Source organism: Temnothorax longispinosus, chromosome 4 (genome assembly GCF_030848805.1).
Source record: "Temnothorax longispinosus isolate EJ_2023e chromosome 4, Tlon_JGU_v1, whole genome shotgun sequence".
NCBI lineage: Eukaryota > Metazoa > Arthropoda > Insecta > Hymenoptera > Formicidae > Temnothorax > Temnothorax longispinosus.
The window spans coordinates 15,897,233-16,031,537 of NC_092361.1; the positions used below are offsets into that span (position 1 = coordinate 15,897,233).

General features: G+C 37.2%; 11 protein-coding genes and 5 long non-coding RNA genes across 26 annotated transcripts; 9 read left to right on the forward strand and 7 right to left on the reverse strand.

Moving 5' to 3' along the window:
• Window positions 1-834: 834 nt before the first annotated feature.
• LOC139811770 (sortilin-related receptor) lies at window positions 835-14,185 on the reverse strand. The gene is made up of 10 exons (XM_071776155.1): window positions 13,857-14,185; window positions 10,869-11,147; window positions 10,591-10,752; window positions 10,187-10,471; window positions 9,829-10,097; window positions 5,310-9,595; window positions 4,949-5,205; window positions 4,288-4,765; window positions 3,992-4,198; window positions 835-3,887 (listed from the first exon to the last, which is right to left on the reverse strand). The coding sequence occupies exons 1-10, from the start codon at window positions 14,175-14,177 to the stop codon at window positions 3,826-3,828; spliced, it is 6,606 nt and encodes a 2,201-aa protein (XP_071632256.1). The 5' UTR covers window positions 14,178-14,185; the 3' UTR covers window positions 835-3,825.
• A 4,048-nt stretch (window positions 14,186-18,233) lies between these two features.
• Window positions 18,234-54,829, reverse strand: Beta-spec (spectrin beta chain). 7 transcript variants are annotated; one of them, XM_071776148.1, is made up of 13 exons: window positions 54,696-54,829; window positions 36,411-36,599; window positions 29,863-35,769; window positions 29,682-29,773; window positions 29,501-29,605; window positions 29,173-29,315; window positions 29,035-29,087; window positions 28,405-28,461; window positions 27,347-27,454; window positions 25,383-25,529; window positions 24,267-24,534; window positions 24,006-24,188; window positions 18,234-21,986 (listed from the first exon to the last, which is right to left on the reverse strand). In XM_071776148.1, the coding sequence occupies exons 2-13, from the start codon at window positions 36,544-36,546 to the stop codon at window positions 21,983-21,985; spliced, it is 7,203 nt and encodes a 2,400-aa protein (XP_071632249.1). In that variant the 5' UTR covers window positions 36,547-36,599; window positions 54,696-54,829; the 3' UTR covers window positions 18,234-21,982. The 7 variants fall into 7 exon arrangements, with proteins under 7 accessions (XP_071632249.1, XP_071632250.1, XP_071632251.1 ...); XM_071776149.1 differs by lacking the exon at window positions 28,405-28,461; XM_071776150.1 differs by lacking the exon at window positions 25,383-25,529.
• Window positions 41,091-45,181, forward strand: LOC139811474 (uncharacterized). 2 transcript variants are annotated; one of them, XR_011731642.1, is made up of 3 exons: window positions 41,091-41,333; window positions 41,857-41,969; window positions 42,344-45,181. It is a non-coding gene; the product is annotated as an uncharacterized lncRNA (long non-coding RNA). The 2 variants fall into 2 exon arrangements; XR_011731641.1 differs by lacking the exon at window positions 41,091-41,333 and having other exon boundaries at window positions 41,781-41,969.
• Window positions 54,830-56,345: 1,516 nt separating the features above from the next.
• On the reverse strand, window positions 56,346-60,320 carry Vps39 (vacuolar protein sorting 39). Its single transcript, XM_071775068.1, has 11 exons — window positions 60,016-60,320; window positions 59,749-59,922; window positions 59,407-59,662; window positions 59,100-59,332; window positions 58,767-59,011; window positions 58,275-58,694; window positions 57,867-58,184; window positions 57,363-57,789; window positions 57,177-57,284; window positions 56,727-57,051; window positions 56,346-56,601 (listed from the first exon to the last, which is right to left on the reverse strand). The coding sequence occupies exons 1-11, from the start codon at window positions 60,083-60,085 to the stop codon at window positions 56,538-56,540; spliced, it is 2,640 nt and encodes an 879-aa protein (XP_071631169.1). The 5' UTR covers window positions 60,086-60,320; the 3' UTR covers window positions 56,346-56,537.
• Window positions 60,321-60,360: 40 nt separating this feature from the next.
• Window positions 60,361-62,556, forward strand: LOC139811046 (carbonyl reductase [NADPH] 1-like). The gene is made up of 4 exons (XM_071775072.1): window positions 60,361-60,572; window positions 61,191-61,448; window positions 61,706-61,944; window positions 62,025-62,556. The coding sequence occupies exons 1-4, from the start codon at window positions 60,552-60,554 to the stop codon at window positions 62,326-62,328; spliced, it is 822 nt and encodes a 273-aa protein (XP_071631173.1). The 5' UTR covers window positions 60,361-60,551; the 3' UTR covers window positions 62,329-62,556.
• A 681-nt stretch (window positions 62,557-63,237) lies between these two features.
• Window positions 63,238-65,298, forward strand: LOC139811045 (carbonyl reductase [NADPH] 1-like). Its single transcript, XM_071775071.1, has 4 exons — window positions 63,238-63,394; window positions 64,015-64,275; window positions 64,533-64,771; window positions 64,852-65,298. Exons 1-4 carry the CDS (start codon window positions 63,374-63,376, stop codon window positions 65,153-65,155), a joined length of 825 nt encoding a protein of 274 aa, XP_071631172.1. The 5' UTR covers window positions 63,238-63,373; the 3' UTR covers window positions 65,156-65,298.
• A 225-nt stretch (window positions 65,299-65,523) lies between these two features.
• On the forward strand, window positions 65,524-68,981 carry LOC139811047 (carbonyl reductase [NADPH] 1-like). Its single transcript, XM_071775073.1, has 4 exons — window positions 65,524-66,054; window positions 67,456-67,713; window positions 67,976-68,214; window positions 68,302-68,981. The coding sequence occupies exons 1-4, from the start codon at window positions 66,034-66,036 to the stop codon at window positions 68,588-68,590; spliced, it is 807 nt and encodes a 268-aa protein (XP_071631174.1). The 5' UTR covers window positions 65,524-66,033; the 3' UTR covers window positions 68,591-68,981.
• Window positions 68,982-69,124: 143 nt separating this feature from the next.
• On the forward strand, window positions 69,125-71,852 carry LOC139811044 (carbonyl reductase [NADPH] 1-like). Its single transcript, XM_071775070.1, has 4 exons — window positions 69,125-69,377; window positions 70,450-70,707; window positions 70,971-71,209; window positions 71,301-71,852. The coding sequence occupies exons 1-4, from the start codon at window positions 69,357-69,359 to the stop codon at window positions 71,650-71,652; spliced, it is 870 nt and encodes a 289-aa protein (XP_071631171.1). The 5' UTR covers window positions 69,125-69,356; the 3' UTR covers window positions 71,653-71,852.
• Window positions 71,508-72,797, reverse strand: LOC139811048 (U6 snRNA-associated Sm-like protein LSm2). Its single transcript, XM_071775074.1, has 4 exons — window positions 72,640-72,797; window positions 72,458-72,525; window positions 72,295-72,385; window positions 71,508-72,128 (listed from the first exon to the last, which is right to left on the reverse strand). The coding sequence occupies exons 1-4, from the start codon at window positions 72,640-72,642 to the stop codon at window positions 72,000-72,002; spliced, it is 291 nt and encodes a 96-aa protein (XP_071631175.1). The 5' UTR covers window positions 72,643-72,797; the 3' UTR covers window positions 71,508-71,999.
• A 25-nt stretch (window positions 72,798-72,822) lies between these two features.
• Window positions 72,823-75,936, forward strand: LOC139811049 (uncharacterized). The gene is made up of 2 exons (XR_011731534.1): window positions 72,823-72,958; window positions 75,557-75,936. It is a non-coding gene; the product is annotated as an uncharacterized lncRNA (long non-coding RNA).
• Window positions 75,937-79,347: 3,411 nt separating this feature from the next.
• On the forward strand, window positions 79,348-81,336 carry LOC139811145 (uncharacterized). Its single transcript, XM_071775252.1, has 3 exons — window positions 79,348-79,476; window positions 80,321-80,450; window positions 81,200-81,336. Exons 1-3 carry the CDS (start codon window positions 79,404-79,406, stop codon window positions 81,327-81,329), a joined length of 333 nt encoding a protein of 110 aa, XP_071631353.1. The 5' UTR covers window positions 79,348-79,403; the 3' UTR covers window positions 81,330-81,336.
• Window positions 80,856-89,269, reverse strand: LOC139811146 (uncharacterized). Its single transcript, XR_011731557.1, has 2 exons — window positions 84,077-89,269; window positions 80,856-82,739 (listed from the first exon to the last, which is right to left on the reverse strand). It is a non-coding gene; the product is annotated as an uncharacterized lncRNA (long non-coding RNA).
• A 770-nt stretch (window positions 89,270-90,039) lies between these two features.
• LOC139811144 (uncharacterized) lies at window positions 90,040-93,458 on the forward strand. The gene is made up of 3 exons (XM_071775251.1): window positions 90,040-90,916; window positions 91,605-91,707; window positions 92,456-93,458. Exons 1-3 carry the CDS (start codon window positions 90,844-90,846, stop codon window positions 92,619-92,621), a joined length of 342 nt encoding a protein of 113 aa, XP_071631352.1. The 5' UTR covers window positions 90,040-90,843; the 3' UTR covers window positions 92,622-93,458.
• Window positions 92,110-97,370, reverse strand: LOC139811147 (uncharacterized). Its single transcript, XR_011731558.1, has 2 exons — window positions 95,280-97,370; window positions 92,110-93,950 (listed from the first exon to the last, which is right to left on the reverse strand). It is a non-coding gene; the product is annotated as an uncharacterized lncRNA (long non-coding RNA).
• Window positions 97,371-110,809: 13,439 nt separating this feature from the next.
• On the reverse strand, window positions 110,810-114,311 carry LOC139811592 (uncharacterized). 3 transcript variants are annotated; one of them, XM_071775880.1, is made up of 6 exons: window positions 114,093-114,311; window positions 112,765-113,976; window positions 112,442-112,685; window positions 112,161-112,367; window positions 111,918-112,077; window positions 110,812-111,810 (listed from the first exon to the last, which is right to left on the reverse strand). In XM_071775880.1, exons 2-4 carry the CDS (start codon window positions 112,892-112,894, stop codon window positions 112,349-112,351), a joined length of 393 nt encoding a protein of 130 aa, XP_071631981.1. In that variant the 5' UTR covers window positions 112,895-113,976; window positions 114,093-114,311; the 3' UTR covers window positions 110,812-111,810; window positions 111,918-112,077; window positions 112,161-112,348. The 3 variants fall into 3 exon arrangements, with proteins under 3 accessions (XP_071631982.1, XP_071631981.1, XP_071631980.1); XM_071775879.1 differs by having other exon boundaries at window positions 110,814-111,810; window positions 112,452-112,685; window positions 114,093-114,304; XM_071775881.1 differs by lacking the exon at window positions 112,161-112,367 and having other exon boundaries at window positions 110,810-111,810; window positions 112,452-112,685.
• Window positions 114,312-120,575: 6,264 nt separating this feature from the next.
• On the forward strand, window positions 120,576-124,488 carry LOC139811436 (uncharacterized). Of its 2 annotated transcripts, XR_011731631.1 has the most exons (4): window positions 120,576-122,328; window positions 122,996-123,337; window positions 123,444-124,025; window positions 124,216-124,488. It is a non-coding gene; the product is annotated as an uncharacterized lncRNA (long non-coding RNA). The 2 variants fall into 2 exon arrangements; XR_011731630.1 differs by having other exon boundaries at window positions 122,996-124,025.
• The last annotated feature ends 9,817 nt before the right edge of the window (window positions 124,489-134,305 follow it).

The window sequence follows — 134,305 nt, forward strand, 5'->3', positions numbered from 1 at the left end:
CTTTTACACACATAATTTTAAATGACAAAATATTTATATATAAATAACTTTATATACATATACACACATGGTTAATTCAGGACTGCAGTTACACCGTAATAACCGCTGATGAATGTAATCAGGCGTTGAAGATGCGGCCGCATTTGCATAACAAGAAGAATTACGTACGAGAACGACGAGAATTAAAGTGCGAAGAGGATGGTGTTAAATTTCCGGTTGCGTGCCGTTTGCTTAATGAGGTAACGGGTCACAAACTTCCAAATTGCCTTTTAAAAATGGTAACGGAAGTCTCTCACCTCCCTCGGACGAGATGGGCTTGTCACGAATAAACGAAACTATTATTTTTGCCGTTCTACTTTTGGACGTTTGAGTCATGGCCCGGAACATCCGCTACCTTATACCAGAATTCGTGAGTTTGACAGGATAATGAATGTGCTACTTTTTTTAAATATGTACACTATCTATAATATAATCTATATAAAAAACATTAAATTAGATCATTATTGGATAACCAAAAATTTGCAAATTTCTAACAAAATTAAAGTGGATTTTTCCATAACCAAAATGTTGAGCGTCAATGGTTTTCATAGTTAAAATATTAAATGTTAAATGTTCTGATAAGAAATTAAAACTAGAAAGCTTTTCGTGAAATAAGCGGCAAAATAAGTTTTGACTAAATAATAGGATAACTAATTGTAAGTAGCAAAATTAAAAATTATATTGACAAGAATTATTAGTAAAAAAAGTAAGTTAATGGATAATATAATGTGCATGTCATCAAGTATATAAAAAATGCGAAGGTATCAAAGCAATTTATAAATAAAAACGAGAACATTTAAATGACAAATATTCTGTGACTTAAGTTTATTTATTTACACGTAAATATATTATATATGTATATATATTATATATCACTGTCTCTTGTCGCGTTATAACTTTTTTGACATTTACATGTAAATCAGCTATATATATTCTCTTCTATTCTCATCGCTCTCGCTAAAGCGGCCCATGAACAATATTATTACATAATATTTCCATATTATATAATAATATTGTTTATTTGATATAAATGATATCAATGATATATTAATTATATCAATTATGTCGATATCATATGATGTCAATTATATCACTGTTATTGATACAATAAAATTGCATCAATATTTGATTGATTACGTATAAAAGCCGCGTAACACAGATTTAAAAACATGGACATTTTTATTAGTATTTTCTTCTCCAACATTTGACGACGTGTAGCAAAAAAAAGGGAAGAAGTAAACCGTTGGTGGGCCGAGAGCGTAATCGCGTCAAGTACCAACAGGGGAAACCTTTCCTTTATAATTAATTCAACTCGTTCGGGAGGTCACTATTATGTCGTAGCTGACACAAAGGAAACGTACCAAACCTCATTAATACTGTTAGCTTTTCATCGATCCGCCGTCGTTTCGCGCATATACCCTGCATCACTTTATTTTTCTGTCGTCAAAAAGAGCGAGATTTTCAGAAATATCAGTATGCTATGCAACAGGATGTAAATGTGTGAATTACAATCTTGTTATCACAATTTAGATTAATTCACAATTTCACAATGGCATAGAAATGCCGGCCGTTCAATCTGTTTAACGCGTTCGTCGACTCGGCATATTGACTCGAACAAAATAATCCGCTCAAAAATACATGAGTTTTTTTAGAAACTCGTAGCACATCACACATTTCTTTTTTATTTGAGAGAAGAGAAGAGAGAAAAAAGACAATTAATTAAAAATACAATCAATCTTACGTCTAGACTCTTTGCAATAAAACAACTGCTCTCGTTTGTGTATATGTATGTCATATACGCAGCAAAAGATCCTGTGAAATCGATGGTTTCTTTTCGTCGTCGCGGCGCGTATGCATATAGAGAATCTTAGACTATTCCGACATAAAAATATAACTGATCGCGGGATTCAACCATTAATGTCTTTTACGGATAATCCAACGGATTAAGCGGTGAAAGATCACACGCTTAAATATTTAAACATTATTTACATTTACAACAATCTGAAAGTTACGACGCATTCACTACCATTTTATTCACACTGAGAACACCCGACGGTCGTTTCTTTTTGTTATTTTCTCATCGGCATCTTGTTGGTAAACCTCTCCTAATCTTAACTAAAAACGTTCGATCTTGGTGAGAATAATCTATGATTTTTTTAAATGTAAGATTAAAAAAAAAAGTAATCTACTTAATCGTACAAAGCACACAATTATTTGACGAATTACTTTTTTTATGTGTACCTAAAGATAAAAAAAACCGTACTTAGCATTGTGTTCAAATCGCAATAATTGTAGCACACTTTTTACGAGGGTCAGATCACCCTTTCGCGAGATTGAAACTCGCTTATAAAGACTTCTTTCAATCCCGCATCGCGGTCGATATATAATTCTAATCGGGACGATCATAAAAAGTTGCTCGAGACGATTATTCAAGCCGAAGAACTCGAATGAAACGTCATAGGAATCTATTCTATGAACAGACGAGATTGATATACCTCTTGAATGCGGCATTAAAAGAAAGTGTTACTTTGGTCATGCACTTGCTATATGGAAAAAACTTATGGCCTCTGTGGGGTGTTTATTAAAACAGCTTTTACCAAAAAGTTCGTGTCCCGAGTGCCGGTAACTCACTTTCGCATCAACAAATCTGAATACGAACTAAAAAAGTTTCTTCACACATACAGTTCATATAAATATAATATTAAAAATGCAAATGTGTGTCACCTCGAAAGTCTCAATCAATCCATCCATAAAAAATATTTACTATATACAAACTGCCGTCGATTTCAACGATTGGCGTTTATCCTTTCACTATACGGTAATCATATTTCCAACCTACAGCCGTCCTGGACTTGTTTACACTCGAATTTGAGGTGCAATGGCCTTTCCAACTTCACGGCAGGTAGTTACTTCGAGCACTCGTCATGTACATGTATACCATATTTCTACAAACGTACTTAATGAACGACGCGAAAAGCTCTCGTGTAAGCGCTCTAAGCAGCCTGTTTATCGATCAATAGTCGTTAACTGCAACAGCACAAGTACGGTCACAGTTAAGTATTCAGTCTTGAGACGCTTTCATAAAAGCTTTTCCTTCCATTATAAAGCTTGATTTATATTCAAAATTATTATATTAATAGTTACGGATAGGCACTTTATGCTTTTGAACACCTATGGTTTATGCAAAAAAAAAAAATGCCTGATTATGCCCTCATTATGCGCGATTATGTGATTTCGACCTTTCACGTAATATGTAACAGCCCATGACGACTGTGAAATTGTATGAAAAATGGGAAATATACAATTGGGCTAGACCTGTATGTAAGACCGTGGTTACAAACATCCGTCGCCCTCAACCGTTCCCCTCTTCCTCCGCGATACTTTCGAGATTCTCCAATCGAGAAACTTTTAGGCTGGCTTCCAACCCAGCTCCTGTGGCGACAGAACGGAGAAAGTGTACAATTTTGAAAAGTGTACGTCGTTTTTCCCCAAATCCGAGTGTTTTAAGTGCAAAAACGGACTTTTTTCGATAATTACGCGAAAACCGCATTATGCTGCGCGGAGGTCTCATTATGTGTTATTATGCGACTGAAATCTGTCAGTACAAAGTGCGTACTATGCATAACTAATATCAAAATTAGAGCTTAAGAACAATTTTTGACATTATGCTATTATAATCAAAAGCATAAAATGCCTATCTCCATTAATAGTGTCTTGGCACATCGTCTTTCCTAGTACGTAAATATTCTGTTTATACACATATATATATGTATATATATATAGTATTCATGCAATTACGAGCGGTTCGTCATCTGAAAAGCCTCGAATTACCGGACTGTCTTCTTCTTCTATAAAAGAAAAAGAGAAGAAAGAGTCGTTAGTTTATTTTCATATTGTTTCATTCTTACCCCCCACGTTTTTCCCCACTTTTCAAATGCAAAGTAGCACTCACCTAAACCATCTGTCGTGCCTGGGAAAGTGGCTTGTCCCCGTCTCGTATCGTAGTGGCTATTGGCAAACTGCGTAAAGCTGTTAGATAGCCTCCTATGTCGAACAATGAAATATGCGAGCGCAGCACCGAGCGCTATAACGATCAAACAGATCGGTATAGCGAGGGATAATATGCTCGACGTATTCATTATCACCGGAAGCTGCGATCCTGCGTTAAATAGAAGAAAGAAGAGATTATTATTATTAAAGCACGGCAGGGGCTCCTCACGTCGAAAAAAAATGTTAAAGACATCTCACCTGATATCTGCGTGCTCCAAGTTTCGCTCAATGGACTTTGGTATCCTTCGTTCGTGACCAAACGCGCGGCGAAGGTGTAAATCGTATCCGTTTTGGCATCCTTGTAACGGTAAGGCGGATCTTTGGCCTGCAAGACTTTGGCGGTCGATTCGTTTATTGTTCTCGATCCCTCGGCCACCAAAATTTCATAGTACAGATTGGCATCCTTCCGGATGTTCTCCGGCAAATCCGGTTCTTGCCAATAAATCAAATATTCCGTATTATCGTGTAAGACGGTGAGCTGATGAGGCGGCTTGATTGGCGGCGCTACGTAGATAAACGGTTGCGTGGGTATGGCATTTTCGACATCTGTGGCTATTGTAATACTGTACTTTCCGCCGTACTTGATGGAATTGAACGTATGCTTCATAATGGTTTCGTTAGTCGGTGACAGTGTCACAGTTATCTGCTTGTTGAGAATCATTTCCGTAACGGAAATCTGTAATCGGAAAAAAGATACGAGATCGATGAATATTCTCGCTAAAAATACATGTATTTTCAAATTTTTATCAATAAGAGGAAAGAAAAATTTTTGGGAAATTTCTCGTAAGTATAAATCTTTCTCAAAATCTCTCGCAATGTTATTTCCCCAGAGAAATGTTTCGTGGCATTATTGACTTACCGTGTAACTGATCGGTTCGTCAATCGTCGGACAACTCGCGCTCCATGAGACGATTATGCTATCGTTTTTATCCGGCGACGACGTTACTCGCAATCTCTTCGGAGGTGCACGTTTGTTGAAGTGCGTCGTGACCGTAATCGGTTGATTTAAAGGTCCCGCTCCGTAATCCCCAATAACGCCAACGGCAAAGACGTACGATTCACACGCTTCCAGATCCTTGATCGTAGCCGTGAGATTAGTGGTGATGAGTTTATAAACTAAAAAACGGAAACAAACGATATTAAACGATATACAAACACATCGATTATCCCACCCAAGATATAATCCTCGCGTGAAGAAAATGCAAATGACTTTTAAATACCTTTAAAGAACTCCAACATGTTGGTAGCGTAGTGAATAGCGTATTGCCACTTGATCTTCCTGTTGCTCTTCGGTGGGTCCCAAGTAAGCTTGACGGTCGTTCTCTGGGACTTGACCAATTGCGCGTCGAAGTCAATTACCGTCGGCAGCACGGTGCCGTTCGTCGTGGCGGTCACCATGGCGATCCTACCGATGTACTTCTTCTTCATCGCGCCGACCTCGAAGGTGTATTTGGTACCCGGCGCCAATTTCTTAACCTCCATCAGATTGTCCATGGTCGAGACGGTTTGCAGAGCCGGATACGCTGGCGGTGCTCTGGGAGTGATGTGATACCCGTCCACGTCCTTCAGCTTCTTCCACGTCAAAGTGACCGAGTGATTCGTCGTGGCCACCACACGGAGATCTTCGATGTCTTCGATGTTGGCCGAGCCGTCGAACATCAGCGTGACAACCTTCGACGAGGCAGATTGATATTGTCGGTTCTTCGCCACGATCCAGAAGGAATAATTCTTGCCCGCTTCGAAGCCCACGCGGTCGATGACCGCGGAGGTCATCTTCTGCCAATTAAACTCCATCGGCGGTATCGGCGGCGTCATGAAGCCCTGATATCCGATAATAAGACCGTTGGGACGTATGGGCGGTGTCCAGGCGAGCTCCACACGGGTGCCGTTCTTCTGCGTGACGTTCACGAGCCACGGCTCGGACGGCACACCCTCGCCGGTCATCACCACCAGATACTTCGCCGGTGGGAATACGGTGGCCTGGCCCTTCACCTTCACGTAGACCGTCAGATTGTACTTGGTGTACGGCTCGAGTTTGTTGAACGGGTACTCCGTGTCCTCGATCCACTCGCTGGCGTTGGTCCACTTGGCCCCTGGTACCGCCCGCGCGATAGACGGCAGGAACTCGAACGTCACGTTCGACGGTATCGGCATCCACCAGAAGAGGAAGAAACTCGAATCGTTGACAGAGCGCTCGTCCACGCCCATCACTAGCACCTGATACACGCGCGAGCCGTTCTTCTCGCAATTACTCTCGTCGAAGCCGTCTAGACAATCGTGTTTGCCGTCGCAGTAGGCCGCCAGCGGGAAGCAGCGGGTCTCGTCGCATGGAAAAAGGCCAACGTAGCAGGACGGCGTGGCAGGTGGGTTCACCTCGTGATCCGTGTGGCAACCAAGCTCGTCGCTGCCGTCCGGACACTCCTCGATGCCGTTGCAGATGCTCGAGAGCGGTACGCACGAGCCGTCTTGACGGCACATGAATTGATCGTTCTCGCGGCACGCGTGCGTCTGCTCGCAGTGTTGCTCGTCCTCGCCCGACGGACAGTCGTTGGAGCCGTCGCACACCCACGCGTTCTCAATGCAATCGCCGTTGTAGCACTGGAACTGATGCTCGCGACAGTTGCGCGGCTGTTGCGTCGTGTGAATCGGAGGCGTAGGATCTAGGCCGCCGTCCACGCCGCCGCCGCAGCCTATCTCGTCGGAATCGTCGCCGCAGTCGTCCACGCTGTCGCACTTCCACCAGTAGGGCACGCATTTCTTGTTGTTGCACATGAACATCCAGTCGTTGCAGGAGTTCATCGATATAGACGGGCTTATCGGTGGTGCGATAGTGGTGATGGTGCAATTTATCTCGTCGGAGCCGTCGACGCAGTCCTTGTCACCGTCGCATGCCCATGATTTATATATGCACCGATGTCCGTTCTCCTTAGTGTTGTTGCATGTAAATTGCCACGACTCGCACACCATGTTGTTGCAGTCCTTCTCGTCGGCGCCGTCCTCGCAGTCTGGCTCGCCGTCGCACTTCCAAGAGGTCGGTATGCACGAGTGATCCGCCTTGCAGACCATCTCGTCGGAGCGACACGTATTCGGTTGAACGTTCTTGGTGCAATTCTGCTCGTCCGAGCCGTCGCGGCAGTCGTCCTCGCCGTCGCAGCGCCAACGATGAGATATACAGCGGCCGTTGTGGCACTTGAACTGCGTCTCGGTGCAATTGGTGTACGTGCAATTTACCTCGTCCTTGCCGTCCTTGCAGTCACGATCCAGATCGCACACCCAGTATTTAGGTATGCATTTGTTATCGTCGCATTCGAAGTTATTCGGGCTGCACGTGGCGCGGTTGCAATGCACCTCGTCTGAGTTGTCGCCGCAGTCGTTGTCGCCGTCGCACTTCCAGAATTCGGGGATGCACACGTGGTTGTTGCAGGCAAACTGGTTGGACGAGCAGGTGCTGGCGACGCGCGGGCACGTCGAGTTGGTGTACGGCTTGACACCGTTCGGGCAGAAACACTTGCCGTCCGTCATCACCATACCGTCCGGGCAGAGACAAACGTAGCTGTTGCGCGGCGCACCCAGGCAGATGTGCGAGCACGTGTTGTTCTTCGCGCACTCGTTCTTGCCGATCTGCACGCTGTGCGCGAAGATCTTGAGATCCATCAAACCCGCAATCTGGAAACCGACTACCGTGTTGATTCCGACCCCGTGATCCTTGTTGGCGATGAATATCATCGACTGCTTCCAATCGTCCCAATACACGTTGTCCTTGAACACAGCGACCGCGAATGGATGCGAGACACGCGCGTCGTTAGCGATGATCTTCTTGAACCTTTTACCATCGAAGTCAGAGGAAGCTATGTAATCCGCTCGAGCGTCCACCCAGTAGATACGTTCGGCGATATGATCGATCGTTATTCCGTTCGGCCATTCGACATTGGGCTTAGTGAACAATCGTTTAACGTCCGTGCCGTCCAAGTTGGCTCGGGAGACCGAGGCATTGCCCGGTGCCCAATCGGTCCAGAACATATAGCCGTTCATAGGATGAACCGCGATACCTCGGGGCTTTTGCAGATTGTTCGGCCCTAATATCGTCCTGCGCATTCTGCCCATAGCAGGTACATCCGTTCGGATTATCTGTATCCTCATCTTAACACCGTCCACAAAATAGAGCACATTAGACACCCAATCGAAGGCCATTCCCTCGACGGAACTCAGATCGGTCTCAACGAGAATCTCGGGATAGCTAGCGCCATCCTTCAGACACTGTCTACCGATTGTGTCGTTTACAATATCTGCCCAGTACAGACAGTTATTTTTCATATCGAATTCGATTGCAATGACATTTTTTAGATCGTGCACAGGTAACGTCTCCATTTTATTCTCCACCAAGTCGATTCGCGTAATGTGTTCTCGTTGGGCGACCAATAAGAATTCCGGCTTCTCGTCCATCGGACATGGGATCTCGTCGGGCTCAAAGTTCCTTGCGAGGCCGTCGGTACAGTCATCATCGGATATCTTCACGTAGCCCTTTGTGCGATTATAGAACGCACCGGGCTGACACGTGATCGGCACGGCGTAAGGATCGTGATCGGCGACGCTGGATTTATTGCGAATGCAGTGATAGGGATTCCCGACGCGCATGAAACCGTAATCGCACTGATAATCATTCGCGTCGCACTGACAGGTTTCCAGTCTCACTGCCCGATCGTAGTTCACGCCCTGGTAGCAATTGGAGCGCGGCGCGCGTCTCTGATACGTTTCCTTACGTCCTAACACGCAAGCCATGACCGGTTGGTCGGTGCTCGACGGAGACCAAAACTTGTAGTCATCCTCCGTGCATTCCCTCTCGAACACATTTCGTAGATCGACCTTGATGATAAGCCATTGATGCTGCCCGCTGTCCGATCCGAACATGGTGAACACCGTGGTGTTTTCTCCAGGCTCCGTCATGAGGCCGTAGACACGTAACATCTTCTCGTTGAACTCGTATGTCTCCCACGTCTCACCCTCGTCTGTCGAGTACGAGATATCTCTGGTCTCCCCGCGCGATTTGAAATACTTAACCGCCACTAGTAAACCTCCGTGATCGCCCATGTTGAAGAAGTAATAATCCTTCAGTACTTGTTTCCACGTAAGACCGGCGTCTCTAGATACGTAGAGCGCAGGATGACCCTTCAAGCTAGATCCGATCACACCGGTGGCCATTATTATTCCGGGCGCCGATTTCGAGCTCATAATAGTGACGGATCTTGTCACCGGATATAATTGACTGAATCTCTGACTCAAATGTAACGAGCAGTCTTTTGTGCAGTGAATGTAAAAGCCTTCGTGATTCGTCGATGGTGCCTTAATACTGTTCCAACTAACGCCATGATCGAAAGTGATTAATGACTCCAAGTGTTCCGGCCCGATCGAGCTTGATTTCGGGTTACCTTTGACCCGCGACGCTATGTATATACCTCGAAGACCTTCGACCTTATACAGATCCGTGAATGCCTCGTCAGCCACGTCACTACGCAAATAATACAAGGGCGTATAAATACACGGATGAGTCAAGAAAATTTAAAGAGAAAATTAACGAGGAGCTCTCTTATAATCTTATTATCTAAAACTTATAATCTTATTTTCACTACAATCTTTTAATCTTATTTTCACGAGTTTCACAGCTTTCATAGTAATTATAAGTTCGCAAAACTTGTAATTTTATTTTTAAAAAATAATTATCCGTTATATTTTGTTACTTACTTCAACCAACTGTCCTTCCAAGTACTGTTGGGGAAAAATGTGAGGATGCTCTCCAGAGACAATGTAAATATAGCTTTTTCGTGGTCTATAACTTGCGACACGTAAAGATTGATCATAGTGTCGCTGTGCGACACAGCGATGAAGACTCGATTGTACGACACGTCTACAATATGATAATCTTTGCAATCCAATTCCGTGTTAAAATGCGCTGGGACAAACGTTTGATTCTTATAGGAGACGTACAGATCCAGATGCTCCGACGTTCCATTCTGTTAAAAAGAATTCAAGCAACGATCAATGAAAACAGGTAAATTCTGAATCTTATGAGAGATTTTACATATAGCATCATAACATTTACCTTCGAATTTTTCATAGTGGCGAACATGTAGTCACCTCTGATCTGGAAATTCTCAATGTTTTGAATAACCACGATAAATTCCTTTCGTATAGACATTCTAACTCGCAACGCATTGTTCGCTCTTTGATACCAGGGCAAATTTCGCAGATCCAGCTTCAAAACCGTATTTAGTCCAGTAGGCTCCATGCGTTCAACCAATAGAACACGATCCGAAGACCAAAAGAAAGCCTTTACGAATTGGTGAATCGGTACCCAGGATGTTCCACGATCGGTCGACAGCCACAACTGAAATTGAAGTATTCCAAAGTCAGAAAGAATAATTTTCGACACTATCTTATATTCTTTAAAATAAAATAGGAACGGTATAAATTCAGAATTTAAATAATTGCTAAATAATATTATACCTTCCGCGCTGGATCAACTTTGTCCAGTGCGATGAGCACCCGTGGGTCTAATTCGTAAAACGAGACTTCGCTCGGATGAAACGGCACCGTGACCCTCTGGATTGTTAGACCGTTATTATATGTTATAAAGATTAAACTATTCTGACTGTCCACGAAGACGCACTGTAAAAGAAGAAAAGTCTCGAGAAACGCTCTTTGAACAGCAGAATTGGAAATATGCCCAGGAAATATACGAGCCATTTATTTCGTAGGAAACGCTTTTGTAAAGCGGAACTCACGTGTTGGTAGTACTTAGGATGATTGGTGAATTTGTCCACAACCGCATAATGAGCATTGGGGTCGGACGAAACCCTGAACAGTTCAGTCTTATTCTCGAACGTGTCGCCGTAATCGTAACTGATGTACACAGCGCTAGGATGAGTCGGGGAGGAGAATTTACCACCTCCTTGGTAGCGTACCACGGGCGTGCTATCCCTCGCTAGACATATTATTACGTTGGAGCCCTCCCCGACCCAATGTACCATCAATTGCTGATGCGAATCATTTAAAGCATTGACCTGTAACGACAAAGAAACAACATTTTTATCGAAAGCCGTCAAATACCCAGAGACAAACTTATATAACGTAAAAATAAAATAATATTTATCCTACATGAAGTCGCACGAGCCGGCATGACGAATAATGATCGGAGATAAGAGATAACAGATAAGGGGTTCCGATAAAATAAAATTAAAAAAAAAAACAGAGAGAATAGAGAAAAAATAAACACGCAAAACAATCTCCGCAGCCAGTCGGATGTGAGCCGAGATTTATTAGCGGTTGGACACGAGATGCACGTGCGTGTAACTCGACATCTTCAATAAGTGTAATTGTAGACGGATAGATATATAGCGGGAGATGAATCATTGGGTATAACCATTCGCGGAAAAAATCTTGCTATCTCAATCAGCTCACATCCTGTCGGTGGCCGATATCACGTTGCTTTGTTCAATATTCAATGTCACGCGAAATGTCGTGCAAATTCTGAAATGAAAAGAATTAAGCAGCGAATATAATTCAAGACGCCGTTGCGTGTAATCCAGAAATGCAAATTGAATGGGCAAAAAAATTACAGACTCGGCTTTAAAAATCGCACGCGGGGAAAAATATTCCAGGATTTGAAGGTCGATCGTAGTAACGTCAAAAGTGAAAGTTAAGAGCTGTCCGGTTCCTTCTTTTTTTCGTGCAATTAAGGTAGACGAACGACGGCACAAGGATGAAGCGTATCGCGTTCGAATGAAAAGCTATATAATTATATTAATCGAGAAGTTGTATCTGATAAAATATAAACCGCTCGTAATATACAATGAGCTTGCAAAAACAAGATAGTTAATTCTAATTACGTCATGGTACAATTAACTATTGATTAAAATATGCTTATTGCTTATGAATAAGTCGGAGATGAGATGGTGAACGTTAAATAAGAGATAATAAATCTAGCGTGCAAACGATAAGTTCGGAATAATAAAAATATGGGAAACGAAGAAGCGATAGATAATATTGTGATTGTTCGAATAAATCGGAGGTGAGAGAGTAAACGTTAAAATAAGAGATAATAAATATAACGTGCACGATGAATTCGGAATAATAAAAATAAAGTAAGATAATATGTGATTGTTGCTAACTGATTATGCTTATCGAATAAATCGAAGGTGAGAGAATAAAAACGTTAAAATAAGAGATAATAAATATAACGTGTACAATAAACTCGGAATAATAAAAATAAGGGAAACGGAAATAAGAAACATAGATAAATAGAAACAATAACTTCCTCCGCCAATGATTAAATCCAAAATGTTATTCTATTTCTCGACTAACTGGCACAAAATAAAAAAAGTATGCACTACGTTTCGGCTCAAGGTTTTGACGATTAGACCGCACTTGAGAAGGGCTCAAACCTCGAGCCGAAACGTAGTGCATACTTTTTTTATTTTGTGCCAGTTAGTCGAGAAATAACATAATATTTTGAAACATATAGTATTGAAAACATAATATTGATACATTATGGCCGACTGATTAACGCTTGTCAAATAAATCGGAGATGAGAAAGTGAACGTTAACCAAGAGCTAATAAATATAAGGTGGTGCGATAAGCTCAAGGAATAATAAAAAAGGGAAACGGAGAAACACATAATACTTTGCGATACATTTGTAGCCGACTGAAACTCGTGGCTACAACGTAACGCTATTATTTTTGGTGACTCTTATCTCCTCGGTCAAATGACAAAAACTGCGCTTTCTTTGTTATCACGAAAATAAGTGCTCGTAATGCATGCATGCATTATCCTCGTGCGTGTTCAAACGTGACTAAGCCCGCAACGACGACGTGACGTAAGGGGGAGACCGGGAGACGTACGTACTACGCAGGAAAAATAAACCAGAAATCGCGGCGAGTATACTCATTCCCCCAAAAACGGCGACCTTCGGTAAAAAAAAAAAAGGAAAGTCCACGCCGTCCAAATAATGACGGCGCGATGTTTAAAATAATAACGGCTTTAAAAATAACGGCGCGTGTACGTCCCGACGACGAGCGTCGGCGGGGGCGTACTGTTTACGAAGTGCCCCGGACGGCGTGGAAAACTCAGGAAAAGCAATAAGGAAGAAAGAAAAATAGAAAACGGAGGGAAGATATGCGGGACGGTTAGTGACCCCTTGGCGTGTCAATAACGTAGCGGACCCGCGACGCTCCGTTTCTCCGTCTCACTCTCTCTCTTTCTCTCGTCCGAGATTGATTAAATTTACTCCGGAAGAGAGAGATAATACGGCAATTATTGCCCCGGCTTATTCGCGCGCCGCGCACAAAGGACGGCGTTGTGCGTCTATCTCTCTCTCTCCCGACGCGACGCGACGCGACGGTCCATTGGGAAAAATTCCGCAGGACGACACGCAGCAGCCAGCGGTGGCCGGAGGGCGAGGGAGACGGAGAAGGGTGGGTGTGTGCGTGCGTGTCGCGTGCGCGCGCGCGCGTATGTGTCGCGTCGCGTGTATGCGTCCACATATGTGAGTGTATTTGTGCGGAGCGTCTATTTGCGCGACTGTGTCGGAAGACCCGGAGGTCGTGCGACGTTTCTTCCGGTCGTTCTCGTACGCGACGCGAAAACAATCGTCGTCGTCGTCGTCGTAACCGTCTTCGCCGCCGCGCCGGTCGAATTGCGACGCAACGGCGGCGGCGGGGGCGACCTTCGGGCGACGATCGAGCGGTTAGGTTACTACTTGTACGTACGTACCCTCGTCGTGATGTTTGGATTATTATTCGGGTGCTCCGGCAACGGTGCGGGCGCGGGCGCGGGTGTAGGTGCAGGCGCGGGCGCGTCTCGGCGCGTACGCGCGAATGACGTTTCCCCGTCGTCGTGCTCCTGGCCGCGCGGATCCGCGTTCCGTCTGTCGATAATAAGCGGCTTCCGATACTGCTGATCGCTGGACTCCGCGACGTACAGCCGCTTCGCCCTGTCACCGTACCGCACTCCGTAATTGCATTCCGTTAGCAGGACCAGATGGAGGATCAACGCAAGGTAGTAATAGTGGGCCGCGCTCGACCGACCGGCCATCTTGCCCAAGACTGACTCCGCTCGCCGCAGGAGCGGCTGTTTAATGCCTTGAGTCGCGAACTATGCGCCTCACGCCAGACGCGTCGTCGAACGCGCTGCGCGCGCGCGCAAGTGGCGCGACGAATCCGTTCGAAACTAGTTCGAAAAATATTAATGAGGGAAGCACTTGTTTACATACTTATATGTTAAAATTTAATCCAATTTATGTATTGGAGATAATTATTTAAAAAATTACATTGTCTGCACTGTCGAGAAAACGTAAGGGGCGGATTATACTCGTGCCATGTAATATATTCTTCAAATAAAGAAAAAAATATATCGCGACTCTCGTTCCCTAGCTCTTTCGCAACTCCTTTTTGACACTGCAGAACGCGTTAGAATTATTATACAATTTTCACTACGTAATAGAATTATATATCGATAATCTATTGATTATTAAACGCACGAAATTTTTTTACGAAGAAAATTTTCCGAGGAAAAAGAAAAGAATCAATCGAAGAAAAAAAAACCTAAATTTTAACATTATATGATTCTCGTTTCTATCCGTGTTCCATATTTAATGCTAAATATACGTGTTTGTGATTCTACGGATGATTTAATATTTTCCCATGCAAATTATAATATATAGTACAATTTTTATTAGATAATAAAGAATTGTCGATTAAATATTGCGCGACAGTTCCGTAAGGAGAACCGGTCGCGAAAAAAGAAACAACGTTGTGACTCTCTTTCCCATTCATATTCCGTGTTTGGCGCAAATACGCTCCGTTTTCGATTCTGCGATTCGAGAAATGAATTTTATCCCTTATATGTATAACAATATAAAATTTTTCTGTATAAGAAGATAGAATTGTCGAGAATTGAATTATTACGCGAAATTTGCGTTCTGAAAGGGAAAGAAAAAGAGAATTTGTTGTATATATGAATCACACGAAAACACGCCATAATTGATCGAGATCGCTCTGCGACTGATTTCAGAGATTTGCTGTTATACCTTAATTATTTGGGCTTCTGCGGGTCACCTGAATGAATCACTATTGTGAAAATAAATGCAATTAAGATAAAAGAATAAGTAAAAAAAATTGCGAGTAATTCCATTTACTGCGCAATAAAATATATGACTAAGATGTATTGCGTAATTCGTAGATAAAAATAAAGTTCCACCGACCCTCATTATTCGTAAGTGAAATGAAAAGTGACATCACCCAATATTTTCCATTTAACGGTTCAATTTATCATGAATTTAATGAATGTTTACCGTAGAGCGAGAACCAATAAGGATCATCTCCTATCCTACAATCCTATTCTCCCTTTTACGAGGAAGGGTGTTATTCGACAGAAGAGGGTGTGTCAAATTATTGAATGCGACCCCCCGCGATCGATAATATGGAAAAATAACGTACGGAAAGGAAATTTCCCGACAGGCGACGGATCGGGCCGGATTGAGGGGGCGAGTGCTTCTAACGGCGGCGCGCAGATGCGACAATAAAAGTATATTAGATAATAACATTCGTTCCCTCCCTCTCCTTTCGCTACACTCTTATTTCCTAGTTGGAACGTTGTTCGCGACGTTCGCGTTGTAGAGTCGTGGTTGCTCGCGCGACGTGGCCCGGAATCTGAAAATGCCAGCTGAAAGCCAAATTTTCATTCAAACTTCGACCGTGTGTGCGTTCAACTATATATCTGATATATCATATCCGACGGTCGATTTACAATAGCTGGGTTCAGCGACTTGACTAATCGACACTGAAGCTGAATTAGGTCATTGACTTCTTCACCTTCGTCATGAAAAGACCGTTAAACTCCGTTATGGACATCAAGATGTCCCTTATTGGATTATGAGATATTATACGTCGTTTATTCTGGAAACATACGAGTACTTAACTCGATAAATATTCCGAAGATTCTGCTTGCGCGACTCAACGTATAGAACGACAGTTTTGAATTGTAATAAGATCCAATTTGAATCTTTTAGAAATATATAGGACACGTGTAAATCGAATCGCGTACAATCATTTATTGACCAAATATATATAGAAACCCAGGTAGCAAGCACTCGTCATTTTGACGTCAAAAGACGTCAAAATGACAGACTTTTGACGTCAATTGACGTCAAAATGACGAGTGCTTGCTACCTGGGAATATATATAGCAACTCTGTAAATGAGACGCTACAGCATTTCGTTTTCGAAGCAAATGACTTTTTTGAATAATTTATAGTGATTTATATGGACACCCCGGAAAATATTTATATATATAATTATATGTAAAATATATATCCATGTTTTCTTTCTCTTGTACAATCTCTATTTCATACAAACAAAAAAATAATAACGAGAAAAATTAGAAAATAATTAAAAGTACGTATAAATTTTTCTAATTATTTTTCAAGTAAATCTTATATCATTTTTCTTATAGAAAGAAAACATATATGGACATATTTTATATGTAATTATGTACGAAAAAATCTTTTCCGTATACTAAATAATAAACGAGTATACTATTCTTTTAAATAAAACTCTTTTCTTCTTCTCTGTAAAAGTTTATTTGTCCTCGTTGTTCCATTCGACTGAAGAGGACCTTAATAAAAGCCAAAATTAGTTTCAACTGAGGAGTGATTGAAATGCACAGGAAATTCAATTGGAAGGTATTAAAATCGCATAAGAAGTATAATTGTATTGTCGAACGGACATCAGCGTCCATATTGGCCTTAATTTAATCTTCTATGGTTTCTTTCTCTCTTTAAAGATGCAGGGTATACAAAAAATACCACACTAATACGGAGCAAATGATCGACTATCTATATCGGTAAGAAGTCACAGTTACATAATATTAGACGATTGAGGACATGGTGTGTCTCGAAAGTCTCGATGCCACGATTTTATTACTGTTTATTACCATTATAGCACTATATATGATATTTTAACGATTTTTGAAACCTTCTAACATGGAGTATATATTGATAATTGGTATTAATGATTTACGAGAGCGAATTTCAATCAAACGTATAAAAATGAATAAGACGCATAAAATATTTTGTGCATTTAAATAAAACTTAAAAATTGAATTTGCCGCAAACTTTTTTCTTATTTTCCATTATAAATATACGTCAATTTTTATGAACTAACAGAAATTTCGATTTCAGGTTGATTAAAGTTTAAAATCATTAAAATCTCAATCCTCAAGGAACAATGAATAATAAATTTCTTCAGAATACATATGTAGTTGCAAAAATACCAAACGGAGATGCTCAAATTAAATGTATCGCTTATCGTGTTCGGAGTGCAGGACACATCGATGTAATTAAAATGATTTATTTTGCAATTCGCACACTAATCAATGAATGAACGTTGAGCTAAACGCGATTATAGCGCGCGTCGATATGCGATAATCGGAGCGAGCTGATTAATCACTGATAATCGTAAGACGAGAGAACAAAAATGCAAAAACAGCCTTGCCATTTATCTTTCATACCGCGAATCTATTTCGGAAGCTTTTTGTCCTAAAATGCGAAGAACGGTACAACACGAGGTAAACCCGCTTTAGACATGATATTCACATCAGATTTGATAGAAATCTGACGCGTTTGTTTTCTTGATGTGTTTTGTGTGTGCGCTTTAATATATATTTTACATATTTGTTACAACAATGACATAACTCAAAAATTGCAGAGAATAGTGAAAATTCAATGCACTGCTGAATAAACAGCTAATATATAGCTAGATATTTCTATTCCTCTACAATATAATTCATTATGCTAAAATCGCATTTAAAATATTACTTAAAATTTTAATAATTTATAACATTCAAATTTATTTTCTCCAAAACTTTAATTTTTTTCGAGTTATATTTTACTATTGCAACAAATGATATGTGCATATTCTAATTCTTCAGTTTCTTTTCGTATATTACACGGTACATAATATTATAAATAGGACTCTATCCTGAAATTCGACAGGAATTGTAGGATCTAAAATCGGCGATTCTTTTATAAATAGCTCCTTTTATAAACGTTTGCTAAAAAGTGACACTAGAATATATGTAATAAAGATCAACGTTTACTTTGTAGATTTATCTTTATTGATATAACGACAATGTAAACTCCGACTGCAACGCGAATAATTTTGCATCTTGCCTAACTTTAAATGTAGCGATCTTTAAAGGTCTGACTTTCCGATTCGTCATTAATGAAAAGGAGATATCCCAACACTGGGGGCCGAAACATTCAACGTGACTAAAGCGTATTACCAAATTACTCCTATCATATATTTGCATATCGCTTGCGCATCGATATCGCGCGTGTTGGCTTATTGCTCCGATCGCCTTTATCTCGCCGACAGTGAAAGGTAATATACTTCTGTAACAATTCCACATCCGTTGTCTAGGAGGTTGTCGCTGGCAACAAGAATCTCTCGTCCAGTTGCGTTAAAATGCTACAGGGGCGTGTATTTCGTGCTTTCAAGACGAAGACCGATCTCCTTTCTGAAATATGATTCCCTTATATGCGAGGCGTGTCCGTTCAACAACGATATCTTACCTTGCTCAGCCCGAGAGAAATAATAATCGATTGTACGAGGAACAGCGGACGGGGCGTTATCGCGCCACGGACGATTACGTTGTCAGTCTCTTTGCTTTCGTGTGGACGATCTAAAATTCGCGCGCGCGTTTTACCCGCATCTCTCCTCTCGAAATAAATCGACGGAGTCCGTACGGAGATTTTCGCGCGCGCGCGCGCCCATTCATCCCCGATAATTCGATAATTCGCGGTGGACGTAACTGGGGCGAGAGTTATCGCGGCGTAGATTCTTTTTTTTTTTTTTTTTTAAGCCTCCGCTCGGCTTCGCACGCCGCGCGGAAATCGATACCGTTAAAAATAGACAGCTGTGTGTTTGTGTTTTGCGCCGTCACGTGCCAACACGTGCTCCCGCGTGCATTCGGCATTTAACGCGGACCAATTTCGCAAACGCAACTTTGTGCTCGCAGTTGACGCAGTTGTCACGCGTCGGCTATTGTAATCGCGTAACTTGGCGAACCGCGCTCGCGCGAAGAGCGGGATCGAGGTCGAGCGAGCACGAACGAGCGCGAACGGACAGTCTGCCTCAACGAGCGCGAATGATATTTATTGGGATATTTATTGAGACAATCTGCTCGTTCGCGCGCACATTTATTCGTTTCATCTCGACTCGACTATTATATATGACTTAAACGATCGTCTCGCGATAAATAGAAAAGAATCGAAAGGAGAAAACGTATCGAGACGACTGCGATGTCTCATTTTCTCGTTTTTCCACGAGCTCGTTTGCTCGTGCCCGTTCGAGTTGTTGCTACGGTCTTTCCGCTGGCACCAATCACGCTTGATAGTTGATCGCATTTTATTTCTCAACGAAGCTGTAAAAAGGCACATTAAAAAATTACACGTTGACCTTAACGAAGTTTGAGGGTAAAGTAATCGGCGCGTATACAATTACATTTTCGTGTCTCGCACGATGACAATGATTAGGAATGAAGCGAGAGATTATCAAATCCGTTTTACAAGCGAAGACGGAATTCAATAGAGCCAATAATATGATTGTAGCGTTAGATATAAAGAAAAACGAGTACTTTTTCTTTTCGCTTAGAGAAAGATACTGTGCCGCAAATGCGTTCTAACGTATCGAGGATAACAATTTGAAATATACAACCAAACGTTTAATTTAAGCGAGTATTTAATGATGCATATTGCAAATTCTTTTCGTATTAAAGCGACCCCATCGAGTAAATGCTCGAGGAAATTTTCATTTAATGTTGCTGATAATCACTGATAATACATCTCGAGAACGCCGCCCAGACATTTTCCTTATTGAAAACATACGGGGAAGACCGTTTTAAAACGAAAAGAATCACCATGTCAAAAATTCGACAATTATTTTATATATATATATATATATATATATTATCTATTATAATAATTTTTATTTCTTATAATTTAATGCTCTTCATCGTTCTGTATTTATATATTTATAGATATATTTATATATAAAACACATAGCTATGACATACCAAATGTTGTGTTTGCTTAGCAATGCGACTCTGATATTCAATTCAATGTCCTTCGCTAAATGCACATGCACGAAATTATAAAAGCGGGTGTACGATCGATTTTGATTAGAATTATTCTCGCGGACATAATGTGTATGTATGCGTGTATATAGCTCCGTATATACAAGTCTCGTAATAAGCTTGGCTGACAATACAATTTTTCTATACGAACTTAAATATCCCAAATATTTCATGTGAGTCGCAGAATTAAGGAGACTATCGTAGAGAGATTACGTTTCGAAAGGACAAAGTACACACCGGATCGAGTCGCATCGAGATGAAAAACAAATAAAACGTAACATTTCCTCGCGCATTATCATTATAAAAAGCCATTACAGTTCTTTCAAAGTGTACACTAAACTAAAAATTGTTTCCAAAGCGAAGGAGCTCTTAGAACGTCTCAATAGAAAATCTCTATACTCTAGAAAGGAAAAAATAAACGTGATAAATATTTAAAAAAAAAAGAAAGTTAACAATTACAAAAGAGTAATGTATAGTCCGCGTGTCACGCCAAATGTCGAGTCGGAATCAAGTGAGATACAATTGATTCGCAACAGTGATATAATACGGCTATAATAATAATTTACCGTAAGCCCTCACTTAATACAAACTGTATCATTTGCGCGAGTCCAGAGGTTTTTAAATACTCTTGCAATTCTGCAGAATTATGTGATATATTGGGAGCGTGTAAAGGGGACAGGGGGATGGGAGGTGGGAAAATTCTCTCTCTCTCTCTCTCTTGTTAGTTATTACATTTTCTTTATAATTCTTCAATGCGGTATTCCCTTAGGGCGCTGCATATTTAACAATTTGTTAAAAGCTAATTTATATAATATTATGTCCCAAGTTAGTGTGGCTCTTAAAATATATGGCAGTCATCCGAACGCAAACAGACACGTTTGCAGGAAAAGAAGTCAAGTAAAATACTGCGGTGCGATAATATGATAATGAAAGCGATATATCCTAAGCGATCAACACGGCTGGAATCGTTCTCGCCCTTCATTCAGTATTGTCGGAGACTATATCTGCTCTGTAACACGAGAACTCGCGTGAAATGCAATAAAATGCATTGAAAAAAACGTTAAAATTCTGAACTCATCGTGAAGAATAATTATAAAAATCATCGTAAGTCGTGACTAAGATATATCTCCTCCAAACCTTCTTTGCGGACTCAACAAGATCGTCTTCCATCGTATAACGTTCTTAAAAAAAAAAAGAAAAAAAAAACATTGCTGAAGTATAAAAACATCGCAGCAACTTATAAAATACTTTGTACCACGAAGAAGACGTCATTCGTTTCATTGACAAGGAAATGATCGTGCATCTTAATGCGTGATAATACATACGTAAAATGTAATAGAATTAAATCCCGTGTCAAAAGTCTGATCACGCTAACGTGGGACATCGAAAATGTCGCTTGTTCTTCAACTAGCAAATATTGCAAAGTGTCCAAAATTCATTGAAGAACTAAATTTAATTAGACTTTCAATAGCCTACACTTGTAAATATCAACATATAACCGTTTAAATATCTCCGTTCTTCGAAAGTAGGCGTTTTCAAAGACCCGTTCAATCCGTCCTTCAATTCATTTCATAACACCGTGTGGCCATGTCTTCTAATTTTATATTAGCGTTGCTTTAACCATGTAGAGCGACGAAACATTTTTCATAAACATGATGTTGTGCAGACGCATTACGAGCGGCTTACACCGTACTTCACTGCTCCAGTTTAGCTGAAAATTAGTAAACGTGAAAGGTGATAATTATTTCATCAGGACAACCAATAATTGTCACTTCCAATTACTGCTTTTGTCTTACAATTTAGTAATCATATGTACATACGATGGCGAGGTTACAAGAGAAAGGATATACTATGTAGAAAATCAAAATCCTTGTAAATCATTAAAATGCATTTTACGATTTCTCAAGGTATTTAATGAGTTGCGTCAAATAAAATTTTATATTAGCAAAATTTAAATTAAGATAATCACAATAATTGGCAATAAATCATCGCTCGAACCCTCGAAAGGAAGTTCGTTATACTTGTTCTACTTTCAATTATTGCAACTTATGCATTTATACACTATTATTATTTATGAAATACATATGTTACACAAAAAAGATGCTACCATATAAGAATTTCAACGCATCGCGTAAATAATTATACATTACTTATAACTAATATGTAAAAAATAGCAAGTATATTGCGTCTTTAAGGAGCCACATATTGTGTAATATGTGTCTCGCACGCGTCTGAAAGTAGACGCGCGGACGATCGGTTACCTCTACGATAAAAGTTCCTGGGAATATTCTGATAGCAGAAAAAGCAATGAAGAATAAATGACGATGTCAGAAGCGGGTGATTGAACATAGCTACAATATAGAATTTGACAATGATACACAATAATCTGATTATCTACGTAACACACTATCTTATGCGAAATAAAAAAAGTATTCAAAATGAAAAGCGGATAGCTATGTATATGCGTATTAAAAAGCACCTATTTACGTCGAACAATGTGATGTAGAGAATAATTGCGTTTCACATATCCGTCGTTACTGCACGAGAATCTTATTGTTAAAGACAGTAGTAGATTCTCTGCAGAAATTTACATCGATGTGGAATCTCTCCAACTATATTATTCCTGTGGCGTATCACTCAAGCATTTTTCTCGTGAGATTTATCGGCTAAATATTTGTTTGGCGAAACACAGAAAGCTCTACACACATCCAAACCCTCTCGTTTCAGAGATTTTTACGTAATCATTCCGCATTCACAATTGGAAGAACATTCCTGTTGTATTTTCCCAGAAGCTAATCATAACGAAAGACCAAATAAAAAAAGAAAAACAATTGGAATGATGATCGATTAATAATCGTGCAATAGTGTACGACGGCAGAATGATCTAGAGGATTGTGTGTGCGACTCACCGCATTTCTAAATGTTGTTCCAATTGTGTACTGTTTCATACGTTCATTGGTATCGCTTTCTACTTTTTGGCTTTTCTAAAATATGATAAATGCAATATGATCGAATGCGATAGGAAACGACGAATGGATTTCGTATGATGTTGGAGTGAGGGCGCGTATCTTTTTCGATTCATTGGCTTATGCTTTACGAGACGATCGTCCGTCACTCGTGAATGACAATGACGATGAATAATGTTTTCTACGATAACCAAATAAAACGTTGGCTATCGTGTCGTCTAATGATTAATTGAAATGATATTTCAAACTGAAGAGAGCTGAAGAGAAAATCAAGAAAGATCATTTCGAAAGAAGAAAAATTAGTGTCGTAATATGGAATACGAGGAGTGTTGTTAAAAGGGAAGTAAAAAAAAAGTGATGGAAGATGATAAACGCGTATTTTTTTTTTATTGCTAACAGAATATTCTCTGTCAACTTCATCGGGACGTGTTCGAAAGGATGAAGCAAGATAATAACAAAGTAACACAGGCACCTTATATACAAGAATACACGTCTTGACTTGAAACGCTGCAAAACTTAATAATTCATACAATTCGTGATATAAATATTCGCAACATTGTCAGATATTGTAAAATTGTAGATTTAGAATTTTATTACGACGTAAGAGAGAATATTTTATTTGTCAACAGAATAGTTTATTTGTAAAATTTTTTTACACAATTTATTCGGTTTCGCTTGAAACTTGCGCTCAGTCAAATGTCCATATTATCTTGAAATTCTTGTGTACGATATTGCAATAGCAAAATTTCCCAATCAACACTTACTTTTTCTTGAGAGTGAAGAAACTACGCCGCTTAGTTTCGGCTTGTGTCGGGGCTGGCAAGGTGTGAGCCCTGGATGTGCTTGCACCTGATGTTCCCTGTGCCGCTTGATTTAACGCAGACACCCAATCATTCATTTCGGTATCGTCTTTGGCCTGGAACAGGAAGTCGGATCCGCTTTGCGACCTGTAAAGATAAAAACAAGTTTACGGTGATATCTACATCGCAGAATGCGCATAATTATATAACATCGAGTACACTGACTTGACTCGGAAGACATGTTTCTTCTTAGTGTAATCACTCGCTACGGTAATAGTTGCGCCTCGTAAGTCAAGAGGAGCCTCTCCTTTGTACGGTTGATCGGGTGAAGCTTTGTACGACTTCTGATCTTTATATACACATAAGCTCTGCCCGCGTACGACCATGTACACCTTGTCCCAGGAGCGATTGGACGCCTTCTTCGTCGTACTCTCCCACTCGTGCTTCCGCTGCAACGGCCCCTCGAACTCGTCGTCGCTCGGACTTCGTTGCTCTGGAAAAGGTAACAGGTTTTAACTATCTATTAGATAGGGAGCAATTTGCTAAAACATTTCAATAAGTAATGCATCATGAATTATTTATACGAGAGAAGAACGCCAGCCTGCGTCCCTTGCTTCGGATGGACGATAAAGCTGCAAATAATCAATGACATATTATTTTAATCATAACAACGCATTCGGTGGAATACACCGCCCCGTTATAACATTTCCCAGTTCCCTATTATTCTAATTTAGAGACCGCATTTGCTTAACGTTTGAGCTTCCCAACGAGCCAACATACACTGCATATTTATATTTATGACACTTGGAACAAAAACAAGCCCCAATTATTCATTCCTTTATTTGTTAGGCGTAATGCATAAGTGATAGGATATAATTTAGTTTCAAGAATGTCTTCCCATTATGTAACATATAATCATAGCAGCTGTCTTCTTGAATACACGGCAAATGATGAAATAATTGTTAAAAACCTACATAATTGAAATATGATCGATTAGTAAAGATATTAGATGCCAGATTCCACCTGAATAACATTTCGATATAGTAATTTAGAACTCCGCGAGTTAAAACCACACTAGTAGATATTATATTCCCGATTTCCTCGAGCAGTGACATCATTTATTTTCAGCCAAGCTGGACCACCCGTTTTCATACTTTGCGCTGTAAATATACGTATATAAAGCGAAGTTGGAGTGTAATCGCGCGAGCGACAAACAAAAATGTGTAAAAAAAAGTAGAAAAAAAAGAAAAGAATATTTGACGTTCAACGAACGAACGTGTAAGTGTAATTATTGCATAATTACTGCCTCGATCGTGTAAGTCTCTTTTCTCATTCACTTACCAGGAATACTGTGCTCATCATCACTCACGCCACTGCGATCTAAACTCGGCGACTTGGCGGACTTTCTCCAGCGGAAGCTCCTGAATGGTGACTTGCTGCGGCTCCGTTCCTTACGTCTTGAAGCCTCGGAGCCACTTCCTTTCGGAGCTTTACGACGTACGCAACACACATAACGTTCATTAGCTTACTTACGGTTGTACCCTAGCTTGTAGCAGAGATTTGTGTCAGGTAAACAATTTGCCGCTAATAGTCCTCATATCCACACGTGTTACGCGTTATTTTTTTTCCATGCTTTTCTAACTACATACAGAGAACATACGAGAATACACACATGCAACATGCTCATGCATAAGATGCCAAATGAGCAATGCATGCTCGTCAAACTGTATGTAACAAGTAGGAAGTACGTTTCGCGTTTATCGCATTATAATAGTTACGTTAATTTATAAATATATATGTAACATGTACAAATATTTGTTTTTCTAAATATATTATATATATATATTTAGAATTATTATATATATTTATATAAATTTAAATATATTTATATAAATTTCTTTTATTATTAAAGTATTTAATATTAAAGTAATTAATTTCTTTAAAGGTTTTAAAAGCTTTTTTTAAAGAGAAGTCAACGTGTGCTAATATTTGCCACTGAATGGTAATAAAAGTTACTTTTTATTTTCTACGACGATACGTCTCGTGTCTTGAACGGTGAAGTCTGACGATGAATGAAAAATAAAGTCGATCGTAAAAAGTTTCACGTATCCGCGACGATTGGCGACGTAGAAACATGGAATATGCAATATCTGGTCTCGAGGGACTGATATGTATCGGCTCATGTCGGGCGTAAAAAAATAAGGGATGAATACTTGTTGTGCGGAAAGGTCAGAGACGCCGCGCTCACCGGCGCCGGTGCAATTAATACCAGCGGTGTCACGACCCGCGCCACCCTGGTCGGCTGCCGCGATAATCGATCTAAAGATGCAGGAACTGTCGTCGCAGCATTTCGCGGGGAAATACCTGGTACTTCTCTTCTACCCGTGCGACTTCTCGTTCGTCTGCCCCACCGAACTTATCCAATTTAGCGACCGCATCGCCGAATTCCGAGTTCTTGGTACGAAGTTACACATTTTTCTTCCCCCGTTATCGATGTTAATGACGTTACAAATACGACTTTTCAGCAACACAAAGTCGATGAAGAGTACTTGTAAAAAAGAAAGATTCGTCAAACAAACGTTTAGAAAACAGACTTAATTATTTTATATTAAATTAGGTTGTTCTTTATCCCGAGTTTTTATATTATGACAATGTTTCCTCTTCTATTTTATCAATGCTAATCAATTCTCGCATTTTGCACTAGGCTCGGAGGTAGTAGCGATCTCAACGGATTCCAAATTCTCGCACTTTGCGTGGGTGACGACCCCGCGAAAGCAGGGAGGCTTGGGCGAGATGAAGATTCCGCTGCTCTCCGATAAGAGTCATCAGATAACGCGCGACTACGGTGTGTTAAACGAGAAACAAGGGTACGCGTACAGAGCTCTATTCGTTATAGATAGACAGCAGATCATACGCCATGTAACGATTAACGACGAAGATCTACCACGATCGGTGGACGAGGTATTACGAGTTGTCAAGGCTTGTTGTTTCGTGGATAAAAACGGCAATATATGTCCTTACGGGCCGCTGCCGACGAAGAACGCCTTCGGAGAAGAACCAGACTATTTCAGCACGAATTGATCTCGATCGCGTGTGAATCGCATTTCTATATCTGGGATTCCTCAACTATGAATATAATTTTTCGTTAATCATATGGTTTGCGTCAAAATAAACGATTGTTCAAGATTTGAATTGATCTTGAGCAATCACTCACGGTAATATCGTGGCAGCTAAGTGGCGGGAAATATTAATAAATGACCTTTCGGCACACATAGTTTGATATTTGAGTATTTGCGAACACTTACTTGTCGGCGTGCGGATACCATGCGGCGGAGCTTTCACAGATGTCGGCGTGACAGGCGAGGTCCCATCTCCATCCCGGAAAGACAGCTGTCTAGGTCTTTGTGCATGCACTACACCACACCAATCACAAAATCATGCTATGTATTACTCTTATGATACATCGTTTGTTAAATGCGTCTCGCGTATATATTCATCACGGTTATACCAAATTACAACGCGATTGCTGTGATTAATAGGGTAAAGGCGTGACTCGACGTTAATCTACAAGTTCAATGATTGATTCTTCACAGTGGTATGACCGTACGAATATTCGAGTAAATTCTATATGCAACACGTATATACGAATGATAGAACCCAATTTCGTGCTTTCATAGATCTAGAGTGATGAATGACGATTTCATGAATGTGCTTACCTTCCAACAAGGCATTATATTTCAACGTAATTGTGCAATAGACGAGAATGAAGTATAGTATAGTTAACAAAGGTGTACCTACCAGGTGAATGAAATGGAATGGGCAACAGATTAGTATGATCGAAAATTGAGACTATAATTAGAATTTCGCTCGATATTTCATTGTGTCAAGTTGTTATATGTGATTTCACACATGTGCGGTACCAAGTATCTAAAATGTTCGATAAATCGTGCTTTCTCGTGACATAACCGAGCTGCCAGACGACAGAAGGAACATCTCGGGCAGAATAACGGGCCATCACCTGCTAGAGAAAAAGTTAATAGAAGCAAATAGTGATTTATGCGGGCGAGAGCGATAGGTGCGACGTGGCTATGAGTATGCTGAAAGATACAAAATTATTGCGACGTATGTGACTTAACGCTAACGTGAAATCTGAAGAACAAAGCTATCGTTAAGTACTGCTATGAAGACGTGACCCGATCATCCATCCATCACCAGTTTGTGAAATTATGGGATACCTATACATAGGATATGATTCACTCGAGACTACAGTTTCGAAAGAGTTGCGGAGGAATTAGAAAGATGTACGCAGATGTAGAGACGTCTCACGCTTTGACAAGTTTCATACCTATCGCGTAACACTCACCTTCCTTGGGCTTGTCTTGAGGCTGTGGTGTACGTGTAGAAGCCTTGCGATGTGCCGCTGTAGTTCGTGCATTCCGTGCCGCATTAGGGTGCATTTCGAGTGGGTAAAATGAGATGACGTGGACGACGGATTTGATACGGATCGGAATAAGTTTCGGCGTGGGTGGGGAAAAGGCAAAAATAAACGTGCTGTTAGCGATGTCACACATGCTTATCCAGACAAACCGTATTCGTATATAATACTATAAGTCGTCAAAGTTGAATTTTACGTCAAAAGCAAGATTTCTCGATGCATTCGCGATTATTAGTCATGACAGAAGAAATGAAACGTTACTTTTGTTCCGCTTTTTCTCTTTCGGTTCACAATATTACTCTACCAATTGCAATCATTACCACGCCAAGTCAATAAAGAATTATACAAACATGAAAATACAATCCTATTAGGAAAAAGCACTCGACATTATATTCTAAAATAATATGCCTGTGTTATATACACCGGTTATTCTATATCAGCATCTTCAAACAGAATGCAAAACCGTAGACAGAATTAGAAGATGCGGTAAGTACCGAGAAAAGTCACAGTTTCGATTAGTAAAACCCAAAACATATCCATTATGTGTAATTATATTACCGTGTCCTTCGTCCTCTCCGCGTTCTCCACTTGTTGCCCCATCAGTCTCAGCTCTACAATAAAGAAAATTCATTCATGAATTCATTCACGATATATAACGCAGTTGGCATAGATTGCGAAAAGATATTTATGCATTACCTTTCGCTAGGTGGTTCATCTGGACTAGTAACGGGTGTCGCTTTGGCCAAACGTGCAGCCTCCGCCGCTGCCGCTTCCTCCTTCTTGCGTCTTTCTTCTTCCTCTCTTTCTTGTTCTCGTCGTTTTAGTTCTTTCAATTCGAACTGCAGTAAAAAACGAAAATTTTATTTCTATACACTTATGATACGAGGGAGACAGAAATATACATTTTATCGCAGAAAATGTACGAGTTTAAACGATATATGATACAATAAAAAGTATTTCAGTATTTTACGAGCTTTTCGATTACAATGTTATTCAGTCATATATTTCCTGTGAAATTACTTACAGTAGTAAGTCGGTGCAAGGCACTAAACCTTTCTTCTTGTGCAGCTGCCGATTTTTCGAAAGCCTCGTGTTTCTTGATTAAATTCTCAACTTCGTCGATAGTATGCTGTGGAAAATCGTAAATTTTTCAAACAAGATTCGATTATATAAATTCGTATTTGCGCTCCAATGTAACTACTTACACCAAGCTCCTGGCTCATAAGATACGGCTCTTGAGCGATTAACCATGCTTCAGCAACTGCCGCATCTCGGGCAAACTGATAAACTTCCAAAACTGCAGCAAACACAAGCAAAGCGAGTATTAAATACAATATATCATACAAGTACGCAAGATTAAAAATTCGAACAGTAAGTGCAACTTACTGAGTTGCAAGTTCTCCCAACGTTCCTCCCATCGGTGTAACAGTGCATTCCTGTGATCGGTCAACGCCGCTAATTTCTCCTTTATCTGCGCGCTGGCGTAATGATTCCTAGCTAATAGATCCTTTCCGAGATTAATGCACGCCATTAGATTATCCTCTCTGGCATCGATCTCCGCCTTCAAGCTCTGATGGTTGTTCATCAGCAATTCGACGCCGGCGACGTCGCGCGGTTTCTCGGACGTGTTCATCTGGCGCACAACGTCGTCCATCCAGATCATCAGAGTCCTGACCATGTTGAAGAATCGGAAGAGATCGCCGGTGTCCTCCAACTTGGCTCGTCTACCCTCGCACAACGATTGCAAATTGTTCCACGCCGCTACGACCTCGGCCTCGCGATTCGTGATCTCTCGCGCTTTGTCGCCCGCGTAGCTCGCCTGGAGTTTGGCGGACTCCTCCTCGATCTGCGTCACCTGATTCTGCAACGTCGACAGGTCCTGAATAAAGTTGGCGTGCTTACGTTGAAGAGCGGACACCGAGCCGGCGTCGCGACCCAATTCGTCGGACATGGCGTTTTGTTTCTCCAGGATTCTGCCGAGAACATCCTTGCAGTCGTGGAAGAATTTGTGTAACTCGCGACTGGCCACCAGCATCTGCGTACGCGTCTCGATCAGTTCGAGCAGATCCTGCCAAACCTCGTTCAAACCGTCCTTCCACTCGGCGATCGTCGCTGCATCGGAATGACCGGTGGCGATGAGAGAATCGGCGATTTCATTCACGGCGTTCACTCGCTCGGTACCGATCGCCGCGGTGTCGCGCGCAAACTCCTTGAATCTCTCCCACAGTAGCGTCACGTGATCGTAATCCTGGCCCAACTCATGGCTACCGGCAACTAATTCTCTCTCCTGGATCCATTGCTCGAGGTCGTCGACTTCTCGGTTCAGCATGAACAATTGGAGTGCCTCTTCCAATTTGGCGCGTCGTTCACCCGCCAGATCCTTCAAGCCGGCATACAACTTGTCCACCTGTGATTGTTTCACGGCGATCTGATCGGCCAACGGATGCTGATCGTTTATTAGCTGCCTAGCGGTCTCGCCTAGCTGACGAATCGTCTCCGCGTAATCCTCGACCGCGTGCTCAAGCGACTCGTGCTTCTTCATCAGATTCTGGGCAGAGATCTCGTCCTTACCGCGATCCTCGACCATCATGTACAGCTCCTGTTCGCTCATCCATGATTCGGCCTCGGTAGCGTCGAAGAAGTATTGCTGCGCTTTCTCGTTCTGCAGTAGATGTTTATTTCTATCGTCAACCGCATCCTTCAGCTCGCGCCACTTCTCCGTTAACTCGGATATCAATTTCCGGAACTCGGGACTGTCCTCGTGTCCCTCGTCAATCAACTTTTGCCCGTTATTACACACTAAGTTGATCCTTGGCTCGTGATTCTCGATTTCCGTGCGCAACGACTGATTCTTCTTCTTCAACATGTGAACGTTGAATAGCGAAGTTCCATACTCGTTGCTAGTTGCCTGCGGCATCTTCTCCGCGATCCACAGTTTCTCATCCTCGACGTCGCGTCGGAATTGGAAGGCCTCCTTCTTCTTCTCAAGATGCCGTTGACGATCGATGAGCGGCGCCTTGAGCTGAGCGAATCTCTGAGCAACTTTCTCCTTCTTGAACTTGATCTCCTCCATTTTATCATCGGGTACTGTGCGTTGCAAATGTTCCGCCTGTTTGTCCAGCTCGGTAACTTGTTTCGCTTTCACCGCCATTTGAGTCTCGATCATCTGTTGCTTCTGCATCAGTATGTTCACAGATGCCAGATCGGAACCGGTATCGGTGCTCTCTATCTGCTTCTCTAATTCGTTCATCCAGGAATCAATGTCGTCACAAGTCTGGTGTATCAAAACCTCGCGGTTCGAGTCGAACAATCGCTCGCCCTTGTCGTGAGTCGTGGTCTCCAGATCGACAAATTGTTCCGCCAATTCGGCTACCTTCGGTTTGATAATTTCGGCCAGATCCGGTTTTTGTTGAATCAACTCGTCCGCGGCTTGCTGCAACTGCTGCAAGCGGTCTTTGTTGCTGGCGATTTCTGCTTCGAACGCCTGGTGACGCGTCCATTTGCTGTGAATGGTCTTTGCGCTTCTGTACGTCTCGTCCTGAGCAGTGATATGTTTCTCCTGCACCCATTCGCCGAGTTCCTCGCAATCTTGCAGGAACATCTGCAATTGAAGCTGGTCCTTGAGTTTCTCCATAAGTAGATTGGCCTTCTCGCGATTGATCCGCCGACGGTCGTTGATGTTCTCGGCCTTCTTCTTCACCTTATCAGCCGCGAAGTGTCCCTCATCGACCAAACGTCCGGCGAACTGCACGACCGAATTGATTTTCTCGTCGTTGGCGTCCATGGTGGTCATAAAGGCCTCGTGTCGCTTGATCATGTGTTCCGCTTGTTCAAAGTTCGTCGGCGTCTCGTCTTTGGTGAGAATGTGTTCTTGCTGCGATAGAAGTACCTCCGCTTGACGCGCGTCTCGATCGAACACCTGTAGATTCAAAGAGTTGGATAGCAAGTTCTGACGATTCACCCACATCTGATGCAACTCTTCCCAGCCCATCTTCAGCGCATTCAGTCTCTCGCGCAGGAACATATATTGGGTGTCGCCATCGCCGGCCTCCGCTGTCAGCCGCTCGCCATACTCCATCATCTTCTGGTAATCGTCGGTGTAATTGTCGATCTCCTCCTTTATGTTCTGATGCTGCGTAAGCAGCTTCTCGGCATCGGCGAGGCTGGTCGGAGTGTCCTCGCTGGCAACGTCGGTCTGCGTTTTCGTGAGCCATGCCTGGAAGTGATCGAGGTCGCGCAGGAATCGGTGCAGATCCCCGGCCTCCTCGAGCTTGGCATCGCGCTCTTTTAGCATCTGCGTCAACTGCTCCCAAATCAAATGAATCTGTGAGATTCTCTCGCGTATAACCGCAGCCTCTTCCGGATGTTCCTTCTGTATGATTTCCGCCTCCTTCTCCAGAGCGTCTAATTTGGCCTGAATAGCCGCCAAATCGCGTTCCATGCCGCTCAATCTGCGCTGCAGTGTCATCACGCCGGTCAAATCCATCTCCAAGCTGTCGGTCTGCTGTAGAATTCGCTTTTTGTCCTCGATCCAGGACACGGTCTCGCGACACTCGATGTGGAACGTCTGCACGCCGTGTGCAGAGTTCAATTCCTCGCGCTTGCCCTCCGCTTTCTCGCGCAGCTCGGCCCACTTCTGGTTCAGCTCGTTCTGTCGCGCGATTATCTGTTCCGAGTTCGGATGTTCGACGTGCAGCAACTGCCTGGCCAGCTGATTAACCACGGCGACGCGGGATGCGTTCGCATTCATCTCCTTCTCGAAACCGTTGTAGCGGTGCTTCATGATCTCGACGTCCTCGATATCCTTGGCGGGCACCATCGTGTCCAGCATCCTGTTCTTCTCGCCGATCCATTGTTCGACTCCGTCGGTCTCGCTGAATACTTTGTACAACGACAGCGCATCCAGCAGTCTTTGCTTACGCAATTTGGCCAGCTCGAGAAGCTCCTTGTACCTGTTGTCTATCGAGGTCAGTCTCTCCAGAACCTCCGGCGATTTGGCGTCCTGCTCGCCCAATGTGGATGCCTGCTGATGAAGTTGGTCGATAGTCGTGGCATAATTCTTAAGCTCGTCCGTTACGTCTTTGTGCTTCTTCAACAACGACTGCACATTTGCCTCGTCTCTGCCGACATCCTCCGACGAGACGAGTCGCAAAGTGTCCAACATCCAAATGTCTATGTCATCCGCGTCTGCGAAAAGCTGATGATAGTCTACTGCTTCTACGAGACGCTTTCTCCTGAAAGCCGCCAAATCCAGCAGATGATTCCACATAGCGAGAATCTCCTGAAGTCTCTCCTGAATGCGATCGGAGCCGAAGTGTTGTTGCCGGACTAGCTCGTCGCCGACTGCTGCGACCGACATCAACTGCGGTTCGTGCGACTGTATCTCGTTCTCCAATGCTTTGTGCTTGGACAGCAGTAGGTTGATGGTGGTCAAGTCATGACCGATGTCGCCCGTGGATACGATCTGTTCCTTCTCCTTTATCCAATTCTCCTCGTCGGCCATGTCCCAATAGAATTGCCAGAGTTTCCGAGATTCCTCGAGCCTGGTACGACGCTCGATCGCTAACCGCACCAACTCGGCGTACGCGTTCTCCAATTGTTGCACGCGCTCGACGATGATGGCCGGATCACACGGTCGATAGCCTTCTCCATGCTCTAGGAATCTCTGGCTCTGCTGAACGACGGCCTTGACTCTTTCGCCAAGCACATTGATATCTGCTTCGACGAGAGAGTGCTTTTGCAACAGATCCTCCACGCCCATCAGATGTTTGCCATAATCATCCGTCAACAGTCGCAGCTTGATCTCCTCCATGCTGTCCAATATGTATAACATTTCCTGGAAGTTCTGCTGCAGCTGCAAGGAGAGTTCCAGCCGCATCCGCCTGGCGCGTAACAATTCCAGAAGATAGTTCCATAATCGCAGCACGTTGTCCTTGCGAGCGTTGATACGCTCAATGTCGTGATAGTTCTCCGCCTCAAGCTCCTGCGAGACCGCCATGACTGCCTGCACACGTTCCTCGTAGGCGAAGATATCAGTCTCTATAGCTTCGTGCTTCTTCGCGGCGGCTTCTACGGCAGCGAGATCGAAACCGAAGTTATCCTGCGATACCAATCGCTGATTCTCTGACAACCATGTCTCGCGCATGCTAGCCTTCCGGTTAAATCTGGCTGCTAACTGCTCCAACTTCTCTTGTCGAATCAGTTCTTCGCGCAGAGCCAATTCCCGCTCGTGTTCAGCCTTCTCCAGTCTCTCCCATGCCTTGTTGATGTCCGATATCATTTTGCCCTCTTTGGGCGTATAGGGCTTCTGATTATTTGCGCGCATCTTCGATTGTAGAGTGAACAACAGCACCTCGAGATTACCTTTTTCCACAAACTTGGGCGGTTTTTCTACCGTGCGATAATTCGAGAACTGCGAAAGTTGCGATTGAACGCCTACCAGGGAATTCGCGAACCTGCGATCACCGAGGGCCTCTATCGTGGCTTCAATCCAGCGCAACAGATCGCTGGTGAGACTCTCGTATTCGTGTATCATACGGTCGTTCTCCATCGCGATACCGACTACTTTGCCGATCCTTTTACCTTGCACGGTTTCTTGTTTCATCTTCGAGAAATAATGATAATACGTGACAACGTACGTTATGATGGACTTTTCATCCGGATGATCGACGAAGATATCCTCGGCATCTAGTAGCTTCGTGAGCCCAAGCTTGTCCTCTGCGACGTTAAAGGCATTGTTGAGATTGTAGATCGCGTTCGACTTGGAAAGCTTGTCGAACTGGATCAGATCCGGACGGTGCTTGTGTATGATCGCATTGAATGCTAAACCGTCCCGCCACGACGTCGTGAAATTTCTTACGTTCACGTTGTGATAACCCGCGGTCTTCATCTGACACCACAATAATAACGCGTCCTTGGCGGATTTGGTCTCCTGATTGTCGGTCTCTTCAATCGTGATGTCCTGAATCTGGAATCGTAGGATTATCGTCCAGATGAGACCCAAGCTAAGACGTGGATTTCCGTCGACGATGTCGTGGGACCCCATGTTCTCCAGGTGTACCCTCTGCTCGCGCAAAAACTGCAGCGCCTTCTCCACGTTTTCCAGGCAGTGGATGCGCATCTTGCCCTTGGTCGGGCGCGGTAGACGCTCACCCGACAAGATCTCCAACAGCCTTATCAACATCTTGCCGTCTCGCAGATCGACGTACAGATCGCCGATTCGGCACGAACATCGGACTAAGTGGGAGTTGACCCATTTCTGGAAAGTCTTCTTTTGCACTAATTCACGCTCACCTGGTGAAAAAGATCACACAATGTGCTAACTTTAAAACTGATTTTAGATATAGCTAAATTATCTAGTATATTATTCGATAATAACTAAATTAAATTAAGAGATAAGTTTTAAATAATTAACGTAGAGTTTCTATACCTCGGAGATCGAGCACGACTTTATCATAACTCATTCTTAAAGTTAACGATCTGCGATTCTGATATTTATTTCTCACTTACACAAATAATCAACATTATTCTATTCAATAATGCTTAATAAGTTTAATTTTCTATAATGTTCAATATACATTCAACGTTAGCTATACATCTCGACCACTTTCAATCTAATCTGAGAAGAAACTGCTAGAAACTCATGAAGTTATCGAATTTTTAAAACGATTATCAAAAGGATGTGGTTGTTTGATAATCCCAACCGTAATTCTCTTAAAGCAATGCAATGTCCCACTATCACCATTCATCATTATTACATTATAGAATGTTATGACAAAGCCGAGCTTTAATGCACTCATTATAGAATCAATGAAAACAAATCGCACTATCGTCTTTTGCAAAAAAAGAATAATAATTGTAAAAGACATGAAAGAGAATTGTGATAAAGTATACATGAATGAAGCAATTGAAGAAGAAAATCGACAGTTTCGTACCAGCTAGTGCCTTGATACGTGAGCGTTCGAAGAGTCTCGAACTCGAGTTTCCCCCGTCGTATTCGTACTCGTCGACAATCTCTTGTTGTAGCGTGGGGTCCCAACCCCCGCGCACCACCGAGATGTCGGTCGTCATTTTGTCAATCAGACCAACAGCTCACTTCTGCCGAACCCTTAAAAAGGGTGCACCTGAAAAAGATTACCATAAATTCATTAACGCGAGAAACTTGTAAAAACAATTTATATATTTTTCCTCTTTCTTTTCATCATAATACGTAAATAAAAAATATATTTTATAAATTTCTTTTTAAATATATGGAGGGGTAAAAGCCATAATGGTGTAAGCCAATATCTTAAAAAATTTGACTTACACCACTATAGCTTTTACCCCTCCATAATATTTATGTTATAAATATTTATAAAATCACGTCTCCATTTGTTTCGTACGCGGTACCACGTTTCCCAAACCCTTGTTCCAAATGCTGAAATATTTTCCGCAATTCTTTATACATATTCTTATACTTTAGATGTAAAGAATATTAAGCGCTGAGAATATCTAAGACCTGCACGCCTAGGAAGCGCAAACCACGCATAAAATGCAAACGGGGACGTGGTAATAATCATAAGAATTTCTTCCTTTTGCTGCCCACGCGGTGTAATGGCAAACAACGCGATGCACGGTACGTGTCTTGGCAAGCTAGTCAGCGCGCTGTCACGTCAAGTCAATCTTCGTACAGATAAGAATTGCAGAGTAATCTTATCTTCTTGCACGGCGGGTCTAACGATTAATAATTGGGTAAATAGTAGGGACTTCGAGAGTGATTAATGTTACGCAACACTATTCTATCGATAATAGTGCACAGTTGCGCATACGCCCACGCGTAATGTAGGTCTTTCATTTATCTTCTTTTTCTTCCAATATACGCTTCGCTGATCTGAGACACCTCTCGTACACGTTACTTTTCTTCAACACTCGGCGTTACAGCTCGACCGTGCAACGTACAACGTATATAGATATTTGTTTTTCACATCATAAAAGTTTGTATCTTTGGTATCTGAAGGTAAATACTGATAAGTCGGTTTTGAGAAGCACTGCAATAAATAAACTTCAGCGCCTGTACTATATGGATTAATCGTAGTAAATCTGATTCTCCGCGTCAGGTCTATTGTTAGAGCATTTACTAAGTCATATATTTCCTTAAATCGACACCCACAGGTCGCGTTATATACAGGGTGTCCCGCGATAACCGAGTAATCTATGTTACTTCTATATTTACATATCGAGAATCAGCTCCTTTCTAATCGTATTGTTTATTGCGAGACACTAATTAAAAATTCTATGCTCAACATGGTATAAAAAAAGTTTGTAAAGAATGTATTGTATCGCAATCGTCGTTCCTAGCAAAAATTCATCTCTCTTTTTTTTCCACTTTTATTACTCGCATGCTCGCGTTTCTGAAATCATGCAGTCTCTCTCGCCAGCTAATTACAACGCTCTAATCGCCGAGTTTGCTATCGGAGTCGCCGGATATCAAGACGATGGCAACGTTCTGTTAACGCCCGCGGAGTACATGTCTCTAAGTATATTATACGTGCGTTCATTTAATAGATAGCGTTGCCGCGCTCGTCTCCGCGTGGGATACGCGACCGCCTCGCTCGCCGCGACGATTACATCACGCGAATGATGTCACACACGCGAAATACACATCGCCGGCAACGGCGTCGCACCGGGCCCCGCAGGAGGGTGACTTAACGGGAAGGTAGACGCTCGCGCCGCGGCATTGGCGTAACGTCGACACGGAAACTCGCATACAGGATAAACTTGGAGCAAGTGCCAAGCAGACTTTAAACGTCTTACATTTAGATATAAAGAAACAAAGATCGATAAAAAACGGATTCAATCATTTGTCTTTACTTCTTCATGTCATTGAAAAGGTTTGCGGAGTATCCAAAGTCTGGAAATGTTAGATTTACACTAAAGTGGTAAATATATTAAATAATCTATCTAAATTGTCTAATATCACCGTAAAAAAAGTAAATGTAAAATGACACGGATAATAGGTACAAAAATCATGCAATTTATAACTGAAATGTGTATATGCATGTTCATTATAAGTCACACGATATTTATTCTCTGTGTCCGCATAATTCTGCATGCTATTTTTACAACATTGCAGAATGAAATATGCGAAATACAGTAGCACGTGTCCGATAATTTAAAATTTAAATGCATGCTAAGTTTTTGTGGCAGAAGAAGAAAATTATTTCTAGATCTATAATTAAAGGTATGAGATCAAAAAATGTTTTCTGCATCGCCTTTCATGTTATAATTAATTATATGTTAATGAAAAAAAGGAAGTAAAAATATATGAGCAAAAACGAATACTCTGTGTAAATGAGCATTAATCGCGTTCTCCCTAAACTCACGCAAAGAGCAGCATCACCAACATGATTCAACGTTAAAAGAGAACGTCATAACGAAGGGTGACGCCTGATTAACCGCGTTGTCTAATTTACGACGATCCGTCGCAAACGATGTTTACTAATTAGTTCCGATAACGCGGCGGACAGTTGCATCTGCAGCTGCACGAGCGAGCGATATCGGCTTTTCTGTTTTTCTTTGATGAACCAAATGTCACAGGTAATACACGCAGCAGGTCGCGGACGTTCGGGCGCGCGAGAAGCTCAAGGAAAACCGGAGTAAACAGATATAGGTGTCTGTCTAATGATGAAAACGACAAACTGAGAAAAGTAGCTTCACGGCAAAACGCATCGGACGCAAACACGATTACGTCACCCTACTGGAATTAAAGACGCGCTGTTCACAAAATTACACGACAAGTGTAAAAATTCATACGGCTTATACTTGAATACATCTTACATTTTTACACGTTTTTTTCTTACAGCATCGCAATTTTTATTACATCCATTACGTAACTGTACGTAACTGTTTGGCATTTTCAATCAACGAGAGCGTCCTCGAAGCGTTATCGTCGCGCATAAAAACGCAAATGAAATTTATATCGCTTGCTGTCACGAGGTTATTACATCTCTGCCGAATTACATTACATCAATTATTACATCTGAAGAAGAAAAGGAAAAAATAGAGACAGAAGCGATGTAAGTCTTTTCGCACGTCTAATCCTTTCTCGAATCGTTAATAATGCCGATGCGAAGCGAGATCGATTGCTCCGCGACGAAATCGACGTGTTCTCCACGAGCGACAACGTTGAAAGCCTGGAGAACGCGGGTATGAATGGCATTCTTAAATGTCTGGACAGTCATTTACGTTGAATTAAGAGCAATTACGCGAGTGCCGTCATACTTAACGGCCGGCGTAGTGGGAACGTACGTACAGATTAATGCCTTCGTATCTAGTGGGCGGGGTTGAGATGAATCACAAAGTGAATGACACGATAATAGAGGAAGGTTAAGTTTACTGGCACTTTCTAACACTTCTTCGGGAGAGGCAGTGGAGAACGTAGTCCCGAAACCTCCTTTTTCTGAAAGAGTTTATACATCACGGACAATTTTTAAATATTGTTTTTATTCTTATGATAAAAATAAGTAATTGATTAATTCATTAATTTTAATCAAACTTAATTAATTTAATTTATAATAAATTAATTAATTTAAATTATTTAAAAATTAAATTATTATTAAACAATTTAAAATTAATTAATTAAAATATATTAATATATCAAATATAATACATGCAAACCTGCAGGCGCTTAAGAAACAATTTCTATTTAAAATAAAAAATAATAAAATAACAGTACTCTCCCTCAGCAAGTTTAACAAATATAGACTTTACATGCTGCAGCGACTATTTATTGTACCGTAAATTTACCCGTTAGCAATTACGGTAACATTAGTATTTATAATAACGCGGACATTATGTTTAAAAATACTTTCTTTTTTTTTCTAAAAGAATCTCTCTTTTGAAGTTGTATATGATAAATTGAGATAAAAGGTGCAAAGATTAGTAGCCTTTTTTCTAACAATTTCGTCTAGTGTGTATGCGCCATCACGAAGAGCTCTCTGTTGAAGTCGATAAAGTACGGTAAAGTAAGAAGCGAAAATGGAAAACAAGAAGCTCATTGTGCGCCGGGACGAGAACAGCCGGTCTTTATATGCACTCTATATGCGAGTTCCCCCGCATTGCTTCGGGTGCCTCGTAAAAGCAGGATCCTGTTGTTTAAATACATTCAGCACGCTTTAAAGCTTTCTCTCATACAAGCAGAAAGTTGTCTTCAATTCTCTCGATAACGGATACGTGGCCTAAATTTGTCACGTATACATTATCTCTCGAAATTTCTCGGCTTGTCGTTTTTTCCGAGGAACTCTTAAAAAACGAATTAGACCACATATATAATCACCCATAGTTTAAATTCATTCTTGCGAAGAGATCAAACGCCTCGCCTAAATATTCATTTGTACAACAGCGTAGACATGTAATGCTTATATACCACGAAAACACAAAATCGATAGCGTCCACGCAGCAGCGTTTGACTGTTTATAATTAGCTATATATTCTCGTTCCAAATCGAGGCATCCTAAAATTCACATTTCTATATTCATCATCTCTATCATAAAATTAGCTTATGTGTAAAATTACTAACTGGAGTTTACAAAGAATTTATTTACGCAGTGTCGCGACCTCAACGATAATATTTTGTCGTGGCATGGCGAAATTGCGTACAGATAAGCGTAACGTCGACCTCTTCGCAGTCAGTTGGTCTATCTTTAGGCCGCGCCAAGACGAGAGATACACGGCGGGGCGGCGCGGCGTTTCGTCGATTCGTCATTTAATGCGGATTAAATCGCGCTTTTGTGGCCGGGGTTCGACGCGCCTTCTCTCCACCGCAAAAGGATCCGATATAGCGAACCACCGCACCGCACCGTCTCGTCGCAACGCCGAAGGTAAGATGAACACGGAGCGCACGCACACACACAGGCACACGCGGGGACATACAGAGCCAGGATTATTGATTTTCCACCGGAGTCACCGTGGCGCCGGTGTCCGCGGCGTACACACGTCGAGAGCACCTGCATAAGGTGGAGAGGGCAAGTGATACCCCTGCGTTTTGCGAACCATTAACCCTTAAGTGTGCAACTTTTGCATATATGCAAATACTTTTCGATGCTCCGTGTACCTACTCTTCTTTATTAGTTCGAACTGAAAACGCGCGCGGCTTTGCACATCTGTAAAGAGTCTCCTCTGGCCCTTCTTTTTTAGCTGAATGAGAAGGCTCAGAACATCATTATTTATTTTAGAAATACTTATTTATTTAAGAAATATATTAATATGTATATTTGTATTTGTATTTATATATATATATATATTATATATTTGTTTTTTTTGTTTGTTTGTTTTGTTTGTTTGTTTATAAGGGTTAACCCTGGAGCTTCTATCCTGAGCTGCTCGAAATCGTATTTCCTCTAGCTCGCTCCGACCGCGACAATTTATCACTCCGAACGCGAGATTTCCTCCACGTCTCTCGAGAGGGAGCCAAGCTTTAATCGTCAATGATACTGCATTCAGGGTGAAATGAGAGAGTAAGTGCCACTCTCAATATCCTTTGAGTTATCCGACCTACGTCCGTATGTCGTGAAGAGAACCCACCGCGATCATGCAATATCAGTAACGGTATTTTATATTAGTAGAATTTGTTCAAGTTTTAATTATAACAGATACTCGTAATAACGATAGTAACGCACATAAGCATGCATGAGAAATATAAATAACAAATGCATTGTGGGAACGCGTCATTATTTACCGCTATCATCCAAATACATAATTCTTAACAATTATAATTAGAACACCGAGAAAAATCATTACTGCAGAAACAAATCGACGTCATGCCTCACATTAACCAGCGAGATTAATTTGATTCACATATGATTTACATGTTTAATTTGATTTCTTCCAGCCGGATCTCTCGCAAGAAGGTTTCTCCGTCTATCAGCTTGAAGACCATTTTAAAAAAATCGACGAAATGTGCGATAGCAAGTTTAACAGCCACTGGGCAATTACTCCCAGTCGCTTCAATGCGCTCGAAATCGTTCGGACGTTTATCGCCCGACGAACTCGCGCCATCGTGGGTCGAGTCTTGGGGAACTAAAATCACGGTTGTATAGACGACGTAGGAGTTACAATCGGAGGAATCGCCCATTACACAGCGATTTGAGCGATTGTACTCTTCAAAACGATTCCCTGCCGCAGTAGGCAGCAGGCTTTTATCAGCGGGGGGAGAAGAATCGCGGAGGTGTGAAGCGGGTAAACGCCCTTACGATGACCCAGTTTTCCCGGCAACGTGCTCCCCCCTCTTCCCCGAAGCTGCGAGCTTCCATCCCGTTAACGAGATTTCGAGAGTCGATGCTCTTGATTTGAACTTTACGGACTGTCACATCCGACGTGATGTCCGATTCGTTCCAGCCTCACGATTGGCCCTTACTGCCCTTTGACAGATTAACGTACACGGAGAGAATTTTTTGTTATATTTTACTCTTAAATTCACTATAAACTTGGGACAACTTTGCAACCAAGGGATTTTTAAAATATACAAAAGACATTTTACAAACAACACGATAAAAATTACCAAGCAGATTGGTAAATTTTGAAAAATTATTGAAATTTCCTAGATATATTTTAGTAAAATTAATGAAACATATTTTATATTTTAATGTAATAGATATTAATACTTTTTATTATGGTAGATATTAATCAGAATAGCTCGCATAAAATTCTTGGTGATACATGTTGTCCCACAACTACTATGATTTCAGAGTATAAGAGAAAATTCTCTCCGTGTACGTTTTTTTTTACATTTAATTGTTACACACACATGCGTTTTGAAAGAAAGTCTAATTATTAATATTACTGTTTCGTGCTGTTAAATTCTCAAGAAAGTGGTGTAAATTGTGTGTAAATCAAATTAATTTAGCTTTGTAAGATTAATGTAAGATTAATGTAATGCAGCAATGATTTTTCTCGGTGTTCTAATATTTATAATTGTTAGGAGTTACAATGATAGCGGTAAATAATCCCACGATGCATTCGTTACTTATATTTCTCACGTTATATTAATCGTTCAGAGCTAAAAGTAACTTGCACAGTGCAATTTTGAATTCACTCCTACCGCGGCTACGAAGTATCCGAAAATAACACACACAAAGCATTCTTCTTATTTTAACTGCGTCTATATATAATTTCGATAAACTTTGCACGCCGTGCTTTGGTAAAATCAATCCACATTCGCTTTCAATAGATCGAACATATCTGATCATCTGCTTAACCAGATACGTATTTACGGCCCTAATTCGAGCAAAAAAAAAGTAAAGAAATATAAAAAAAAGTGTGATTGCTCTAGAGAGTAACTGCTCGGAGAATAAAATTAACGGGCCGGGGATTCAGAGGAACCGCCCGGGGTGAATGTCCTTACGATGACCCGATTTGCTCCTCCTTCGGCCGGGAGAATCGTCGTCGTTCGTCGTCAGTGGTAAAGAACGCGACTTGACTTTATGTTAAATTAAGTCAAAACTGTTGACATATGTCGCGGCTTTCCCAGAATAATCTCGCGAACGATCGCGGCATTCCGTCGCGTGTCATCACCAAGGGCCCCCCCGAGAAGCGCGCTGACTCACCGAACCCCTCGTTGTTCTTATTACAGACCCGTTATTGAACAAAAGAATCGCCGCTTTGGACGTTATAAATATCCGCGAACGCGTGAGACGGACAGATATACAAGAGCAGAATAGAAATTCCGCATTCCGAGTACTTGGCTAGCATCGATGTGCCACTGCGAATTAATTTGTCAATTGCGAATGAAATCGCCTTCTGTACCAGCGCTAACTTTACCACCTAATTACTCATCTCCCTGATTAGTTTAAAGTTTAAGCGTATAAGACGGTTCATATTAAAAAACTATTGTTCTCAGCAAAAATAAATAAATAAATATTCAGGAAAGCGATTAACAATCGATGTAAAAAGTGAAATAGATAAAAATTCTATTTGTTGTCAGCGAAAATAAATAAATATTCAAAAAAAGCGATTAACAATAGATGTAAAAAGTGAAATTGATGAAAATTCTATTGTTATCAGTGAAAATAAATAAATATTCAAAAAAAGCGATTAACAATCGACGTAAAAAGTGAAACTGTTTAAAAGCAGCCTCGAAGGCTTAATCACACGCTGTATCTTCGACGATACGTACAATAGATTATTATAAATAGCACACGTTGCTGCATTAGACGAATAATATCAACGAGGGAGATTGCGTACTGTCAAAGGCATTCAGCATGGCGCTCGCCAAGCGGCTGATAAATAATGTAACATCTCAACGACATGCACGTCTCGCTCTGTACTCAAGTCTCATTCACATCTCGACATTTTTCCAGCATTCTGAAGATTTTCGCATCAGATTAAATTGCAATTCGTCACGGTTTCGTACATAAGGGCTTCACACGTCGGTAGTTATTCGCAGAAATCTGAGAAAATCTTCGCATCAGCTGCTGCATTACGTAACGATTAAGTCGCGGACGCTTTTCCTGGGACCCGGCCGGAAGTACGCGATTATTCACGGTACCAATGAAATCTGCCGTGAAATGGAGCGGCGAATCGGGTCGAATCGCGGATACATCGTCCTCGAGCACAATTCCTGTCCGTGGCGCACGGAACTTGCGGCCGAGCGACGTCAGCAATTTTCAGTAATTCGTACGTTCCGTTTCGTCGTCCGCTCGCTCGCTCGCTCGCTCGCTCGTGCCGACAAGCGATCAACAAATCATGTTACGTCAACAAGATCCAATTGATCTAAGGAAATCGATCTTACGCCTATTTAAACACAATAGCTCGTATAAGCGACAATTGAGGAACTTGGTACTCAGCCGCGTATTAATTAGCGCAAATTGCACGATGCAGAAAAACAAGCTGGTTAAAGTCGGCTAATTAGTAACGTTCTCGATTTCATTACTAGCTTTGGATTCAAAAGTTTGATTCAAAGTTTACTTTTACTGATTTCTTTGCGCGTAAGTGATCAATTTTAAAATTGTCACCTTTTACTGATAAATTTTGAAGTCTTTATAAAAAGACAATAACAATAGAACAATACATTAGAAAACATACAAGTCTAGAACAGATTACATGCAATTAGCAGTTGAGTTCTTTACGTGCCAATTAATTAGAAATAAATTACGTGAAAGAAACCCCTCAACTGCTGTCTCACTTTTTCATAATTTTATATCTCTTGTAACGCAATAATTCTAATAAAATTTAAAGCAATTTCAAGACACCAAACTCAATATTTGACGGTTTAATATTTTGTGAGACAGATTCGCTTTGCAAATCACGTTGATAAAACTTCAAAAAATTAATAATTTCTAATATATGCGTGCGATAACAAATATTACCGTGCAAACTACGCAAAAAACGATATTTCAACTGGAATTATACGAAGAGACGTTGGCTGGAAGTCCCTATTTCTAGACGGAGAGCCGACAGTTGTTACTGTACACGGGACTACGTCACATCCGCATTTGCGCTAATCTGCCCGTCGGGCAACTTGTTCGAAACGTTTTAAATACATGGACGGAATGTCGCTTTAGAGTTTAGAGTCCCGAGATGCAAACTCTACGCTATTCACTCTGTTGTACCAGTCGTTATTAACATGTTCAACAGCCTTAACATCCTTAACAAGAGGGGGATCTTCACAACTCCGGCACAAACTCCGTAATCCGTCTGATGATTCTGATGTGCACGGACGTGTCCAGTCAACAACAAAAGATTCGTAACGGTATCTCGATCGACGTTTCTGGTTATTACCGGACAATCGAAACTGTAAAATGCCTGGCGCGATTGCGCAATCCTGGGGAAGTGGAATGACGTTCGTGGAAAAGTAAGAAGGTACAGTTAGGCTGGCGCCTGATGATGATTTACTATCGTGCGTCGTCGACGCACCCGCGAAAAAATGAGCCCCTAGTGATGATTTAGATATGCCAAAACAATAATTAATCCTGTTTAATGCAGCACTTAACAAGTTCTACATAGGTGTAATTACAGCGGCAAAAAGGAGAGAATGATTGTTTACTATCTGTCGCATGCTTAAAAAAATGATTTCGTCATTCTCTTATATAAGATTTCTTCCTTAAATTTAAATAAATAACTCACCCGTCCATTCTAAATAGTTACAAATGTAATTACCATTATTCATAGTACAATTTACAATTCATAATATGATTCTTAAATCTACGAATAGCGATAACGCGGGGCGATTTATAGTAAACTATAAAGCTTTAAGAATAGATCTCTCTTGTATAAATTTAAAACAAAAAATGTCGCTATAATATCAATAATGTCTTCTTAAAAATAGATGGAAGAACTAACGCTCAAAAGCTTATAAAATAATAGAATTTAGGCTTCAAGCATATAATAAAATAATAAAAATGTAACTTTCTGCTTAAATATTTGCATTGTTCCCTTTACACGAAATACTCAATAACACATAAGCGAGTTGACAATCCGAAGCTCATCTCTCTTTCTCTCTCTCGTAGGAAGGATGCAGGCCGAGCGTCATCGATTATCTAACATTTCACGTTTACGTTTCGCACTCCGCATGAATGTACTCCGTCGTCTCGCGAACGAGGCTGCGCGTAATCTGGCTGCGGTAATCTGGAAACTAGGTTGCGTCGAACCCCCTTTCCGTAAACGGAAGCGCGCGGCTTATTAAAGTAATCGATATCAAAGACAGGTATCTCTCCCTCGCGAGTTGACAAAGCGAACGCTTCCTTCCTCTCCTCCTCCTCCCCTCATCTATAAAAAGAAAGATACGAGTGCACGCACGATACGTACGTACGGCACGCACACACGGAAAGAGAAGAAGAGCGTAACTAGGTTTGCATCGCGAGTTTAACGTGATCTTCCGAGGCGTCGGTCTCGCGGCATTTTCCGCTCTGAAAGTAAAGCGAAAGAGATTAGATTATTCGCGTTCGATAATTTTCCTCGAAAGCGCGGTTACGCCTCGCGGGATCGACCCGTGTAGTGTAAACAAGAGAAGAAAGCATCGATCGACGATCACACCGTGATATAAAGAAAAAAAGAAGAATTGCGCTAACTTTCTCGCTAGTATACATCATGATATAACGGCGTCATGCATTATTTTTATTTATAACCAACATCATATTGCAATATTATATTTTCCTACTTTTAATTAGTATTTTTGCTATATAGAGATGCATAAAAATTCATCTTTCGTCACACATTCATTACACATTTTTCTCATTTTCGTAACGCCGAAGTGTATTATTTTTATTTCTAACCAATATTACATCGCAATATTATATTTTCCTACTTTTAATTAGCATTTTTTTCTGTATAAAAATGCATAAAAATTCATCTTTCGTTACTCATTCATTTACACATTATTCTCATTTTTATTATTTTTATTATAAAGATCAAAGGAACGAGCCGATAAAGCGTAATATAAGTTTCACGTGTTGTTTCCCGATACCTTATCTTCCTAAAACGCGTGAATTTTTTTGACAAAGACAGGTGTGTTTGTTTCAGCGACGCTCAAAATAATTCCAGAAGTAAAATACCAGAAGAATCAAGAAATCGCTCCCTTTAATTGATCCCCAGGGCACCCGTGTAGCGTATTATTCGTCGGGCTCGCATATCACGCAATTCGCTTCTTCATTTTACGAGGTACATAAGTATATATGCACGTTTCACATAGGACCCAGAAGGGTATCGGGTATCTACGTTAGGAATCACGTTCGACCTCGCTATAGCGCTCGCGAGTTAACATTAATGTATCGCGTTGCCTTGATCTCTTTCATTCGTGTTCCGCACAACTGTATATATCGTGCAAAACATTTTGCGCTTCTATTTTCATGCCATCACGCTCGACGCGACGTCACATAGAAGTAAAAAGTTAAACTGTCTAATTAACGGCATATTACGACGCGTCGTGCATCGGCCCGATTAAGTTACTCGCTCTTATTCGGGAGGATGTACTGGTATTCGCGCGCGCGCGCGCGCGAGACGCAACGAACTTCTCGGAAACTTCGGCTAAATATACTATTTGTATGGCCTGCCTTCTTCCCGTGCCCCCGTACCTATAATTCTCATATCACTATATTCGCTTCGGGGGAAAACGTTCATCCAGCTCAATTTCTCACGAGCGTGACATTTTCTATTCACGTTATGCGGACGAATCATCCAGCCGAGAGAACTCCAAGCTTTCTTCCCAGCTTTGTATATTTTAATGCTGCATGATTGTACCAATATCTGACGCACGTATTTAATGTAACGGGGATTCGAATTAGATCGGTGTACCGTGTATGTCTTAAACGTAACTGAATCTCCGCTGAAGTAAATTCGCGAATGAATTAAAGATGTAATTCCTAGTCTTCGTATTGCGAGCGAATTTTGACGTTCGGCAAGATAAGATCCTAACGATTAGTAGTACAAACAGAAATATCTGATTCGTAACCGTGAGCAAGCTTACGAGGGCACTGAGAGAGCGAAAGAGACAGCAATTCGATTATGTGTGCGAACGACAATATTATTTCAAAAGATATCAAAGTAAGAATATGCGTTGTATATAAATGTTAAAAATGTTTTTTAAAAATGTGTTAAAATCGGAAAATTACATCAAATAAAAAAAGAAAATATGATAAACGTTTTAAAAGATTAAAATAAAAAAATATTTAATGCAAAAAACTTGGCGCTGCTAGATCTTGGAATATAAGATGATCGATAAAAAAAAAATGTTTTTAATTCAGACCTGAACTTGATACACATGTATCGTATACACGCTTATCATATTTATTCATTTATTTCAGCCGCAGGTCTAGCAATGCCAAGTTTTTGCATTAAATATTTTATTTCAATTAAATATTTAAATATCTTCTCTGTTAGTGCTGGTCTACAACTTTGCTTTAAAGGATATTTAAGCTCTAAGCCGTAAGAAATTTACCAATCACAATGGAATGTGAGGAGAATATTCGATTGTGATTGGTCAATTTCTTACGGCTTAGAGCTTAAATACTCTTTAAAGCAAAGTTATAGACCAGCACTTATGTTGGCGGTTTAAAAATGTTAAAATTTTTTTAATGTATATAAGAAGCTCGGATTTATTTTTCTTTCTCTTTTTGAGAAACGTTTTTAATAAAATTTGTTATGCAATGGTTCAGCATCTCTAAAAAAAAAAGAAAAGATAGAACATTTATGTCACTTTTATAAAAAAGACAGTTTCCTCTTGCTGTATCAATCACAATTAGAAATTAAGTATGCCCTCGATTATACTGCACGTCATTAAAGTTGTCAGGACATAATGAACGAGAAGAAAAGAATAAAACAGGAAATTCGGATTACGTGTCGCTCGACCGGCGTGCAAGTGTCACGGTGAAGTAACTTTCGTTCAAGCGTGAACAGACACGCGTTATTATATCGGTTTGGCTCTCAGAAACCAAACCGATCAACTTCTTCTCTACACAAAAAACAGAGGAAATTGACAAACACAGAAAATCATATGTATTTGTTTCGCCAATAATTAATAAACGAGAAAGACTCTATTTTTATATTTGACAACATTTGGCTAATGTCGTGAGACAATTCGACCATTGGTTTTGGTCAGATTAATCGTCAAGACTTTTTCGACCATGGGTTTTGGTCTTTTTAAATTAAAGCAATCTTTGATACTTATATATAAGCATCTTATTTAATTAAATTTATTGTAAATAATTAAATCCATTGCGAAAAATATTACCTCAGCCAGGGTTCGAACCTGGAACCTTCCTCATTCCGTGTATTTAAAAAGACCAAAACACCCATGGTCGAAAAAGTCTTGACGATTAATCTGACCAAAACCAATGGTCAAATTGTAACGACATTAGCCAAACGTTGTCGAATATAAAAATAAAAATTGACAAAGACTAATAGAGACTACTCTTGTGCCAAAATTGGGCTCCGATATTGAAGTTCAGAAATTTATGAAAAATGCAGTTTGAACGGGTTGGCTTCTGAGAATAGTAGCTCGTATCTCGAGGCGCGCACTCTGCCGATTATATCTCCGCTGGATAATAACCATCATATACGCACAAGGTAACCGCTGAGGTAAGCGCAAATATGTTACAGGACTTGAGCGTGTAATTATTGTCATTCTCGCCGTACAGCCTTCGCGCCGCTCTGACTGAACATGTGTTATGCCGTCAGTCGTACGGTTCGGCTTGTCGGAAAAACAGACTTGGAGCATCTTCAATTTGAATAGATAATATCCATTACGCAAGGCCGTATTAGTTCTTTCTTTTTCTTTATCGACAAAGTACAACAGTTAAATCACGTTAAAAAGCGACGTTTCTCTCGCGGCTAATTTGAAGAAATATTGTGAAATAAGTTTTTTTTTTAACAATATTAGTTGTCAATAACTTTCCAATCGCGAGTTAAATATCTAAACACAAGCAATAATCATCTTTTGGAAAAGCCACTAAAAATTCTTCAGGACATCTGAATATCGATGCCATCAAAATGTATCAAGATGAATCTTGAGCAAATCGCCAATTCTCCACAAAAATCGCGATTTTTCCTACTAAATTAAAATGCCTGAAAGCGCGTCTAGAAAAGATTAATCCTAAGCACCGATCTCGGTTAAAGATTGCAAATTGCGATCAAAATATTATTCAGAATGCTAAAAGCTAAAAGAGTGTCATAGCTGGGGCGTGTTAAGCAACGATAATATGTCGTATTAAGTCCTCAGTGCGATCCACGGACTATCAACCATTAATTTATTAATATATGCCGGAGACACGTATGCTCGACGCTGGCATACGCCATGACGTAACTGTAAACACCGCACGCTCGGTTGAATTGATCGGAATCACTTGTGATCGAGGGCGTCGACGGGACCACGGTACTTTAAATGCAGTCAAAGGTCAGTGATACGATGGATTATCGATTATTCACGGCCAGATCAGTTCTCCCATAGAAATCCCATAATTGGTTGGATACGAAAAATATGATCTCCAAATCCGCTCCGCTCGACGTCCTCTCATCCTTTTTCTCACGTAAATAGATAGATAACAGACGCGGAATCACGTACACATGTCTCTAAAATTAACCACAGTAAAGGATACACGACACTTGAGTCGTAGTCTCCCAGGGAAAAAAGAAAATTAGCGTTGTTTCCGCGAAAAATTAACGACCGTTGTGCACGGGAAGGACGGGGGGCCGAAACGGAAGTTCAATTTTCCGGGGTTATTCCCCTCGCCCATCTGTTTCGCACACGGTTGAGGAGGCCCCCCGTGCACCCGCCGACGTTTATATCGAACGGACTCGCGTTGCACACTCCGCGACCGCGACGCTTATTCGCCGACCTTAACATTTTTCGCGGCGCGCTCGGCTGCTCGATTCGCGATTTAAGTGACTCAGCTCTGGATTCGGCGCCGGTGACGAAACCGCTCGCGATTCAAGAGCGCGACGCAGAGACGATTGGTAAGCTTCTGTGCGTAAAGCTCGATCGAGCGGCGAGAAGAAACCGCGCCGCGCGAACGTGGATGAAAAATATTAAACGAGGAAGATGGATCGCGTATGAAACTTTCTCGGAGTGGGGGGGGAGGGAGAGCTCTGCCTCTCGCGAGAGAGGAGCTTGCTCTGCCTGCCTTCCCTCGACAGATTAACGTCGTTGTTGCGTGTGCTCCCGAAATAGCGCATACCGCGTAAACGACACGAGTGTGTACACTTCTTCCTCCTCCTCCCGCGCATCCGCGAGCAAGGGAACGAAACGAACGAACGAACGCACGCACGCACTTCCGTCGAGCACGACGCGACGCGGCGGAAGAGGATGCGCTGTTGGACGCGGAAGCGGCCGTAGATTGTGATCGGTCAGCTTCGCGAGATCGTAGAGTTGACATCGCGATTGTCGGCGCATTCATTCGCGAGTTTATTCCAGGTTAACGACGGAAGGAACCGCTATTCTCTTTTTTTTCCAAACCGGAGCGGAGTGGAAGTTGAAGCAGCGTGCTCTACGTAGCAGGAATGGCGCTCGAAGATGAGATATTTTGAATCGCTCGTCAGCGAGAGCAACGCTGTTGAATTCGTGGCGTCAAGTTGTACTCAATTTGAGTCATTTTTAACCAAAAGAATAAAGTTGCCACTGCTCAATATGTCGTTAATTTAACTAAAACAATGGAGTTAATAACTAATGGAGTTAATAATTAAAACGTATTGGTTTAATCCTTCAATATTTAACAGTAAAGTGCCGTCTGCAGAAGAGAAAGCTTGCTGCTGCAAGATTTGAAACTTGAATGTAAAAATATTGTTCGTTACCCAGGTAGCAATTAATGTCTAAAAGACATCATAAAGACATATCTTTAAGATTTCTGGCATCTTCTTTATGATGTCTTTTAGACATTAATGCTACCTGGGTAGAAGCCTCGTTAGATGCTTATTACACTGTTAAATTCGTAGTCAAATTATATTCAAGTTGAATCATTTTTAACCATTTCTATAGGGACCGCCACTACTCCTACTCAATATGTCGTTAATTTAACTGAACTAATGGAGTTAAAATAATAAATTTCGACTCACATGGCAGTTAAAAATAACTCAAAGTATTGATTTCATCCTATAATATTTAACGTGTGTAGCTTTTCACTGGCCGGAAGCATTTTCCTCGAGAATGCGGAAAGGATGTTTTTTATTGAATCTAAAGAACGTCCAATTTCCATATTATTCATAACACTCGACTGATTTTCAGCTTCCGCTCTCCGACGGTCAGATCTCGCCAAGTTTCGACGAAGCTTCGGGACACGCGTTCAACTCTCGATCCTTGAATTTTATCTACGCGATACACGGTAATGGTTCCTGATAATTCTTACATAACAGCCTACCTCAGTAGGGACAAAACGCGACAACGCTGCATCGATATATCGTTCAAGACCTTCGAATCAAGGAGAATCGAAAAGAGGTTTACTCCGTTAAACTCATCTTCCGCTTTTTGCCCCGTTCAAACCTAATCTCGCCCTCGAGATGCACGCGAGTTTTCGAGAGACTCTCTCCAGACGTTTCGCTCGCGCCGCTGCCGCGATCGAGTTGCGAGCAAGCAGGCAGGTACAAGGACAGGTTTATCTCGAGCGATCGTCACGCGGGATCGCTTTATTTGCCCTTCCACGCCCATTGACATCAATTTAAAGCCAAGCTGACGCGCTGGCGGCCCCGAGGGGGGCCGCGATTACCGTCGTGCCGAGCGTCGCGGCGGGTACCCTTCGCTCCAGGGCACTCGCGTCGCCGCGCGGCACGAATTATTAAAAAAAAAAGGAAAGAAAAGAAAAAGAAAAACCCAGAAAACATGGCACGTACCACCGTCCGTTTCCCCGTCGCGTATACGAGCGACAACGTTAACACTCGCGCGGGCGTGGAGTTACGTTCGATTCCGCTCCTCGGCGCTCGGCGCGTTCAATGGAAGCGCCGGGAAATTGGGTCACCGGCAGATAGGTCGTCTTGACAGGTGAACAAAACCGTCGGCTGCGGGGAGGGAGGGACGAACTAACGGACGGACGGACGGACGGACAGCCGGACGGCGGGGAGGTGGCGGCCCTCGATACCGCGGCGGAAATTAAAGTCGACCGACGGCGAACCACGTCGGGAGAGAGAAGAGAGAGAGATACGGGCAAGAGAAAAACCCGCCGACCGGCCGCCGATCGAAACCAATCGAGCGAGGATCGGGGCGTCGCGCGCGGGGGAAGGGTTAAACGACGAACACCGCTGACCGCGGGAGAAATCGGGAAAGGGGGGGGGGCGAAGAGGGCGGTTGCGGACGACGCCGCGATTCAATGAGATAAGCACGGTGGGGCCACGTTCTTCGTCAACGACGACGGCAATCAATGCCGGTAGAGCCCTACGGCCTCCGTGGGCGACACGACGCGATAACAACGCCGCGCCGTCGTCGCCACCACCGCCGCTGCCGTCGCGACGCGATCTCCACGGATGGGACGCGATCGTTATTGACAGCGCGACTCACCGTCGCGACGCACCGGCACCGACGGGCTGTAGTACTATCCAGTATACTACTATGTATGGAGAAAGAGAAAGAGAGAGAGAAAGAGAGCGGAATGGAGAGAGAGGTAGAGAGAGAGAGAAGCCGAGGCGGCGCGGCGCACGCCATTTTTATCCCGACACCAATATCCACCCGTCACCGAGTCGAGGCGGCGACTCGGATCCGCGCACCGTCCGGCGTTTCCGCCGTAAACGCCGGCGGAAGTGAGAGCGAACAAGCCGGGCTTATTACTTACCCTCGCGTAAGGACACCCCGCGGACACCGTCCCGCCTCGCAACTCGCATAAAAGTCCCGGCCCGGTAACACCAAAATACCACCAAATAACGCGATCCAACACCGATCCGCCCGTCCACACACTCGACCGGCGCGCAACCGACTGAGCGGCGCGCGGCGCGCGCCTACGCCGCCGCAGCCTAGTCCCTTCGCGCAAAAAGCGCCGCGCCGCGCCGGCGCCGCCCGCTCGAACGCGGAAAATTGGAAAAAGTAAAGAAGGTGCGCGCGCGATTTTGGGCGTCGAAAAGGAAAAAAGAAAGGATCGAGAAGTTCGGTTCAGGAGCAGACCTTTTGCAATACTGTGTCGATCGAATAAAACTCCGAACTCCGATACCTAATATGATTTCGAAAACAAATAATAACGAGTGAAGCACGACCGTTTTATGATATACAATCAATTAGAGAGAATCATTAGTCTCAACTCAAGTTCTTACAATCAATTAGTCTCTCGAATTGATTTCGAGAACGTTGCGAGATTGTAACATCATTTTCAACAAACAAAAGACGTTTCTTTGAAAAAAAAAAAAAAACTTTTTTGAGGATTGTGTATACGTATTTGGTTCTACAGACTCATCATTAGCGCATTGCAATTTACGTGTGTAATGTCGAGATAAAATCTAACTGACTTCAAAAGTATGAGACACTCGTCTGTATAAACTACATTCGCAGATAAACGTAAAATTTGTACTATGTATACGTAAGCAAAACTTTGCGCGACGAAGAACATCTCGGAGGGAATGAATAAAAGATCTTCAAGAGAAGAAAAAAATAATTACGAAAAGACTACTGGCAGTTGCGAAAAAAGTGCACAAAACTATAATAAATATTACAGTAATTGTTACAGTTTTGTTTTTTTCGCAACTACAGATGTTTTTTATAAGGAATCAACATTTTCAGGAATTTTGAGATAAAATATCGCTCCAATTATTTTTTTTTTTTTTGTAAATAAAGATATGTAGATAAAATAATGTAAACAAGATTATCGACTACACGTGTAAAGGGAGGGAATGTAAAATCAACGTGGCGTCGCTCCTCGGACGGTCGCGAGCATTCTCATCTGTACTGTACCTGTCTCTCGGCCGTCTTACGCCGGTCGGCGTAGGAATACACGATCGCTTATGACATCATCAATCCGTATTCTGGACCGCGGTCACGCCCCATCCTCCGTGTCGCGCTCGTTAGGAGTGCTCGACTCGTTCTTTTTCCCTCCCCGTTATTATGCAGATGCGTGCCCCCCCCCCCGCTCGCCACGTCGCTCGCGCGGTAAAAGAGCCCCGCGTGGTCACCCTCGCCGGAGAAACCGCGCCGGTTTCCGGTCCCGCAAACCTTGCGATTTCGAATGTCACGCGGGGGCGATTATGCAGCCAATCGCGCCTCGGCGCACGAAACGCTTTGCGAAGGAATTCAAATCGCGCCGAGAACGCGACTGTGGGCTGTTTGAGTTCATCTTTTTTTCTTTCGAATTTTACTTTACGCCTCAACTGCTTCGATCGTTATCGCAAAGATTTTAATCGATAAAATACTTCTTGCGTATTCTGTTTTTTTTTTACACTCATCTTTTGTGTGGGATATAAAAAGCATGCTATGGAAAAAGAAACTGCAGTACAGAGACGGAGTTTTACTAGTAATTTTTAATAAGTGGCTGCAGAGTGGATACTTTTTGAATTTCGCGTAATAATACATGTATCGGAATTTCGTATGCGAAATTCGTATATATAAAATGCGTACATTGGATATATATACAATCTTAAACTTATGTATCATGAGAATTATGACTTGTACGTATAATCTTGCGACTCCGTCTTTATCCCTTGCGATCTTGACACGAGTAATGCACTATATCACCATTGGGATATCTCGCGAAAGCGCTAAGGAAACAGATCTGATTAATATCGTAGGTAATTTGTGAGAACTAATCTACGTGCGTCATAAACACTTCAACATTTAAATACGAGAGACTTATAGAATTCAATTATAAAACATATATACGAACCTTTGGTTGCCAAATCGTTTTTTACAAACTGGGCATATATTAAATTCTGTCATGAGGACGCTCTGTGATTCATAGTGCATCCGTTGCTCCTGCACTTGTAAGTGCTCCGCGTAAAGTAGCCCTTTGAGAACCTGCGTCCTCCGCCTTGCGTTCAGATTGTTCTGCAAACTAACTTCCAGAAAGTGCTTTATTCTACCGATAGGAACGGAATCTGGTAGAACCTCCAGAACTTTCATAGGATTTATCTTTGAAGCATGTTCCTCCAACAGTCGGAGGGCCATCTCTAAATCTGGCTGTGTCGTTCTTTGAATTTCCGGATTACAACCTTAAAAAGAGTAAAAATATTTAAAAGGATATATACATAGAAATATAAAATAAAAAAATAAGAAATTATATTACTGAGTACAGAAATTTTGTATGTAATCAAATCCCGTTTACATCAATATTTACCAGCCATTAAAACTCCTTCGTTGTCGGGTTTCAATAGTTGCTGAATTAGCAAAACGTATACTTCGTCGGCATTATCCGTTTGCTTTTGTTTCTCCGCACGATCTTGATCTTAAAATAATGGCCAAACAATTACATTTTTTACTAGCTTGCAATTAACACTTAACATAATTACTTAACTCAACTTACTTTGATACCTTGTATATACATTTTGGCAATATTGTGTTGCACGCGGTATATCGTTTAAAAGACTAACATATATCGATATAGCTTGCTGATGTCGACCGAGTCGTCCAAGTATGATCGCACGTTCTTCGAACAAACTGTCAAATGGAAAATGCACTAATATCGTTTCTGGGGTATAATGTGCCGATTTCTCCAAGAATTGTTGCAACTTCTGTCGGACGTGCTGCGAAATTTCTTTCTCCGCTGGCGTTGCGTTTGCACTCATGGAGGCCAGACACTTTTCCTTGTACTGATGTATCAAAACGTTGTGGAATAATGGATTGGTGTCTTCCCAAACATGTACTACATGTTCTAAGTATTGTATCACTAAATCTTTGTGGAAACGTAGAAGGTAATCCAATATCTTTGGTCTAGGTAAATGTTCAACTTCCTGCAAAATACACCAAAACACATAAATAAGAAAAATAATGAAATAATAAATGAGAAAACTGAACAAAGATGCAGCACCTGTATATCTTCCATAAATATTCTAAGGCCTTGCTCAGGATCCTCCGTTAAAACCCATCCGGCAAACTTTAGTATTAGATCCATGTGATCCTTGCCGAGATGCTGCAAATACTGTATAGTTCTCTCAGTGCCTTTCAGACTAGAATCATTTTCCTTTGCGTGTTTCTCCAGTAGCTCCAACGCTTTCTTGTGCTGCCCTTTGGTTTGATACAAAATAATGAGCTCCGGATATTTCTGATGCATCAATAAAGTTTTCTCAGCTTCTGCCAAGTGACAGTGATTCAGCCTAAGTAAAGGCGCCACCAACGCGTCAGTGGTCTAAAACAAAATCAATTCAACGTTTATTCCACTATAGTCTTCGCAAAAAGCCTTTTCTCCGCAAATTTTTATTATTCCTTTTTCTTTTACCTGTAGATAGCACTTTAAAAGGGTAGTGTCTATAATCTTCAAAAGCTGCTCCGTAGCTACAGCAGTTAGATTCTTTTCCCCATTTACTCCATTTTTTTCCTTTCCAAGTTCTTTGTCTTTTGCCATTAGCTTATGCCTGACCTCGGTTAGAAAAACTATCAATGCACGTAAGCCCTTTTCCAAATCGTGATCTTGCAGCTTCGGTAAACTGGGCGCTGGTTCACTGAGTTCATTAACATTGGTCGAAGGCGTAACTAGATCTGGAAACAATCTGATCACCTCGTACGGATCGGTCCCCAGTTTCAAAAACAGATCCATCGCCTCTTGGAATCGCTTGTTGTAGAACAGATGATGCGCGTACAACGTTTGTATCTTGTATGTTTGTTTGGCTTTCTCTTCGTCTGTTATGTCTGATAGACTCTAAAATATATATTCTGCATAAGAAAATAAATTATAACTTAAATTGACATTATATGTATATAATTAACGTACAGTCAATTTTAGTGCCAACTGAAACTGATTTTGCTCCAGCAAAGTCCTAATTTGTAAAGTAACATCAATTGCCTTGACACACCAAATCTGACTAATGGATGCCACAAAGACTTTCCCTTGTTTACACCGGTATATCAGTCTAGCCTTATTTAGATCCTTTATTGTCTGGATATGCAGACATCCTTCTAATGTATACACCTCCAATCTGTCGTGTACGATACCAAGTAAGTAAGGATCATCCCATGCTGAAATACATTATATAAAAAAATTTAATTAATCACAATTAAAAAGAGAGAAAGGGAAAATAGTAATGATAAAGTATATTCTCTATACCTATTACATTAGGTGTATCTGACCACTTTACTGGGTTATGCTGAACCAACTCTCCCTTTGTATCCATAATAAACGATTGAGAATCTTTGCCCAGGACAAAGGAACTGTCTGATAATTTCGTAATACTTGGTTCTGGAGATTTACCGGTGGGAAAGAGCTCCTTAGGTTTACCGTTTAGGTCGAAAATTGTATAGGACAGTCCACGAAATCCTAATATTAACGTTTCGCCGCACCTCGATAATTAATATAGATTCATCAATAGAGCAATTATGCTGAGGCATTTTAATAAAGCTTCAGTATGCCTTACCATGATAGCTGACGAGGTATATCCGGCACGGTTAGCTCGAAATCATTAAATTCCTCAAACTTCTTTCCCTTCCAATAATATAGCTGCAATTTACGTTTGACAGCGACGCACAAGCGCACCACAGTGTTCTTTTCTCCTGTCAGGCTCTGAGTCGACTGAACCTCCAGAGTAAACAGGGTGGCGCCGCGGGTCTTCGGTAATTGACATATTTGTTGAAAGTTTGGCGAATTCAAATCATGAATGCACACAATGTTATCTGTAATTTTTCAACAATTAGACTAAGAAGCAGATATCGCTGTCACATAAATTTAACTCATCGCGACATTGTCAACTCAGCTATACCTGTCAGGATAATCAATAAATTGTATTCCGGCACAACGTCTATCTGATTGATTCGCTTCTTGTTAAAATTCTTGCTGTGACGTAACAATTCTAGCTTGTGGCTGTCATCGAACACCGACGGCACGTTGTACATAATAAGATGACCTTCCCTGGTGCCTATCAGTAAGTTGTCATCTGAAACAATTTAGAAATTCAATAAACGCTCCGCTAATCCCCAGGAATTCCTGACAATCCCATTGCATTGACCAACCAAGGGTCATCTCTTACCATAGGCAGCCATAGATTCAATTTGCACAGTGATATTTAATATAGACGTCTCCTCGTAAGCGTCGTGCATCGTTGCGGTTTTTAAAAAAGAATATATTAAAAAGATAATCACGCTTTATTAGTTGAATCTTTCAAACTGTCAACGATACTCGAGTTGTTGGTCGACAACACATTCCCAGTGCATTCTACTGCATCTTCCTAAACGCGATTTGACGTTAACCATCAAAGTAACTGCAGAATCGTGGTCGAACGCTGAACAGACCTTAATGATCTTGAGCACTCGGCTTAACGGCCGCTCGTCCAATTAGCGTCCCGCATTCTTGCACGATGAACTTTCCAACTTTCCAGTTTCCATTGAACGTCTCATTACAGAGATGTTTGGAGATTTCTACCGTTTTCCTTTTGTTTTCTTACATAGATCTCTATTGTTTGCACGACGATTGTGCTGGATCATCGCGTTTGAAGGTCGTATCGTTGTATAGACAGGCGTGGTGGAAAACAAAATCTAAGTTATTACGGTACGTTTATTGCACGAAATGTCGATGCGCGTTGCTGTGGTACGTAATTGCGCAAAATTTTGAATCAGTAAACAATCTTTGTATTTTTAGAAGATTGATTGTAGTTTGTTCTTCTCTTAGATGCATTGCGTTATACTTTCTGCTTTAAAAACGAAATTGGTGTACAATTGAAGGCTATAAGAAAAAAACGATCAATGTCCATATGGAGTAATTTCAAGAAAAATGCAATTTGTTTCAAGACATCAGCAGATATCTTAGGAATAAGCTTTTGAAAATCTTTTGGCCTTATTTCCAATGAGCTGTAATTGCTCTTGATCAACATAACAGATAAGAATTGTGAAAGTGCTACAAGATAACATGATCAGATCAGTTTTAGTAACAAGTAGACTTTGATCGTTTTTCCCTTGTATTTTTCAATTGAATGTTGGAGAGAAAGGGAAATAAAGGATGAGACGTACAGGAAGTTTAGCTATAAAGAACAAATATAAGTTTTTATTTGTAGTTGGACTTTTATTTGCAGTCCATACTTTTTATCCTCTTCTTCCTCTCTGATATTTAATTGCATACTTGTTTTATTTTTAATTTAAAAATATAACACAATGCACAGCTGCAAAAAACATCTATGAATCTTAATTGACAAGTAATGCTGTTGTTCAGGTAACTGGTGGAAACAAGGGCATCGGCTTTGCCACCGTCAAAGCCCTCTGCCAACAGTACGATGGAAATGTTTACTTGACAGCTCGCGACACCACCCGTGGCTTGAACGCCGTCAGTGATCTGAAGAAGCAGGGCTTGAATCCAAAGTTCCATCAGTTGGATGTCAATGACGACGACAGTGTCAATACATTCCGGGATTACTTGGAGAATACGTACGGTGGTCTCGATGTGCTGGTTAACAATGTTGCCATATATAAAGTAATTCAAGATATTAATATAGTAATTAATAATTTAAGATACGTTATTGATATGATATTCGACAAATATTTTTAATTCTTTATCTTCAAAACAAGATTATTTTTAAAGAATAAATTGATTTAAACAGAAGTAATATATTTCTTCTATATTCATATTTGTACATTTTGATAGAAAACATTTTGAATATAATCTTATGGTAATAAAGTGTTATTTCTTTTTCTAACCAGGTATATATTAAAATTTACTTATTATTACAGGAGGATGCTACGGAGCCTTTCGGAGTCCAAGCAGAAGAAACGATACGAGTAAACTACTTCAGCTTGCGTAGAGTGTGTACTGCTCTCTATCCGTTACTCAGACCGCACGCCCGGGTGGTTCACGTCTCCAGTAGTGCTGGACATCTATGCAACATTAAGGGTAAAGCGTTAAAACAGAAAATAGCCGATCCTAATCTGACCGAAGCGGAATTGGACAAAATCATGCGCGACTTTGTCAAGTAAGCTTTACCATAAAAAAAATTTTTTTTAACTCGGAAAGGTTTTTGCGAGACTTATATTTGTACATATTTATTTCCAGTGCTGCAAAAGCTGGCATGCATATACTAGGAGGTTGGTCAAATTCAGCGTACCATGCAAGTAAAATCGGCGTTTCCGCCCTAGCTGGTATTCATCAATCCATGTTTAACGCGGATCCTCGAGAAGACATTGCAGTGAACGTGGTTCATCCTGATTACGTAGACGCCGATATGACTAGCCATACGGGACCTTTGACACCAGATGAAGGGGCTGTAGCCCCTGTTTATTGCGCGTTATTGCCGGAGAATACAGAGATAAAAGGAAAATATATGTGGTACGATAAGACATTAGCAGAATGGAAGTAAGCATATATAACAGGTGAACAAACTGGATTGTACTAATCATTCCTATGATACGTAACATGAACAAATAGTTGGTTGTTATACTATGTAGTCGTTTCTATCACGTTAAATACTTAATAAAAAAATGAGCAAGGATAACACAGAATCCACAAAACAAATGTGAAACACCTATTTTCTTACAAATATCTTTTATTTTAAAACAACTGAATAAAAATATATTGAAGAATGTTACATTATATTACCCACATTTTTAGAAAAAAAAAAACTTGCGTGAATAATATGAAACGATATATCCATATATTATTTTCTATACTAAATACGAAATGTACGTTAAAATTTATAACTAAATAAAGGAAATGGATTCTTGACATAAGCAATATATTTAGGTATTTCGACCATCTGTGATTAGTTTAACCAGGGCGATTATTCCATTGGAATTGACCAATCGCCTTTGTCGTTAAGCAGATTGACCAATCATGATTGGCACTTAATCGGGGCTGTTGCAACTGGCCCTCAAATAATTCGGCCAATTGACCAATGCGATTGGTTAATTATTTCGCCGAGATATCAAAATGATTTCTAGCATTGTGGACACAAGGCTTTATGCCCGTATCACACTAGCGATTGATGGCGATTGCATCTACGTTTGCGTTTACGTCTCTTGACCAATCAGAAAGTAGCTGCTGGTGATTGCGATTCGCGATTTCCGTTCTGATTGGTCAAAACTCAAAAGACGTAGACGCAAACGCAGACGCAATCGCCAATCGCTAGTGAGATACGGGCTTTACATTAGTTACCGATATCTAAAAGGGTGCATCCCCATGGAGAAAGAAATAACGGAACGGAATTAAAACAGAATTTCTTTGATTGGCTAATATTCCAATGGAGATTAGCCAATCAGAGTAATTCCGTTTTAATTCCGTTCCGCTATTTCTCTCTCCATGGGGATGCAGCATTATCTGCACATCGATTGCGATTGATCATCGCGTTTGAAAGTCAATAGACAGGCGTGGTGGAAAACAAGACAAGTTATTACGATATTGCGGAAATGTCGGTGCGCGTTGCTGTGGTACGTAAATTGCGTAAAATTTTAAAATTTATCAGTAAAGAATCTTTGAATTTTCAGAATATTGATTATAGTTCTTTCTTCTCTTAGCTGCATTGGGTTATATTTTCTGCTTTAAAAATGAAATTGGTGTACAATTGAAGGCTACAAGAAAAAAACGATCAATGTCCATATGGAGTAATTTCGAGAAAAATGCAATTTAAAGTTTCAAGACGTCAGCAGATATCTTAGGAAGCTATTGAAAATCTTTTGGCCTTATTTCCAATGAGCTGTAATTGCTCTTGATCAACAAACAGATAAAAATTGTGAAAGTGCCACAAGATAACATGATCAGATCAATTTCGATAACAAGTGGACTTTGATCGTTTTTCCCTTGTATCTTTCAATTGAATGTTGGAGAGAAAGGGAAAAGGATGAGACGTACAGGAAGTTTACCTATAAAGAAGAAATATAAGTTTTTATTTGTAGTTGGACTTTTATTTGCAGTCCATACTTTTTATCCTCTTCTTCCTCTCTGATATTTAATTGCATACTTGTTTTATTTTCAATTTAAAAATATAACACAATGCACAGCTGCAAAAAACATCTATGAATCTTAATTGACAAGTAATGCTGTTGTTCAGGTAACTGGTGGAAACAAGGGCATCGGCTTTGCCACCGTCAAAGCCCTCTGTCAACAGTACGATGGAAATGTTTACTTGACAGCTCGCGACACCACCCGTGGCTTGAACGCCGTCAGTGATCTGAAGAAGCAGGGCTTGAATCCAAAGTTCCATCAGTTGGATATCAATGACGACGATAGTGTCAATACATTCCGGGATTACTTGCGGAATACGTACGGCGGTCTCGATGTGCTGGTTAACAATGCTGCCATAGCATTTAAAGTAATTCAAGATATTAATATAGTAATTAATAATTTAAGATGCATTATTGATATAACATTTGACAAATATTTCTAATTCTTTATCTTCAAAACGAGATTATTTTTAAAGAATAAATTGGTTTTAAACAGAAGTAATATATTTCTTCTATATTCATATTTGTACATTTTGATAGAAAACATTTTGAATATAATCTTATGGTAATAAAGTGTTATTTCTTTTTCTCTAACCAGGTATATATTAAAATTTACTTATTACAGACAAATGCTACGGAGTCTTTCGGAGTCCAAGCGGAAGAAACGATACGAGTAAACTACTTCAGCTTGCGTAGAGTGTGTACTGCTCTCTATCCGTTACTCAGACCGCACGCCCGGGTGGTTCACGTCTCCAGTAGTGCTGGACGTCTGTGCAACATTACTGGTGAAGCGTTAAAACAGAAAATAGCCGATCCTAATCTGACCGAAGCGGAATTGGACAAAATCATGCGCGATTTTGTCACGTAAGCTTTACCATAAAAAAAAATTTTTTTAACTTGGAAAGGTTTTTGCGAGATTTATATTTGTACATATTTATTTCCAGTGCTGCAAAATCTGGCACGCATCTACAAGCCGGTTGGTCAAATTCAGCGTACAGTGTAAGTAAAATCGGCGTTTCCGCCTTAGCTGGTATTCATCAATCCATGTTTAACGCGGATCCTCGAGAAGACATTGCAGTGAACGCGGTTCATCCTGGTTACGTAGACACCGATATGACTAGCCATAAGGGACCTCTGACACCAGATGAAGGGGCTGTAGCCCCTGTTTATTGCGCGTTATTGCCGGAGAATACAGAGATAAAAGGAAAATATATCTGGTACGATAAGACATTAGCAGAATGGAAGTAAGCATATATAACAGGTGAACAAACTGGATTGTACTAATCATTCCTATGATACGTAACACGAACAAATAGTTGGTTGTTATACTATGTAGTTGTTTCTATTACGTTAAATACTTAATAAAAAAAATGAGCAAGGATAACACAGAATCCACAAAACAAATGTAAAACACCTATTTTCTTACAAATATCGTTTATTTTAAAACAACTGAATAAAAATATATTGAAGAATGTTACATTATTACCCACATTTTTAGAAAAAAAACAAAAAAAAAAACGCGTGAATGATGTAAAACGATTCTATATATTATTTTCTATACTAAATACGAAATGTACGTTATAACTCATAACTAAATAAAGGAAATGGATTCTTGACATAAGCAATACATTTAGGTCACTTCGACCATTTGTGCTTAGTTTAACCAGGGCGATTATTCCATTGGAACTGACCAATCGCATTTATCGTTAAGCAGCTTGACCAATCATGATTGGCACTTAATCGGGGCGATTAAACTAATCAGAGATGGTGCAACTGGCCCTCAAATGATTCGGCCAATTGACCAATGCGATTAGTTAATTATTTCGCCGTCCGAGATGTCGGAATGACTACGCAAAGCTTTATGCCCGTATCACACTAGCGATTGGTGATTGCGTTTACGTTTACGTTTACGTTTACGTTTACGTTTCCGTCCTGATTGGTCAAAAGACGTAAACGCAATCGCCCAATCGCTAGTGTGATATGGGCATTACATCGGTACCGATATCTTATCATCTTATCTACACAACAATTGCGCTTGATCATCGCGTTTGAAGGTCGTATCGTTGTATAAGTAGACAGGAGTGGTGGAAAACAGGATCCAATTAAGTTATTACGGTGTTACACAAATGTCGGTGCGCGTTGCTGTGGTACGTAATTGGGCAAAAAATTTTGAAAATCAATCAAGAATCTTTGCGTTTTCGGAAGATTGATTGTAGTCTGTTCTTTTCTTAGCTGCATTGCGTTGGTCCTGGTCTACAATATAGATGTTTTAAGCTCTAAGCCCTAAGGAATTGACCAATCACAGTCGATTAGTGTCTGAGCAAAATAGCTGACTTATAATTTCAAGACAGTGCTTTATGCTTTAAATCTTTGTTTTTAGCCACTTACAATACTGTCTTGTGTCTCAAGTCTTAAACGAGTGTACAAAGTGTCAACATTGTAAAACTTTAGACACAAGACTGTATATTGTGCGTTGCTAAAAAAGACAAGATTTTAAAGCATAAAACACTTACTACGTTTACGCGAGCGTTATTTCTGTAGTAGCTTGCGATAATTCCTTCGCGTAAACGGGATTTTGTAGTAACTTACGATAATTTACTCCGCGTAAACGAGTGAATTATCGTAAGTTACTACAGAAGTAACGCTCGCGTAAACGTAGTATACGTTTACACGACGGTTTGCAATCCGCTTTAATAACTACCGTATACTGTCCGATCCAAAATTTTTCTTATTTTGATCATATTGATAATAATTATTTAAATATTAGCTTTTTAGATATTTAAACTACAACTTTTAGTATATAATATAAGTATATCAAAGATTGTTTTAAACGTTTAGAATATCAAAATATATTCATATTTAATTGATCGTTATAATCAAAAAAAGAAAATTTTGCATCGAATAGTATGTGGTTGTTATTAAACTTTGGATTACAAGTCACCATGTAAACGTAGTCAAAATTGCGGGCGTTTTTTTTTTAATTACTCCAACCGGAGTAATTTAAGAAAACGCCCGCAATTTTAAGTTTCAAGACATTCGGATATCTTAGGAAGCTATTGAAAATTTTTCGACCTTATTTCCAATGAATTGTAACTGCTCTTGATCAAAATTTAACATAAGAATTGTAAAAGTGCCACAAGATGGCATGATCAGATCAATTTCGATAGAGTTCCTATAATAAGAGTTAGGACAAACCGCCGCCATATACAGCCAAATGATAGCTTTGTCTCACTCTCACTAACTTCTTGGCTGAAAATATGACGACCATGATAGCTTTGTCTCATTCCCACTTACAGCTTGTCTCACTCTCACTAACTTGGCTGAAACATATGGCGGGACCAATCAAAAATCGTCACCACATTGGCTTAACTCTTATTATAGGAACTCTAAATTTCGATAAAAAGTGGACTTTGTTTTTCTCCTGTATCTTTCAGTTGAACGTTGCAGGGAAAGGGAAAAAATATGAAACGTATACAGGAAGCTATAAAAAAACCAAAAAAACAGATCTATGAATCTTAATTAACAAAGTAATGTTACCTGTTGTTCAGGTAACTGGCGGAAACAAAGGTATCGGCTTTGCCACCGTCAAAGCCCTCTGTCAACAGTACGATGGAAATGTTTACTTGACAGCTCGCGACACTACCCGTGGCTTGAACGCCGTCAATGAATTGGAGAAGCAGGGCTTGAATCCAAAGTTCCATCAGTTGGATGTCAATGACGACGACAGTGTCAATACATTCCGGGATTATTTGAGGAATACGTACGGCGGTCTCGATGTGCTGGTTAACAATGCCGCCATATTTAAAGTAATTAAAGATATTAATTAATATTAGTAATTAATCATTAAAGCTGCATTATTAATTTAATATTCGACAACTATTTTTAATTCTTGTCTTCAAAACAAGATTATTTTAAAGAATAAACTTCTTTAAACAGAAGTGATATATTATTTCTTCTATATTCATATTTATATATATTACATATTTTGATAGAAAATATTTTGCATATGATTATGTGGAAAGTGTCTTTCTTTCTGAGCGAGTATATGTTGAAATTTACTTATTACAGGCGGATGCTACGGAGCCTTTCGGAGTCCAAGCGGAAGAAACGATACGAGTAAACTACTTCAGCTTGCGTAGAGTGTGCACTGCTCTCTATCCGTTGCTCAGACCGCACGCCCGGGTGGTTCACGTCTCCAGCAGTGCTGGTCGTCTGTGCTACATAACTAGCGAAGCGTTAAAACAGAAATTGGCCGATCCAAATCTGACCGAAACAGAATTGGACAAGCTCATGCGCGATTTCGTCGAGTAAGTTACCATCTTTAAAAAAAATTAACATTTCATTGATTCGGGAAGATTTCTGTGAGATTTATATTCGTACATATTTATTTCCAGTGCTGCAAAATCTGGCACGCATCTACAAGCCGGTTGGCCAGAACCAGCAGCGTACGCTGCGTACATGACAAGTAAAATCGGCGTTTCCGCCCTAGCTGGTATTCATCAATCCATATTTAACGCGGATCCTCGAGAAGACATTGCAGTGAACGCGGTTCATCCTGGTTACGTAGACACCGATATGACTAGCCATACGGGACGTTTGACACCAGATGAAGGGGCTGTAGCCCCTGTTTATTGCGCGTTATTGCCGGAGAATACAGAGATAAAGGAAAATATATCGGTATGATAAAACATTATCAGAGTGGAATATATAATAGGTGGACAAACTGGATTGTACTAATCATTCCTATGATGCGTAATATGAACAAATAGTTGGTTGTTATACTATGTAGTTGTTTCTATCACGTTAAATACTAATAAAAAAAATGAGCAAGGATAACACAGAATCCACAAAAACAAATGTGAAACACCTATTTTCTTACAAATATCTCTTATTTTAAAACAACTGAATAAAAATATATTGAAGAATGTTACATTATTACCCACATTTTTAGAAAAAAAAAAAAAAAAAACTTGCGTGAATAATGTGAAACGATTCTATATATTATTTTCTATACTAAATACGAAATGTACGTTATAACTCATAACTAAATAAAGGAAATGGATTCTTGACATAAGCAATACATTTAGGTCACTTCGACCATTTGTGCTTAGTTTAACCAGGGCGATTATTCCATTGGAACTGACCAATCGCATTTATCGTTAAGCAGCTTGACCAATCATGATTGGCACTTAATCGGGGCGACTAATCAGAGCTGGTGCAACTGGCCCTCAAATAATTCGGCCAATTGACCAATGCGATTGGTTAATTAATTCGCCGAGACAATCGGAATGATTTCTAGCATCGTGGACACAAGGCTTTCACCAGTACCGATATCTTATCTGCACAACGATTGCGCTTGATTATCACGTTTGAAGGTCGTATCATTGAGATAAGTAGACAGGAGTTGTGGAAAACAGGATCCAATTAAGTTATTACGGTGTTACACGAAATGTCGGTGCGCGTTGCTGTGGTACGTAATTGCGCAAAAAATTTTGAAAATCAATCAAGAATCTTTGCGTTTTCGGAAGATTGATTGTAGTCTGTTCTTTTCTTAGCTGCATTGCGCTGATCCCAGTCTACAATATAGATGCTTTAAGCTCTAAGCCCTAAGGAATTGACCAATCACAGTCGATTATTCTTCTCATATTCGACTATGGTTGAGCAATTTCTTAGGGCTTAGGCCCAATTTCACCAACGCCGTTTAACTGTAACCTTCGATTAAGCTTACTCTTCGTCTCTTTGTAACTGTTCCCCTTAGAACTTGAAACTGGGCCTTAGGGCTTAAAATACCTATTGTAGATCGGTATTTATACTTTCTGCTTAATACTTAAAAATGAAATAGGTATACAATCGAAAGGTACAGAGGAAAAACGATCAATGAATACGTTTACACGACAGCTTGCAATCCGCTTTAATAACTACCGTATATACTGTCTGATCCAAAATTTTTCTTGTTTTGATCATATTGATAATAATTATTTAAATATCAGCTTTTTCGATATTTAAACTACAACTTTTAGTATATAATATAAGTATATATCAAAGATTGTTTTAAACGTTTAGAATATCAAAATAGATTCATATTTAATTAATCGTTATAATAAAAAAAAGAAAAATTTTGGATCGAATAGTATATGGTTGTTACTAAACCGGATTACAAGTCACCATGTAAACGTAGTAAAAATTGCAGGCGTTTTTTTTAAATTACTCCAACCGAAGTAATTTAAAAAAAAACGCTCGCAATTTTAAGTTTCAAGACATTCAAATATCTTAGGAAGCTATTGAAAATTTTTCAACTTTATTTCCAATGAATTGTAACTGCTCTTAATCAAAATTTAACATATAAGAATTGTAAAAGTGCCACAAGATGGCATGATCAGATCAATTTCGATAAAAAGTGGACTTTGATCGTTTTTCCCCTGTATCTTTCAATTGAACGTTGCAGAGAAAGGGAGAAGAATGAGACGTATGTACAGGAAACTATAAAGAAACAAAAAAAACAGGTCTATGGATTTTAACCAACAAGTAATGCTGTTGTTCAGGTAACTGGCGGAAACAAAGGTATCGGCTTTGCCGCCGTCAAAGCCCTCTGTCAACAGTACGATGGAAATGTTTACTTGACAGCTCGCGACACTACCCGTGGCTTGAACGCCGTCAATGAATTGGAGAAGCAGGGCTTAAATCCAAAGTTCCATCAGTTGGATGTCAATGACGACGACAGTGTCAATACATTCCGGGATTACTTGCGGAATACGTACGGCGGTCTCGATGTGCTGGTTAACAATGCCGCCATATTTAAAGTAATTAAAGATGTTAATTAATATAGTAATTAATAATTAAAGCTGCATTATTAATTTAATATTCGACAACTATTTTTAATTCTTGTCTTCAAAACAAGATTATTTTCAAAGAAAACTTCTTTAAACCGAAGTGATATGTTATTTCTTCTATATTCATATTTATATATATATTACATATTTTGATAGAAAATATTTTGCATATGATTATGTGAAAAGTGTCATTTCTTTCTGAGCGGATATATATTGAAATTTACTTATTACAGGCTGATGCTACGGAGCCTTTCGGAGTCCAAGCGGAAGAAACGATACGAGTAAACTACTTCAGCTTGCGTAGAGTGTGCACTGCTCTCTATCCGTTACTTAGACCGCACGCCCGGGTGGTTCACGTCTCCAGCAGTGCTGGACGTCTGTGCTACATAACTAGCGAAGCGTTAAAACAGAAATTGACCGATCCAAATCTGACCGAAACAGAATTGGACAAACTCATGCGCGATTTCGTCGAGTAAGTTACCATCTTTAAAAAAAATTAACATTTTATTGATTAACTCGGGAAGATTTTTGTGAGATTTATATTCGTACATATTTATTTCCAGTGCTGCAAAATCTGGCACGCATCTACAAGCCGGTTGGCCAAAAGAAGCGTACGCTGGGTTAGCTGCGTACATCACAAGTAAAATCGGCGTTTCCGCCCTAGCTGGTATTCATCAATCCATGTTTAACGCGGATCCTCGAGAAGACATTGCAGTGAACGCGGTTCATCCTGGTTACGTAGACACCGATATGACTAGCCATACGGGACGTTTGACACCAGATGAAGGGGCTGTAGCCCCTGTTTATTGCGCCTTATTGCCGGAAAATACAGAGATAAAAGGAAAATATATCTGGCATGATAAAACATTATCAGAGTGGAAATATATAATAGATGGACAAACTGGATTGTGCTAATCATTCCTATGATGCGTAACATGAACAAATAGCTTGTTGTTATACTATATATTTGTTTTTATCACGTTAAGTACTTAATAAAAAAAAGGAGCAAGGATAACACAGAATCTACAAAACAAATGTATAACACCTTTTTTCTTACAAATATCTCTTATTTTAAAACAACTGAATAAAAATATATATTGAGGTATGTTACATTATTACCCGCATTTTTAGAAAAAAAACTTGCGTGAATAATGTGAAACAATTCCCTATATTATTTTCTATACTAAATACGAAATGTACGTTATAACTAAAGAGAAGAAATGGATTCTTGACACAAGCAATGCATTTAATAAAACTATGAGCTATCTCGCTTGAGCGGTCATCGCTTCTCTCCGCGCTGCTTCAGTTAAGAGATGGATATCTACTTCATCCACTGGAAGTTGTACGTATCGTACCACAGATCCACGTATGAAGCAATTCTTTACAGATAACTAGAATTTAATATGCATCTTGTTAATTATATTTGATTGTGCACTAAATTTAATGACTATATTGCATGTAACTGTTATCGTTAGTCATTACTTTAATTTTAAATTGGCAAACAAAGGTTTAAATTTGCATGACAAACGTCAATGGAAAATTGATTTATTGACATACCATGTGAGGATACTTCTCTGAATCCGTTACGCTAATGTCGGCCAGTTTTATGTTCAGATACTGATCGACGGAATACAATGTGCCGCAGATACTGAAACAAAACGCGTTGTAGTTGTCGGCATCAGTGTCATATTCAAAACGTTGTAATCGCGTGACAACTCACCTGAGGTCATTTTTTAGCTCGACCACCACGTCCTTTCCGATCAAGGATTTGAAGAAGGAATAGAACAGCTGAAATATTGAGAACACGCTTGGTTGAACTTGATAAAAATCCGGATGTTATTCGCGTGGAAAGCCGGACGTTACGTATCTCGTTATCGCGACAATCTACGTTTTAAGACTTACCATGACTAATTCGATAGATCACCGCGATCACTAGGATATTTAGTATCGTGTGTGCTACTTTGCAATTATTTACAATGATAAATCCCTTACAAAGAGTTTCGGCGGCCAATTTATAACCTCATCACGAAACGACGAATCGACAGAATCGACGCCGACGGAGCGACGAGTGTTGTTCCTCGGGCCGCTTTTTCTCGCGCATGCGCGACGTGGCGTGACGTAGCACCGTCGCGGCGAGTGCAGGAGCGTACATGCTGATAGTCATGGTAGCAGTATTTGGCGGGATCCCATCAAGTGGCATAGGTTAGAGTTAGGTAAGTAGGTAAGTAAGTATATTATAATGAGAAAATTAATATATTATTGAAAACAATTAGGTGACTATTTATTACAGATTTAAGATGTAAATTTTCAATGTATGTAATATTTGTTAGCTTTGTTTCTTGGTCAATATTTTTTGGTTAGTATTTTAGTATTATGTATATCTGAAAATTTGGAAGAGATAATTGTTCTCTTAATTAATCTTTTAATTGTTTTCAATAATATGTTAATTTGCTATAGGTTTGAATAATATATTTTGTATATATTATTCATTATTATTAACTTTAAATTTATTAATGTATATAATTTATTGAAATTTATTGAAATTTATTTCTTATTTTTTTTATTAATATCAATTATTAAAATATTTTTTTTAAAATGGATTTAAAGAAATCAGGAGCCATTAAAAAAATTAGAAGTTTTCAAAATTCTTGGCTAGATGAGGATTGTTTTAAAGGATGGTTGGCTCCTCATCCTACAGAGAATAAAGCTTTGTGTACTTTATGTAATACTGCCATCAGATGTTGTAAAACAGATTTAGTGCGACATTCACAAAGGTCCAAGCATGTATCACGATCGACATGTCAAAATCAAAGACTTGATGATGATGAAAGTACTCTTTCACATACAAATCAAGTTAAACGCGCGGAAATAAAGTTAGCTGCATTTTATGCAGAGCATAATGTCGCATTTTATACTGCAGATCATTTGACTCCTTTATTGAAATCAATTTTCATAGATTCTAAAATTGCGCAGTCTCTTTCAATGGCCCGACGTAAGTGCACTAATATTGTTAAAAAAGTAATTGCTAAATATGAAACGGGAAAAATTGTTAATATTTTGCGAAAACAAAAATTTTCTATTTTAATTGATGAAAGCACAGATATTTGTGATAAAAAGATTTTATGTATTCTTGTACAATTTGTTTCGCCTTTAAATAAGAAAGTTAGAGTTCAGTTATTAGATTTAGTATGTTTAGATGCCAGAGATTGTTCAGCGAGTAAAATTTTCGAGTCTTTTAAAACACTTTTAGAAAGTAAAAAAATTCCGATAACAAATATTGTTGGAATGGCAAGCGACAATGCATCAGTAATGACTGGATGCAATAATTCTTTTTTTTCTCATTTACAGTTACAAGTTCCACATGTAGTTTTGTTAAATTGCATCTGCCATTCATCCGCGATAATAGCTAGTAAAGCTTGCGGAAAATTACCACAGGATTGTGAAAATTTAATTCGAGGAGTTGCTACTTACGTTTCAGGCAGTGCAAAGAGATCCGCAAAGTTAGCTGAATTTCAAGACTTTTTTAATGTAGAGAAAAATAAAATGCTTAAATTATCAAATACGCGATGGCTTGTTTTACACAAATGCGTTGTTAGATTGCTTGATAATTGGATAGTTTTAAAAAATTATTTTAATCTAGAAATATTTGAAGATAATTTAAAATCTGCAGAAATTATTTTAACACACTTAAATGATGATTTAATTAAAGCTTATTTATTGTTTTTGAAATATTCCTTACATTTTTTTAATAATTTTAATATTATTTTTCAATCGCGCAAAATTTTAATTCACAAATTATTTGAAAATAGTCAGCGAATAATTCGGCAATTTGCGACAAATTTTATGATCCCCGAGGCTTTGACAGAAATCGCTACTGTAAACGTAGACAATGAAAATAACATCCGACATTTAGATCAAATACATGTTGGACCTGAATGTGAAAAACATTTGGCAACGTTATCTTTAGAATGCGCTCGGGAAATTAAATTTAAATGCTTAGAGTTTTATAAAACAGCAATCCGCGAAATGATAAAACGTCTGCCTTACAAAGATTCTTTTTTTGAACAATTAACTTTCTTGGATCCCGTAATAGCTCTTTTTGATGTAGGTAGATTTAAAATTACCGATTTGAGTAATATTGTTGAGCACTTAAAAATAGAAGAAATAGATATAACAAAATTAGCAGTAGAATGGGTAACTTTACCAACATTTTTTAACGACTTGCAGAAAAAAGAATTGGCCTCTTTAGAAATCGATGAAATGTGGAAAAAAATTTTTGAATGCAAAGACGATAATGGCCAAAAAATATTTTCAAATTTACAATTTTTAGTAGAAACAGTTTTAACATTTCCACATTCAAATGCCGAAGCAGAACGGATATTTTCTATAGTAACAGATGTAAAAACTAAAAAGAGAAATAAATTATCCAATGAAACTATTTCCGCAATTTCTATTGTTCGATCAAGTTTTCAAACAGAAAATATTAATTGTGTAAATTTTGAACCCGATTGTGAACATTTCAAATTACATAACCCGGAAAATTTATATGCACAACAATCTACTTCGTCTGATGGCACTTAAGATTTCTTTTGTATTTTATATATAATTATTATTGTCTAACGTAGTCACTCATTACTTTACGTACAATTTATTTATTATTGTTTTACTTAACGTAGTCATATTCATCTAGCCGATTTTTTCCTTTTGCGTGCATGTGCAGTAATTACCTTTGTGCAATATTTTTGCGAATTGAAATTTTATTTTATGTTATTAAATGTATAACCATACTAATATATATAATACTTTTTATTTTTCTCAGGTTTTTTAACAAAGGATTTACTGTGTTTCAGTTTAAAATATTAATATATATGTATATGTACGATTATATTGATTCAATGTAAGTTTTGTTAACTTTATAAAGAGTAACTAGTAACATATTTGTGATATTAACATTAATGTACTAGTAATAACATATTTGTGATATTAACATTAATCTGATGGTGATATCAATATGTAGTCATTTGATTTATCATATTAATTATAATTGTTTAATGAGATACAATTGTTTTCTGTTATGAATAAATGTACTTTTTTTTTAATGAATACTGGTAAGGTTTTTGGCAGTTTTCCTTACCCTGGCAACAAATGTTGGTATTCTTTTTATAGTCTGCCAAATAAATATATTTTATTTTATATATATATATACATGGTGTAATAAATTATTTTAACACCCTTCCTTGCTTTACTTTAATTTTCCTATTATAGCTGAATTTGTGTGTGTGTGTGTGAGTGTGTGTGTGAGTGTGTGTGTGTGTGTGTGTGTACAGACGCGCGTGTTTATACATATATACATACATATAATACATAATATGTACATTACAGTGGTCCTTAAAAAGGGTAAGTTTGAATCATGACTGCTCGAACGGTTCGGAAGGGTCGAAATAAATAAAAAAATCTGTGCCAAAGGGCAGCTTCTCCTATCTCAATTTTAACACGTGCTACAGATCACTTGAATTTTCCTATTAAAATCAAATAGCAAATGATTTTAGTATGAATGCAACAGCGATAGGAAAAATTTGAAACTTGGCAATTCTCTTACTTATAATTGTACCTATCTTCTGAAATTTTTATACATTTTTATCTACATATTTCAAGTTGCTAGTGATCGATGAAAATAATTTTTTTTTATTTTTGAAAAATCAAAGGGATCTTGTTTATTTATTTCTTTCTATAATTTCGTTTATATATTTATTTATTTATTCGTAGTCTTAAAGAAAAATTCAATACTTTTATAAAATTATTTATTTCAACAATCTTTTATGAGTGTCTCCTTTTTCGCATCGGAATATTTGTTTTTATATTCTTTTACTATTTGGACAATAAATTGTTTCTTATCTTCGTTTTTGTGTTAAAATATTATTATATTTTGATATTAACTGTAAAAAATTCAATAAATTATGTTTCTAGCCATTTTTTTTATATTTTGGCAGGATTATATTACATATAATTTTGACATTGATGAAATTGTGATGCAAACCTATTGACGCTGCGCTCAACGGTCGCAACGCATGCTGACTAGAGTCCTAGGCCGGTATTCATAGTCGGATCTTATATTTCAGACCATCTTAAACTTAAGATCTTATATTTAAGACCATCTTAAACTTATAGCACTTGCCGCGACGGTGCTACGTCACGCCACGTCGCGCATGCGCGAGAAAAAGCGGCCCGAGGAACAATCACGCATGGAGCATATACATATAGTCACGGCCGAACTCCGAATTGATGAGTGGAGACCTCTGTCGGGTTGGCTTATGAACGGTTTTTCCCAAAATTTAGCCAAATTAATTAACGAATCTCATTAAAATTATGCTCGTTTTAATCGGTAAGATCAGCCGCAACCCGGTACATAGCCGGATTTTCCATTTTGGCTCTTAAAAAATTTATAATAAATAAAATACGGACTATCGCAGCTAAGCCAACCCGACAGAGCTTCTTTGCAACTGCGCTATATACTTTCTGCTTCACTCGGAACAATATTTATACTTTCTGCACTTAAAATACAGTAAATTTTATTATAATTAAATATTAAAGAAGAAAAATGTAAAGCACAAAAAGCTCAAGGAAAATTTAAATTTGCTTGAATGTTGCTTCCTCATAGATGAAGCTTTGTTTTCGTTAAAAAAATTTTTTTTTGTTTTTCTGAATGTGTTCAGAATGTTCTAAAACGTCGAAAAATTGCAATTTTAAAAAATGTCTGTATGTATGTATGTGTGTGTGTGTATGTGCCAAATTTACCGAAATTTCTATAACTTCAGAACTAATCAACCAAATCTTAACGAATTATATATGAAATAGGGGTAGAAAAAACTGAAGAATATAATAGAATTAATAAAAATTGCTAATAATCAAGGGGTTTTTTTAAAATAAAATTTTGAATTTTTGCAGAAATGTTTGTTTATGCTTTAACTTCCGCAAATTTGGAGATATCGATTTATTTCTAATTTTATTACATTTTTCAGTTTTTTCTACCCCTATTTCATATATAACTTTTTAAGATTTATTTGATTAGACCCAGCTTTATACGCGATCGAAGGTCCATAATTTTGATTGCATATAAAGCTAAGTCTAATCAACCGAATTTAAAAGAATAATATATGAAATAGAGGTAGAAAAGACTGAAAAATATAATAAAATTAGAAATATATCGATCTCTTTAAATTTGCGGAAGTTAAATTTCTCTATGAGGAACCCAAGTGCAAATTTCTAATTTGCACAATTTTTAATTAGAAATAATAGGATAAAAAGGGAAAATTAATTACGTACATATTTCAAGCAGAATTCAAGAAAGAAATATTGCAAATTACTTGATATTTATTCTTTAATGCGCCTATAAATTCTTATCGGACCGTTTTCCTAAGATATGAAGATAGAGAAACGATGTGTGAGGGAAACGTCGAAACGTTACATTTGTGAGCAACGCATTGTAGTCAACAGGCAGTTTATCGTAATATCGAATCATGCAAAAGTTATGCGGCAGTTCAAAGCGCGAGAGATCCGCCCAAACAGCTCCGCAAGTTCGCTTCATTAAGACCACAGAGTCGACTCACTTAACCTTATTACAGTTTAATCGCGATCGCGACAGCTAGCATCAATGTATCATCTGAAAATAACTCTCGATTGTTTATCGATTCGCGTAGCGACAACAACGAAAATCAGCAATATGCTGATGCGCTTCACAATTTCGCAGCAAGGATCTGAGAGAGATAGGGGGAAAAAGCATTAAAAAAACATCGAAAACTGCTAATTGATTTTTTAATCTAAAAATGAGGCACGAGTTTTCATGGTCGCATTCCCTCGACGAGATTACAGGTGAAGAGGCAATTAGAATATGTACGTCTATGACCTTTTGAGATTATCAATCTTAATAGGCTCCATGCAAAAGAAAGAGAACTATTTCTCAGTTCAACCTAACGCTCAATTCTTCCGTGAAACGGAACAGGAGATATAAAAATAGATATACTAGAAATTCGACGGAGCAGTCGTGGGGTAGCAACCTATAAGTGCTAGGCATGAGAACAAAGAATCCCGAGATATAAGAAATTCCTGCCGTTTCGTTTCATTTCCATCGAAAAAGAATCGAAATCGCTACGACAAAATAATTTAAACGCCTTATCATTGTCTTTTTCTGACCAATCTGTGTCAAGGTGAGCCGAATCTCAATCGGGACGTTCAGTTAGCTAAAACTGAAAAAATGTTTTCCATCAGGGCACGTTTCGCACATACATAAAACATACCGAGAACTGAATACTAAATTCAGCGAAATTTCGCAAAAGACACAAATATAATTAATAATTAATGCATCATGTGAAGTAAAATGGGATAATTGCACTATGTTCAACGATGCTGAAAAGAGGTCATAAGAGGTCGTGTTTAATTTAATGTCGGCGAGCCTAATGCTAACTTGATCCTTGTTCTCTTTGTTATCTTATTGCTATCGCCACGTGCGATATCGCACATTTTGCTTCGTGCCTGTTCGTGCAGAACAGAAGACGAGATATTCCCCTCCAGAGATCCATGAAAGAAGGAGAAACGGTATATAAAAGGTGATTTTTCGAAATTTTAATATCGTCTTTTCTTCCGAGTGACTCCCTAAGCAAGAAAGCAAGATGAAGGGTTACATCTGCGCGATTTTGCTGTTGATTTGCGGCGAGATGGCTTACTCTGCGACGCAAGTACGAGGTATGTTGCATAATTATCCGATTAGGAGATTATCGCTGAGGAAAAGACATTGTTACGTCCGGACACTGTAAAACAAATGTGTATAGAATAATTTAGCCAATTTATAAACGACACGATATTGCCATTAGTATACTTTCTCAAAAGACTTGCTACACAGAGAGAATTTTCTCTTAAAATTTACCCTGAAATCATGGTAGTTATGGGACAACATGTACTACCAAGAATTTTATGCGAGCTATTCTGATTAATATCCACCATAATAAAAAATATTAATATCTATTACATTAAAATATAAAATATTTTACTAAAATATATCTAGGGAATCTCAATAATTTTTCAAAATTTACTATTTGCTTGATAATTTTTATCACGTTGTTTGTAAAATGTCTTTTGTATATTTTAAAAATTCCTTGGTTGCCAAGTTGTCCCAAGTTTGTAGTTAATTTAAGGGTAAAATATAACAAAAAATTCTCTTCGTGTACTTATCGTACACGCGTGTACACATTATGTGTAACCTCAATATTTCAATGACAGATTCATTGGCAGATTTGCAAATTAGACGACTAGGATCATTCCGAAACCAATGTAGCTACTTATTATTAGCTAATAATAACGCGGAAATAAATAAAAAATTTTGAATCATATTTTTCGGACAGTACTTTCGGATTTTACCACACAGATATAATTAATATTTTACGTATTTCGAAGTCTATGTTTGATTGTACTGGGACGATTAACGACGATTCAGCGACGATGCTGAATATTAAGCAAATTCAACTTCATTCCTTTGACGCTAGCGTCAAAGCGAAATCACCACGTTGACCTTGTTAACGCTCATTTTCAGCGTCTCGTGAATTGAGACCTTCAGGTAGCTGCCTTTTTTTGGGATACGAAGAGGTCAGTGTGGGTAAACACACGATGTTCCCGTGCAAGGAGTTGGTTTGTGACACAGACGGTCAAATAACTATGAGCTCGTAAGTCAAAGCATCGTATAATTATATATCTGACTTAACGTAACTAGATATAAGATTTCACGTATCTCGGAAAATTCTATTTAAAGAATAAAAAAAATTTCGTCTTTCACGTAAATGACGGCTTTTGATGCCTAATCTTGTAATCGAGAAAATTGATGGCTGGTACACAACGATCTTTTGATTATTCCGATCCTCGCTTTAATCCAAATTAATTAATCTTCACTGGACGTAAGCAATGACAATAATATGTGATTAGACACCTAAATTATAAATTAACAAAGGAAAATGTGTTTAATTTATACAAGGAACAATAGATTTTTCGGGTCATGCTGAAGCTTAATTTACCGAACTTTCAAATTCATAAACGGTTACAAGAAAAAAAGATTAGAGAAAAAACTTTAGAAATAAAAAAAAAATATTGTAGATTTATTATATTTTGACTCTGTGTCTCAGAGAAAGTACATGATTTCTGGGACACGATGTATTTGCTAACAAACTTGTAAAGTTAACGGTTAAATGAAATATATCGCGAGAAAGCATTTTATAATAAAAAAATTTCATATTATTTCACATTTCTGACAATAAGTATCTTTCTTTTTTGATTAATATATTTTAAATAATTAACAACACACTCCGTATTTCGCAATGGAATTTGCACAACTGCAAGATTCCATCGCGTTTTCAATGCTAATGTAAATTTTCTATCAAATCTCTCTTTCGTAGTCTAATTTTATTCCATTTCTTTCCAGATGCCCGTCAATGGCTTGTAATTTTGGGGAGGAAGTTACTGGTATAATCCCTGAAAGACAAGGGAAACCTTATCCAGATTGCTGTGCACAACTGATTTGTAAGTCTAGACCAATATCTGTGGTCATATAGTCATAGTTTATGGTCTATGTCTATAGTCATAGTCAGGGTAATCCCTGAAGTCGCTGACGCACCATACTATTTGCCACAGATAGGATTCGAGTAACGCGCCATTCTCTACCTCTACTTATTAGCTAATACTTTATTATGTGTTCAGTCTTATTCATACACAGACTCACATAATCGTATAGTTATTATATACTCTTACATTTTAAATATAACATATCAGGCGCACAACTTATATTAGAGTTACATAATATGTGACATCACCATACTTATTATCGCGTACCAAACGCGCGCTTTTACAAAAATTACTTTTCTTTATTTATTTACTAACATCTACTTCTAATTTTTGTAAACGCATAACTATTTTATTTTACATATTCTTATGGAAAGAAAGTAAGGTGTGCTAATACGCACATTTCTAAACAGCCAATAAATTTTGTTCCAGCGACCGTCATTTTGTAGTGGCAAATTAAACTGATATGCCTTCACTGCCAATACTGAAAATCTATAGTGTATGTAAGAACATACGTGATGTAAACTACAGATTTTAATACTGACAGTAAATATCAGAACATAACCATAAGCCATAAACACAAAAATTTAAAAATATAGGCGCGGCTGTTACAATGCTCAGAAAAATACCAAAACGCGTACCGTCCTTGGTATATGAGTATACCTTGTTTTCTTTCCACTATGCATATTCTTACTTTATTATTAAATTGTTTATATCTTTTCTGGCCTAACGTTTTAGTTAATATATCCACAATTGTAAGTTAATTGGACAATGCTTTATATTTTGATTAATTTTAATTATTTTTATACATCTCGTGCATAAATCTTATTTTTTCTATGTCTATGTGTCTGCGTCTATTCATTGTACCATTTCTAGAAAATATAATTTTATGACACTTTCTATTTATATTTACCGCAGAAATTCGTATATAATATTCTATTAATGTCAACAAAAAAGTAATAGAAACAGTAACAACTCGTTAGTTATAGAATATAGAGTAACGATAATTCGGTACAAATTGTGGATGTATATAACTAAAAAGTGATAATCTCACGCGCGATAAACGTAAAGGAAAAGCTGTTTGTTTCCTCTGCTTGAAAGCATTAGCACACACATCGATACATTTCAATGTTATTTAATACACAGTACAAAGTACTATTTAGTTTCATTACGTATGTATTTGTGGAACGGATAGACGAAATGTCTCTATACGTAAGTGAAGGGAGAAAAAGGCCGATGTGTTCGGGCACGAAATTGCATCACTGGCACGACGGTTTGAACGAATCGGCAAGTGGACCCATTACTCGATCTAGTTTAAGGGTCGGTCTCACGGCTTGCGTCCGGGTAATGATGGCGACGGCATGAGTAGCCAAGGCTGCTTCTTCCGGTTAGCGGCATTGGACCTTTGAATGTACAAAAAAAGAAATAAATACAAAATATATACAAAAGATATATACAATTTATGTATGCGTATACAGAATTTCTGTATCTGTATATCGAATATATATAGCAGGAGGCCATGGTTCGAGCTTGAGCTGCAGCGCCATATTGGATTGGATTGGATATCGAATATATGTATCCTATTCCATGGTCTGTGTATGTATTTGGATATTTACGACCAATACTCGTATTAAGTATATAACAGAAATTCCAGTCGTAAGTATATATAGAGGGTTTGTGTATAAATCAAGTGTACATCAGAATTCGGGTTCTGACGGTAACATATAATAACGCACATATTAATCTTCTGTATACTCAACTAAGAATTTTACCGCAGGTGTACACCGTATATTCGACTGTATATCCGAACATTTTTATATCCGAATAAATCTACTTATAGAGATTATATTGTCATTCCGGTGTGACATAAAAAAAAAGTTTTTTTTTTTCATTTTGCGAAAGTATAACATATATTTAAAAATGTACTGTTAAATTTTGGTAAAAAAAATTCTAAGTATTTCGGCTTTTGCCGCTGCTTCTTCTAGAAGTGCAAAGCGTTTTTCTTAAAACATTATTTCTTTATCCATAAGCGGAGGTAAAATCTAAAAATTTAGCCAATCGATCGTTCTAAAATTTTGACAGATTATATTCTATATCAAGTATATAGCTCTGGCAGGAACTAGAATTACGTCTTTTTATGTTGAATTTAACATATTTTTTAAATTAAAAAATTGTCGAATTTGTTATTTCTGAACATGAATTAATTTTTTTTCCAATTCTTCCAATATAGCGACACTCATAAATTTTTTGTTTTAAATAAGTCTACGAGATCAAATCACATCCGCCGCCGAGGCATCTTTTTTTAAACGTGTCATCTTTGCGTTGCAAAAACATTTAAAAAAATTAATTTTAATAATGTTAATATTGTTTGATATTTATTGTATAAGTAGCTTAATAAATCACAAAAAGTTTTATACTATTACAGATAGTATTCATTAAAAAAGAATTCCTGAACATTGCTCAATTTCTTGGCCATTACACCGGAATAATACCTCATAATATACGGTATACATAAGCCTGATTATACATATATTCAGTCTCATGCAAAATACACAATGCTCAATATACGTTAAACAAATCCATATATTATAAGATACACATGACCCAATATGTATGTATATTCAATATGTGTATGTACGGAATACATATGACTAAATATACCTGCATACATTAAATCTATATACGAATAAAGCCAAAATACTACACAGACTGAATATACAGATGCACAAATTTCAATTACCTTTAGTTGAATATCCATTTCCCCCAGAGTAATGGTACCGACTCGCAGTATCGTTTTAGACTTCCGGTGGAGAAGGTGCGGCTGGAGCTGGTGATGGCTTCGCTCTGGCTCTAAAGAGCCAGGACCACCGGTCGTCGATGGACGGCGCGGCAAGGTCATATTCGCCGTCCTCGTGTAGGAGTGCTTCGATGTCGTCGGGAATGCCTTATTCCATCGCGTGTTCGCTCTCAAATGATCGCGATAACGATTCCGGGGATGGGTGACAAGTCATCATTATTTTGCCCCCTTTCCACCGCGTCGTTTTATTACTTTGCCGAGTGCCTCGTTTTCTAGAGCTCCTTGTTGTCGGTGCCATTGCTCTCGTTGAGTTGCTGGTTGGTAATAGAAGCGCTTTTAAGATCTAGCATAAACGTGTCGGTATCATTTCCCTGTCTACTCCTCAGTCCTACGATGACAGATATTAATCAGCAAACTTCGAACGGCCCGATGTATCTATAAAGACTAATTTTTCATTGAACGCAGGCTTTTTGTTGAAAAGCTTTTGTTGAAAAGCATGATCGTGTTTCCACACATGGTCGCCGACTTTAGGTTTCCAATCGCGGCGGCGCAAGTTGTAAATGTCGGTGTTCCTGACGGTGGAACGCTTGCGCTAAATTTACGCGGACCAGTTCGAAGGACTCTTCTAATCTCTCGCGCTGTTCTATTGGTGTGCAGGCCTGCCCGGCGGGTCTGCGGAACTCTCGCCCATCGTGGTTAAGATATGTCCCACCAGTAACCAGTCGCGTCATGCAGAGCAGTATTAAACGCGAATTGCGATTACACTATATACGCTCACGAACGGTGCCTTCAGTTGATGTACTGCAAGATCATGGTTTTAATGGTCCACTCCACTGGCCGGGTTACGATGCATATGCCGGTGTAAATGCGGTGTCCCCAGGATCTCGCATCATGTTTGTAGTTTTGCGGTCTTGAGCTGCTTTCTATTGTCGTTCAAAATCATGTCCAAACGTCACGATTTTTAATTGCCTGAGTCCCTTTCCTAGCATGGTAAACGCCGTGATAGGATTGCTTTCCGGAGGAGCTAACGGCACCTGTTAATAACTGTTCTTGAGGTTAAACATGGTCAGATATTTCGTGCCTCGAAGCTCATCAACAAGTGTGGAGAAGATTTGTGGCAATGAATAGGCATTGCGTTCGGTGACGTCATTTACTCGGCGGAAGTCGATGCAAAACCGTGGTTTTCCATTCTTCTTCAGAGTGACCGGTCGGAGCTTGCACTGGCCCTCAATGTGTTCAAACTCGTCCGCGCGCCTCAGCAGATCTTCGGCCCGGCGGATGCTCTCCTATCATTGTATGTACATACAGCTTATATCGCAGATGCATGTTCTCGTATTACAAGAGTTCCAATTGTTCTTCGGCGAAATATTCGCCTGCCTTACGCATCATAATAGCCAGCTCAGTTTCAATACCGAGAATTTCTACACTGAAAAAAAAAGTAATTAAATAAAAAAAATATAAGTTGAGCCAACAAAATGTCTCATTGCGAAGTGCCAACGAAAGATATACTTATTGCAATCATATTTGCAATTGCAATGCCGTTTCAAAATCCCGGCATTGCGTGAAAGAAATATGTAGTTCTTGGATATTACTCTCTTAATACTATTATATGGATCACTTCCATATAATAGTATTAAGAGCGTTGTAGTTGAATCAATGACATTTTTTCAATAACAGATGCTATTAAATTAACAGTTTTTTTTTCTCAGTGTAGTTTGCTTACTAACATATACAAACTAGGGTTTCTTATTTAAATCGCTCTAATGTCTGTGGCACGGAACGGTCTCTGTTCGGATCCCGTAAAACGACCTGTCGTTTCTCGAACGCAAACAAGTTAGTCGGGATTCAGGGATTGAGAGATATGTCCAGAGCGCACGATCATATACAATATATATAATTTATATATATAACCGCAATCCTGCAATACTGAGAAAAAAATTAATTTGTCAACTAATAATCTCTCACATAAACAGGTATGGACACTTCGGCTCGCCAAAGCATCCCCTAAATGAAGCCAGAAAACCAATATAGCGTCAGATGTGTAGTAAACGCTTTTAAACGCTTTAAAACGTGGTTTTTCGGTGTTACATGTTAATTGGCGTTACATGCTTGTTTGTTAAACAGTTTAACACTAGAAGTAATAAATTATTTATTTTTATCATTTAAAGCATGCAGCAATCCTGCGGCATATAATACGCGGTAGGTTTTATTACATCTGCAGACGCTATATTGGTTTTCCGTCTTCACTTGGGTCTCACTTCTCTCCTAATGTGCTTGTGGCATAGAAATGTTCAAACCTGTTTACATATATGATCGTAGCCCAGAGATACGTAGACTGTAGTGGTTGATAGTAACTAATAGTAACTATGATCGATATAGCCTGCGTTCGCTTATAACGCGCTATTACCTTGTTCTACATCCTTGTTTTACATGATTTTTTAATGAGCGATAAAGTTAGAATGACGCCATATATTAGCGCTAATAGCGTCTCCCCGAACGTGCCCATATATAGTTTAATTATTGTATGCAAAATGTCTACAATATGTAAGTGTCGCGTGAGAGGCGCAATATTCAGCGCGTATAGTTGCGCAACATGTCAAAAGTGGTAGGTGCGGATGTACGGCGCGTAACAATTATCATGCTTACAATTAGTAGTTGTCGCGTGTTTAACAAAGCAGTCCTTTGACGTGCGTGGTGCAGCTCTTGGGGCCGGCCTTTCTGTCGCGGGCGCTAAGTTGACAAACAATTATTCGATATTTACTTACAATTTATTATTTTCTTTTAGTTCTTTTAATATTCTTCTTCAGTGTATTTTTCTAAAATATTTTTTTAATTCACAAGCAACTTAAACTAGTTGTGCTTGTTCCAATTAAAGTTATTGTTCCTAAAATAGTTAATATTTTTTTCATTTAAATATATTATATTTTAATTTAGTTTAACTATTTACTTTTGGATCCCGTTTTGGATTAAAAGTTATACTCTAAATCTCTTTTATACGCACCAACACTAGTAAGAGCTCCATCAATAAAAGGAATTAAATATAATTTACTTCCTAATTGTTTGAATCCTAACCCAATTTTTACATATATATTATATCCGGCTTTTCGGCTATTATAACCATCAACTATATTTATTTTTCTAATATCATCATTATTAAAACTAATTGTATCAAAATGTACCAAATTTTCCTTTTGCTACATCACCAAAAGTAGACCTTGATATTGCTTTACCGTTTGTTTCTATTGTAACATTAGGATAATTATACGAAATATATAGAGATATATACGAAATATATAGAGATGAATAATCATGATATTCTCTTCTTTTTGACTAATTTGCCGACATGTTTCTATAGTTATTATAATTAACATTATAAGTGATTGGTATATGATTTTTGCTTGGATCCCGTTTTGGATTAAATGTTATAGTACTTACTTCAAGACCAAAATCTAAATATCTTGTATACGCACCAACACTATAAAGAGCTCCATCAATAAAAGGATTTAAATATAATTTACTTCCTAATCGTTTGAATCCTAACCCAATTTTTACATATATATTATATTTGATTTTTCGGCTATCAGAAGCATCAACTATATTTAGTTTTCTAATATCAGTATTATTAAAAGTAATTGTATCAAAATGTAATGGACCAAATTTTCCTTTTCCTACATCACCAAAAGTAGCCTCTGACATTGCTTTACCGTTTGTTTCTATTGTAACATTAGGATAATTATCGCTAAATTTATCAAATGTTTCTGCGTAGTCCAAACAATCTACTACTAAATATAGAGATGAATAATCATTATATGCTCTTTTTTTTGACCAATTTGCCGACATGGTTCTATAGTTATTATAATTAACATTATAAGTGATTGGTATATAATTTTTGCCTGGATCCCGTTTTGGATTAAAAGTTATAGTACTTACATCAAGACCAAAATCTAAATATCTTTTATACGCACCAACACTATAAAGAGCTCCATCAATAAAAGGATTTAAATATAATTTACTTCCTAATTGTTTGAATCCTAACCCAATTTTTACATGTATATTATATTTGGCTGTTTTCTTATCAGAGGCATCAACTAAATTAATTTTTTTAATATCATCATTATTAAAAGTAATTGTATCAAAATGTAATGTTCCAAATTTTCCGTTTCCTACATCACCAATAGTAGACGTTGATATTGCTTTACCGTTTGTTTCTATTGTAACACTAGGATAATTATCCCTAAATTTATCAAATGTTTCTGCGTAGTTAAACCAATCTACTACTAAATATAGAGATGAATAATCCTGTTCTTCTGCGCGTCCTGACCAACTTGCCGACAATCTCCAATAGTTATAATAATTAACATTATAAGTGATTGGTGTATGATTTTTGCTTTGATAACTATTAATTATTATTGGTTTATTGTTATTTTGTATTTTATTTCTTTCTAAAAAATTAATTTTATTATTTTCTAAGTTAATTTGTTCATGTTTTTGATAAGGACTAGCAGCAATTACAGATGGCAATGCAGTTCCACTAATTGTTAATATACTTAATAAACTTAAAAGCTTCTTCATTATTGTAGAATAAAAAGAGAGGTTTATAAAAATGGCAATTACAAAAGAAGAATTAATAGAACAAGGTTTAAGTGAAGATATAGCAGATAATATCTTAGACCAGTTTAATAATGAAGCAAAACAAATTAGATAATCTGCTTTTCACTGAATTTATTTCTTTTCAGGTATATGTATTTGCACATCGGTGCTCGACAAAATGGCCGCTGACTGCCACGTAGGCCGGCCGGATATTCGCGCTAACACTCCGGTCTAACACGATTACAAATATTCGATATTCGCTGTATAAATTTATATACGTTGCGATTTCGACGCTTATTCGCGTGCTTTAATTACTCGCGGGATTACGCGCCGCTCGCGGGTTAACTCCTGGTTTTGTATGAGAGCAGTCAACACTACGTCCGCACAGCGCGAGCTCTCCCAGGAAAAGGACCTTTGTTTCAGTATCAATTATCGATACACTTCGCGTTATTACTCGCGACTTCACACGCGGGATTACGCGCCGCTCGCGGGTTTTCTCCGGTTTTAATAGAGAGCTCCCTGGTAACCATCTCCGATAGAAAACAATTAAAAACGGCTATATCTGTATCGTTTTCAATCGTATCTTATTAATTGGTTCTATCGTTGCAGATTTAGAAGACAGATAAAACATTTATAATTGAATCGCTTTAGATCCAAATACGAAGAATGCGTAGTGCCCTGGAAATTTCCACCGACAAACAATTTTTTTCTAACGTTCCTGGTAACCATTTCCGATAGAAAACAATTAAAAACGGCTATATCGACTGTATCGTTTTCAATCGTATCTTATCGGTTCTATCGTTGCAGATTTAGAAGACAGATAAAACATTAATCGAATCGAATCGGTTTCTATCGCTTTAGATCCAAATAAGGAAATAACAATACAAATTTTATATAGTTATGAATCGTTTTCTATATGTACAATTATTGCTCGTCTGAATCAATCGTATATACACGATATAGTATATATATCGTTATTTATGATGGTAATGTAATAATTTTACCGTATGCATTAATACGAATATATATGAATAAAATGATAGACATCTTATATATCGATATTTATATGACTTAACCGAACCGATACATCTATCGTTTCTTATCAGGATTTTCTGACATACAAAACTATCATCTTCTTTACGGCAGCAAATCGGTTCGCGTAGCGACAACAACGAAAATCAGCATCATTCTGATGCGCTTCACAATTTCGCAGCAAGGATCTGAGAGATAGGGGGGAAAAAGCATTAAAAAAACATCGAAAACTGCTAATTGATTTTTTAATCTAAAAATGAGGCACAAGTTTTCATGGTCGCATTCCCTCGACGAGATTACAGGTGAAGAGGCAATTAGAATATGTACGTCTATGACCTTTTGAGATTATCAATCTTAATAGGCTCCATGCAAAAGAAAGAGAACTATTTCTCAGTTCAACCTAACGCTCAATTCTTCCGTGAAACGGAACAGGAGATATAAAAATAGATATAAGAAATTCGACGGAGCAGTCGTGGGGTAGCAACCTAATGTGCTAGGCATGAGAACAAAGGATCCCAAGATATAAGAAATTCCTGCCGTTTCGTTTCATTTCCGTCGAAAAAGAATCGAAATCGTTACGACAAATAATCGCCTTATCATTGTCTTTTTCTGACCAATCTGTGTCAAGGTGAGCCGAATCTCAATCGGGACGTTCAGTTAGCTAAAACTGAAAAAATGTTTTCCATCAAGGCACGTTTCGCACATACATATAACATACAGAGAACTGAATACTGAATTCAGCGAAATTTTGCAAAAGACACAAATATAATTAATAATTAATGCAACGTGTGAAGTAAAATGGGATAATTGCATTATGTTCAACGATGCTAAAAAGAGGTCATAAGAGGTCGTGTTTAATTTAATGTCGGCGAGCCTAATGCTAACTTGATCCTTGTTCTTTGTTATCTTATTACTATCGCCACGTGCGATATCGCACATTTTGCTTCGTGCCTGTTCGTGCAGAACAGAAGACGAGATATTCTCCTCCAGAGATCCATGAAAGAAGAAGAAACGGTATATAAAAAGTGATTTTTCGAAATTTTAATACTGTCTTTTCTTCCTAGTGACTCCCTAAGCTAGAAAGCAAGATGAAGGGTTACATCTGCGCGATTTTGCTGTTGATTTGCGGCGAGATGGCTTATTCTGCGACGCAAGTACGAGGTATGTTGCATAATTATCCGATTAGGAGATTATCGCTGAGGAGAAGACATTGTTACGTCCGGACACTGTAAAACAAATGTGTATAGAATAATTTAGCCAATTTATAAACGACACGATATTGCCATTAGTACTTTCTCAAAAGACTTGCTACACAGAAAGGATTTTCTTTTAAAATTTACCTTGAAATCAAGGTAGTTATGGGACAACATGTACCACCAAGAATTTTATGCGAGCTATTCTGATTAATATCCACCATAATAAAAAATATTAATATCTATTACATTAAAATATAAAATATTTTACTAAAATATATTTAGGAAATCTCAATAATTTTTCAAAATTTACTATCTGCTTGGTATTTTTTATCACATTGTTTGTAAAATGTCTTTTGTATATTTTAAAAATTCCTTGGTTGCCAAGTTGTCCCAAGTTTAAAGTGAATTTTAAAAGTAAAATATAACAAAAAATTCTCTCCGTGTACTTATCGTACACGTGCACACATTATGTGTAACCTCAATATTTCAATGACAGATTCATTGGCAGATTTGCAAATTAGACGACTAGGATTATTCCGAAATCAATGTAGCTACTTATTAGTTAATATAAATAACGCGGAAATAAATAAAAAGTTTTGAATCATATTTTTCGGACAGTACTTTCGGATTTTACCACACAGATATGCTTTTAGGTGGCTGCCTTTTTGGAAACCAAGTGGTCAGTGTGGGTAGACACACGACTGCCCCGTGCATGGAGTTGGTTTGTGACACACACGGTCAAGTAACTATGGTCCCGTAAGTCAAAGCATCGTATAATTATATATCTGACTTAACTTAACTAGATATAAGGTTTCATGTATCTCGGAAAATTCTATTTAAAGAATAAAAAAAATTTCGTCTTTCACGTAAATGACGGCTTTTGATGCCTAATCTTGTAATCAAGAAAACTGGCTGGTACACAACGATCTTTTGATTATTCCGATCCTCGCTTTAATCCAAATTAATTAATCTTCACGGGACGTAAGCAATGACAATAATATGTGATTAGACACCTAAATTATAAATTAACAAAGGAAAATGTGCTTAATTTATGCAAGGAACAATAGATTTTTCGGGTGATGCTGAAGCTTAATTTACCAAACTTTCAAATTCGTAAACGGTTACAAGAAAAAAAGATTAGAGAAAAAACTTTAGAAATTAAAAAAAAATATTGTAGATTTATTATATTTTGACTCTGTGTCTCAGAGAAAGTACATGATTTCTGGGACACGATGTATTTGCTAACAAACTTGTAAAGTTAACGGTTAAATGAAATATATCGCGAGAAAGCATTTTATAATAAAAAAAAATCTCATATTATTTCACATTTCTGACAATAAGTATTTTTCTTTTGTGATTAATATATTTTAAATAATTAACAACACACTCCGTATTTCGCAATAGAATTTGCACAACTGCAAGATTCCATCGCGTTTTCAATGCTAATGTAAATTTTTTATCAAATCTCTCTTTCGTAGTCTAATTTTATTCCATTTCTTTCCAGATGCCCGTCAATGGCTTGTAATCCTGGGGAGGAAGTTATTGGTATGATGCCTGAAAGACAAGGCAAACCTTTTCCAGATTGCTGTGCACAACCGATTTGTAAGGGTAGACATTACCCTGAAGTCGCTGACGCACCATACTATTTGCCACAGATAGGATTCGAGTAACGCGCCATTCTCTACCTCTACTTATTAGCTAATAATTTATTATGTATTCAGTATTTTATTCAGTTATTCATACAGACTTACATAATCGTATAGTTATTATATACTCTTACATTTTAAATATAACATATCAGGCGCACAACTTACATTAGAGTTACATAATATGTGACATCACCATGCTCATTATCGCGTACCAAACGCGCGCTTTTACAAAAATTACTTTTCTTTATTTATTTACTAACATCTACTTCTAATTTTTGTAAACGCATAACTACTACCTGATTTTACATATTCTCATGGAAAGAAAGTAAGGTGTGCTAATTACGCACATTTCTAAACAGCCAACAAATTTTGTTCCAGCGACCGTCATTTTGTAGTGGCAAATTAAACTGATATGCCTTCACTGCCAATACTGAAAATCTGTAGTGTATGTAAGAACATACGTGATGTAAACTACAGATTTTAATACTGACAGTAAATATCGGAACATAGCCATAAGCCATAAACACAAAAATTTAAAAATAAAGGCGCGTATGTTACAATGCTCAGAAAAATACCAAAATGCGTCCTTGGTATATTATATGAGTACACCTTGTTTTCTTTCCACTATGCATATTCTTACTTTATTATTAAATTGTTTATATCTTTTCTGGCCTAACGTTTTAGTTAATATATCCACAATTGTAAGTTAGTTGGACAATGCTTTATATTTCGATTAATTTTAATTATTTTTATATACATCTCGTGCATAAATCTTATTTTTTTTGTCTATGTGTCTGCGTCCATTTATTGTACCATTTCTAGAAGATATAATTTTATGACACTTTCTATTTATATTTACCGCAAAAATTCATTTATAATATTCTATTAATGTGAACAAAAAAGTAATAAAAACAGTAACGACTCGTTAGTTATAGAATATAGAGTAACGATAAGTCGGTACAAATTGTGGATGTATCAACTAAAAAGTGATAATATCACGCGCGATAAACGTAAAAGAAAAGCTGTTTGTTTCCTCTGCTTGAAAGCATTAACACACACATCGATACATTTCAATATTATTTATACACAGTATAAAGTACTATTTAGTTTCATTATACGTATGTATTTGTGGAACGGATAGACGAAATGTCTCTGTGCGTAAGTGAAGGGAGAAAGAGGCCGATGTGCTCGAAATCGCATCACTGGCTCGACGGTTTGAACGAATCGGAAAATGGACCCATTACTCGATCTTATAGTTTAAGGGTCGGTCTCGAACTGCTTGCGTCCGGATAATGATGGCTGCGGCATGAGTATAGCCAATGCTGCTTCTTCCGGTTGGCGGCATTGGACCTTTGGATGTACAAAAAAAGGAATAAATGCAAAATATACAAAAGATATACACAATTAATTTATGTATGCTTATACAGCATTTCTGTATCTGTATATCGAATATATATAGCAGGAAGCCATGGCTCGAGCTTGAGCTGCAACGCCATTAAATTGGATTGGATATCGAATATATGTATCCTATTCCATGGCCTGTGTATGTATTTGGATACCATGGATACCAATACTCGTATTAAATAACATAAATTCCAGTCGCAAGTATATAGAGGGTTTGTGTATAAATCGGGTGTACAGAATTCGGGTTCTGACGGTAACATATATATACACATATTAAAATCTTCTGTATATATACTCAACTGAGAATTTTACCGCAGGTGTACACCGTATATTCGACTTGTATATCCGAACATTTGTATATCCGGATATATCTACTAGGGATTATATTGTCATTCCGGTGTGACATAAAAAAAACGTTTTTTTTTTCATTTTGCAAAAGTATAACATATATTTAAAAATGTACTGTTAAGTTTTGGTAAAAAAATTCTAAGTATTTCAACTTTTACAGCTGCTTCTTCTAGGAGTGCAAAGCGTTTTTCTCAAAACATAATTTCTTCATCTATATAAGCGGAGGTAAAATCTAAAAATGTAGCCAATCGATCGTTCTAAAATTTTGACAGATTATATTCTATATCAAGTATAGCTCTGGTAGGAACTAGAATTACGTGTTTTTATGTTGAATTTAACATATTTTTTACATTAAAAAATTGTCGAATTTGTTATTTCTGAACATAAATTAATTTTTTTTCCAATTCTTGCAATAGCGACACTCATAAATTTTTTGTTTCAAATAAGTCTACGAGATCAAATCACTTCCGCCCCCGAGACATCTTTTTTTAAACGTGTCATATTTGCAAAAACATTTAAAAAAATTAATTTTAATAATGTTAATATTGTTTTGATATTCATTGTAAGTAGCTTAATAAATCACAAAAAGTTTTATACTATTACAAATAAATATTCATTAAAAAAAAATTCCTGAAAATTGCTCAATTTCTTGGCCGTTACACCGGAATAATACCTTAATGTACGGTATACATGAGCCTGGTGATTATACATATATTCAGTCTCATGCAAGATACACAATGCTCAATATACGTTAAACAAATCCATATATTATAAGATACACATGACCCAATGTGTGTGTATATTCAATATGTGTATATACGGAATACATATGACTAAATATACCTACATACATTAAATCTTTCTATATACGGATAAAGCCAAAATACTACACAGACTGAATATACAAGATGCACAAATTTCAATTACCTTTTGTTGAATATCCATTTCCTCCAGAGTAATGGTACTGACTCGCAGTATCGTTTTAGACTTCCGGTGGAGAAGGTGCGGCTGGAGCTGGTGATGGCTTCGCTCTGGCTCTAAAGAGCCGGGACCACCGGTCGTCGATAGACGGCGCGGCAAGGTCATATTCGCCGTCCTCGTGTAGGAGTGCTTCGATATCGTCGGGAATGCCTTACTCCATCGCGTGTTCGCTCTCAAATGATCGCGATAACGATTCCGGGGATGGGTGACAAGTCATCATTATTTTGCCCCCTTTCCACCGCGTCGTTTTATTACTTTGCCGAGTGCCTCGTTTTCTAGAGCTCCTTGTTGTCGGTGCCATTGCTCTCGTTGAGTTGCTGGTTGGTAATAGAAGCGCTTTTAAGATCTAGCATAAACGTGTCGGTATCATTTCCCTGTCTACTCCTCAGTCCCACGATGACAGATATTATTATTCAGCAAACTTCGAACGGCCCGATGTATCTATAAAGACTAACTTTTCATTGAACGCAGGCTTTTTGTTGAAAAGCTTTTGTTGAAAAGCGTGATCGTGTTTCCACACATGGTCGCCGACTTTAGGTTTCCAATCGCGGCGGCGCCGGCGCAAGTTGTAAATGTCGGTGTTCCTGACGGTGGAACGCTTGCGCTAAATTTACGCGGACCAGTTCGAGAAGGACTCTTCTAATCTCTCGCGCTGTTCTGTCGATGTGCAGGCCTGCCCGGCGGGTTCTTTGGGCTGCGGAACTCTCGCCCATCGTGGTTAAGATATGTCCCACCAGTAACCAGTCGCGTCATGCAGAGCAGTATTAAACGCGAATTGCGATTACCTATACGCTCACGAACGGTGCCTTCGGTTTATGTACTGCAAGATCATGGTTTTAATGGTCCACTTCACTGGTTACATTGCGATGCATATGCCGGTGTAAATGCGGTGTTCCCAGATATCGCATCATGTTTGTTAGTTTTGCGGTCTTGAGCTGCGTTCCATTGTCGTTCAAAATCATGTCCAAACGTCACGATTTTGAATTGCCTGAGCCCCTTTCCTGGCATGGTAAACGCCGTGATAGGATTGCTTTCCGGAGGAGCTAACGGCACCTGTTAATAACTGTTCTTGAGGTTAAACATGGTCAGATATTTCGTGCCTCGAAGCTCATCAAGTGTGGAGAAGATTTGTGGCAACGGATAGGCATTGCGTTCGGTGACGTCATTTACTCGGCGGAAGTCGATGCAAAACCGTGGTTTTCCATCCTTCTTCAGAGTGACCGGTCGGAGCTTGCACTGGCCCTCAATGTGTTCAAACTCGTCCGCGCGCCTCAGCAGATCTTCGGCCCGGCGGATGCTCTCCTATCATTGTATGTACATACAGCTTATATCGCAGATGCATGTTCTCGTATTACAAGAGTTCCAATTGTTCTTCGGCGAAATATTCGCCTGCCTTACGCATCATAATAGCCATCAGCTCAGTTTGAATACCGAGAATTTCTACACTGCGGAATGTCGCGAAAAAAAAGTTATTGGATAAAAAAAATATAAGTTGAGCCAACAAAATGTCTCATTGCGACGTGCCAAAGAAAGATATACTTATTGCAATCATATTTGCAATTGCAATGCCATTTCAAAATCCCGGCATTGCGTGAAAGAAATATGTAGTTCTTGGATATTATGTATCTATATATATCTCTCTTAATACTATTATATGGATCACTTCCATACAATAGTATTAAGGAGGTTCGATGGCTTCATCGGAGGGAGTAGTGGGACGCGGGGGTTCTGGAAACAGCGCACTAGCGTTTGAAGTAGTGGGAATGAAGGGGATTGCTCTGATTGGTCGCCGCGTGTATAATGCGTGCTGCTGTTCACGTCGTTCACAACCATGACAGTCTATGCAGACGAAAAATCAAGCAATTTATGCTTTAATAATTAATTTTTCTACGAAATGTGCGGTAACCTTCCCCTTTCTTTCGCTCATTTATTTGTAAATTATTAAGTTACATGTGCAAATTTCTTTTTCTTTATCATTTGCATTTTTTCTTGCACTTATTTCATTCTGAAGGTATATGCAATATGTCATTTCCCATAAAAACCTTAAGAACCTATGTTAAAAATGCAGCCAGTTTCATGCAATTTTAATATGTTGTTCTGGAATGCAAAATATAATTATGTGAATTTTTTGGGAATTTTTCACCGTCCCGTTTTGAAATAAATCTACTCCTAAAATTGTACTTTTTAGGTTTTTGGAGTAGATTTTTTTCAAAACGGGACGGTGAAAAATTCCCAAAAAATTCACATAATTCTATTTTGCATTGCAGAACAACATATTAAATTTTCATGAAATTCTCTGCATTTTGTTGTAGCCATCGAACCACCTTAAGAGCGTTGTAGTTGAATCAATAACATTTTGTCAATAACAGATGCTATTAAATTAACAGTTTTTTTTTCTCGGTGTAGTTCGCTTACAAACATATACAAACTAGGGTTTCTTATTTAAATCGCTCTAATGTCTGTGGCACGGAACGGTCTGTGTTCGGGTCCCGTAAAACGACCTGTCGTTTCTCGAACGCAAACAAGTTAGTCGGGATTCAGGGATTGAGAGATAGGTCCAGAGCGCACGATCATATACAATATATATATAATTTATATTATATATAACCGCAATCCTGCGATATTGAGATCTTCGGCTCGGCAAGCGTCCCCTAAATGAAGCCAGAAAACCAATATGGCGTCAGATATGTAGTAAACGCTCTTAAACGCTTTAAAACGTGGTTTTTCGGTGTTACATGTTTATTGGTGTTGCATGCTTGTTTGTTAAACAGTTTAACACTAGAAGTAATAAATTATTTATTTTTATTATTCAAAGCATGCAGCAATCCTGCGGCATATACGCGGTAGGTTTTATTACATCTGCAGACGCTATATTGGTTTTCCGTCTTCACTTGGGTCTCGCTTCTCTCTTAATGTGCTTGTGGCATAGAAGTGTTCAAACCTGTTTATTTACATATGATCGTAGCCCAGAGATACGTAGACTGTAGATGTGGTTGATAGTAACTAAATAGTAACTATGATCGATATAGGCTGCGTTCGTTTATAACGCGCTATTACCTTGTTCTACATCCTTGTTTTACATGATTTTTTAATGAGCGATAAAGTTAGAATGACGCCATATATTAGCGCTAATAACGTCTCCCCGGACGCGCCCATAGTTTATTGTACGCAAAATGTCTAGTAAGTGTCGCGTGAGAGGCGCAATATTTAGCGCGTTCGTGTAGATGCGCAACGGGAAACATGTCATAAGTGGTAGGTGCGGATGTCCGCCCCGTAACAATTATCATGCTTACAATTAGCGGTAGTCGTCGCGTGTTTAACAAAGCAGTCCTTTGACGTACGTGGTGCAGCTCTTGGGGCCGGCCTTTCTGTCGCGGGCGTTAAGTTGACAAACAATTATTCGATATTTACTTAGTAGGCGGTCGCAAACGAAACGCGGAAATAGTTCGGGCCCACTTTCTTGTCCCATTTATAGATACGCTTAAATAGCCCCGGCGCGTAAGAATGGTGCGCGAAGTGATCGCGGCAGTGAGAGGCACACTGAGATATAAGGTATATGTATATTATACTGGAGTATGCATTGGTTCGGCTGGCGCGAACCAAAAATCTTGAAAAAATAAACACTTATGCTTCACCAGAAGTAAGTTGATATAATATTCAACTAAGTATTCAACCAACTATGATAACTTTTATTAACTAAATTTAATTGATATTCTTTTAAATTATCAAGTTTTTTTTTTTATGAAGTATAGTTTTAGTTTACATTATTAATAAATTTACTTAAATATCAATTATTTTTATCACCGCGTCATACTACATAATAATATTTATTATCTACATTATTAAATGGTTTTTTTTGTAGTGCTATTCATTCTAAATTGTCTTTAATTTGTTGGTTTGATGTATTTATATTTTATTTTTTTCTTTTAGTTCTTTTAATTCTTTTTCAGTGTATTCTTCTAAAATATTTTTTTAATTCACAAGCAACTAAACTAGTTGTGCTTGTTCCAATTAAAGTTATTGTTCCTAAAATAGTTAATATTTTTTTCATTTTAATATATTATTTTAATTTAGTTTAAATATTTACTTTTGGATTAAAAATTATAGTACTTACATCAAGACCAAAATCTAAATCTTTTTTATATGCACCAACACTAGTAAGAGCTCCATCAATAAAATATAATTAATTAATAAGGAATTAAATATAATTTACTTTCTAATTGTTTAAATCCTAACCCAATTTTTACATATATATTATATCCGGCTTTTCGGCTATCGTAAGAATCAAAACTATATTTATTTTTCTAATATCATCATTATTAATTAAGGTCTATCCAGACAAACTTGCATAGGTGCATAACCATGCATATGCATAAAGAAACGTATTGGTCTATTTCCTTATGCACATGCATATGGACCAATCAATTCTCTTATGCTTATGTTTATGAGCTTATGCAAGTTTGTGTGGATATAGCTTAAAAGTAATTGTATCAAAATGTAATGTACCAAATTTTCCTTTTCCTACATCACCAAAAGTAGACCTTGATATTGCTTTACCGTTTGTTTCTATTGTAACACTAGGATAATTATCCCTAAATTTATCAAATGTTTCTGCGTAGTCAAAACAATCTATATAACTACTAAATATAGAGATGAATAATCATGATATTCTCTTTTTTTTACCAATTTGCCATGTTTCTATAGTTATTATAATTAACATTATTAGTGATTGGTATATGATTTTTGCTTGGATCCCGTTTTGGATTAAAAGTTATAGTACCTACAAGAAGACCAAAATCTAAATGTCTTTTATACGCACCAACACTATAAATAGCTCCATCAATAAAAGGAATTAAATATAATTTACTTCCTAATCGTTGGAATCCTAACCCAATTTTTACACGTATATTATAATTGAATTTTCGGCTATCAGAAGCATCAACTATATTTATTTTTTTAATATCAGCATTATTAAAAGTAATTGTATCAAAATGTAATGTACCAAATTTTCCTTTTCCTACATCACCAATAGTAGACCATGATATTGCTTCACCGTTTGTTTCTATTGTAACATTAGGATATTTATCCCTAAATTTATCAAATGTTTCTGCGTAGTCAAGATAATCTACTACTAAATATAGAGATGAATAATCAGAATGTGCTGCTGTTTTTGACCATTTTGCCCACATGTTTCTATAGTTTTTATAATTAACATTATAAGTAATTGGTATATTTTTGCTTTTTGGCTCCCGTTTTAGATTAAAAGTTATAGTACTTACATCAAGACCAAAATCTAAATATCTTTTACGCGCACCAACACTTTTAAGAGCTCCATCAATAAAAGGAATTAAATATAATTTACTTCCTAATTTTTTGAATCCTAACCCAATTTTTACATATATATTATATGCGGCTGTTTTCTTATCAGAAGCATCAACTATATACATATTTCTAATATTATCATTATTAAAAGTAATTGTATCAAAATAAAATGTACCAAATTTTCCTTTTCCTACATCACCAAAAGTAGACGTTGATATTGCTTTACCGTTTGTTTCTATTGTAACACTAGGATATTTATCCTTAAATTTATCAAATGTTTCTGCGTAGTCAGAATAATCTACTACTAAATATACAGATGAATAATCATAATATTCTCTTCTTTTTGACCAACTTGCCCACAAGTTTCTATAGTTATTATAATTAACATTATAAGTGTAATTTTTGCTTTGATAACTATTAATTATTATTATTGGTTTATTGTTATTTTGGCTATCATTTCTTTCTAAAAAATTAATTTTATTATTTTCTAAGTTAATTTGTTCATGTTTTTGATAAGGACTAGCAGCAATTACAGTTCCACTAATTGTTAATATACTTAATAAACTTAAAAGCTTCTTCATTATTGTATTATCCTTTCTTACTGACTCTATGCTGACTTGTTAATCGGACAAGAATAAAAAGAGAGGTTTATAAAAATGGCAATTACAAAAGAAGAATTAATAGAACAGGGTTTAAGTGAAGAGATAGCAGATAATGTCTTAGATCAGTTTAATAATGAAGCAAAACAAATTAGAGAATCTGCTTTTCACTAAATTTATTTCTTTTCAGGTATGTATTTGCACATCGGTGCTCGACAAAATAGCCGCTGACTGCCACGTAGGCCGGCCGGATATTCGCGCTAACACTTCGGTCTAACACGATTACAAATATTCGATATTCGCTGTATAAATTTATATACGTTGCGATTTCGACGCTTATATTCGCGGGTTTACGCACCGCTCGCGGGTTAACTCTTGGTTTTGTATGAGAGCAGTCAACACGTCCGCACAGCGCGAGCTCTGCCAGGAAAAGGACCTTTGTTTCAGTATCAATTATCGATACACTTCGCGTTATTACTCGCGACTCGCGACTTCACACTTGCGGGATTATATACGCGCCGCTCGCGGGTTATCTCCGGTTTTAATACAGAGTATCTTATTGGTTCTATCGTTGCAGATTTAGAAAACAGATAAAACATTAATCGAATCGAATTGATTTCTATCGCTTTAGATCCAAATAAGGAAATAACTATACAAATTTTATGGTTATGAATCGTTTTCTATATGTACAATTATTGTTCGTCTGAATCAATCGATTGTATATACACGATATTTAGTATATATCGTTATTTATGGTAATAATTTTATAAATAAAATGATAGACATCTTATCGATATTTATATGACTTAACCGAACCGACACATCTATCGTTTCTTATCAGGATTTTCTGACAAACAACTTATCAGATGTCTATCATTTTATTTAAACAAATTTAATAAATTTAAATAAAATGATAGACATCATCTGATAAGTTGTTTGTCAGAAAATCCTGATAAGAAACGATAGATGTATCGGTTCGGTTATGTCATATAAATATCAATAAGATGTCTATCATTTTATTTATATATATTCGTATTAACCCTTAAATGCCACCCGGGGTCCAGCGGACCCCAGACCCTTTAGAATGATATATTTTCAAATGTTCCCCCCAAAAATGGAGCTCATGCTCCCATTGATGATAGTTGAGTGATTGGCCTACCCGGTTGTACATACACTTAGCAGTACTCAGTTTACTTAATCTTTTATACTATGTTAAAATTGAAATTTTAACAATATAAGCATTTTATTCTCTTTTCTAAGCCTTGAACAACATTGAACATAATTTTCATAACATAAATATAAAAAAATCAATGAGTAAGGAGACATTTTTCATGCTGGGGTCTTTTAGACCCCATGTGTCATTTACGAGATTCTTGAGAGGTGTGGCATTTAAGAGTTAATGCATACGGTAAAATTATTACCATAAATAACGATATATACTATATATCGTGTATATACGATCGATTGATTCAGACGAGCAATAATTGTACATATAGAAAACGATTCATAACTACCCGCGAAAAACGATCTAATATGAATCTAACTAAAATCATATTAAATCATATTAAATTTGGGTAAAATTCAAATTAATTCCAGATTTTTTATTAAAATTATATTTGTTTAAATACAGTTTTAATTTGCATTTATTAAAATTAGTTATGTAGATTAAATATAATCCACAATAAAATAGAGCTTTAATTTACATTTAATTAGATCATTTATGTGGATCATATAACACTTCGAATCAAATATGGTTTTAATTTTTATTTAATAAGATAACTTATATGGATTATATATGATCCAGAACCATACATGATGCAGAATATTTATATATAACATTTTAATAAAAAGTTAATATGTTCTGTATGCGACTTTTATTCGATTTAATTGCAGCTTTAACTCAAATTTGGTTTTAATTTGATTCTTATTAAAACGTATTTTTGTTTAAATAATATTTGCGGTAAAATTTGTTTCCTTATTTGTCGAACTTAACATGTAAATATTTGATTCAAATTAAAAAGTTAGACTAATGTTGAATATTAATTTGATTTTGGAAAAATTATGAAAAGTTAATAATTGGAAAATTAAGCTGTATAGATTAAATTTCATATTTTATAGATTTTTATTACAATACAGTAGTATATGTTGTCATTAATTTTTTGTTGATTTTTACAAAAAGATATAATTATATACGGTATACAAAATTTGTATATAGTTATTTCCTTATTTGGATCTAAAGCGATAGAAACCGATTCAATTCGATTAATGTTTTATCTGTCTTTTAATGCAGGGTCTATACAATAAGAGTCGCAAAGTCGTGAGTCGCAAGAATTGACCAATTACAGTCGATTATTTTCCTCAAATTCGATTGTGATTGGTCAATTTTTGCGACTTACGACTTTGCGACTCGCATTGTAGACCTCGCATAAATCTGCAACGATAGAACCAATAAGATACGATTGAAAACGATACAGATATAGCCGTTTTTAATCGTTTTCTATCGGAGATGGTTACCACAGGGACGTTTCATTACGTTCACTCGTTTTGTTACTTGCGGCGTAAGATGCGTACGCCAGCGTATGCGTAACCTGTGTATTCTATCTCAGATAGCACAATGACATCCTCGGGAAATCCAAAGGACATCCAGGACGGACAACCGGGATATCCTGGGGATATCCCAATTAAATCCTAGGATATACTTTGGATGTCCTGAGGAAGAGCAAATGATCCCCGAATACTAGTCCTCATGACATCCCGAGGATATTCTGTCGGACGTCCTAAGGACTTCTATGGGATACGTTATGGACGGTCGCGCCCGGGCAGTTTGCACGTGCCTAGATTTGTTTGTACGTTGGTAGTAAAAACCCGCCGGCCGAAGCCGGGGGCCTTCGAGATACCATAAGGTACGCCTATTTAGCAAGCTAGAGTTTCGTTCGTTATCGGAATTAACCAGACAAATCGCTCCACCAACTAAGAACGGCCATGCACCACCACCCACCGAATCAAGAAAGAGCTATCAATCTGTCAATCCTTCCGGTGTCTGGGCCTGGTGAGGTTTCCCGTGTTGGGGGTACCGGATAATTTATGTTATATATAAATATTTATAGAAATAATTACTGTAAGTTAACTGAAGATTGTGAAACTCTTATAGCTTCCTGCTGTAAAATGTAGGCTATATACGGTCCATTTTGGCGTTACGAATTTCGAAAAATGTTTGATTAATAAATCAGATGTACGGTATATTCTGCCAAAATAACAAAAATAACGCGCTCTCAATAACGATAAATAAACAAAACAAGGCAAATGAGAGCTCGTTCGCGACGATGAACGGACGACAGTAATAAAATATTACAAATTGAATAAAATATATATAATAAAGTAAACGTTTCGGTCCTTGGTTTGGACCCTCCTCAGTACATATAGCTGGTCGAGTGAAATGCAGTGGTCACAAGTAGTAAAAAATGCCGCGTAATACTTATTGTATTACGCGGAGAGATGGTGTCGTATATCTTATCAATTTGACTGTCAGGTAACTCTTGTGATCACTTTTTAAGGTATGACTATATATATTTGTTTAATTTATTTCTTTTTATGGAATTAAGGTAAACAGTCACATTGAGGATACGAGATCCACACTCTCATAATCGGAGAGCGGAATAACTGCATTTTTTTGACTACTTGTGACCACTGCATTTCACTCGACCAGCTATATGTACTGAGGAGGGTCCAAACAAAGGACCGAAACGTTTACTTTATTATATATATTTTATTCAATTTGTAATATTTTATTACTGTCGCCCGTCCATCGTCGCGAACGAGCTCTCATTTGCCTTGTTTTGTTTATTTCTGCCAAAATCATTTGTATTTCTGCTCCTCTACTTCTTACGCAAGCATCTGCCGTAATTCTTGTTGAATTCTGCTGTATGTGCTAGTTTGCAACGATGCCGCTAGGCGGCGCATAATGGTAAAACTAACTCGCAAGTAAATTTCAGTTGGGATCTAATGTAAGCAGGCCTCCGGCGAAGCAAAATCATGACATTCGCAACAATCTTCGCCAGCAATACAACGCAAGGCTTACTCAACTGCGGTGCTATAAATATAAAAAATATTTTTGTAAATTATTTTAATTTTCCTAAAAAATATTTTAAAAATATTTTGTGCTGTATGGGTAGCAGTAGGCGCTGCTACAAATCTGGCGCGATTATGTTGCACTGCGATTTGCGCAAGCATCTGCCGCATTTCTTGCACTATTCTGCTATATGTAAATGCATACACATATCTTCCACAATTCTGTTGCACTACGACGAGAGCAAGTTTTTGCCAACAGAAAAATAGTCAAAGTTGGAAATAGAAAACGCATGATCTGCCCGAAAGTTAATGCACGACTTTTCGAGCAGTTTTTTTTACACCAGAATTGCAATGGACTGGTTACCAGGGTAATAACGCGGAAATAAATAAAAAATTTTGAATCATATTTTTCGGACAGTACTTTCAGATTTTACCACACAGATATGCTTTTAGGTGGCTGCCTTTTTGGAAACCGAGTGGTCAGTGTGGGTAGACACACGACTGCCCCGTGCATGGAGTTGGTTTGTGACACATACGGTCAAGTAACTATGGCTTCGTAAGTCAAAGCATCGTATAATTATATATCTGACTTAACTTAACTAGATATAAGATTTCACGTATCTCGGAAAATTCTATTTAAAGAATAAAAAAAAATTCGTTTTTTACGTAAATGACGGCTTTTGATGCCTAATCTTGTAATCGAGAAAACTGGCTGGTACACAACGATCTTTTGATTATTCCGATCCTCGCTTTAATCCAAATTAATTAATCTTCACGGGACGTAAGCAATGACAATAATATGTGATTAGACACCTAAATTATAAATTAACAAAGGAAAATGTGCTTAATTTATGCAAGGAACAATAGATTTTTTGGGTGATTCTGAAGCTTAATTTACCAAACTTTCAAATTCGTAAACGGTTACAAGAAAAAAAGATTAGTGAAAAAACTAAATTAAAAAAAAATATTGTAGATTTATTATATTTTGACTCTGTGTCTCAGTGAAAGTACATGATTTCTGGGACACGATGTATTTGCTAACAAACTTGTAAAGTTAACGGTTAAATGAAATATATCGCGAGAAAACATTTTATAATAAAAAAAATCTTATATTACTTCACATTTCTGACAATAAGTATCTTTCTTTTTCTCCCGGCTGCTGCCAACCTTCGGTTGGCGAAGACGAGGGAGTATGCGTTTCACTGGGGCCGAACCTTTAGCTCCGGTAACTTAGCCGGTCAACTTCGACTTTATTAATTTTCATATTTTTTTATCGTTTGTTGGTCGTTTGTTGGTGATTGTTGGCCTAATTACAACGTTTGTTGGTTCTTAATTTTTTTTTAAATTTAAAAAGAAAAATTAGCATTAAGTTAGCCGGAAAAATTTTATTTTTAATTTCAAAAAAGCCTAATCGATGCGTAATCGTTTGCTGATGATTGTTGGTTTAATTTTAGCGTTTGTTGGTTTATTATTAGTCTTAAAAACGAAAAAAAACGAAAAATTATCTCACATATTAAAATAATCGAAGATTGGCAGATAATTTGTAAGAATAGTTCTTGCTAAGAAGTGGAATATAGACCTGAGATACATATAGTACTTATTTATTGTAAAAGACATGAACATTAGGATCTATATGAAAATTGTATGAAATAATAAGGTTCTTAAAAAAAATGACGTTTTGTTACTTCAAACAAATCTATAATTTTTACAGTAAAACACTTTCCACAAGTGAGAAACAAAAGCATACATTGGAGAAGTAGGTTTTTTTTCAAGAAAATTCTACTAGGAAACGTATATTCACGTATGAATACGAGAATTCTCTTCAATTTTATGTAAATTTAATCAGGTTGAAGCTTATATTCTTATAAAATAATATATATTCTTAATGATCACATAAATAATCTTTATTTATAAAAATACAACTTATTTAAATTTCAGTTCTTTAAACGCAAACATAATGCGCATATCATGAAACACTGTATCATGTTTTTAAGTGATCACATTTAGGTATGTATGATATACTTTATTCTATCATTTTTTTTAGCACATATGGTAAGTTTGACATTTATTTTATACGTACTTTGACAATTAGGCGTCTTGAATGAAGAGTTCATGGGAAGAAAATGATAAATTCATAATTAATCCATTTTAAGCACAATTTTATGTTTAAAAGTAGAACTTATAAACTTATACACCATGTTTCTTGATCTTTTCGCGATTTTCTGCCGATGTTAAGGTCCGTATTCATATGGCAGTTTTATAGATGTTAGCCTTAAATTGATAGAAATAAAGCTTAAGTCGTAGGCAAATAAACCAATCTTCGATTACTTTAATATTTGAGATAATTTTTCGTTTTTTTTCGTTTTTAAGACTAATAATAAACCAACAAACGCTAAAATTAGACCAACAATCATCAGCATACGATTACGCATCGATTAGGCTTTTTTGAAATTAAAAATAAAATTTTTCCGGCTAACTTAATGCTAATTTTTCTTTTTAAATTTAAAAAAAAATTAAGAACCAACAAACGTTGTAATTAGGCCAACAATCACCAACAAACGACCAACAAACGATAAAAAAATATGAAAATTAATAAAGTCGAAGTTGACCGGCTAAGTTACCAGAGCTATTGGCGGCATGGTTGCGCTACACACATGTATATTGGCAGCATGGTTGCGCCGTACTTATAATGTGCATATTGGCAGCAATGTTGCGCCTCATTATCTGAGAAGATAAGAAACCAGACATTAGAAGAATGGACATTTATGAATTTAATAAAAAAATACATCAAGCATATATGAAGATTAATAAAGGACAGAGATGATAATCAAATTTATTATATAGTTAAGAAACAAGCATCTATAAATTGACCAATACACATTAATAATATATAGAGTGTTACTTTAAAAACCGCCCACTAATTACACAGTGTTATTCCTCTTCAATATTAATTGTAAGTCGAAAAGTTCTGAGTTATTTCTTTTTCTATAATGCTTAATATAAATAAAGCAGTAATTATTGTTTATCGCGATCCCTTCTAGCTTCTCACGAGCGTCAAGGGTCCTCTGGGACAACTTGAATATACTCCGTCCAACGAGAGATTGAGAGTAGATCGGACGAAAACTTGTCCGTCTCGCGCAGGTCTCCACCCACAGAGTATCTATTTACATATACGATACGTCACGCTCTAGGGACTTTACTCCCACTTTGCTCACTATCCGCAGAACCATCAATCTCTCGTAAAAGCAATATATATATATATATATATTGCTTTTAAAAGTATGAAATAAATAAATAATTAATTAAAATCTCCGGAGCAGCAACAAAAGATTATAAAAAAAATTAAAAACAAAAACTTATAAAAAAATTTAAAAACATTTATAATAAAAATTTAAAAACAAAAACTTATAATAAAAAAAATTTAAAAACAAAAACTTATAATAAATAAATTTAATAAAAAAAATTAAAAACAAAAACAAAAAAATTAAACAATAAAAAAATTGTAAAAAAAAAACTGCCGACTGCTGCCTAAACTAGGTTAAATTAAATGCAGAAAATAAAAATTAATAAAATTTAAAATAAAATTTAAAAACAAAAAATTAATTTAAAAAAAATTTAAAAACATAATTTAAATAAAAATTAGAAACAAAAAATTAAACAATAAAAACATTGTTTTTTAAACAAAAAAAACTCCCGACTGCTGCCTAAACTAGGTTAAATTAAATGCAGAAAATAAAAATTAATTAGTAAATAAAAACACTTATACAAAAAATTTAATAACTAAAATTTAAAATAAAATTTAAAAACAAAAAATTAATTTTAAAACAAGAACTTATATAAAAAAATTTAAAAACAATAACTTATACAAAAATTTAATTTTAAAAAACGGGTTTAAAAAGTTTAAAATAATAATAAACAAAATGTTAAAAACAAAAACTTATACACAAATAAATTTAATCAAAAACAGGTTTAAAAAGTTCAAAATAATAATAAACAAAAATTTAATAAAAACTTTTAAAAGTTTAAAATAATATTAATTATAAAATATTAATGCAATTGACACACTATTAGGAAATATTGTCTAACAAATATGATTGAAAATACATACAAATACTTGATTACTTACTACAAATTATTATTATTATTATTATTATTATTATATTAGGCATTATAGACGCGCGCTTTATGCGCGCTATTTAGCTTTAATATTATACTATTACTATTATACTATTAACTCTTTCATACACATAACTATCAAAATATACAATGACAGCCGCTCACGAAGTAAGCGTAGCCAGAGAACCAATCGGCATCGTGGAAAAGCAACAACAATTAATAAATTTCGATAAATTCGAATATTGATTTAACATGCCTTTTCAGAAATGGAACTAGAACATTAACGAAAAAGAAGTGAATTAAAGACTTAAATTTTATAATGAAAAATACTTTCTTATTTACGCTATAATTATTAATTGCATATTTTAAAAGAGCAGTCGGGAGACGCCACGCCAAGCGTTTCTCAATCACGTTTTAGATGTCATAGAAAATTCTGTACTTAAATTGTTTAACTGTTATAACTTAATCATACTTAGTATTAAACTGAAATGTGTTTGTGGGTTTGCGCGCGCGTGCGCATGTATATGTGTATTCTTATGGTTAAACTAAAATGTGTTTGTGTCACATGCACGCTCATGTGTGCATTTATATGTGTACTCTTATATACATGTGCATATATACGACGCACGCGCGCACGTACACATACATAAACAGAGAAATGCGTACAGAAAGAAGCAACCAATATATGCTGAATTATTAAGTGTAAAATTCGGCGTGGCGTCTCCCGACTGCTCTTTTAAAATATGCAATTAATAATTATAGCGTAAATAAGAAAGTATTTTTCATTATAAAATTTAAGTCTTTAATTCACTTCTTTTTCGTTAATGTTCTAGTTCCATTTCTGAAAAGGCATGTTAAATCAATATTCGAATTTATCGAAATTTATTAATTGTTGTTGCTTTTCCACGATGCCGATTGGTTCTCTGGCTACGCTTACTTCGTGAGCGGCTGTCATTGTATATTTTGACAGTTATGTGTATGAAAGAGTTAATATTATAATAGTAACCCAGATAGCACGGAGAATTGAAAAAGAATTCTTTTTAAAAACCCGATTTTTAAAATGTATTTTTTTCCCATATATCATTTCTGTTCTAAAAGAATTCTTAAGAGTTCAAAAGGAGTTCTTTCCTACGTCACCAGTTCTGAGTTCTTCTTTAGATACAAAAAAAATCACTTTTCTACTCCATAAGAATTCGTAATGTATTCGAAATTATGTTTAGACAGTATTCTAATAGAGCTCTATTTAAGCACTATTTCGAATGCATTGCGATTTCTCATAGAATAGAAAAATAATTCCTTTGTATTTGAAGGATAAGAAAAAATCCTTCATAATCTATCCAAAAACAGTTTCTACATTAGAAAGAACATAAAATGTACTAATCCATTTTATGTTCTTTCTGATGCAGAAACTGTTTTCGGATAGATTATGAAGGATTCTTTCTTATCCGATGTTACAGACAGAATATTAGGATTATAAACACTGAAATTAGGAATATAAATATAGGAAATATAAAATAGAAGTATCCATAATTCAGGTATATCGATTAATGATTATATTACTAAATTGGTATACAGATTTGAAATATTGTAAGTATCATATTGTTATAACAAACGATTCGTATAATATGAGCGACATATTTATCGTACATACAGACATGCGTAAAATAAAATTTTATATGCAAAATAATCAATGTATAATATGATATTATGAAAATATAAAAGTGTCCCGAAAGAGTGATCGAGTAACGATTCGAAATTCTACAAACATATTGTTACTTCGCAGAAGCAGCGACGATCGTTGTATTTCGGAATTCGGTCGCACTTCCGCGCGTCCCGTTAATGCTTCATCGGATGAGAGTCTTTAGCGATTGGAAGGAAAACATAAAAGTAGAATATAATTATACGAATAGCGGTGAGCAACGCATGAGCTTTTTCGCTGGGGCAACAAGGCGAGTTTTGGAAAATCGATCGTGTTTAATTAGATAATTTATGTCCCGAGCGGTATACGCGTCCAGCACATTTACACGCGATTACATTGTAACGTTTATAACACGAAAGCGGGCTCATTGACTTCCGTCGAGCGGCCGATGCAAAATAATTCATGTGTAATAAAACAAAATAAAATTAAGTTTTCTTTCATCTTAAATCAAAATTAAACTCATTTTCATACCGTTACAAATAATACGTACATCATCGCTTGTACAAATCGAGCGAGATAAAAGTTGAAAATAGCGCCAAAAATGTGCTTCCTGAATCTACCTATAATATAATCTAGGTCCTTTTTTTTATCCGGTCACTAGCGTGCTGCAGCCACTTCTTAACAAATATCCCAATGTCGTTCTTAGGAACGTTCTTTATTTTCGAGATGGTTTCTGCAACATAATGTTTTGTAAGTATAGGTATATAGATATTGTAAAAGTTAAACATTAATATTTGGTAATCTAAAAACTGAAGAAGAAAATGTTGCTTATTAACTCACCGACAATGAGTTAAGAAATTCGAGTAGTTTGAAATTTTAATGTGTTTCTTTGACCGGACCAAAAATACTTTATTGCTAGCTGATTCGACATTAAGAAGCGCAATGTGGCTCTGGTGAATTTGCCTGCATCAGATCCTCCGATCATCTTTATCTCATTAATCTGCAAAAATAAAGGCAAATATATCATTATGATTTGAGCATTTGTATTTTAAAGAAAAGTATGACAATTAAATAATCTCTTACGTAGAATTTTTGTACTTCCAAGGACTCAACAAGATTTCGTTCAAATTCTTTGAATTCTTCAACAGTTTGTAAAGGAAAGTTAACGGTTGTCGATTTTGCATTTACTGGAGAGAGTTCACATTTATCCGAATTTGTAGACTGATAAATTAGATGGTGGTAACACAAACGAGTTTACAGTACCATCTCTTTTACATATCTCTTTGGTTACTGCAAAATATATTATATTTAGTTACGTATATTTATGTTGCTATTTTTTAAAATAAATTTTATCGGAAATTTACTTTACATTACCTTCTTCTTCTTCTTCCTCCTCCTTCTCCTCCTCCTCCTCTTCCTCTTCTTCCTCTTCTTCTACTTCTTCTTCCGACGCCAACGTTTCGTTCCGAAGCCATGCTGGCTTTCTCCTATTTCGTATCTTTTGTGCCTCAGATGCCTTAATAGCTTTGTCACACATGTCATCAGTATCTTCATTTGTAGATACGTTCATGCAGTGCTCTTCTACTTGATTAGCTAATTGAAAAGACTCTGCAAAAAGTGTTAGTTTTCATTTGTGTACAGTAAGTTAATATTTTCTAAATATTTAACATTTTTGAGAAAAACGCACCAAAAGGTCCCAACCGTTTACGGCATTCGTATATAAGCCAGTCATCTTTTGGATGTAGATAATGCATTTTGTTTTTATTAAATTTGACCTGTTTTGGAGGCCAAAAAACTTTGTTTGATTCTAAATCCATCCAATTTTCTGGTACGAGATTACAAAAATACTACAAAGTCAAAAAATACTACAAAGTCTGCATCTGCAAAGTATGATTCCACATCACCTCATATCAATCTTGTAAAAGAGGCATGGCGTAAGTAATGTTCTCGATTGTCATTAAAAATCCTTTACGATCAATGCATTGTACAGGCTACATTTGTAAAGATGACAGATTTTCAACTTTGTATATATTCATGTTACTTGAGGGACACGGATAATGTAAAATATCAGATCTGTTTAGAAATTTATTACTAAGAACAACAATCTTATTTTCCATTAATCCAATGTGCTTAATCATCACGATAGTTGCATCAGTCAGGAAGCAACAGTTGTCTGGCCTTTTATTTGATAATTCAAACATGCGGATTTGTAGAATTCGGTGCTCGCTGTGGCAACCCAAAGGAAGTTCTGACACAATTGGCTTCTTGAGTATAGGATGCTTCAAAATCTTCTGATTCTTCTTATTTTGAAGATGTTAATCGTAACTGTACTTTTCGATTAGTCGTTGATGAATTTGTTGCAAAAGATTAGCGTGTTTTCGTATCATTCGCTTCAACACTTGCATATGATTTTCAAAATCAAAAGTACTGTATGAATCTAATGGACCGTACATCTTTACATCTTCATTTAAATGAATAAGAGAGTGAATGTTACTCACAACATATTGCTCCCCATACAACGTCTTAAATTGCTGTACAAAAATAAATCAGCAATTCTTTAGCATAAGCGTTGTTTCTGTAGCAATTTCGGGGATCGCACAATATCCGTATAGCACAATTAAGACTGTTAAAGTGAATTGAATATTCTTCAAGAAGAAAATGTTGCAAAATAATCCTCGAATCCTTCGAGTTCTCACAATCAGAACAATATAAGGTTGGCAACGTATAGGCGTGACGAGCCAGCTCGAATCCTTCGAGTTCTCACAATCAGAACAATAGGTTTACCTTTGGCAATGTATAGGCGTGACAAGCCAGCTCGAATCCTTCGAGTTCTCACAATCAGAACAATAGGTTAGGTTAAGTTGAATAGTTTATAAAATGTGCGATCTCGAGTAAAAACCTAGTAAAAATCGAAATCAGATGTAAATTTAATTATATCACAACGTGTGTGATGATGAGGTTATCGAGTATTTGCAAGAAATTAATTTAAGAAAATTAATAAAATGCTTTAATTACCTTCAAATTTTCTTCTTGACGACAAAAATTATTAACGGTCGTGCTAATACGTATACGTTGTCAATTACGGCCAACTAATGTAAATATATTACGTCCAAGCGTAATATTCTCCGACGCAGAAGCACGTAGAAGCGCGAAATAGCGAGAAAGCCGCCAGGAAGACCAGAGAAGACAAATAGAAACCGATAGAAACGCTGCAATGCTGCTCGAGAAAGCATTATAGACTGCGCATGCGTATTAAGTGAATTCTCTTCGAACCTATTACGAATAGAAAAAGAATTCCTTTATTTAAGACCATTTAGATTAATTCCATAAGAAGTCACTTCTATGGAATTCTTTTTGAAGGAATTCTTTTTGAGTTTATTTCGGACAAATTACGGGTATTCTTAAAGAATTTGAAAAAGTGAAGTCTTTTCGAATTCATAACGATCAGCTGTGCTATCTGGGAATAGTATAATATTAAAACTAAATAGCGCGCATAAAGCGCGCGTTTATAATGCCTAATATAATAATAATAATAATAATAATAATTTGTAGTAAGTAATCAAGTATTTGTATGTATTTTCAATCATATTTGTTAGACAATATTTCCTAATAGTGTGTCAATTGCATTAATATTTTATAATTAATATTATTTTAAACTTTTAAAAGTTTTTATTAAATTTTTGTTTATTATTATTTTAAACTTTTTAAACCTGTTTTTGATTAAATTTATTTGTGTATAAGTTTTTGTTTTTAACATTTTGTTTATTATTATTTTAAACTTTTTAAACCCGTTTTTTTAAATTAAATTTTTGTATAAGTTATTGTTTTTAAATTTTTTTATATAAGTTCTTGTTTTAAAATTAATTTTTTGTTTTTAAATTTTATGTTAAATTTTAGTTATTAAATTTTTTGTATAAGTGTTTTTATTTACTAATTAATTTTTATTTTCTGCATTTAATTTAACCTAGTTTAGGCAGCAGTCGGGAGTTTTTTTTGTTTATTTGATTAATATATTTTAAATAATTAACAACATACTCCGTATTTCGCAATAGAATTTGCACAACTGCAAGATTCCATCGCGTTTTCAATGCTAATGTAAATTTTTTATCAAATCTCTCTTTCGTAGTCTAATTTTATTCCATTTCTTTCCAGATGCCCGTCAATGGGTTGTAATCCTGGGGAGGAAGTTATTGGTATGATGCCTGAAAGACAAGGCAAACCTTTTCCAGATTGCTGTGCACAACCGATTTGTAAGGGTAGACATTACCCTGAAGTCGCTGACGCACCATACTATTTGCCACAGATAGGATTCGAGTAACGCGCCATTCTCTACCTCTACTTATTAGCTAATAATTTATTATGTATTCAGTCTTATTCATACAGACTTACATAATCGTATAGTTATTATATACTCTTACATTTTAAATATAACATATCAGGCGCACAACTTATATTAGAGTTATATAATATGTGACATCACCATGCTCATTATCGCGTACCAAACGCGCGCTTTTACAAAAATTACTTTTCTTTATTTATTTACTTACATCTACTTCTAATTTTTGTAAACGCATAACTACTACCTGATTTTACATATTCTCATGGAAAGAAAGTAAGGTGTGCTAATTACGCACATTTCTAAACAGCCAACAAATTTTGTTCCAGCGACCGTCATTTTGTAGTGGCAAATTAAACTGATATGCCTTCACTGCCGATACTGAAAATCTATAGTGTATGTAAGAACATACGTGATGTAGACTACAGATTTTAATACTGACAGTAAATATCGGAACATAGCCATAAGCCATAAACACAAAAATTTAAAAATAAAGGCGCGGCTGTTACAATGCTCAGAAAAATACCAAAATGCGTCCTTGGTATATTATATGAGTACACCTTGTTTTCTTTCCACTATGCATATTCTTACTTTATTATTAAATTGTTTATATCTTTTCTGGCCTAACGTTTTAGTTAATATATCCACAATTGTAAGTTAGTTGGACAATGCTTTATATTTCGATTAATTTTAATTATTTTTATACATCTCGTGCATAAATCTTATTTTTTTGTCTATGTGTCTGCGTCTATTCATTGTACCATTTCTAGAAGATATAATTTTATGACACTTTCTATTTATATTTACCGCAGAAATTCGTATATAATATTCTATTAATGTCAACAAAAAAGTAATAAAAACAGTAACGATTCGTTAGTTATAGAATATAGAGTAACGATAAGTCGGTACAAATTATGGATGTATTAACTAAAAAGTTATAATCTCACGCGCGATAAACGTAAAGGAAAAGCTGTTTGTTTCCTCTGCTTGAAAGCATTAGCACACACATCGATACATTTCAATATTATTTAATACACAGTACAAAGTACTATTTAGTTTCATTATATACGTATGTATTTGTGGAACGGATAGACGAAATGTCTCTGTGCGTAAGTGAAGGGATAAAAAGGCCGATGTACTCGGGCTCGAAATCGCATCACTGGCTCGACGGTTTGAACGAATCGGCAAGTGGACCCATTACTCGATCTAGTTTAAGGATCGGTCTCACGGCGACCGGGTAATGATGGTGGCGGCATGAGTAGCCAAGGCTGCTTCTTCCGGTTGGCGGCATTGGACCTTTGGATGTACAAAAAAAAATAAATACAAAATATACAAAAGATATACACAATTTATGTATGCGTAGACAGAATTTCTGTATATCTGTATATCGAATATATATGTATCCTATTCCATGGCCTGTGTATGTACTTGGATATTTACGACCAATACTCGTATTAAGTATATAACAGAAATTCTAGTCGTAAGTATATAGAGGGTTTGTGTATAAATCGGGTGTACAGAATTCGGGTTCTGACGGTAACATATACACATATTAATCTTCTGTATACTCAACTGAGAATTTTACCGCAGGTGTACACCGTATATTCGACTTGTATATCCGAACATTTGTATATCCGGGTATATCTACTAGGGATTATATTGTCATTCCGGTGTGACATAAAAAAAACGGTTTTTTTTTCATTTTGCGGTATAACATATATTTAAAAATGTACTGTTAAGTTTTGGTAAAAAAATTCCAAGTATTTCGGCTTTTACAGCTACTTCTTCTAGGAGTGCAAAGCGTTTTTCTCAAAACATCATTTCTTCATCTATAAGCGGAGGTAAAATCTAAAAACGTAGCCAATCGATCGTTCTAAAATTTTAACAGATTATTCTATATCAAGTATAGCTCTGGTAGGAACTAGAATTACGTGTTTTTATGTTGAATTTAACATATTTTTTTGCATTAAAAAATTGTCGAATTTGTTATTTCTGAACATAAATTAATTTTTTTTCCAATTCTTGCAATAGCGACACTCATAACTTTTTTGTTTCAAATAAGTCTACGAGATCAAATCATATTAAGTCTTAGCTTAATAATTCACAAAAAGTTTTATACTATTACAGATAGTATTCATTAAAAAAAGAATTCCTGAAAATTGCTCAATTTCTTGGCCGTTACACCGGAATAATACCTTAATATACGGTATACATAAGCCTGATTATACATATATTCAGTATCATGCAAAATACACAATGCTCAATATACGTTAAACAAATCCATATATTATAATAAGATACACATGACCCAATATGTGTGTATATTCAATATATGTGTATACCGAATACATATGACTAAATATACCTACATACATTAAATCTTTCTATATATACGGATAAAGCCAAAATACTACACAGACTGGAATATACAAGATGCACAAATTTCAATTACCTTTTGTTGAATATCCATTTCCTCCAGAGTAATGGTACCGACTCGCAGTATCGTTTTAGACTTCCGGTGGAGAAGGTGCGGCTGGAGCTAATGATGGCTTCGCTCTGGCTCTAAAGAGCCGGGACCACCGGTCGTCGATGGACGGCGCGGCAAGGTCATGTTCGCCATCCTCGTGTAGGAGTGCTTCGATTTCGTCGGGAATGCCTTATTACTCCATCGCGTGTTCGCTCTCAAATGATCGCGATAACGATTCCGGGGATGGGTGACAAGTCATCATTATTTTGCCCTCGCCCCCCCGCGTCGTTTTATTACTTTGCCGAGTGCCTCGTTTTCCAAAGCTCCTTGTTGTCGTCGGTGCCATTGCTCTCGTTGAGTTGCTGGGTTGGTAATAGAAGCGTTTTTGAAATCTAGCATAAACGTGTCGGTATCATTTCTCTGTCTACTCCTCAGTCCTACGATGACAGATATTATTGAGCAAACTTCGAACGGCCCGTTGTATCTAAAGACTAACTTTTCATTGAACGCAGGCTTTTTGTTGAAAAGCTTTTGTTGAAAAGCGTGGTCGTGTTTCCACACATGGTCGCCGACTTTAGGTTTCCAATCGCGGCGGCGCAAGTTGTAATGGTGTTCCTGACGGTGGAACGCTTGCGCTAAATTTGCGCGGACCAGTTCGAAGGATTCTTCTAATCTCTCGCGCTGTTCTGTCGGTGTGCAGGCCTGCCCGGCGGGTTCTTTGGGTCTCCGGAACTCTCGTTCATCGTGGTTAAGATACGTCCCATCTGTAACCAGTCGCGTTATGCAGAGCAGTATTAAACGCGAATTGCCATTACACTATACTTCGGTTGATGTACTGCAAGATCATGGTTTTAATGGTCCACTCCACTGGGTTACATTGCGATGCATATGCCGGTGTAAATGCGGTGTCCCCAGATCTCGCATCATGTTTGTTAGTTTTGCGGTCTTGCTGCGTTCCATTGTCGTTCAAAATCATGTCCAAACGTCACGATTTTGAATTGCCTGAGCCCCTTTTCCGGCATAGTAAACGCCGTGATAAAATTGTTGTTCCGGAGGACCTAACGGCACTTGCTAATAACTGTTCTTGAGGTTAAACATGGTCAGATATTTCGTGGTTCGAAGCTCATCAAGTGTGGAGAAGATTTGTGACAACGGATAAGCATTGCGTTCGGTGACGTCATTTACTCGGCGGAAGTCGATGCAAAACCGTAATTTTCCATCCTTCTTTTTAACGATGATCACGGGCAAGCTTCAGGCGCTGTGGGATTACTCAATGATGCCCTAGCGTTCTCATCTCAGCCATCTTCTCGTTGATGATAATCTGCATGGCCAGTATTTTTGTTTTACGGGCACCTCGATCGGTTTTTACTCGCATGACGTGTTGAACGAGATCGGTTAGTCCGCAAAACGTCTTAAAATAGGGCCTGTTCTTGGGCTAAAAATGTCTGCAGACGGTCAGCTTTGGCGGTGTTGGTGTCCGCTTGTCCGGATGCATATGTGTGTGGCGTGTCCTGGATCACTTCCATATAATAGTATTAAGAGTGTTGTAGTTGAATCAATGACATTTTTTCAATAACAGATGCTATTAAATTAACAGTTTTTTTTTCTCCAGTGTAGTTCGCTTACAAACATATACAAACTAGGGTTTCTTATTTAAATCGCTCTAATGTCTGTGGCACGGAACGGTCTCTGTTCGGGTGCCGTAAAACGACCTGTCGTTTCTCGAACGCAAACAAGTTAGTCGGGATTCAGGGATTGAGAGATAGGTCCAGAGTGCACGATCATATACAATATATATCATTTATATATATAACCGCAATCCTGCGATACTGAAAAAAAAATTAATTTGTCAACTAATAATCTCTCACATAAACAGGTATGGACACTTCGGGTCGGCAAGCGTTCCCTAAATGAAGCCAGAAAACCAATATGGCGTCAGATGTAGTAAACGCTTTTAAACGCTTTAAAACGTTGTTTTTCGGTGTTACATGTTTATTGGTGTTACATGCTTGTTTGTTAAACAGTTTAACACTAGAAATAATAAATTATTTATTTTTATCATTCAAAGCATGCAGCAATCCTGCGGCATATACGCGGTAGGTTTTATTACATCTGATGCAGACGCTATATTGGTTTTCCGTCTTCACTTGGGTCTCACTTCTCTCCTAATGTGCTTGTGGCATAGAAGTGTTCAAACCTGTTTATATATGATCGTAGCTCAGAAATACGTAGACTGTAGAGGTGGTTGATAATAACTAATAGTAACTATGATCGATATAGGCTGCGCTCGCTTATAACGCGCTATTACCTTGTTCTACATCCTTGTTTTACATGATTCTTTAATGGGCGATAAATACTACGTTTACGCAAGCGTTATACTTCTGTAGTAACTTACGACAGGCCGTTTACGCGGAGTAAATTATCGTAAGTTACTACAAAATCCCGTTTACGCGAAGGAATTATCATAAGATACTACAGAAGTAACGCTCGCGTAAACGTAGTAGTAGTAAAAGTTAGAATGACGCCATATATTAGCGCGAATAGCGTCTCCCCGAACGCGCCCATAGTTTATTGTATGCAAAATGTCTACAATATAAGTGTCGCGTGAGAGGCGCAATATTCAGCGCGTGTAGATGCGCAACGGGAAACATGTCGATAGTGGTAGGTGCGGATGTACGGCGCGTAACAATGATCATGCTTACAATTAGCGGTAGTTGTCGCGTGTTTAACAAAGCAGTCCTTTGACGTGCGTGGTGCAGCTCTTGGGGCCGGCCTTTCTGTCGCGGACGCTAAGTTGAAAAACAATTATTCGATATTTACTTAGTAGGCGGTCGCAAACGAGACGCGGAAATAGTTCGGCCCACTTTCTTGTCCCATTTATAGATTTACGCTTAAATAGTCTCGGCGCGTAAGAATGGTGCGCGAAGTGATCGCGGTAGTGTGAGAGGCACACTGAGATATAAGTAAGTATACTGGAGTATGCACTGGTTCGGCTGGCGCGAGCCAAAAATCCTGATAAAATAAACACTTATGCTTCACCAGAAGTAAGTTGATATAATATTCAAAGTATTCAACCAACTATGATAACTTTTATTAACTAAATTTAATTGATATTTTTCTAAATTATCAAGTTTTCTTTTTGAAGAAGTAGAGAAGAGTGGGGTAATTGTGAACACGGGGTAAACGCGAACGATTACTATTGTTGTAAATTAGAATAGTGATATTCTCCTACTTCTCGCACCCAGCGATAGTTCGATATACGCTCAGTGTGGTACGAGTACGAGAAGTCGGAAAATATCATAGTATACTACAATACAATAGTATTGTTCGCGTTTACCCCGTGTTCACAATTACCCCACTCTCCCCTATAGTTTAAGTTTATCTATATATATAAGTCACGTCGTGTCTATCTGTCTGTCTGTATGTACGCGAACTACTCATTCGTTAGTGGACCGAATTTTTACCAAAAGTATATGAAACAGGGGTAGAATTTCCCGGAGATGAAAATGTCGCGGCCAATTTTTTGCTACCAATTTTTTGGAAACCGGTTCTGAAATTTTTTCAAATTTTTCGGGAAATAATTGACCGAATTTAAAAGAATTATATATGAAAAAGGGGTAGAATTTTCCGGGGAGTGCTATAAAGTGTATTATTTTTCGTTACCGATTTTTTTGGAAACCGGTTACGAAATTTTTCCAATTTCTCGGGAAATAATTGAATCTTAAGGACGTTCACCGGCAAAATCGTTTTCTTAGAAATTTTCTTAAACTTTCAGTATAATTAAACGCGTTTTATACGTAGGCGTTTTATTCAATGCCCCTTGCGGTACTAAAATTTGAGATATTCAGCTTCAAAGTTCCGATTTTTAACACGGGATCCCTATGTTGAGCTCTCTCGACACGGACATTTTAATGAATAATAAGTGCAGTTTTCTTAGAATTTTTTTGAAAAAATAGTATAAGATGCCTCATATTATTAGTAACGTGTGACAATAAAGTTCGATACAGCAAGCGGTATTTATTTTTGAGAAATAGTCGTCTAAAGAACACTATCGGACATAATTTTCGTCTGCTCGGAGGCAGGGAGAGGGAGAGATCACTGCGAGACTTGGCAACGTTGCTACCGCAGCGACATATAGGTTAAGTAGAGAACGTCAAGCTCTTATGGGCAACGTTATTTAAATCAAGTTATTTAATCTTTTTTCTTTATGATTCATTATTATTTACTTTTAGAATGCTCAATAAACAAGTAGGACGTACTCATTTATGATTGGTATTGGAGAAATGGAAACGGAACAAAAATTTGCCAGATCGAGTAAAGCTGCGCGGCTAGACGTTTCAGACTTTTGCGCACGGAAGTAGTTGTCAACCATATCATTACTCCGTGCGTCTGAGTTGAGCACAACTGCCACCGGAGAACGTCCTTAAGGAATTACATATGAAATAAAGGTAGAATTTCCCCGGGATTGCTATAAAGTGTATAATATTTTGTTACCAATTTTTTTGGGAACCGGTTACAAATTTCTTGCAATTTTTCGGGAATTAATTGACCAAATCTTAAAGAATTATATATGAAATAGGAGTCGTGTCAAAATTTTTTGAATTTTTGGAGGATAAGTTTAATTTTTTATTAATGGATAATTTTTCATTAATGAATTGATTTTTTTGAAACCGGTTACGGAGTTTTTCCAATTTTTTTAAAGGGGTTTCCGATTTTTGTTTAAAAAAATGTACGTGATTTCAAAATATGAAGTGGGGGTAAAATTTCCCTGTATATGAAACAGGGGTAGAATTTTCCGGGGAGTGTTATAAAGTGTATTTTTCGTTACCGATCTTCTGAAAACCGGTTTTTCTAATTTTTCCAATTTTTCGGGAATTAATTGACCGAATCGCAAAGAATTGTATATAAAGTAGGGGTAGAATTTCCCGGGAATTGCATTAAGTGTATAATTTTTCGTTACCGATCTTTTTGGAAACCGGTTCCAAAATTTTTCAAATTTTTCTGGAAATAATTGACCGAATCTCAAAGAATTGTATATGCTGACACACACATACACGCGCGCACACATATAATTTATTCATTAAGCCTAAATTTTGCTAAAATCACTCCTTATAGGTGATAAATTATCAAATACGGATGGATTACATCTCGATACAATTGAAATTCCCCAGAATTTTATATCAAAAGAATCTGCTCTTATTGCTGAAATTTTTGGTGATAGAATCACCATGGAACAGATTAAAGAAAATCCAGATCGAACGATTCTTTGTCCTAAGAATGAGGATACATTCAAAATTAATGACGAAATTCTTTGTCTAATGGAAGGAGAAGAAAAAGAGTATCTCTCAATTGACTCTATTGTAAGTGATGATCCACAAGAGCAATTGAATTTTCCAACTGAGTTTTTTAAACTCTTTGACACCTTCTGGAATGCCAGTTCATCGACTTAAAATAAAAGTCAGTGCTACAATAATCCTATTAAGAAATTTAAATACTAAAGAAGGACTCTGTAATGGCACAAGATTTATTGTTACTAATTTGAAAAATAATCTAATTTATGCAGAGGTTCTAACTGGTCTTGCTCGAGGACAGATTGTCTTTATTCCAAGGATAGATTTAATTACAAGTGATTTGGAACTGCCATTTAAGTTTAAACGAAGACAGTTTCTTATTCGAGTGTCATTTGCTATGACAATCAATAAATCACAAGGACAAAGTTTAGAAAAAGTTGGGATTTATTTGCCACATCCTGTATTTGCTCATGGTTAACTTTATGTGGCATTTTCTAGAGCAACCAAAAAGGAAAGTGTAAAAATTAAGATTGATGAATTAAGCAATCAAGGACATCTAATAGAAGAAAGTAAAAAATGTTTTACAAAAAATGTAATATACAGAGAAATTTTATAAATTAAAAAATTATAAAATTGTATAAATGAATAATATAATAATTAAAATGTTAATAAAATATATATTTAAAAATTTTTAAATAAATTAAATAGATTATATTTTGTATATCAAGAGTTAGCATACAGAAAAGATACAGTTTTTTATGCAATCGATCAAAGACAAATCGCAAGAAAAAGACAAAAAGAGAACATTATAAGAAAGAAAGAGAGAGAGAGAGAGAGAGAGACAAAGAAAAAAGGTATGTATCTTAAATTCTTTCCATCTCTTCATCTCTTTTATACATACATACAGACGACGGTACTTATATATATAGATAAAATTATATAAATTTTATTTATATTTATATATCTATATATATAAGTACCGTCGTCTGTATGTATGAAATGTATGTATGAGAAACTGGCAGCAAAAGATTACTAATTTTATAGGGATGGCTACTATGGGGTTGAAAATTGGGGGTTTCATGAGGCTCTATTGGTGCTCCTAATTAATGGGTGAGTTTGGGGGAATAGATTTTGAGCCCGCGCTTCGCGTGGGCGAAAAATCTAGTTATTACTTAAATATCAATTATTTTTATCACCGCGTCATACTACATAATAATATTTATTATCTACATTATTAAATGGTTTTTTTTGTAGTGCTATTCATTCTAAATTGTCTTTAATTTATTGGTTTGATGTATTTATTTTATTTTTTTTAGTTCTTTTAATTCTTCTTCAGTGTATTCTTCTAAAATATTTTTTCAATTCACAAGCAACTAAACTAGTTGTGCTTGTTCCAATTAAAGTTATTGTTCCTAAAATAGTTAATATTTTTTTTATTTTAATATTATTTTAATTTAGTTTAAATATTTACTTTTGGATCCCGTTTTGGATTAAAAGTTATAGTATCTGCTTACATCAAGACCAAAATATAAATCTCTTTTATACGCACCAACACTAGTAAGAGCTCCATCAATAAAAGGAATTAAATACAATCTACTTCCTAATTGTTTGAATCCTAACCCAATTTTTACATATATATTATATCCGGCTTTTCGGCTATCATAAGCATCAACTATATTTATTTTTTTAATATCATCATTATTAAAAGTAATTGTATCAAAATGTAATGTACCAAATTTTCCTTTTCCTACATCACCAAAAGTAGACCTTGATATTGCTTTACCGTTTGTTTCTATTGTAACACTAGGATAATTATTCCTAAATTTATCAAATGTTTCTGCGTAGTCAAAACAATCTACTACTAAATATAGAGATAAAAAATCATGATATTCTCTTCTTTTTGACTAATTTGCCGACATGTTTCTATAGTTATTATAATAAACATTATAAGTGATTGGTATATGATTTTTGCTTGGGTCCCGTTTTGGATTAAAAGTTATAGTACTTACTTCAAGACCAAAATCTAAATATCTTTTATACGCACCAACACTATAAAGAGCTCCATCAATAAAAGGATTTAAATATAATTTACTTCCTAATCGTTTGAATCCTAACCCAATTTTTACATATATATTATATTTGACTTTTCGGCTATCAGAAGCATCAACTATATTTATTTTTCTAATATCAGCATTATTAAAAGTAATTGTATCAAAATGTAATGTACCAAATTTTCCTTTTCCTACATCACCAAAAGTAGACCTTGATATTGCTTTACCGTTTGTTTCTATTGTAACACTAGGATAATTATTCCTAAATTTATCAAATGTTTCTGCGTAGTCAAAACAATCTACTACTAAATATAGAGATAAATAATCATGATATTCTCTTCTTTTTGACTAATTTGCCACCATGCTTTTATAGTTATTATAATTAACATTATAAGTGATTGGTATATGATTTTTGCCTGGATCCCGTTTTGGATTAAAAGTTATAGTACTTATATGAAGACCAAAATCTAAATATCTTTTATACGCACCAACACTATAAAGAGCTCCATCAATAAAAGGAATTAAATATAATTTACTTCCTAATTGTTTGAATCCTAACCCAATTTTTACATGTATATTATATTTGGCTGTTTTCTTATCAGAAGCATCAACTATATTTATTTTTCTAATATCATTATTATTAAAATTAATTGTATCAAAATGTAATGTACCAAATTTTCCTTTTCCTATATCACCAAAAGTTGCCATTGATATTGCTTTACCGCTTGTTTCTATTGTAACGCTAGAATAGTTTTCTCGAAATTTATCAAATGTATCTGCGTAGTCAAAATAATCTACTACCAAATATAGAGATGAATAATCATTATATTCTTTTCTTTTTGACCAATTTGCCACCATGCTTCTATAGTTATAATAATTAACATTATAAGTGATTGGTATATGATGTTTGCCTGGATCCCGTTTTGGATTAAAAGTTATAATACTTACATCAAGACCAAAATCTAAATATCTTTTATACGCACCAACACTATAAAGAGCTCCATCAATAAAAGGAATTAAATATAATTTACTTCCTAATCGTTTGAATCCTAACCCAATTTTTACATATATATTATATTTGACTTTTCGGCTATCATAAGCATCAACTATATTTATTTTCCTAATATCATCATTATTAAAAGTAATTGTATCAAAATGTAATGTACCAAATTTTCCTTTTCCTACATCACCAAAAGTAGACGTTGATATTGCTTTACCGTTCGTTTCTATTGTAACACTAGGATATTTATCCCTAAATTTATCAAATGTGTCTGCGTAGTCAAACCAATCTACTACTAAATATAGAGATGAATAATTATTATATTGTCTTCTTTTTGACCAATTTGCCACCATACTTCTATAGTTATTATAATTAACATTATAAGTGATTGGTGTATGATTTTTGCTTTGATAACTATTAATTATTATTGGTTTATTGTTATTTTGTTTTGTACTTCTTTCTAAAAAATTAATTTTATTATTTTCTAAGTCAATTTGTTCATGTTTTTGATAAGGACTAGCCGCAATTACAGATGACACTGCAGTTCCACTAATTGTTAATATACTTAATAAACTTAAAAGGTTCTTCATTATTGTATTATCCTTTCTTATCTTGTAACTTTTTATCAAGAACTATTGATATTATATATATATATATATATATATATATATATATATATATATATATATATATATAATCAAGGGTAAATTAGTTAATTCAATATCTTTTAAATATCTTTATTACGTGTTTTAAGGGGTAAATTAGTAATAAAATATAATTAATTTAATAAAATTATAAAAAGATTTGTATAACTAAAATATAAGTGTATAATCAGGTTTAATCTTTCCGTTAATAAAAAAGAGTTTGTGCTGACTTGTTAATGGTACAAGAATAAAAAGAGAGGTTTATAAAAATGGCAATTACAAAAGAAGAATTAATAGAACAAGGTTTAAGTGAAGAGATAGCAGATAATATCTTAGATCAGTTTAATAATGAAGCAAAACAAATTAAAGAATCTACTTTTCACTGAATTTATTTCTTTTCAGGTATGTAGTATTTGCACATCGGTGCTCGACAAAATGGCCGCTGACTGCCACGTAGTCCGGCCGGATATTCGCGCTAATACTCCGGTCTAACACACGATTACAAATATTCGATATTCGCTGTATAAATTTATATACTTTGCGATTTCGACGCTTACTCGCGGGATTACGCGCCGCTCGCGGGTTAACTCCTGGTTTTGTATGAGAGCAGTCAACACGTCCGCACAGCACGAGCTTTCCCAGAAAAAGGACCTTTGTTTCAGTATCAATTATCGATACACTTCGCGTTATTACTCGCGACTTCACACTTGCGGGATTATGCGCCGCTCGCGGGTTATCTCCTGTTTTAATAGAGAGCTCCCTGGTAACCATTTCCGATAGAAAACGATCAAAAACGGCTATATCTGTATCGTTTTCAATCGTATCTTATCGGTTCTATCGTTGCAGATTTATGCGAGGTCTACAATGCGAGTCGCAAAGTCGTGAGTCGCAAGAATTGACCAATCACAATCGAATTTAAGGAGAATAATCAACTGTGATTGGTCAATTCTTGCGACTCACGACTTTGCGACTCCCATTGTAGATCCCGCATTAGAAAGACAGATAAAACAATCGAATCGAATCGGTTTCTATCGCTTTAGATCCAAATAAGGAAATAACTATACAAATTTTATAGTTATGAATCGTTTTCTAATATATGTACAATTATTGCTCGTCTGAATCAATCGATCGTATATACACGATATATAGTATATATCGTTATTTATGGTAATAATTTTACCGTATGTATTTCAATATGAATACTTATAAGTAAAATGATAGACATCTTATCGATATTTATATGACTTAACCGAACCGATACATCTATCGTTAAATAAAATGATAGACATTATCTGATAATTAAGTTGTTTGTCAGAAAATCCTGATTTAAATTTATTTAAATAAAATGATAGACATCATCTGATAAGTTGTTTGTCAGAAAATCCTGATAAGAAACGATAGATGTGTCGGTTCGGTTAAGTCATATAAATATCGATAAGATGTCTATCATTTTATTTAGGGGGAGTCCGGGAGACTTGACCATAGAGGAGAGTTGAACCACTTCAAATATCTCGTTCAAATTTTGAACAAAGAGCTCAATCCGAGCACGTTAAAACACGTTTGTCTTACTCACTGTCGAAACGCACTACCAAGCGTCATATTGTCACGTGCTCGGATTGAGCTCTTTGTTCAAAATTTGAACGAGATATTTGAAGTGGTTCAACTCTCCTCTATGGTCAAGTCTCCCGGACTCTCCCTATATATATTCGTATTAATGCATACGGTAAAATTGTTACCATAAATAACGATATAATACTATATATCGTGTATATATACGATCGATTGGTTCAGCCGAGCAATAATTGTACATATAGAAAACAATTCATAACTATAAAATTTGTATAGTTGAGGAAAAGAAAAATTTGGTACATTTCATTTTGATGCAATTACTTTTAATAATAATAATATTAGAAAAATATATATAGTTGATGCTCGCATAAATCTGCAACTATAGAACCGATAAGATACGATTGAAAATGATACAGATATAGCCGTTTTTAATCGTTTTCTATCGGAGATGGTTACCAGGGTAGTTTCTTCACCAGAAAATTAGAAAAAAAGCGATAAATTTAGCGAAAAAGAAAGAAAATCCCCCCTTAAGACCGGAGATAACCCGCGAGCGGCGCGTATATACAATAATCCCGTAAGTGTGAAGTCGCGAGTAAAGGTGCCTTTTCACGTTAACGCTCGACGCTCATTTTTAGCAAGTAAAAATCTTCAGAAATAATATCTTTTATTTATATATGTATCCATAAAATATTATTATTTGAAGATATTACTTGAAAATAATTAATATTTTACGTATTTCAAAGTCTATGTTTAATTGTACTGGGACGATTAACGACGATTCAGCGACGACGCTGAATATTAAACAAATTCAACTTCATTTCTTTGACGCTAGCGTCAAAGCGAAACCACTACGTTCACCTTGTTGACGCTCATTTTCAGCGTCTCATGAATTGGCACCTTAATAACGCGAAGTGTATCGATAATTGATACTAAAACAAAGGTCCTTTTCCTGGGAAACCTCGCGCTGTGCGGACGTATTGACTGCTCTCATACAAAACCAGGAGTTAACCCGCGAGTAGCGCGTAATCCCGCGAGTAATTAAAGCACGCGAATAAGCGTCAAAATCGCAACGTATATAAATTTATACAGCGAATATCGAATATTTGTAATCGTGTTAGACCGAAGTGTTAGCGCGAATATCCGGCCGACCTACGTGGCAGTCAGCGGCTATTTTGTCGAGCACCGATGTGCAAATACATACCTGAAAAGAAATAAATTTAGTGAAAAGCAGATTATCTAATTTGTTTTGGTTCATTATTAAACTGATCTAAGATATTATCTGCTATATCTCTTCACCTAAACCTTGTTCTATTAATTCTTCTTTTGTAAAATTGCCAGTTTTATAAACCTCTCTTTTTATTTTTGTCCGATTAACAAGTCAGCATAAAGTCAGTAAGAAAGGATAATACAAAAATGAAGAAGCTTTTAAGTTTATTAAGTATATTAACAATTAGTGGAACTGCAATGCCATCTGTAATTGCTGCTAGTCCTTATCAAAAACATGAACAAATTAACTTAGAAAATAATAAAATTAATTTTTTAGAAAGAAATGAAAGCCAAAATAACAATGAACCAATAATAATTAATAGTTATCAAAGCAAAAATCATACACCAATCACTTATAATGTTAATTATTATAACTATTGGAGCATGTCAACAAGTTGGTCAGGACGCGCAGAACAACATGATTATTCATCTCTATATTTAGTAGTAGATTGGTTTGACTACGCAGAAACATTTGATAAATTTAGGGATAATTATCCTAGTGTTACAATAGAAACAAACGGTGAAGCAATATCAATGTCTATATACTATTGGTGATGTAGGAAAAGGAAAATTTGGTACATTTCATTTTAATGCAATTACTTTTAATAATAATAATATTAGAAAAATATATATAGTTGATGCTTCTGATAAGAAAACAGCCGCATATAATATATATGTAAAAATTGGGTTAGGATTCAAACAATTAGGAAGTAAATTATATTTAAATCCTTTTATTGATGGAGCTCTTTATAGTGTTGGTGCGTATAAAAGATATTTAGATTTTGGTCTTGATGTAAGTACTATAACTTTTAATCCAAAACGGGATCCAGGCAAAAATTATATACCAATCACTTATAATGTTAATTATAATAACTATAGAACCATGTCGGCAAAATGGTCAAAAACAGCAGCACATTCTGATTATTCATCTCTATATTTAGTAGTAGATTGTTTAGACTACACAGAAACATTTGATAAATTTAGCGATAATTATCCTAATGTTACAATAGAAACAAACGGTAGAGCAATTTCAGGGGCTACTTTTGGTGATGTAGGAAGAGGAAAATTTGGTCCATTACATTTTGATACAATTACTTTTAATAATACTGATATTAGAAAAATAAATATAGTTGATGCTTCTGATAGCCGAAAAATCAAATATAATATATATTCAATAAGAATTATTCGCCAGTGATGAAAATAAAAATTCGGTATAGTTAAACGGCCTGACTGGCAAGTTTTATTAGTATATCACAACGACGTTTCGACCACTAATTTGGGTCCTTTTCAAGTTATTTTAACAATGCTAGAATGAGAAAATGAAAGAATATTTTAAATTTCTTATATATTCTTTCATTTTCTCATTCTAGCATTGTTAAAATAACTTGAAAAGGACCCAAATTAGTGGTCGAAACGTCGTTGTGATATACTAATAAAACTTATTGCCAGTCAGGCCGTTTAACTATACCGAATTTTTATAATATATATGTAAAAATTGGGTTAGAATTCAAACGATTAGAAAGTAAATTATATTTAAATCCATTTATTGATGAAGCTTTTTATAGTGTTGGTTGGCAAACAAGACATTTAGATTTTGGTCTTAAAGTAAGTACTATAACTTTTAATCCAAAACGGGATCCAAGCAAAAATCATATACCAATCACTTATAATGTTAATTATAATATAACTATAGAAACATGTCGGCAAATTAGTCAAAAAGAAGAGAATATCATGATTATTCATCTCTATATTTAGTAGTAGATTGTTTTGACTACGCAGAAACATTTGATAAATTTAGGGATAATTATCCTAGTGTTACAATAGAAACCAACGGTAAAGCAATATCAAGGTCTATTTTTGGTGATGTAGGAAACGGAAAATTTGGAACATTACATTTTGATACAATTACTTTTAATAATGATGATATTAAAAAAATTAATTTAGTTGATGCCTCTGATAAGAAAACAGCCAAATATAATATACATGTAAAAATTGGGTTAGGATTCAAACAATTATAGAAAGTAAATTATATTTAATTCCTTTTATTGATGGAGCTCTTACTAGTGTTGATGCGTATAAAAAAGATTTAGATTTTGGTTTTGATGTAAGTACTATAACTTTTAAGGAGGTTCGATGGCTTCATCGGAGGGAGTAGTGGGACGCGGGGGTTCTGGAAACAGCGCACTAGCGTTTGAAGTAGTGGGAATGAAGGGGATTGCTCTGATTGGTCGCCGCGTGTATAATGCGTGCTGCTGTTTACGTCGTTCACGACCATGACCACGGTCGTGAATACAGGTCCGGAAACTCTAGTAGTGGGGGGTGACTCGCTTAGTAAAGTCATTTTATGTAGTTGACACTATCACCACCTGGAACGCTGGAGGTTAGAGATTTTTTAAATAACGCAAATACATATTGAATATATTGACACATATAACATGTGACATATGACATATGACATATGTCATATATATAACATATTACATATTGACATATTGAATGTAACGAACGTACAAAGTCCTAGAAAGTGATTAAATTAACAACAATGAAATTAACGAAATATTGTGTCGTGCCGAATTGCAAGACTGGGTGCAAAAGTCTGAAAGTAAATTGTTCAGTTTTTAAAGTGCCAAAACGTGACGAATTGCGTAAAAAATGGATATCCGCAATCCCTGGCATAAAGGACCTGAAACCTAATCAATTTGTATGTGAAAAGCATTTTGATAAAAAATGCATAATAAGGAATTTCGTAATGCGCGATGTACAAGCAAATGTCCTAGCCGAGATAAGCTCAGTTATAAAAAAAATATTCTGTCACATTAAAAGAAACTTTAATAATATATCCAGGGATCGGCAAAAAAATTTCCATTTTTCAATAATTAAGTTATTTATGTTGAACCAGATAATTTTTAAATTAAATAATTTTTTAATAATTAATAATTAATAATACCTGAGACTAAATTCATTATTGAGAAAATTAGTAATTATTTTCCACTAATTATTAATTTTCTAATAATTTCTAGTAATTTATTTCGACAAACTATTAATTATTTTAATAATAAAAAATTTATGTTTACTAATTACCAATTTGTAAATAAAAATTAATTATAATTTTATTATTATTTTATCCACATTTGAACTCATTTAAAACGTTGATTGAGCCAACTTATTTACAAAACTCGCTGCTTTTTGCATATACTATATTTTCTATCTTACATTTATTATAAAAATATTGTATTTTGGTTAAGGCCTCCGCAATGAAAAATATAAGGAACAAGGGAACAAGATATTAGCAATTAATATTATTCCTGATTTCTTATTTTTAATCGCTAATATCTGTTCCTTGTTTCTTATATTTTTCATTGTGCGGGAGCCTTTACGGGGAAACGGTTAGTGGACAACGCGTATGCGTGATAAAAAATCCTTGCAACGCAGCGACGCGCGCGGTCACATGGCAAACCTATGAAAATATCGTCATTAAGCGAGTCACCCCCACCACCAAAAAAACGGACGAGTTTCCGGACCTGTATTCACGACCGTGACCATGACAGTCTAGCAGACGAAAAATCAAGCAATTTATGCTTTAATAATTAATTTTTTTACGAAATGTGCGGTAACCTTCCCCTTTCTTTCCCTCATTTATTTGTAAATTATTAAGTTACATGTGTATATTTTTTTTTCCTTATCATTTGCATTTTTTTTTTTTGCACTTATTTCATTCTAAAGGTATGCAATATATGTCATTTCCCATAAAAACCATAAGAACCTATGTTAAAAATGCAGCCAGTTTCATGCAATTTTAATATGTTGTTCTGGAATGCAAAATAGAATTATGTGAATTTTTTTGGAATTTTTCACCGTCCCGTTTTGAAATAAATCTACTCCTAAAATTGTATTTTTTAGGTTTTTGGAGTAGATTTTTTTCAAAACGGGACGGTGAAAAATTCCCAAAAAATTCACATAATTCTATTTTGCATTGCAGAACAACATATTAAAATTTCATGAAATTCTCTGCATCTTGTTGTAGCCATCGAACCACCTTAATCCAAAACGGGATCCATTTCCATACACATGTGCATAAGGAAATAGACCAATCAATTTTCTTATGCTTACGCATTATGCGTTGTGCAGAAGTGTGTGCTCCCCGCTTAACGTAGATTAACGCACAAGAAATAACGTATAACGCCATAAGGGTGGCTCCCCATGCAGGACGGAATCTCGGAAAACGGAATCTCGGAATCATTCTGAGGCTAACTGGTTAGCCTCATGGGACTAACCAATCAGAATGATTCCGAGATTCCGTTTTCCGAGATTCCGTCCTGCATGGGGAGCCACCCTAAAGCTGGCCACACACACTTTCCGTAGAACGTAACAGTAGGATTTAACCTAAAGGTGGAAGCACATAAAATTGCAGGAGCCTTAAGCAGAATGCAGAAGCCATATGCGCATGCGCTATGGTATTTGTAGAGCTCTACAGATACCACAGCGCATGCGCATATGGCTTCTGCATTCTGCTCATGGCTCCTGCAATTTTATGTGCTTCCACCTTTACTGTTACTGTTACGAAAAAGTGTGTGTGTCTGGGGTCTAACGGCCGTAACCAATAC

What these genes read in the sequence shown, in the direction of transcription:
- Vps39 (XM_071775068.1), bottom strand. Translation starts at nt 60,085, where the DNA reads ATGCACGACGCTTACGAGGAGACGTCTATATTAAATATCACTGTGCAA. An exon ending in TGAATCTATGGCTGCCTATG is followed by an intron (nt 59,923 to 60,015) that starts GTAAGAGATGAC and finishes AAATTGTTTCAG; the next exon opens with ATGACAACTTACTGATAGGC. An exon ending in AGTTGGCACTAAAATTGACT is followed by an intron (nt 58,695 to 58,766) that starts GTACGTTAATTA and finishes TATATATTTTAG; the next exon opens with AGTCTATCAGACATAACAGA.
- LOC139811046 (XM_071775072.1), top strand. Translation starts at nt 60,552, where the DNA reads ATGTCGATGCGCGTTGCTGTG. An exon ending in TGTCGATGCGCGTTGCTGTG is followed by an intron (nt 60,573 to 61,190) that starts GTACGTAATTGC and finishes GCTGTTGTTCAG; the next exon opens with GTAACTGGTGGAAACAAGGG. An exon ending in ATCATGCGCGACTTTGTCAA is followed by an intron (nt 61,945 to 62,024) that starts GTAAGCTTTACC and finishes ATTTATTTCCAG; the next exon opens with TGCTGCAAAAGCTGGCATGC.
- LOC139811592 (XM_071775879.1), bottom strand. Translation starts at nt 112,894, where the DNA reads ATGGATTTAGAATCAAACAAAGTTTTTTGGCCTCCAAAACAGGTCAAA. An exon ending in TAAACGGTTGGGACCTTTTG is followed by an intron (nt 112,686 to 112,764) that starts GTGCGTTTTTCT and finishes CACTTTTTGCAG; the next exon opens with AGTCTTTTCAATTAGCTAAT. An exon ending in GGAGGAAGAAGAAGAAGAAG is followed by an intron (nt 112,368 to 112,451) that starts GTAATGTAAAGT and finishes TATATTTTGCAG; the next exon opens with TAACCAAAGAGATATGTAAA.
- LOC139811048 (XM_071775074.1), bottom strand. An exon ending in GAGCTAAAAAATGACCTCAG is followed by an intron (nt 72,386 to 72,457) that starts GTGAGTTGTCAC and finishes GTTTTGTTTCAG; the next exon opens with TATCTGCGGCACATTGTATT. An exon ending in CAGAGAAGTATCCTCACATG is followed by an intron (nt 72,129 to 72,294) that starts GTATGTCAATAA and finishes ATTAAATTCTAG; the next exon opens with TTATCTGTAAAGAATTGCTT.
- LOC139811770 (XM_071776155.1), bottom strand. Translation starts at nt 14,177, where the DNA reads ATGGCCGGTCGGTCGAGCGCGGCCCACTATTACTACCTTGCGTTGATC. An exon ending in CCACTATGAAAAATTCGAAG is followed by an intron (nt 10,098 to 10,186) that starts GTAAATGTTATG and finishes TCTTTTTAACAG; the next exon opens with AATGGAACGTCGGAGCATCT. An exon ending in CATGTTGGAGTTCTTTAAAG is followed by an intron (nt 5,206 to 5,309) that starts GTATTTAAAAGT and finishes TCCGTTTTTTAG; the next exon opens with TTTATAAACTCATCACCACT.
- LOC139811045 (XM_071775071.1), top strand. Translation starts at nt 63,374, where the DNA reads ATGTCGGTGCGCGTTGCTGTG. An exon ending in TGTCGGTGCGCGTTGCTGTG is followed by an intron (nt 63,395 to 64,014) that starts GTACGTAAATTG and finishes GCTGTTGTTCAG; the next exon opens with GTAACTGGTGGAAACAAGGG. An exon ending in ATCATGCGCGATTTTGTCAC is followed by an intron (nt 64,772 to 64,851) that starts GTAAGCTTTACC and finishes ATTTATTTCCAG; the next exon opens with TGCTGCAAAATCTGGCACGC.
- Beta-spec (XM_071776148.1), bottom strand. Translation starts at nt 36,546, where the DNA reads ATGACGACCGACATCTCGGTGGTGCGCGGGGGTTGGGACCCCACGCTA. An exon ending in TTGGGAGAACTTGCAACTCA is followed by an intron (nt 29,774 to 29,862) that starts GTAAGTTGCACT and finishes TGTTTGCTGCAG; the next exon opens with TTTTGGAAGTTTATCAGTTT. An exon ending in CGGAGAGGACGAAGGACACG is followed by an intron (nt 28,462 to 29,034) that starts GTAATATAATTA and finishes CACGAACTACAG; the next exon opens with CGGCACATCGCAAGGCTTCT.
- LOC139811144 (XM_071775251.1), top strand. Translation starts at nt 90,844, where the DNA reads ATGAAGGGTTACATCTGCGCGATTTTGCTGTTGATTTGCGGCGAGATG. An exon ending in TTCTGCGACGCAAGTACGAG is followed by an intron (nt 90,917 to 91,604) that starts GTATGTTGCATA and finishes ATATGCTTTTAG; the next exon opens with GTGGCTGCCTTTTTGGAAAC. An exon ending in GGTCAAGTAACTATGGTCCC is followed by an intron (nt 91,708 to 92,455) that starts GTAAGTCAAAGC and finishes ATTTCTTTCCAG; the next exon opens with ATGCCCGTCAATGGCTTGTA.
- LOC139811044 (XM_071775070.1), top strand. Translation starts at nt 69,357, where the DNA reads ATGTCGGTGCGCGTTGCTGTG. An exon ending in TGTCGGTGCGCGTTGCTGTG is followed by an intron (nt 69,378 to 70,449) that starts GTACGTAATTGC and finishes GCTGTTGTTCAG; the next exon opens with GTAACTGGCGGAAACAAAGG. An exon ending in ACAATGCCGCCATATTTAAA is followed by an intron (nt 70,708 to 70,970) that starts GTAATTAAAGAT and finishes TACTTATTACAG; the next exon opens with GCTGATGCTACGGAGCCTTT.
- LOC139811047 (XM_071775073.1), top strand. Translation starts at nt 66,034, where the DNA reads ATGTCGGTGCGCGTTGCTGTG. An exon ending in TGTCGGTGCGCGTTGCTGTG is followed by an intron (nt 66,055 to 67,455) that starts GTACGTAATTGG and finishes CCTGTTGTTCAG; the next exon opens with GTAACTGGCGGAAACAAAGG. An exon ending in CTCATGCGCGATTTCGTCGA is followed by an intron (nt 68,215 to 68,301) that starts GTAAGTTACCAT and finishes ATTTATTTCCAG; the next exon opens with TGCTGCAAAATCTGGCACGC.
- LOC139811145 (XM_071775252.1), top strand. Translation starts at nt 79,404, where the DNA reads ATGAAGGGTTACATCTGCGCGATTTTGCTGTTGATTTGCGGCGAGATG. An exon ending in CTCTGCGACGCAAGTACGAG is followed by an intron (nt 79,477 to 80,320) that starts GTATGTTGCATA and finishes GCTCATTTTCAG; the next exon opens with CGTCTCGTGAATTGAGACCT. An exon ending in GGTCAAATAACTATGAGCTC is followed by an intron (nt 80,451 to 81,199) that starts GTAAGTCAAAGC and finishes ATTTCTTTCCAG; the next exon opens with ATGCCCGTCAATGGCTTGTA.